Source organism: Xyrauchen texanus, chromosome 30 (genome assembly GCF_025860055.1).
Source record: "Xyrauchen texanus isolate HMW12.3.18 chromosome 30, RBS_HiC_50CHRs, whole genome shotgun sequence".
Taxonomy (NCBI): Eukaryota; Metazoa; Chordata; class Actinopteri; order Cypriniformes; family Catostomidae; genus Xyrauchen; species Xyrauchen texanus.
In genome coordinates, this window is record NC_068305.1 from 19,155,792 (window position 1) to 19,299,970 (window position 144,179).

Sequence of the window (144,179 nt, forward strand, 5' to 3'; positions counted from 1 at the left end):
CTTTACAAACTATACCTTACCTTTACTTATATAGTTAAGTATACTGTAGCAGATGTTTTACCAGTGACCAGTTTTTTTGGAGGGCTCTTAATTTTTTTTCTGTCTGCTGCATTTGATGTGACAGCTCAGGATGGTCACTAATCCATTTCTTGAGGTGCCATCAGCCAATCAGTATTGTTAGCGTGTCAGAACAGAACATCATTTCCCTGCTTTCTTGAGGTACTATAGACTTCCATGATCCAGAAGCACAGACATAACTGACGTGAACTCATATTTAAGTAGGTATCCAAGATAGTAAGCAGCTACAGAACTCTATGTCACATATTTACATTTGTTTGCCATCTATAGCCCTGGGTATAACAGCTTTATCTGATGTGCTATAAATCAAACATTGATCTCACTGCTATATCTGTCTTTCCACATCAGTGGTGAGGCAGATATTAAATCCATTTAACCTGTCAAGCGAATGCTGAGCTTCGGAAGATCTCAGCCCCCTCCTGCTGGGAATGAGGAGTTTTAACACATGATAAAGAAATAACGATGACTCATCTTGGGTTCCAGTCAAAGAATCAGGATAATCTGGTATCCAACGAGAACCTAAAAATGGACAGTGCTATTGTTCATGCAAAAGGCTGCATATTTGAATACCATTTTTTTTTTTTTCTTGTGACTTCTGCACTTGACAGTCTACATTTACATGCCATGATTTGAGAGTTCCCTAATGGTAAATGCTGATCTTGTGGCAAGAAGGGTCATGCGACAACATTAAATTGGTAACTAACATTTATATTCCACAGTTTAAATTTAAAGTGTTTACCATAACACTTTTTGCCTCTTAATCAGGTTTACCACAAGGGCATGCCCAAACCATGGCATAGATGGAGAAAGATGTATACAGAAGGGAATAGAGAGAAGATGATATCCACAGATGAAGTGTTTTTTTATTTTTATGTTTTTAAAAGTTGGACTATCCACTGCTTTGCTCACTAAAATAGCCTGTTTTCTTCAAGGGCAGCTGTGATGTAGCAATAATGTTCTGACATGTATATAGGAAAAAAATAAAACCAACCAAAATAAAAAAAAAAGTTTATTCTTTGTGTCATGAGCATAAAAAAACATTTTTTAATTGATAATAAATATATTATTATAGTTAACAAAATTATTTGCATTTAATATCTATAAACAAAATATTAGCAACAAATGTTGTTAGTGTGTTTTTAAATGCTAAAAATGTTTTTAGCCATTCCTCAGATTTTTCTTGAGCATCTGAAAAATGTCAAATATCCTTTTATAATGTCCACTAGCAACTGCCATAATTCTGTAACTGTTGTCTCTCTGGCACTGAGGAGATTTCATCATGAAGAGCTCTGTGGTTGCAGTTCCAATCCATCATCAGGGATTCCTCTCACTCCTTCTTCCCAAACCCCACATAGACAGCTTGCTCGAGGGAGGTGTGGAGCAAACACTACCTCTAATTTTCGGGGAGCACTGCTTCGGCTGTCTAATTTTACAGACCCCGCCAGTCTCCGGAGCATGAGTCTCACCATCACTTGGTTAGCCCAAGCCATGCCCAATGCAGGAAGCACCTTACTCCCCACCAGCCTGTGTACAGAAAGTTATAAAACACTTATTGGAGAGCTTCAAAAGATATTATAACAAATTGAGTATGGTGTGCTTTATACACTTAGGCTTATGGAAAGAATCATACAGCGAGGACGATCCTTGCCTACACAATACATGGACATTTCTTTAAGAATTCATTATTTTTGTAAATATACACTCATCGAGCACTTAATAAGGAACAATATATTCCTAATAAAGTGCCCAACATGCTGTTGTAGCACATCCGCCTCAAGGTTCGACGTGTTGTGCATTCTGAGCTGCTATTCTGCTCATTACAATTGTACAGAGCGGGTATCTGAGTTACCGTAGCGCTTCTTTCAGCTCAAATCAGTCTGGCCATTCTCTGTTGACCTCTCTCATCAACAAGGTGTTTCGGTCCACAAAACTGCCACTCACTGGATGTTTTTTGGTTTTGGCACCATTCTGAGTAAACTCTAGAGACTGTTGTGTGTGAAAATTCCTGGAGATCAGCAGTTACAGAAATACTCAAACAAGACGTCTGGCACCAAAAATCATGCCACGGTTGAAATCACTGAGATTAAATTTTTTCCCAAATCTGATGGTTGATGTGAACATTAACTGAAGTTCCTGACCTGTATTTGCCACACGATTGGCTGATTAGATAATCGTATGAATAAGTAGGTGTACACCAACTGAGCTGTGATGCTGAGAGCTTTGATTTATAGGTGGTAGCTGCAGTCACAATCCTACTTACCCATAATCACACCTTCCGGGATTTGGTCCATCCACAACATCTGTAACCTGGATCAGACAAATAATATAACTGCCATAAGCTACACAACATTTTCACAGTTTTTTAACACAAATGGGTCTATTCTACAGTATCTCTAGGTGTTTGAAATTAGATATACTGGGAAGTCTGTGTTTGTGCCTGTACCTGGTTGACGCAAAGTACAGGTGCACCATATGTATGACTCAGGCGGTGGAGCGTGCTGGAAAAAGCTAGCAGGTGGCGTGACCTCTTTACAGCCTCATCAGCCTGAAACTCACTACGGAACAAAGCAGCAACTGAGTCCACCACCACCAGTCTAACCAGACCTCTCTTCAGCAGCACAGGCACACGCTGAGACACACATACCTGTAGAGCCTCCTGTACACAAACATTAAGATCCAATTGACCTTTCTCAAGCTTTGCAACCTATAACAGTATAGGCCTAACTCAATAGGGTTCAGCTTTGATATTAAACTCTTTTGTTCTATAATTAAAATGGTTTTTTTAATAAATATACATAAAGATTTCAAGTCAAATGTTTGCTAATCTCACCAAGTCAGCTGCATGCTCGATGTAGATGTTGTCACTAAAATGCTTGCCATGAATTAGAGCTGGAGGAAGATCTGGTCTGAGCCGAGGCTGATGGGAAATGAGTTGCTGTAGCCGCTTGATAGGAAAGGAATCCTCAGTGCAAATATAGACAGCTCCTGTCAACATGCCATACAAAATATGGTTAATTGGCACAAAAATATACCCACAACAGCATTTCATCAGAAATAAGGCATTTAATTAAATGCACATTAACGTCTGCAGGATTTGGAAATTTTTCCCCCCAAAGATTTCCTCTTACCTGAGTTCAGCCCCCCGTTATCCTGTGGATACTGGACAGACAAGCAAAGCTGCAAACAAAACTGAGTTTTTCCAGCAGCACTCTCTCCTGCAAGCTCTGTTATCCCTCGCAGGGGGAGACCACCACGCATCAGGCCGTCCAAAATGGGGCAGGCAAAAGAAAGCCTATGTCCAGGCTCCAAAGCAGGACATTCTCCCCGGATCAGTTGCAAGGCTGTGAATACAATAAAATAAACGGTGAGAATATTTGCACTAGGTGTAAATGGCACCTGCCACACAGTGTGGCTATTTGCACTCCAATAGTCTGGTGATAAAAAAAAAAGTGTCACTGCAGTGGCATGGGGTGTAACAACAGTATGAATGTACTTTTCTAATGCAGACCACCAGGGTTTGAGTCCACCTTTTGTCCCACTTTTCCCCATCCTGTTCCTGTCTCCACTCTTAATATTTCCTTTAATACTACTTATAATAATAATAATAAAAAAAATTATAACATAAAGTTTAATTGCAGTGATTTGGTCGCAGTGAAGGTCGGGGAGTTTTGAGAAAGGTTTGATCTGGATAAAATAACAATGGTTTTACTACAGTAATATTGCAGTAACCATGTTTTTTTTTGTTGGTGTAAGCCATAGATTTAATGCAATTAACCATGGTGTTACTACAGTATTATGGTGTTAATATACATACACTTAGCACTTTATAGGGAAGACCTGTACACCTACATATTAATGTAATTATTGAATCAGCCAATCGTGTTGCAGTAGTGCAGTGCATACAATCATGCAGATATGGGTCAGGAGCTTCAGTTAATGTTCACATCAACCATCAAAATGTGATCTCAGTGATTTCAACTGTGGCATGATTGTTGGTGCAAGACAGACTGGTTTGAGAATTTCTGTAACTGATGATCTCCTCTGATTTTTACATACAACTCTCAAGAATTTACTCAGAATGGTGCCAAAAACAAAAAACATCCAGTGAGCGGTAGTTCTGTGGATGGAAACGCCTTGTAGATGAGAGAGTTTAACAGAGAATGGCCAGAATGGTTGGAGCTGAAAGAAGCGCTACGGTAACTCAGATAACCGCTCTGTACAATTGTAATGAGCAGAATAGCAGCTCAGAAGGCACAACACGTCGAACCTTGAGGCAAATGGGCTACAACAGTAGAAAACCATGTCGTGCACTTTATTGGGACCAAAGTGTGTTCCTAATTAATTGCTCGGTGAGTGTAGTAACCATGTTTAATATTGCAGTTACTATAATTTTTCCTATGGTTACTGTAATAAAACCATGGTTAATTTTTGTAAGGGAAGGTTGGTGTTAGATTTCGGGGTAGGTGTAGGGTGTCTGTGGGACTCAAAATAAAAACAATATACGCAATGCAGTCATGCCCTATACTGTATGTTATTATTTAAATAGGGATGAGATGAAAATAGCATCTATCACTTTTTGCACTTAGTGCAAAGAAGATGCTTTTTGTTGCTATTTACATTGTTTAAATAGCATTTATCGCCATTTGCAATTTAGCCTCTACCTGGTTTGCTTTGGTTCTTGCTAGATCATTTATCTTACACTTATAATCCTAAAACGTTTTTGTATCATTGGGGATAGAAACATTTGAAAGGCTGGGGGAAAAGCAATAAGTGAGTGGGACACGTTTCTGAGAAAATTATTGAAAAAGCAGTCCCCTGGAGGTAATGTGAACGCATCAACCTACAATCTTTATCTAAAAGCAAAATGGCAGCATTTTTGAGAAATCAGCTTACCTCAAAGGCAAAGTTTTTTTTTCATTAGTTAAAAAAGCTGTAACATTGAAAATAAAACATTAGGCTTATTTTGAAGACAAACATGGACATTTATTATTTGGGCCCCAATATGTTGAAAAATAGCAATTAATTGTTTTCTGAGACATGTTCTGTTCTTACCCTTAAAAGTGCATTTCCTCATTAAAAAAAGTTGTACTCCTAATGAAAGCAATAATCATTTTGAAACATATGTATAACATCATGAGCATTCATATGAGATGAAGACTCAAGTCATATCAGTGACCTTTTAAAAGCTGTTTTATATAACAGGGAGAGGGGGCGCCCTCATGGGGGCGGCCATGTTATATTCACACGCTCAGCCGAATACTACTCGCTTAAAGGCCTTGTTATTGTAAACTTTAATTCATGGATTAAATTATTAATCATGGTTGACGGTGAATAGTGAATTTCTTCAATGGCATCTGTAACTGAAAATTATTGCGTTTTCTTTATCATTCATTTAATTGTTCTAACAACACCGCTATGTGTCAGTGTAAGGCCAAGACGCATATAAAAAATGACTAAGGCCACCTTTAAATACAGTATATCTGTAGTTGTTCTAATAAATGAACGAAGCCCACCTGTGACAGGTGAGGATCTGCGGAGATCAGCTGCAATAGCATGATGCAGGCGCTGAACATCAGTCTTTGACAAGTTCGTCAGTCTCTGCAAATCTGGACCCGAGATACAGAGGATGTCCTTCGCTGATCTAAAATTGGCTAAACAATAAAGACACAACAAATGTGTGAGATTAACCAAAATTCCAACTTTAGATAAACTATGAATCCAAGTCAGTTTGAAAGGGCGTTGTGTCAACCTTTTCTCACAGCAGCAATAATCCTTGGATTCAGCTCAAGTTGTTCCCAATCCATCACCTTTCTTGAAACTCCATTTAAATAGCTCGGAATAGTGTAACGTCAATGAAATAAAGTATATTAATGATCTTAACCTACTTCAGCTAGCTGCACTCATTGTGAACAGTTTACTTCCTGGTCAAACTCTGTCAGTGTCAAAATCAAAGTCTTCAAATCGATAAACAATTTTATTCGTGTTCACTTGCTCGTGTTTATATTTTGAGTACAGATAATACGATATTACAAATAATTAACAAGAATGTATTCCAACAGTGTTTAAAAGAAAGATGGCAATATTTATCTGGTAAGCGGGACATTGACAATGGGGGGAAGCCAATGGACCAGTACATGTTGAAATAGGGGGTACTGAGTTTCAGTTTTTTTTCAAGTCGATTCACTTAGAGTATAATAAATACATATTTATATATAATATTTATGTATATATATATATATATATATATATTAATCTACAATGCCAGATATGGCACATATTAGTCACATGCTTTATTAAAAAGGAGTAAAATAGGACTTGTAGCACCCCCTCCCCTATGGCGTTTTTAGAGCAGTCCCTAACGTGTGCATCGCGGTTCAAAACATTATTGGTGTCATGAATCCAATGAAATATTAAACTGCAACAAATTAAGTTAGTCCTTTGAAATATGTTGCTCGTGGAAAAGCATTGTTTGCAATTGTTAATAGTTTAGGGTGCGTGACAATAAATTGGTTTGGAGGATACTACTTTAAAGTGTTTAGTCTTAACTCAAGTCTTACTTCCTTGAGCTGGTGAGTGGTTTGCTATAAAAGGCTAGCGTAAATGCCTTATATTTTATGGAATAAAAAATAAAGCGATAAAATACATGCAGTTTGTTTGAAGAGTGTATACATTTGGTGTATCTTACAGTTCTTATGCAAGCTAGCTTTTCATTGCGTAGCATATGTGCACATATCAACATATTAGCTTAGCAAGATGTATAGTACTAGAAATATACATTTGAAATAAACGTGACGAGGGAATATGATGTAATAATTAAAAGTACGATATATAACGGACGTTGAACATGCCTAACAGATGGCTAAATTGAGCATAGTTCCGTGAATGGATACATTAAGCTCTGCAGTCTAGCGGATTTGTATTTAAAGGGGAGATCAAGCGACCCGAGTTCAGATCCCGGCCTGTGCACTGTTGCCGGTTTATATACTTGTACGTTTTTTAAATAAGTATACTGTTTTATGTAGTGTTTTAACAGAATAATAAACGAACAGTAACGATAGCAAACGCAAGATGAATATTTGTTCTAATGTTTTATTGTCAGTAATGATGCATATATTGTCTTCAACTACATCAACACGGACATTTATGGATAAGGTTGGCATTAAGAATGAGCCAGTTTCGTGAACTGTATCAATAAATATGCTTGAAACGACGTTCTAATTAAACAGTGCATTACCAAAATTGGAACTGTTGCGTGGTGCAGCGGCGAAATCTGGATTCATGAGGTGCAGACGACCCGTGATCGAATCTTACTGTGTACATATATTTACGTATTGGTTCTAATATATATATTAATGCATATGTATATATTGACACAATTATAGATAGATATATATAGATAGATAGATAAATATAGATAGATAGATAGATATTTTACACAGGTTTTTAAGCATTAAATGCTTACTGCACATTTCTGTTTTGTGGTCAGTAATACTGGATATGTTTTCGTCATCAGGTCTAAATTCATCTGCCAGTATGAGTCGTAAGTGTAAAAACTGTGGTGGAGCAGACATCGACACAGACCCAGCTCGGGGGAGTGCTGTCTGCACAGCCTGTGGTTCTGTTCTGGAAGATAATATCATTGTATCTGAGATTCAGTTTGTGGAAAACAGTGGAGGAGTGTCTTCAGCTCTCGGGCAGTTTGTGTCTGCAGATGGTAAGAGTTGTTCATTTGACATTTTGAAACACATGTCACAAACGGGACTGTTAAATTCCCTTAAAACAAAATCATTGCTGAGCTAGATGTCAACGGAATATATTTTTCCAAATTACGCAATATATGAAATAACAAATGAATGGTTATATACATGTATGAGCGCTCTTTTCTGACTCTACACTCAAAGCGCTGAGTGGATGGTGGAATCTCCTCAGCCATCACCAGTGTGCAGCATCCACCTGGTTGATGCAATGCCAGCCATAGTTCGCTCACCAGCTGTTGGTGGAGAGAGTAGAGAGATACAGCCAAATTGAAGGTTGGGGGATTGTAAGGAGGCCATAATTGTTAAGGGCAAACAGGGGTAAATTGGACAGGACAATGGGGTTACACCCCTACAAGTGCTCTGGAGTTTTTAATGACCACAGTGTGTCAGGACCTCAGTTTAAAGTCTCATCTGAAGGACGTGTCTCTTTACAGTATAGTATCCCCATCACTATACTGGGGCAGTATCAGCACAATCAGATTTTTGGAAAACCACTTGTGTCACACTCTTGCACTTTGTAGAGCTCACTTAGGATTAACTTAGTCCATGTAATGCCAAGAAAAGCAAAGTTCACAGTTTTAATTCACCTTTTATTTTACAGTGAAATCTTATTTACAGCATCTGTGTTCATCCTAGAATAGGAAAATATAGAAAATCGTCAGAATGGGTGGTTTCAGTAATTGAAAGCTTGGACAATTTATCCCAATTGTTGACATATATTGCTTTAATTTACTGTTGGATAATACATATAGTTTAAATGTGATATAACAATAAAAAAAAACAGAAATTGAAAAATACCTCTTATAATTCCTTTATGATTGCTGGGACCGTAACGACTTGTGCCACCACCAGGGAAGAACACAGTCCCTCTCATTTTATGAGACAATGGTTTTAAGCTTACAGACTTATTATCAAATAGAAAATGATCATCTTTGCCCACTTTTTGTCGTTGTGTAAGCTTAGGTAATTTTTTTAGACCGTAGTCCTTATCTTCATGCAGGAAGTTCCTTGCTGGATGTTCAAATCCTTCATTTTCAGTACTGGTAAGTCCATGCAATTTAAGTGGTTGAACACTGCTTTTAGTAACAAGTTGGTGCTTATGATTCATGTTGGATGTGGGAAATATATTACTCTCTGATTGTTTTAGGCTCGGGTGACTTGTGCTTGCTGCCAGACCATCAGGAATAATATTTCCATTGTTGGCAATAGCTGGGGTATTTGGGTTGTTATTTGTTTGGTCCACCAGGGTATAAAGCAAGGAAGCTTTAAAGTTTTGACTGTTACTATTTCCATAATTTTCTTGGAGTGGAGGAAGACTGTAGATGAGTTCATTGGGATTGTCCAGGCCTAGGGAATGTTGACAACCACTGTTAGGTGTGCGATGGCCCCTGGGCTCTCTCAGGTAAGGTTGCACACTCCCTTCATTACTATTTGAAATGTAGTTTTTTGTATTACTGATGGCAAACCAGGACTGTAGATGGGATGGTAAGCTTTCATTTGTGATGCTTGGTGCATTTTTTGATCCCTTGTAGAAACCAGAAACCGGATTCTCATCACCAATCATTGTAGAATTATCCTGGATTTTAGATCCATTTTGATCACTCTGTTTCATAGAATTTTTCTTAGAGACATCAACAATGGAAGACTTGTAGTCTTTGAACAAGCCATCATAAAAGTATTGCTGTCTTGGATGAGTCAAAGATGGACCATAGATTAAGTTGTGTTTAATAACGGTTCGGGGGTTTATTTGCATACCAGTTTCCTGGAAGCGTTGTGAAGTATGTCTGTAATGGTATGGAATATTGATACCATGGTAACTTTGTTTTATTGTCTTCCGGCCTCGATTTTTTGAGGGATAAGCAAAGTGTGGAACACCTTTTTGCAGAAGTTGTGTATCCTCCTTATCTGTTACATGACAGCTTTCGCCAGGCATATTGTTTGACCACGGTTTGGCGTCAAAAACAGAGGCTGTGTGAGAGCTGATAAGGTTTTCTTGAAGTCCTTGTAGGTCATGCAGAGGTACAAAAAGAGAACAATAAATGAAAGCAATTCTAAATTATATTGCTGTTGTGTTATGAAAAGTATCAGTCTTAACCTTTTATACCTGTAGTGACTGTGAGTTTGCCAAAGCCAGGTCCTTCAAAAAGTCTGGATGTAAAAACTCTGTTAACGGAGGTGAGTGGATATAAGCATCTCACTGTGAGTCTGCAATAGAAAAAAGAAAAAGGGATAATCAGATTAAAATGTTTTTTTTTTTAAAAGACCAAGTCAAAAGGCCATATCCACACCAATATAATTTCAGTTGAAAACTTTTGTTTCTTAAAGGGAAAAAGGTCACCCAAAAATTAAAATTCTCTCATGATTTAACGCCTCCTGGCAACCCAGATGTGTGACTTTTTTTTGAAGCTTCAAAATCCACATAAAGGGAGCATAAAAGTAATCATATGACTCCAGTGGTTAAAATCCATGTGTTCAGACACAATATGATAGGTGTGGAAGAGAAACAGATAAATATTTAGGCACAAGTAATTTTTTATCATAAATTCTCCTCCCTGCCCAGTAGTGGGCAATATGCACGAAGAATTTGAATCACCAAAAACGGTACATTTATGTTGCCCTTATGTGGATTATGTGATCTTCACCGGAATGTTGTTATACCATGCGTGACACAGATGGGTTAAGCCATTGCGCACCGTTTTCAGGATGTGAGAGCGGTCCGACTTGGGGTGGCAAAGCTCATTTTTAGGCTGGAAGCTGCCACCCCGTGCCACCCTTCAGGTCCCAACCATGTGTAGTTTAGGTTTCTTTTTTTACTGTGGTGCTGTGAAATCCAGCAAACTGACAGTCATGAGTCACCACAATACTAAGGCATTCTACCAGAATGGATGAGCATGGTTACGTTAGCTTAACCGTGCCAAGAAATCCAGGCAGAGAATGGATTGTTATCATACCTTGCACAACAATGCTCAAGCGGAAATGGTACTGAAACCATTCCTCACCCTACATAGAACTATTCGGCCCAATGGTGAAAATGTCTTGCGTCTCAGTTTGAAATGTAAGAAAACACCTTTCCACTGTGAATAAATGTAGACAAATCTATGTGCTTTCAAGTGATAGCATAGTAGTGTAAACTTAGTAAAATACCTGAACTTAGATTCCCTTGTAATGGATGACTCCTGGTCAGTTATGGCATCTGCTTCAGAAATGATCTCATTTTCATACATAATGTAGCCATCACCTACCTACAAAGGGAAGCAAATTGCATTGGCAAAACATTAAAGGGATAGTTCACCTAAAAATTACAATTCTTTCATAATTTACTCACCATCCTGGCATCCCAAATGTGTATAACGTTTTTTCTTCTGCACAAAACAAATAAAGATTTGTAGAAAAAAATGTCAGCTCTGTAGATCCTCATAATGCAAGTGAATGAGTGCCAAAATTTTGAAGCTCCAAAATCCACAAAGGGAGCATAAAAGTAATATGACTCCAGTGGTTAAATGCATGTGTGAAAGACATGATATGATAGGCGTGCGTGAGAAACCGATAAATGCAAGTAATTATGTCATAAATTCTCCTCCTTGACCAGTAGGGGGTGATATGCACAAAGAATGTGAAAAACAGAAGGTGAAAGTGAAGGAAAAAGGACTCAAATATTGATCTGTTTCTCACCCACACCTATCATATATCGCTTCAGAAGATATGGATTTAACCACCAGACTTGTCTGCAGTACTTTTATGTTATGGCACCCATTCACTTCAACCTACTGAGCTGAGATATTCTTCTAAATATCTTCGTTTGTGTTCTGCGGAAGAAAGTCATAAATCTGGGATGGCATGAGGGTGAGTAAATTATGAGAAAATTGCATTCTTAGTCTTTTGGCAAGAAGAATCAAAAAGCTTTAACCCATTAACCTCAATGGATGTTTTTACCATTAATCTAGTCCCACATGTAGTCACACCAAAAGAAAACATGACTCTCGTTTCATCATTTGACTTGGGTCTACAGCTTCTGTCTAGAAGGGTTGTGCTGCTTGGTGGTACTGTTGGCCAAGTTTTTGTTGTGGTTGCCACAACTGTCATCATTCCATTTGATGAACATACTGGAACATTGGAAGTTATTTGATCACTTGCTGTGTTTTAGTGGAGTGGTAATATATTTTATATTAAACCCACTTAACAACTTATGTAGTCTTGCCTGTTAGTTCATCAGTCTGAAAGAGACATCGCTTTGCTGTCCTCTTGTGAGCCTCCAGAGTCTTTGAGTCTCTTAGAAGAACCTCAAAGATGCCGAAAAAGTGTCTTAATGTGATGTCCTGGAAGAAAACAGAAACATTGACCACAGAAAATTTGGACTTGTCCCTTAGTTAAAAAAACAAGAAAGCCAATAACAGTAATTCAGGAGGGAAGCAGAACAGTTTTAGCACTTGCATGAATTATTGTGCAAAATTGTTTTTGATCCTTCAAGTTGTCTAAACTAGGGCTGGGTTAAAATATAGATTTTCCAACTAACTGAAATCTTAATTTGAAAGATACAGAGACTGATTCTTAAAATCACTAGATCTATCTTTTACTTATACTTTCAAGTTTACTTCAATTTTGGTTGTGTTGATTTTTATATCTAGGAACATACAATATCTTTCAAATGAACCTCATAGTTTGGAGCCTGCAGTTAACTTTTAAAATGAATTTGTTCTTAATGTAGACTACTCAGTTACAAGGATCCCTGTATAAATTACAGATTCATCATGTCTCTTAATGGTATCCTTTCGAATATCGTGCAAAAGTCACAGGGTTTACAGTGTCACATGCACATTTGCATCATAGACTTAAACTGTAAGTATAACTGCTAACATGTTTTTTCTTATTTTGTTCGTTTTTTAAAAACTGAGGAATGAGTCAAAATTATGTTCTGTATTTATGGACAGCAAGCCAAAGATGCTGTTGATAGATCTTAAGTTGCATTTAACACAGAATATTCCTCAAGTGTTATTCTAATGTGAAAAACAAAGACATAAATCATCCCTTTCATGACATGAACATCAATATATTATTTATTTGACCCATAAATGTTTCTCTTTACCTCATAAATATAGCCTGATGTAAAGAGTGGGACCTCCAGAGTCACACTGTGACGGTCATTCTGCAGTATATAGCCTTTCAGTCTGGATAAGTCAGATGTAAGAGCTTGATGCCCCACACAAAGCTCCCAAAGTCCAGCTTGCCTTGAATGGTTCATCCTAAATATGATGCTTTGTTCTGTACAGACAGCAGTGACATCTGGAGGGACTGAATTGGGAGAGAAACATTAGATGTTTCTCTTGGTCAGCACATCTCATACCATTTTAAGCTACTAACTAAAGATAGGACTTACAAGCATCATTAAATTGTGCCACAACAAAAACATGGTGGTAAAAGGTGTCATTTTGTCCTATGATGTTCAGGGTATAGTTAATCTCTGTGGAGTACTGGATAACTCCTTCACCCAAGTACTGTTGATTAGAAAATTACATGAGATGCAAATAGTACATTTAACTAACGTTTCTAAGTTGATCTGAAGTTCTGTTCTTCACAAAAACTGAGGCATAATAAGTTAAAGATGAAGCCTCACCACACGGTTAACAGCTGGATCTTCAAATGGGACCTTGATGCTGAATCCATGGGTCCCATTGCTGTGGGGAATTTTGGAAAAGTAATACTGCTGTTGAATAAAATCCATCACTGTCAGATAATTCTCATTCAGTTGGATTGCAATGAGCTGCACATCTGAAGCAAAATTCCCCAGATACACAGTAAACACTTCTTCAACTGGCACAGTTTCTGTTAGAGAATAAAAGCATCTTAAAAGGAAGTTCACCCAACAAAGATAATTCATCATCTGCACCCTTATGCCATCTCAAACTCATCTTCTGCAAAAACGATGCAGGTATTTTTATTTTTTTTGTCCATACAATACAAGTCAAAGGGGTCCAAAACTCTCAAGCTTCGAAAAGAACAAAGGCAGCATAAAAATTCATACAACTCGAGTGGTTTAATCCATGTCTTTTGAAGCAATATAATAGCTGTGGGTGAGAAACAAAGAAAAATTTTATTTTTTATTCACCAAAAAGCTTCACTCGCCTTCATAAAAGAAGCTTGTTCATGCTTTTTGGTGAATAAGTAAATCAAAAAACTAAAAGATTTGATTGCTTTTATGCTGCCTTTAAGACCCTTTCAGAGCTTTAAAGTTTTGGACCCCACTGACTTACATTGCATGGGCAAAAATACTTGAGCCTACATCTTCGTTTATGATCCGCAGATAACAAAAGCACGAGGGTGAGTAAATGATGAGAATCATATTGTTTTTTTTTGTGGGTGAAATATCCCTTTAAGCACACCATCTATAGTAAAAGGAATCCGAGAAACTAGTGGCGTCTTCAAAACCCGTAGGTGGCGATGTCTGGTCTCCAATTCTGTACTATCCGTGAACACATGTGAGAAGATGTGCTCATAGAAAAGGACAACTAGGTAACTTTCTTTGTAGATGTTATTGTCCACCAAGCTCTGCAAAAACAGAAATTAGTAGATCTTTATTCTTTTGCAATCTAAAATTAAAACACTAATTATCAGGTATGAAACATAGACAAGTAATAGCTTGCCTCTACTGATAGGGAAGGGGCAGTTTTTACCAGCACATACCATCCTGTAGCCTCCTGATGCTCCAAATGGCACTGATACATGCACCACGTGCTCATCTTCTTTCAGTATGTAACCCAAGGCCTTCCTGGTGGCCTCATCCAGGCGCTGTGCCTCCACACCCATCTCGATATTCTTGCTTACAAACCCAAAGGGGTCCTGCACCAGCGGGGTCATGACTTTAGGAGTACTCCAGTGCAAAGTCTCTTTATCATATGAGCTAAATGCTGATAAAGAGGTCTCATAAAAACACTGAACTTCGGTTTATACATGTCCATCTAAACTGCACATTTGAGTTTTTCAAAGGTAAAAATAAAATGGCATTAAAGCTACAATATGTAAGATTTCAAATCAACAATCACTAAAATCATCCAAATCTACAAGCATATGAAATAATAAAAAATATATAATTATTAATGTGTTTTACCTATTGTACATGCCACAGATGTGTCAAGAATCACCACCGCCCATTTCTGTCTGAAAAACACTGCTGTATGAATCACCTCTACAGCAATACCATCAATCTGAGGACAAAATTTGGTTGAAGCATTCATGTTAAAAAACCGGAGATGCCATTGATTTACAATCTGCACATTCCACATTAATAGTCCCTTGACACATTTCTGGGTTTGGAATGTGGAATTAAACTACAGCGGGGTAAACTTCTATAGCGGTGAATGAGAGACCACAGCAATTATTTTTCCTTTTCTATTTGCTCCAACCGCAAAGACTTTCCAAAAGAGGAAGAAAAATACCGATAAATTACAGCATTCACAAGTGAGAAAAATGTCACAATTACGGTCTCTCAGCAACTGTATATAAAATCTCAGCCCAGCAGTGGTGAATTTTATTTTTGTATTAATACCAGGGTAATATAATACAAATAATATATTTATAAGATTTATTCTGCTAAATAAGACGGAAACTCATCATCAAAGTCTGTTAAAAGTGTCCATTCTAGTTTTACCTGCCTCTGTAATTGTTGAATGTGGCTGATTGTAGGGAGAGCGAAAGACCACCCTGTTTGGTGTGGAATCCATCATGTATCCCATCTGCCTGGCATCAGAGACAGAAACAGCATCCAAGTTGTCCCTATTCAGGAACATTATCTGCCATTCAGAGATGGCAGATCTATGTGCCTGGAAGTTGAGACATGATATTGACAATAAGAAGTCAATAATTGCCAATAATACTGCCAGGAATTCTTACCAATGCAAGAGCAGCTATCCAGACTTCTTTGGAAGTTCTCTTATCGGATGTGCAAGGTGTATCTTTTGCCACAGCCACCTAATCCATAGGAAACCAGATTATGTTGACCAACTGCCAATCACATACAGGGCACAAATCAAGCTAAAGAATGCCCACAGCCTAGCATCTTACCTCCATATAATTTTCTTCACAGATGACCTCTTTTCCTGACCAGTCTATAGGCAGTGTGCAGATCTCTGAGATAGAGTATTTATTTTCTCTCCCTTCTTGGTCAGTCAAAATAACATTCAACTTAAAAAGGAAGTTGTTGTCATTCTACAACACATTATACATGGAAATAGTATTACAAGAAAGCAAGCCATAACACAGAAACCACATGAAAGAATTACATTTGAGGTCTTTAGTTCTCAGAGCTTAAGTTTAAAATTCATAATCTACCACTAACCATCTTATTATTAAGAAATTTCAAAATAATAAGATAACTTTGTCTCATAAATGATTAAAGGAATAGAACATTTTATCATAATGTATTTTGGTTCAAAACTGCTATGATTTTCTTTCTTATAAGCAGAATAAAATTGTAGATTATTAAATATTGCGTACCATCTTTCAATTCTATGTCAGTAGATAGTGACTCAATTTGAAGCTTAAAAGGGACCTAAACATATCATAAAAGTAGTGAGTAGTGAGAGTGTTTGTGAGAAATTGCTTTGTTTTTAGTGCTAAACTTATCACGTGAACAAGCTTCATTCATGGTGCACAAGAATACACAATAAACTTAAAGATTTTCCTTAAAGAGTAACATACATTTTGGGCTGTTTCTCACCAAAACCTATCGATGCTTTCAAAAGACTTGGAATATGATGCACGAGCCACATGGACTACTTTTAATACATTTAGGTCCTTTAAGTGTTAAAATGTATCATTATCAACTGCCATTGAATTCATTAATTTTCCTTTTGTGTTCTGCATAAAAAAGAATGTCATAAGGGTTTGGAATGACAGGAGTAAATCATAACAGAATTTAAATTCTTGATCAGTGCCATATCATGCTTTTTAACTCTTGCCTGGTTTTCAGTGTGGCAGGAGAAATAGGAAGCCCTTAGAGACGCATGACTGTTCAAGATGCTCAGGGTATAGCCACACATAGATGCATGATCCTCATTAATGATTTGGACACCATTTTCAACTTAAACATACAAAGACATAAACTGACATGAAAAATTTAAAGATAGCATGTGATTGTTTGTGGTACAGAACTACTGCGTAGTAACATACCTACAGCCTCAAATCGTGGGACTCGGCCAACAAAGCCCAGTTCAACAGACACCCAGAAATATCGATCACGACACTCCGTCTCTATTGTACCTAGAGCAATTAAAATGTGTTATATGTAATGGCTTGAGAAAATAATTAATACAACACCACACACCACTGTGTGTGTGTGTGTGTGTGTGTGTGTGTGTGTGTGTGTGTGTGTGTGTGTGTGTGTGTGTGTATATATATATATATATATATATATATATTTTGGAGCATACAAACAGACCTTGTGGATCAGTTGTAACATAACTTCCATGCACCTCACACAATTGAAAGCAGAGGACCATAAGCCTGTTGGACATTAGAGTTTTGAATGGCAACTTCATTATTAATAAGTTTGTGTTGTAGCTTTCTATTCTATTCTGATTTGTTGTTCAGATACACTTACCCAAAACAAGTGCTAACATTCATTGACATTTTTTGGCCAAAAACACTAGCACAAACTAAAAAAAAGTTAGGAGCAATATACTTCTGAGAGGCAAAGCCAAACACTGTTGTGTTTCTTTTGTAACCTCCTTTCAGTTTCCCCAGAGCTTCCCCTACTTTGTTATCAGTCTCAGGTGTGTCAATCAATGTCTTCTGGTTGCTATAGAAACAGGTAGACAGGTTAAAGTGAAGTAATCATTGGTAACCGCTAATTGTCACTGTAGTAACAATACAATGCTAAAAATGGGCATTTCCTCTTACAGCCACTTGTGGGCGCTGGAGTTTACTTTTTTTGAAGGCTTGAAAATGCCAGTGACAAAATAATGTGCTTGTATTTGTTTATTACTTTATAAATTTAAAAAGTTTTCTTTTTGGTTCTCATGGTGAGTCAATGAGCACCTGTGTTTACTGTATTGTATTCCCAAACTATTTCTATATGTGTATTTGTTTGATTGTCTGGAATTTCTATATAATGTGTCTTTTTGTGTGGTTTCCAGGTACTTCTAAAGCTCCAACCTTAGGCAGTGGGTTCCACACAGGATTGGGAAAGGAATCGCGAGCTCAGACGCTCCAGAGTGGTAGGCACAATTTTGTTTAAGTCAGAAGTCATTGCGGGTGTAGTTGTATGGATTAGTTTTATGCTGCCTTTGTTCTTTTTGGAACTTGAAAGTTTTGGACCGCATTGACCTATATTGTAGGGACAATATAGTTCACCCATATATGAAAATTCTGTCATCATTTACCCTACAAGTAAATGTCTCTCACTATGTATATTTGTCTTCCATGAAGCACAAATGGGGAATTTTTGAAGAATATTGTGTCTGCTCTTTTCCATATAATGAAAGTGAATGGGGACAGGTGCCGTCAAGCTCCAAAATGACAAAAAATCACCATAAATGTACAATAAAATTAGTCCATATAACATTTGTGCACTGTATTATTATAAATGTTCTGAAGCATTACAATAGCTTTGTGTGATGAACAGACTGACATTGAATTTATTATTCACTGAAAATCTTGACCTGCACTGCAACTCTCAAATCAAAGATGGTACCATTAGACTGGCTGCATTAGGTTGAACAAATTTCTTTAAAAAGTAAAGTGTTTATTTTATAATATGTGTTTCTTTGACTCATCTACATTAAATTCTGTTCCAGTTTCATCTCAAGCACTAATTAGATTTACATGCATCTCTGCTTTTCTGAAAAAAACTGTTGACCCAACTGCCTGATAAATGTGTTTGTGATCCAAGTTTTGTTGATTGAATTATGTCTGATGCACATACAGATGAAGACGTGGCATTGTGTAAACATGCTTGTGTGTGAATAAGAGGGGCTGAGAGAACAATGTTTTTAGTATTGTGGGTTTAATATCCATACATTGCTCAATTAATGTATAGCTGTTCTTATGTTGCAATAAACCCTTTTCATGCATGTGAACCTGTTTTAAAGGGCTAGTTCACCCCAACATGAAAATGCTGTCATTATTTACTCACTCTCCTGTGTTCCAAACTAGTGTGACTTTCTTTCTTTCATGGAACACAAAAGGAGATGTGGAGAATATTAGCTTCATTGCATTTTTTTCAATACAATGAAAGTGAGTGGTGACTAAAAATCATTTCCTTTGTGTTTCACGAAAGGAAGTCACATGATTTGAACAATGTTCATCATGGGTGAACTATCCCTTTATGAACTAAGAGGAATAAGGGGTCATTCGCACAGAAGTCAAGACAAGTTTTTGCGTATATTTGCTCTGTTGCTGTTGTCTTTGTTCATTGCAATGCATCTTGCTACTTTTTCAGTGTCTCTTGCATGAGCACTTTATTTTTAAGATGCAGTGTCAAGTTAAAAACAGATCAACTTTTAAAAACATATTTTTTCCTATTCCATTGCACGCCGTCTTGCTTTTTTAAATGCAAACATTAGTTGTACATGAACAGCTCCTAAAATGCTCTCAGAATCAAAATCATCAACAGCATAAACACATGTTTCAACTCTTCAAATATTTATCACAGAATGTGGTTTAAACTTCCCATAACATCTAAAACCACTTAAATCATTCGGATGTAACTCTTTATTAAAAGGATATTTCACACAAAAATGAAAATTCTCCTATCATTTACTCACCCTCATGCCATCCCAGTTGTGTATGACTTTCTTTCTTCTGCAGAACACAAATTAAGATTTTTAGAGGAATATTTAAACTCTGTTGGTCCACACAATACAAGTGAATGGGTGCCAACATTTTTATTCTCCAAACAGCACATACATGTGAAACTCGAAAAATTAGAATATCGTGCAAAAGTTCATTAATTTCAGTAATTCAACTTAAAAGGTGAAACTAATATATTATATAGACTCATTACAAGCAAAGTAAGATATTTCAAGCCTTTATTTGATATAATTTTGATGATTATGACTTACAGCTTATGAAAACCCCAAATTCAGAATCTCAGAAAATTAGAATATTACATGAAATCAATAAAAAAAAAAAAAGGATTTTAAATACAGAAATGTCGGCCCTCTGAAAAGTATAATCATGCATATGTACTCAGTACTTGGTTTGGGCCCCTTTTGCATTATTTACTGCCTCAATGCGGCGTGGCATGGATGCTATCAGCCTGTGGCACTGTTGAGGTGTTATGGAAGACCAAGATGCTTCAATAGCGGCCTTCAGCTCTTCTGCATTGTTTGGTCTCATGTCTCTCATCTTTCTCTTGGCAATGCCCCATAGATTCTCTATGGGGTTCAGGTCAGGCGAGTTTGCTGGCCAATCAAGCACAGTAATACCATGGTCATTGAACCAGGTTTTGGTACTTTTGGCAGTGTGGGCAGGTGCCAAGTCCTGCTGGAAAATGAAGTCAGCATCTCCATAAAGCTTGTCTGCTGAAGGAAGCATGAAGTGCTCTAAAATGTCCCGGTAGACGGCTGCGTTGACTCTGGACTTAATAATGCACAGTGGACCAACACCAGCCGATGACATGGCTCCCCAAACCAACACAGACTGTGGAAACTTCACACTGGACTTCAAGCATCTTGGATTGTGTGCCTCTCCATTCTTCCTCCAGACTCTGGGACCTTGGTTTCCAAATGAGATGCAAAATTTGCTCTCATCAGAAAAGAGGACTTTGGACCACTGAGCAACAGACCAGTTCTTTTATTCTTTAGCCCAGGTAAGACACTTCTGAAGTGGTTTGTTGTTCAGGAGTGGCATGACAAGAGGAATACGACATTTGAAGCCCATGTCCAGGACCCGTCTGTGTGTGGTGGCTCTTGATGCAGTAACTCCAGCCTCAGTCCACTCCTTGTGAAGCTCCCCACACATTTGAATGGCCTTTTCCTGACAATCCTCTCCAGGCTACGGTCATCCCTGCTGCTTGTGCACCTTTTTCTTCCACACTTTTCCCTTCCACTTAACTTTCTATTAATGTGCTTTGATACAGCACTTTGAGAACATCCAACTTCTTTTGCAATTGCCTTTTGAGGCTTTCCCTCCTTGTGGAGGGTGTCAATGATGGTTTTCTGCACAACTGTCAGGTCAGCAGTCTTCCCCATGATTGTGAATTCAACTGAACCAGACTGAGAGACCATTTAAAGGCTCAGGAACCCTTTGCAGGTGTTTAGCTGATTAGAGTGTGACACTTTGAGCCTACAATACTGAACCTTTTCACAATATTCTAATTTTCTGAGATTCTGAATTTGGGGTTTTCATAAGCTGTAAGCCATAATCATAAAAATTATATCAAATAAAGGCTTGAAATATCTTACTTTGCTTGTAATGAGTCTATATAATATATTAGTTTCACCTTTTAAGTTGAATTACTGAAATGAATGAACTTTTGCACGATATTCTAATTTTTCGAGTTTCACCTGTACTGTATAGCCATCATAAAAGTAATCCATACGACATCAGTGTTTTAATCCATATCTTCAGAAGTGATAAGATAGGTGTGGGTGAGAAACAGGTCAATATTTAAGTCCTTTTTTGATAGAAATTATTTTCCCTGACCAGTAAAGGACAATATGCATGAACAAATGTGAATCACCAAAAACACAAGAATAATGTTAAAGTTAAATTGGAGATTGACTGAGCAGGGAGGATCATTTATAGTAAAAATTACTTAAATATTTATTTGTTTCTCACCCACACTTTTATCACATTTGAAGACATGGATTTATCCACTGGAGTCTTTTTGGAGCATCAACATTTTGGCACCTATTCATTTGCATTGTATGGACCAAAAGAGCTGAGAAATTCTTCTAAAATATTCATTTGAGTTCAGCAGATGAAAGAAAGTCATACACATCTGGGATGGCATAAGGATGAGTAAATGATGAGAGAATTTTCATTTTGGGGAGAAATGTCCCTTTAATTCTTTTTAATGTGAATGTGAACATGTCTGATACAATTACCTATAAGTAACAAAGCATTTAAACCTTTTTTAGGCATTTTTTTAGACTTTTTTAGACATTTAAAACTCATATCAAACTTTGTAAGTGTCCCTTTGGTCATACACACAAAGTTTTATTCATACAAATAAAGGAAAAGTTGTCCAGTGTCTCTGCAGTGTGGCAGCAGTTATGTAATTGTGCTGTCATGCAGGGAGGTCACTGCAGACCTGGCTGCTAATGCAATGGTGTTTGAAGCGTGAAAAATACTCTGGGATTAGACAGGTCTGGAGAGTGTGAGGGATAGAGAGGGTAGGGCTGGCACACAGTGGTTCCAGAATAGAAGGATTACGCTTTTAAAAGCTTTCAGAGTTATTTTGGGTCTTGGCCCGCCAACACAACACTTGACACTGCAGCTTCTGTGCCCATCAGCACCATAGCTGTGGGGAAGATAATCCAACATTCACTTTATCATCTACAGTATGTATGCAAAAGCCTAAGTTTGATATCTTGACTTCTGTTTGATGAACCATGTATCTGCTGTACTCATTAACACACTTATACACATCTAGAGAGGTCAGATTGATGATGGCATTTATTACATATAAACACTTCTGCTTGTGCAATTACATGCATAATTAATGACTGGAACATGTGAAACTCATCAACTTTATTCCTTACGGTGGGGTCAAAAAGGCTCAGACTACTTGTGAAAATGCATCTATTTAGCATTTTTCAAATTTAATAATAATAATAAAAAATCATTACAAATTATATTTTCAGAAGAACAATTAATAATTTCTTGTTTGTTATGCCCCCTTTTGCTTTTGGTCTCCACACATTTCTGCAAAACCTGATGATTCTGGTCCCAGCATGATTTGAGAATATTCCAAAGAGCATTTTGTGTGTTTCAATGAAAACAAGGAAATCTGATTATTTGTACTAATTATTAAATGATTATTTGTACTGATTATTTGACTTAACATGGTCAATGTCATAAATTTGATTTGATTAGTGACCGTGAATAGTGCAGAATCTTAAATATTTCTGATTTGTTGTATGTCATAATGGATCTCTTTTTTAAATTGTCCAAAATCCTAAAACGTTCTGTTTAAATTTTGAATCTCAGATTTTCGATGTGGACTTTTGAACCCTAATGCACTGTATGTCTCCAGCTTTTTTTTTTGCCAAAACAAAACAGTTTGCATAAATAAATTAGTTAAGTAGCCTAAATCATTCTCATCATTTACAATGCAGGGAGACATTCATTGTCTGGGTTGACCAGTTCTTTTGCTGAATGATGTGTTGAGTAAATACAGAAACCTGTTGGATAGCTTACTAAATGTGAATTTCAATATGCTAAACACATCCAGGCCCTTCCATGGGATCTTTAGGGCAGACTGATTTATTCTGTGTCCAAGGAATTACAACTTGGCCTGCTCGAATACCATCTGTGAAAGAATGCAAGAGAGTAAATATACAAGTGACTGTGAAAGAAGGGAAGAGAGGGAAAATTGCAGATGGCCTTAGACAGGGTGTTAAACAGCTGTCCGTTTTTTCCAGGTTCCATTGAAAGTCTGTCTGGCTGTGCACCGTTCTCATGACATCATTGCTACTGGAAAACCAAACACATGCATGTGAAGTCATGCCTTTGCGTGTGAGTGTGCATGTATGGATCTGTGGATGTTTACACAATCTGATGCGTGTGTATGTCCTGTCTCTAGGGAAACGACAGATACACAACCTCGGCAGCCAGCTGCAGCTAAACCAGCATTGCCTGGACACGGCCTTTAACTTCTTCAAGATGGTGGTGAGCAAGCACTTGACGCGAGGGCGAAAGATGACACACGTCATAGCTGCCTGCCTCTACCTGGTCTGCAGAACGGAGGGAACACCTCGTATCCTTACCCCCAGTGGCCGTCCCTACGCTGCTCAAGTGAAAGTCTTTGTGAACTTTAATCTATGTAAAAATGATAAAGAAGTGTGCACATCCAACCCATATTTGGTACAGATACAGTATGTAGCAGAGTTAGAGGCCATTTATACTGAACACATTTCTGCACTCCTTTTCAATTGTTTTTAATTTAAATATGCGGACATCTTTGACATTTGCATGGTCTGCTGTTTTTTCAGCCTATGGCAAGATGTTTCTTAGACACTGTGTCAAATTTAAAACTTTTAAGCTTTTAAAAATGGATCGAGATACCTGTATAATTTTAAAGTCGTTGCACTGCATTTAGTTTTTTTTTTTTTTACCATAACTAGACATTCAGTCTGAACAGCCCCTTAGAAAAAAAGAGTAAATGTTAATTTGAGAGCTTGCTATTTTATTACCTCTCTATTTTTCACCAGACAAAAACAAAGCAATTTATTTGTTTTATTTTTTAGAGCATTTATATCAGTTACTGGAATTTTTCTTTTACTTTTAATGATAATATGGACAACTAGTAGTTTTTCAATTTGTGTTACCTTAAATTGATAGTTCACACAAACAATTTATTTCACCATTTACTCGCGCTCATGCCATACTAGATGTGCATGTCTTTCTTTCTTCTGCTGAACACAAACAAAGATTTTTAGAAAAATATCTCAGCTCTGTGGGTCCATTCAAGGCACATACAATCACATAATTGAAACATAGTAGTAATCCATAAGACTCCAGTTGTTAAATATATATCTTCTGAAGTAATGTAATAGGTGTGTGTGAGAAACAGGTCAAAATGTAATAATTTGTTTTACTCTAAATTGGCACTTTTTCTACTGAAAGTCACATGTTGTGCCTGTTTAATTTCACTTTCACATCTGAAAGTGAAAGTTAAATTGGAGATTTAGAGTAAAAAAAGGATTTAAAAATGTTTCTGTTTCTCACCCACACCTATTATATAGCTTCTGAAGATTTAAACACTGCAATCACATGGATTTTTGGAGCTACAAAGGTCTGATCACCATTCACTTGCATTTTGTGGACCTAAAGAGCAGAGATATTTTTTTTTTATAAAAATCTTTGTTGTGTTCTGCCGAAGAAAGAAAGTCATACACATCTGGGATGGCATGAGTAAATTATAAGAGAATTTTCATTTTTGGGTGAACTATCCCTTTAACCAGAAGCAGAGAATATGACATACTTTTACTTTTTCATTTTTTACACTCATTTGAATTTAATAGTTTTTTTTTTTTTATTGACTAAGTGTCAATCTCCTGAAGACATTTACATTTTGTATTAATGCATTTGGTAGATGTTTTTAGTTTTTTATCTAAAGTGAATTACAATGCAAGGAATTAATTTGATCAGTCCATGGGAAAACACAGTCAGGATCCGAAGACCAAGTCCGGATGTGAAAACTAAACAATAGTGCTACAATATGCTGTCAGAGAGGAAATTGATTTAGAGGAAGAGTGTTTACTTCACTTTCTTGAGGACTCTAATCACAGAGGATGTTCCCTTGAGTAAATCATTGAAAGTAGCTTTCTAAGTCACTCCTCCCTGTCACTCTATTAAATGTATGAGAAGCATCTTTTTTTTTTTTTTTTACAAAAACTATTGTACTGACACTCATTTAAATTGAGAATTTCTATGCTTTTGACTGTAGTGATAGGAATTTGAGAGTGAAGTAAAATTCTCCAGCAATAGATGATGTGTTGCGATATGAGGGAAAAAAATTATCCCCCTGTACTGTGTTGTACAACTTTAGGACAGGGTTGTTTTTTCCCCAACTTGTCATAATTCTGGTGTCAAATTATATGTGCATGAGACTTTCACTCACCACACCTGTGTTACGACACCACATGCCAGGATAGTATTACACCACCTCTTTCTCTCTCCTTTTACAAAAAACATATAGACATACTCACTCTCACAGGCAAGCACCTTCCTATCTGTCTGCTTTGGTCACACCCAGACCTCTGGTCTGCTTTTGTATAGTGTCAGGCTCGACTGGGTGCCTGGTGTGTTGTCTAGAGTTGCCAAAGGAGAATTGTTACCTGTGCCTGGGTGGGGCTCATTCAATTGCATGCTGTGATCCAGAACTTCATGCTAAAGAGCAGAAAAAAAGGACTCTAGCACTTTACAAATAGCCAAACCCATTTGAAATTTTGCCCTATTTTTAGAATTTGCACTCTAACTAAATGTCCCTGCATTTTAATTTTTTGTTGCATGATGTAGCTGCAATTTTTGTTTTTGCACAGCCTTTAAAAGTATAACTCATCCAAATATGAAAATTCTGTCATTAGTGTCAGTTTCAGTGATCATTCATTTTCATTGCATCTTTTTTTAATACAATGAAAGTGATTGGTGACCAATGCTAACATTCTGCCTAATGTCTCCTTTTGCATCACACAGAAGAAAGTCATATGGGTTTGGTACAACATGAGGCTGAGTAAATGATAGAACAGACTGGACATGGCAGAATATTAATCTTTGAATGAACCAACTATTCCTTTGGGAGAACAAATTTATCAATTTCACTGATGTCAGTCATTGAAATATAAATATTTATTCTTGTCAGGATTTAGGCCGTAATTAAGGCTGTCAAGAGTCCTGATAGCAAGGGATTATCTTGTCTTGTAGTGATGCAAGTGCTAAAGGGTCATTTGTCACCATGGAGACACGTGCCTCAGGTGCTTGTTTGGGTGAGGTGTGTGTGTGTGTGCCACTCAGGTGAGGAGTAACAGATGGTCAGAGTGAATCTCTTGCAGAGATAAGGAGATCCTGCCTGAGGCCTGATGGTGGAAAGAGTTGATCAATAAACATGTAAACTCCCCTGGTGACAGTTATAGAGCCACCTGATACTTAATTAATCACTGTGACTAGGATTGACAAAGTTGAAGTAGGATTGACTCATGCTTAAATTATGCTTAGCTACATTTTTGGACAAAGTTGTTTTGTTGAACCTTTTTATTTGATAATTTCTGTCATGTTTTTATTTATTTATTTCACCTCCTTAACTGATCTGCAGACATGCTCCTTGACCTGAGTGATCTTTTACAGGTTTGCTCTCTTTCACATTTTTTCATCTTTTTTCAAAACACTTACTCTAAATAACATGACTTCCTAAGCTGCTATGGTTGGATGGTGTTTGACCCTGAAATGAAATCTTCTATGACAATATAAACCCTCCGTATGACTGCAATATAGAAATGCTGTAAGTATGAGACTGTTTCGACATGAACAGTTAAATTATTGTACAGTATGTGATATAACAGTGAGCAGACACCAGTTTTATTGGGAAATGACGTAAATAACGGCATTTTCTAGTTTCAGAAAAATATCTCAGCTCTGTGGGTCCATTCAATGCAAGTGAATGGTGATCAGACAATTGTAGCTCTAACAATCACATAAAGGAAACATATAAGTAATCTATATGACTAGTGGTTAAATCAATAAATTTAAAAGCAATATTATAGGTGTGGGTGAGAAATAGATAAAAATGTAGTGAATGATTTTACACATTAAAGGGATAGTTCACCCAAAAATGAAATTTCTCCCATCATTTACTCAGCCTCATGCCATCCTTGATGTGTATGACTTTCTTTCTTCAGTAAAACACAAACAAAGATTTTTAGAAGAAAATCTCAGCTCTGTAGGTCCATACAATTGAGTGAATGTTGATCAGACCTTTGTAGCTCCAAAATTCAAATAAAGGAAACATATAAGTAATCTATATGACTAGTGGTTAAATCAATAAATTTAAAAGCAATATTATAGGTGTGGGTGAGAAACAGATACAAATTTGAGTCCTTTTTATACTAAAATTTTCACTTTCATGTTTACATCTGATAGTCACATGTGGTGCCTGTTTAGTTTCGCTTGAACATCTAAAAGTAGAGTAAAAAAAGGACATAAATATTGATCTGTTTCTCACCCACACCTATTATATCGCTTTTAAAGATATTGATTTAACCACTGGAGTCATATGGATTACATTTATGTTTCCTTTCTGTGATTTTTGGAGCTACAATTGTCTGATCACCATTCACTTGCATTTTGAGGACCTACAGAGCTGAATTATTCTAAAAATCTTTGTTTTCGTTCTGCTGAAGAAAGAAAGTCATACACATCTGGGATGGCATTAGAGTGAGTAAATGATGAGAGACTTAATTTTTGGGTGAACTGTCCCTTTAATGTATTCAAATGTCATGTATAAATATATAATATATAATTGCTAGGTTTATAAATAGTTGATATGTGATTAGCCAGATTTGCAGGTGGTGTAGAATAGCCGATATACCATGCACATAAGATTAATTCTACATTAATGCACCAAGTTGCTTAGTAACGGTCTGTAGATAGGATAATTAACTATATACTGTGAGTTGGCACAACAGTTGTTTAGTGTAATATTTATTTAACACTAGCATCTTTTATAATATTGCTGTTGCTGCTCTTTTATAAAAGCGAAAAGACACTTGAGGCCATGCAATAAAGTGATTTTACCACTGTCAAGGGGATAAAGTCACTGTAGCACATGGCTTTTAATGCCTTAATGCTTAATTAAAAGCAAGATACTGTAGTATTTCATTTGTCTTTTTGTTAAACAATACACAGGATTGCCTTTATGACAAGATACCGTACAGTTTTATTAGTAGTTATATTAGGAGCAGACATTTGAGTGCTACACAGCTGGTGTGATGTTATTTTTACTCGCCCATTTGTCTAGGGAGTATTGCCCACTGAGCTCTATCTAGTATTGAACAGATGTTGAGAGTTTGAGGCGGAACCAGGCTGAAATATGACATGAATCTTTAGCAAGTGCAGACACACACAAATCTGACACACCCCAGTTTTCTATGCTAGGGTCCCAGGCTAACTAGGAACCTGGTGTGAGGTTATAACCCCCTTCTTCAATATTAGGGAGCATCTGAAGTCCTGTTTTAAATCATAAATGTAAACATTGTAATATTAGTGGACTTTTCTTACTAAGAGCTTAAAATGGATTGCACTGATTCTTGAGTACTGGGACAAGACAGGCTCTTTTTTGAAAAAGGAATTACTTTGGATTAATCTGTTAAGCTTGTTTAAATGTATTCACCTTGTTTTGCAACGTCCTGCTTTAATTTTCTCACAAAATTAGCAATTTACCTCTATATAAATAGCTCTAGAAAAAATTAAGAGACCACTGCAAAATTATCAGTTTCTCTGGATTTACTATGTATAGGTATGTGTTTGAGTAAAACTAACATTTTAGTTTTATTCTATATAGTACTGACAACATTTCTCCCAAATTCCAAATAAAAATATTGTCATTTAGAGCATTTATTTGCAGAAAATGACAAATGGTCAAAATAACACAAAAGATGCAATGTTTTCAGACCTCGAATAATGCAAAGAAAACAAGTTCATTTCCATTTTTAAACAACAAAATACTAATGTATTAACTTAGGAAGAGTTCAGAAATCAATATTTGGTGGAATAATCCTGATTTTCAATCACAGCATTTCATGCATCATTCTACCAGTCTTTCACATTGCTGTTGGGTGACTTTATGCCACTCCTGGCACAAAAATTCAAGCTGCTCGGCTTTGTTTGATGGCTTGTGACCATCCATCTTCCTCTTGATCACATTCCAGAGGTTTTCAATGGGTTTCAGGTCTGGAGATTGGGTTGGCCATGACAGGGTCTTGATCCGGTGATCCTCCATCCACACCTTGATTGACCTGGCTGTGTGGCATGGAGATCAGTATACTTTAACAGTAAACATAAGCACAATTACCTAAAATTATAACCTTAAAATTTCACCAGAGCCTATGGATGGATGGATAGTGATCATGTCATAATTTTATAATTGAATGTAATTATATATATATACATTTTTTTTTTTTTTTAAGGAGCACATCAAATACAATTATTTGTATTAAATAATAATCTAAGGCAGGTAAAATGGTGGGACAAGTTTTATAAGTATAAGTTTAAAAAAAATCAGTGATTGTTCAAGTTAAAACCATTACAAGGACTGAAAGATTTGTTCTCACTGTCTTCTACTTTACTGTAGGTTAATGTGTACATTTTGGGAAAGACATTCCTCCTGTTGGCTAGAGAGCTCTGTATCAACGCTCCAGCTGTTGGTAAGTCTCTCTCTAACGACCTCTCTGTGATATCTGTATTGTAATTAAGCTAACCAGAGCACTGGTTTTGTATGAACCTAATTAATATAGCAGCCAGGATTTCTCCAAACAATTAATTTAAACACCACGGTTGGATCAATACTAGTAAATATAATCTTTTCATCCGATTTGACCAATGGATTCTTAATTTCATCAAGAAGGACGAGAGTGGAAAATGTTTACTGTTATTGCATCAGTGTAAGGCAACAGCTAGTAAGTATTTGTATAAGTAATCATCCAGACAGGGCTTTGCACATTTAGTTTTGAGCTATAATTTCTCTACATCATAGTTTGTATATATTGTATAATTCAAACAATTTTTGGCACAGCCTGAAATTGCATTACCCATGTGGAAATTACCTTCTTAACGAGTTGCAGTTCAGCTGGTTATAACTAGGGGGCACTGCATCATATCAAAAAAATCTATGATGGGCCATAAAAGTCATTGCAAACCTCTTTCTGCCTTCAGTGCACACAATGGGGACAAAACAAGTCTGCAAATGTTAAACAGATTCATCATATTATTAGAGAAAGGAGACTTTCTATCCAAAAGACACAACAGACAGCATCTCTGTGTTAATATACTGGGCATAATCCCAGAATGCAGTCTGATTAGCGGTTCTCCATGTGTCATAATTCCATATTCATCTGTTTTTTTTTATTTTTTTTTTTAAATCTGCCGTTTTACCAAGCTGCATCTGCTCCATGTTTACTAAACCCTCAATTAGAATGCAAACGGTAAAGCAGCAGATTCTATGGGCTCAATTCAAACAGACTCCCTATTCAGTTCCTCATGCAGCCTGCTGGGGATAATAGGTTCTTTATGTGGCCTTTCAAGATGAATATTTCATTCACACGTAACAATCACTGTCTCATTTAGACAAGCCCTCTGTGGTTGCAATGTGTGAATGTGGGTTCATTTTTTATTTCTTTTTGAATATAATGCACATCATAACCTGGGAAAGACTCTTATGCTAAGGTCAGTAATAGTTGAATCGTGTCGCCTCAATCTGAATTACATTTAAAAGTGCATATATAAACACTCTGAGGGAATTTAAAGTACCGTATAGATTGGTTTGTAATGAATGTATAGATTGTGTTCAACCTAGGGATGGGCATTTTCCAAGTTATTTTGTAGTAGAGTACTCTTATCCATAAAATACTAATAATCGAATACTTGTAAGTTAACATTTAAGTAAACTAGTATGACACATAAGTGAAATGTATTTTGTCTTAGTTAACAAAAATGGTTTTAAAATGAGCTTCAACATACTCGATGAAATGAACAATATGAATTAATAAAAATAAAAAAGGGGGAGGGGATTAACAAAAACAGTTTTAAAATGAGCTTCAACATACTCGATGAAATGAACAATATTAATTAAAAAAAAAAAGGGGGGGGGGGGGGTGATTTAGAATCACCCAGAGCTTGAATAGAAACCAATATTGATGGTATTAGGGTAATGTATATAAATATAAGTTTAAGTCTACATAAAGCCTATAATATTTTTTATTGTTTCACATGTCCTTAAATCAACAAAACTAGTAACCAAAGTTGGCTTTTTAGAAAAGGCACTCTGCCGGTGCGGATGCAGAGGGAAAGAACCTTTAATTCAGCATTATAATTCAGTCAGATGTGCAAAGGAAAGTCAATTTGCATTATTCATGTAGTGTTTTTAATAGTCAAATAGCTGGTGCAGAACAAGTGCTTGATCCCTAGTTCCCTAGTTCAACCTCCCTTGCTATTGATGATGGATGTCAGTACTTTCACCTTCACAAAATTCTGTGTAGACTTATTGTATGGTTGAGTCTATTTACAGATAGGGGAAAACAACTTTTGGCTTGAGTCACAAAACGTTTATAATCTGCAATTAAGGAAGCTGATCACTGATACAAGACATTTTATTTGTCAGGCAGCATCAAGCGGCAATCAAATTTATCTCAAGTTATGTACAAAACATGACACACTGACTAGTGGCTTCCATCCACTATAAGAGCAGTACAATTATCTGCGTGCACACACACACACACGCACGCACGCACGCACGCACGCACGCACGCACGCACGCACGCACGCGCTTGCTGCAGCATCAACAATTAAAATCAAATATATAGATTTTATTTTTAATAAATAAAGCTGAAGAACATTCCTTCAATCAAAATCTGCCAGTCCATCCAAGTTCTCAACTGCTACATTATGAAGAAGGCAAGAGACTCATGAGACCCTGTATTCAAACCATCTAAATCCACTGAGCAGAATGAACTGCTATTTAAATGTCCTTACAACTTTAGGCATAGAAGACCAGCTCTGGAATCTGACCCCCCTGCACTCCAGTTCCATTGGTACTGTCTGAGGAACACTGGAACTGGAAAGTCACCTTTCCACATTGTACTTCTGTCATACCCTCCTGTCCAAAGTAACTAAGTTCATTCCCATCCACCACGGCACTGACTGTGTAGAAGGCATCCTGCTCCACTTGAACTGGGTGTTCAAACCATACAGAGAATGTGTTGCTGGACCCATCTGAAACAAATTTAGTTCGGTTCTGGGCCAGGGTGACTCCTTGGCGCTTGAGTTCAATCTTGATACTGTACTCTGCCTTTCCGCCACTGGATCCATACAAGCCAAGCCCAGCGATGAAGATCCGCTTGTCCACAGCAAACTGGATGCTATCGCAACGTCCACGGTAGCGCCACTGGTTACTACGGTATGCAGAGGACTGGAAACGATGGCAGCGCTGTGGCGTCAGACCCTTCCTTTTTTGAAGTGGGAACTCCAGCTTAGGCTTATTGGCTGCAGTGTACCAAAGGAAGACATCATGAGTCTCTTCCAGTGTTAAAACGTCTGATTGTGCAGCTCCATTTGCAAACTCCTCCAGGGTCATTGTAGGGATGCGAACCAAGTAGAGGGCCTTGTCTAACACTGCCCTTTTATTACAAGCCGTTTGTCCCAATCCTTGCCTTTTGCATTCTGCAACAGCCCATTCAAGAGCAGCCTGGAAGACCACTGCCTCCCGGGTGTTGAGAGTCTCTCGCTTTAGTATGATCTCCAAGGTCTGAAGATCAATCTCACAGAAACCTTCAGAACAAAGGGCCAGCTCAGCCTGAGCATCAATGACCTCCCAGCACCGCTGGGTCAGCTCAGGCTCCTCGAACAGCCGACTCTGAGATAACAGCACACAGGCATTTTTGGCCTCCAGGCTGGTCTCCAAAAAGGTGACACAGGCCTTGGCCAGTGCAGGCACTATATACTTTTTGGCAGCGTACAGAGTGGCCAGCACCGTGTCTGCTTCAAGTTCAATCTCATCACTGTACATGTACCTGGATGTGATAAAAAAGAACTTCGATCAACAATCTTCTTCCAATAAATGTATTTACTAGCATTAGGTTTTTCAATGATAATAGGAAAATAATCATCAGCATGGTCAGTACGTTTACATGCAGTTATAATCACACTACAGCAGGCTTTTGCGTAGTCAAGCTACAGTCTTCATATGTTTGCCCATGCATACATGAAACAATGCGTAATCAAATATCTGAAAGGACGCCAGCTGAGAAAGTGGCATACGCTATCTTTTGGAGCATGCGCACAACGCAGAGGACATTAAAATGTATAAATGCTGGATGAAGCCGAGCCTTAATCGCTTTATCTTTGTCTGTAGTCTGGCTTGGCAAAAACCAAACTAGTATGATTTCAATATAACTAAAGCCCAAAGTATACTTCGTGATCCTAATCTCGTCATCAGCAGAGTGCGCGAGCACTAAAACGCGTAGCACGATTTTTCTAAATGCACATCTTTGAAAGTGTCCACAAGATGGCAACACTCACATTTGAGCCGTTGTCACAAAGAAGTGCTAGAAGATATCATCTTCACCAAATAATAGGAGACAAAGGTAAAATCAACAACAATGGATGTGCACACCAAGAGCATGTGTGTGTGTGTGTGTGTGTGTGAGTCGGTCAGGAGATACCTGCAATTGTATAACTCTAGTCTGAAGGAATATAAAGGCATCTTTGTTGGTGTAAACTTCTGAAGAGAAATAGTCCAGTGTCACGTCAGAGCATGCATGTGCCAAACGCCTGTGAATGCGAGCAGTCATATGGAGTACACTTTGACTGGCTCACATTCGACTGTATGCAGACGCTGAGCGTTTGCAGCAAAATCGAAGTATACTTTCGGCTTAAAGCATTTACATCACATTTTAAAGAGACAAAACATTGTTTTAGTCCAACTGAAATCAAATTTGAAAGAGATAATTCAGTTATATTGCAACATCATAACATGTACAAAGGGAAGGACTTACTTTAAAAGTATTAAAAAAGCAGCAGGCTCCACGTCAGGAATATGAATCTCTGATTCTCCCTCCGCAAGATCACCGTAAAACATGGCACCAAAAACAGAACTCCCCACTGCCAACACGTACTGAAAGCACAAGTGATACACAAAATAAAATGAACAGACAGTTGATGAAAGACACACTTAAGATGCGTTCTGACCCAAGAGGATGTGCTCACCTTATGTGCTGGAACTTTCTGGGATTCGCCAGGAGGACCCACAACAAAATGAACATCTGCCATGAGTTCGTTATTGAACATCAAAGCATTCCTGAAAGGAACAAAATGCAACAAAATATGATGTTTTTTTGGATTGGTAATAGTGTAGATGATTTGAAAAGCAAACATATTGGCCAGAATGTGCCGTTACCTCTCTCGCAAGGTCGGATGAGTGGATTGCCAGCTTGCAGTCTCAACGTTATTGTTGTTGATGTTCTGCTGAGTGGCAGTTGCAGTTGGTGTGGTCACCGTTTGAGTGACTTCGGCGATGTTTTTTTTGCTTGCTGCGGTTACTGCTGTCTCGTTACTGTTTGGGAGGTTGGTATTTATGCTGGCAGGATAGAGTTCTGCAGCCATCTTCTTCCTCAAGGACAAAGTCACGATTTCATAGCATACTGGCAGCTTGCCGAGCTGTTTCCCAGTCTTTCTAGTCCTTTTTATGGTTTCTGGAAGTAAAAGGAAAAACGTCAAGAACTTCATGATCCTGCCATATAGGCAATCTGGCGTTGTTGGCATCAGCAAGTCTATCCACTAGTCTGTCGTGTAAATAAAAGGCAGGTGCACCGAAATCAGCTCCCTAATTTAATTACAAATTACAAGCCCCGGTCACTCATTTGCTACACAATACACCTTCCCATAGGGTTATTCCGGTTGAAGAACGAAGCAGATGTCTTGACCAACCCAGAGCACATTTACAAAACAACATTAACGTATCCGTCCAGTGGAAATATTTCAGCTCGAAGACTTTTTCCTCTTTCTCATTGCATCCTCAACCGATAAAGAAGGATCCATCTTCAAATACTGTCTTTATACGGCGTAAGTGATACAATATTGCAAAGGCGGACTTCTGGTTAAATAGTTGAAAGCCGGTCAGAGATCCGAGACGACTAAAATTAGTTCAACTTGGTGGTTGTCATCCTACATATCTGTGGCGTACTCTCTCTCTCTCATCATCTACACTGCATTTTTACTCTGTATTGTAAAGCCCGTTTTGTGAGACGGGAGAGGACGCCCAGCCCTCTGTTGACAAATCAAACCTACGAGTGAATAGAACGTCAGCAGCCCAGAGGCGCCTCCCACAGCCGAACAGCCTGCCCCTCTCGCTACTCACACAAGCAGTTATTAACCCTTTGCGCATTGTTGACAATATATGTGCACGAAACCATAAAAATGCGCTCAATAATAATAATAATAATAATAATAATAATAAAACAGATCATCTAAATTAGGGCTACTCACAGCGAACGCGTCTTTGCGCTAAAAAGCAAATAACAGAACGCGGTTGTCTCGAGACGCGTTTCTTTAAAAGTTAAAGTTCTTTTGACTTGAGACGACGTCCAAACGCTGGGCTTTTGCACGAGACGCAAACAACCAAAGGCGTCCGTCTAGCGCAAGTTTACATTGAAAAACAGCGCTAAAGGACGCAGAAACGCGATCGGTGTGAACGGCCCCTAACAGTAGCGACACACGAAAACCTGCGCAACGCATTGAGGGGATTTTTTTGGAATAAAGTAACTTTTTCAATGGCCCTTCAATAACGCGCAATACAAGACGAAACACTGTACCAGTGTAACATTCCAGTCACCGTTCAGCTTCATTTGCGGTTTCAACAGCATCGGATAAGTCAATATGCTGATGCAGCCTTAAATGTCTCAACAAACTGATGCTACTGGGATACATTTTAGCTCAGGAGGGGGAAAACATCTGCAACGAAGTGCTCAGCCTTACTATGCAATGCTGTGATCTAGACTGTTTTCATCAATAACATTTGCGATCACTGATTAGAGCGTGAAGTTTCATTCGGCTCGTTGAAAAGAGATAAAGTAGAAACAGTACAGATGATCTACCCTCCGCCAAAACGGCACTCAGTCGAAGTAATATTAATAAACGTTCGCGATTCAATAAACCAATAGCTGCAGATGAACTTAAACAGCGCATCATTAGTCATTCTTTACCTTATCGAGCCCAATGAACAGCAGCTGGCAGGAAAATACATTCAGGTTTGATGTTTGAAGGCTCGCTGGCAGTCAGGAGCCATGTTAAATCCAGAGTATGCTGAGCGAGAGGGGGTTGGGCTTTACACCGCTTCCCCGGATCTCCTACAGAGGGCTCCGACGCTGGAAACTGGATCCTTTGCCTACGATTAAGCGGCTGATGTTTCTCACAAAAGTTAGACAATTATATTTGTATATTTATAAATATATGCACCTGAGCACTTTTTATTAATTTTTTACAAGTCTCTGTAGAAGAGAATTTCTCATGTACATTTTAGTGTAAATGTATTGAGGAATTGCTTATAAAAGGTATTGCAATATGCAGTACAGACGAAAAATAGGTATTGTACAAACTGATATTAACCTCCTGAGACCCGTGCTTTACTGCTGTGTGCATTTTCCATTTCATTTTTAATTTTTAACTAGTAGCACCTTATAAAAACAAACTTTAAATAATACCAAGCTATAGAAATTCAGTTTTTGTTTTCATCAAATTGCTTATTATGTTTCCAGAAGTGTTGGTTATTTATGTTTTTGAGACGTTACAGATATTACAGCTGATCTATAAAGCTGAATACACTATTTGTATTCAAAGTAATGGCCAGCATCGTCCAATCACTTCCAACCATGTTAAAATAACATTTTGCATTACAAAATTCTGAATCTATGTACTGATTACTATTATCCCATGTCGTCCAAATATCATCTGCAGCCTGAAGCTGAACTTTTAGTCGAATTTTAGGTCTGAATGCACTTAGCTGCAGTGCACCCTTGCTCCCTTGATCCTTATTTAGTGAATGACTTCCAGTCTGCTGTCTGTCTGCACTGGTCTCAGAACAGTTCGAAATGCACATGTTTTTTTATACTGTCACCCAAAACTCCTTATCTATTTTCAATGTGTCCAGAACTCTTTAGAACTGGATAAAATATATATCAATGATTTCATTTTTTTAATTACTATTAAAGTTATCATTAGAGTAAATTTCCTTAAAACAATACGTTGTTTTATAAAGAATAAACATCTATTTCACTTGGGTCTTTTTTGACCCACATATGCATTTAAGGAGGGTACATGAAGTTGCCTGTGTTCAGTGTTTAACACTTTTTACCCTCTGGCATGTTGTGTTTTCCTGCTTAATAGATGAAAATATAGTATGATTATGCATTCCACTCCTGAATTTCTTCATAATAGCATACTGTCACAAGAACAGTGCAACAATTCAAGAAGTATATCTTTCCAAAAAAGAGTGAGTTTGATCTCTCAATTTATTATGAACTTCTATAGTTTCATGTGGATGTTTTCTTTACATTACCTCCTTGTACTGCAATATTAATCATATAATCAGAAGTATGATTATCACTTCTGCCATGTACTAATTGTGAAAGGTCTTGATTAGCAATTTTCTCCTACTGTGTCAAAATCAAGCTTTCCCCCTAACTAGCAAATTATAATTTTAACAATCACAGACATGTAAGACAAGGTCAGACAGAGACTGGTTGTATTTAGAATATTTAGAATCTGATCTGACCTTGAAAAAAACAAAAAACAATGAGTAATATTATTTTAGTACTAAAACAAAGAACAGCATCCAAAATTTGGGACCTATTCCATTCATTTTATGCCCACAACCATTATAGGGATCATGACATGAGGGAACAAATTTTCCTTTATCTTTTGACATACGTATAAGAGGTCATTGAACTATAAAAACATACTGTTTCAGAACTCAAAACTTCCTCCTCACTGCAAAAAGAGCATTTGTTGAAATCAACCTGCCAAAACGACTCATTCTGCATTGTGATGTTACACTGTGGTAGACATTTGCATCTGACCACCTTCACCTACTTTATCTTATAACTTCCGTAGCATGCCCAGTTGTGGTCAGCAGTAAGATGGCAAGGAGAAAGCAGGTCAGTCAAGAGCAGAGAGCCAATCATAACAGGTGGAGTTTACTGTCAAGTCTTAAAGCAGACGCAGCACAACAATTACTGACACAGTGTTTCTGACAGAGGGTCAAAATGAGGGTGAAAAATGATCATTTTTGCAAATATATAATTTGTGCAAAATATCATAAGTGAACTTCAAGGAACATTTGTTCAAGGAATGGGGATATTAAATAAATAAATAAAAAGGGCATTTCATGTCCCCTTTAAGGCACACTATTGTAAGGATGTTAATGTTACAGCTGGCACATGAAGTAGGTTTTTAATAGTTAATTGTAGTAAAAATTAAATTATGAATCAAAGTTTGTTGTGAAGAGAAATAATCATAATTCTTTCTGATAATTAATCAACCCTTACACTTTGCTTGCTCTTTAATGGAGTGTCTGTTGTTTTCTGTAAAGAATATGTACTTGACCTGCACTGCTGTCCGCAACTCTCAACATGAATTATTTTAATTGCCTTTATCTAACAGCTCTCACATCTATTTAATTATTTCTCTCTATATTCATTTATCAATTCTCTTTAATCAAACTCTGACAGCTGCACAGTCTCACAAATCAGATAATTTTACAGGTATTAGTGAAAGAGGACTGAAATCAATTTATATAGTGCTGTATGTATAATTTCAAAGAATGTTACTTGAAAAAAATATTGTATCTAAAATGATTTAAACTATTTCCTGTTTTACAGATGGCACACAGTATTTGCTCTTTCAACCACTCTGCCCTTGTGCATTTAAATTATAATTTAATAAATTGCCTTCATGTTTAAAAAGGCCTGTGACAGTGACATTCTTGGGGGATATTATTGAAACAATACAGCATGTCTCTTAAGTGCAGGTGCAGTCCCCATAGTGTAGCCTTAGATAGCATCGTAGCTGGCCGCTTTTCTGAGATTAGCTCATTTCCTTCTTATTAGGACAGCAGTGATATTTTGGACTTTATTGGGGCAGCAGAATGAGTTTACCAAAGGATTTAGAAGTAGGTGGAAGTGAGGGATATTTGTTCCCACGAATTGTCTCCAAGCGAAGTTTAGAGGTTCCCATAGGAAGACTGTTCTATATTCATCAATGAGTCAAGGAGAACCTCAGAAAATTTATGCTGTTCTTAATCCCATGAAAGGACATCAGCTACTGCTTACTCCCAAACTTTTTGATTTCTGTCTATAGATCCATGTCTGTACATTCCACGTTTTGCACACATGTTGGAGTTTGGTGAAAAGACCCATGAGGTTTCGATGACTGCCCTCAGACTGTTGCAAAGGATGAAACGAGACTGGATGCACACAGGACGACGGCCGTCAGGCTTATGTGGAGCAGGTAGATTTTCTAACATTCAAACGATAAACCCTCAGAGAGTGTCATATTTGGAGGTCTCTTAAATCTCAGTCATTTGTTTGTTTCGGATTAACTTCCCTTCTTCTTCTTCTTCTTCTTCTTCCTTTATTTATATAGCACAGTTTAAAGCAAGACAAGGTTGAACAAAGTTCTTTACAACAGGGGAGCGTCTCTAAAAACGCACCACCACAACAATGAAACAAAAATAAAGCACAATAAAACATTTATAAAAACAAATACATAATTTAAACAGACAGTTTACACAGCATTAAAAGCTAGAGAGAAATAGGGTGCTTTTAACATTGATTTAAAAATGTAAATAATTTGGGCTTGTCTTATATGTGGAAGATCATTCTTTTTTTCAGCCTTTATATTTTAATCTAGTTCTGGGAATGGTCAACAATTTGGGATGAAGTATGATGGTGCAAGGTTCTTCAGAGATTTGTAAACTAATATTAGAATTTTAAAATGAATCCTAAAATGAATAGGCAGCCATTGCAATGAGGCTAATACTGGAGTAATATGTTCATGTTTCTTGACTCCTTTAGTGAGTCTAGCGCAGGGGTGGGCAACTATTTTGGTAAAGGGGCCACATCGGGCTGTAAGTAGTGCATGGGGGGCCACATTGTATTCCTTTTGAGATACAATGTTCTGCACTGATTTGGTTTTTGTATCTTTTAAGCCCAGAAATAGTTGTGTACTCAATTTTCTGAAGTGTATCTGTGAAACTATTCTGCAATTGCCTAAAGTATTGTATTGCTCTACAAAGGTAGATCTCTACTTCCCTGTTAATTTATTATTCAATTTAAGAATCTCTACATCAGGGGTCTGTTTTAATAAATACAAAAATTGAAATTTATAGACCTTTTAATGTTTGTCGCAAAGCGGGTAAGTTTACTTCTTTTTTTCTAAAACTTTACCCGTTTACATGCTAAAAGGGTCATGATGTGGGTCTCCTGGATGGTTTGACTTTCAGTACACAACTGAATAACACCGGCTGCATGACTATGATAAATTATTACAGTGAGAGTCAGATTAACATACAGGAGTGAAGGGACTTCAACATTTCTAAATTGCACAAATAAAAAATACATTTACATATTCGTTTCTGACTTGCTTTTGCTCGCATGTCAATGATGCCGAGATCTACTTTTATATTTAATTTAATCACTGAGAAGGTTTACCTGCAAAGTAGCACCAAACATCACAAGCAGGCTCAAGAATGGACACAGAGTAGCCGTATGACACTTTTCCTTGAGCAGACTATTGCACTTCAGATCGATAAATTTGTTCAAAGTGGAAAGCGAGATAGAAAAAGTGCACTCACGTGCATGGTTGCCAGATTGCACAATATAAGTATAACATTAGGCAGAATATTTCCAATTTGTGCAAGTATAAATCTCAAACTGGGGTTGTTGCATCTCTTATCTGGCAACCCTGAGCATGTTAAACGCTTGTGGAGATGCGATGGTCCCAATGCAAGTTGAAAACTGAAATATCCAATGAAATAAAAAATAATATTTTATGATAAATGAGCATTAAACCATGTGGAGGGCCTGATCCGGCCCGCGGGCTGTATGTTGCCCATGTCTGGTTTAGCGGCTGCGTTTTGAACAATTTACGGACATGCTGAAGCTGTGGAATTAATTCCATAGTGAAAGGAATTGCAGTAGTCGAGTCTAGATAAGATAAATGCATGTATTACTCCCTACCAGCAGATAAAAAAGGTTTAATTTTTGCTAAGAGGCGTAGATGATAAAAACTCCCCCTAACTACTGCGTTTATTTGTCTTATCCATTTTAAGTTTGTTATCGAGTAAAAATAAATGCTGTAAAGTTGCTTCCTTTGTCAGCTTGAAATAAAAATAGTCAGTGTTATTTCAGTCTACAGTTCTCTTTGTCTGTCAGATCATAAACGAAGCCCTCACTTCATGTGCTAAAAGTTTGACATGGGGAACTGCAGCCCTGAGTTTTATAATGAGGATACATATCATGATAACTGCAAGTACCACCACACAGATCTTGGTGCCCTTTGTAAAGCAGAACACACTAGTCCCACTCATGCTCTGTCATCAACAAGGTGCCCTGGCTACATCTCTAGTTCAGCCCTCACTCTGTGTCTCAATTTTCCCTTCTAGCATCCGCTGCTGCAATATGTGAATAATTAATAATTCATCATTAATCATTCACAGTGTTCAAGGGAGGGTGGTTAGTGTAAACACCAGTTTTCTGTATTGAAGTTGATTGAGTAAGAAGGTAAAGTCTACTTGTCTTTACAACTCTCACTCTAAAACAGAGACATAAAGTGCAAAAGATTTATGAAGTCATTTTGTCTCGTTTTAATATTGTCTAAATTACGAGACAATACGTATTGCGATACACTTGTCACGATTCGATATATATCACGATAACCTGATTAGATCTCAATTTAGCTTTTAATTTCAATTAATTCTCCAATATTTCATTTATAATGTCCATTGTGCTTATATACAGTATGAAAGAAATGATCTTTCAGCTAATTCTGTTATTCATTATACAGGAACCTTCTAACTTGTTCAATTAAACGTTTTATTTTATCATTAGTTTTTCATCATTTTGGTGACATTTTAGCTTTTTTTAAATATAAATATGATGTATTGAAATTACATATATTATATAGCATATATACAGTATATTGTTACATGTTTGTAGTTTACATGCCTAATTTGTATTATTTACAAGTATTTACTTAGATATGTAGAACAAGTGCTAAACTCTTCAAGACCTGTGGCAGGGAATTTGACAGAAGTGTTTGTTTTGTTCAAATGGATTCTTTAAAGCATCCATGATATGTGTGATTAGAATTAAATGTTTCTTTTGTTGTTTTTGATTAATAACTGACTGTAGAGAACAAAAAGGATATAAAAAGAGACATTATTAAACAACAAATGGTTTGCTTGGATCTAATCTTTGGACTCACATCACACAGAAAACTCAAAGCTTTTAGTCTCAGTACGCAGTGAAAAGATCTTGGTGCTGAACTACACCACACAAACACTGATGAGTTAAATCTAAGCAAAATGAACCAGTCAGTGGCAAATCTTCATAGACATTTTTTGTAGCATATGAAAAGTATTTACACAAATATGATTGTGTAGAGAGAGATCTTGGCATTTTATGAATTGACCTTGAGATTGTACAAATGAAGAAAGTGTGAGAGAGGTCGAAGCATGTCTGTGAGAGAAACCATGAATCCTGCAGGATCAGTTTCAGTCTTTTTTGTGCCTCATAGAAGCATCTCTGACTGTACTGAAAATGTCATGATATATCACAATACATGGACAGGGTTGGGGATTAATGGAATACATGTAACGGGATTATTTAAAATATTAGTAATTGTATTCCACTACAGTTACAATTTAAATCATTGGTAATTAGAATACAGTTACATTCAAAAAGTATTTTGATTACTGAAGAAATTACTTTGCATTTTATTCATTAGTCATTTGTTTCATTTAATATTTAGGCCTTTCAGATGGAAAACATTTATACATATAAATGATGTGATCCAAAGTACATTTGAACAGAAGTGAAACAGTTTCTTATGATGTGTTACATTCATACGAGCAGACAGAGAAGTAAGTTTGGAGCAGAAGAAATAGAAATAAACATTTTGTAAATTTTCAGCTTTACGGTAAGCTAAAATGCTATTTCTAGACATTTTACATATACGTCACCAGCCACTGGCACTACTACTATTACAAACTACTGTCTTTTTATAGTCAAAACAAGTGAAAAAAATTACCAGTGCTGAAGAAGTAATCCAAAGTATTTAGAATACGTTACTGACCTTGAGAAATCTAATAGAATACATTACAAATTACATTTTACAGCATGTATTCTGTAATCTGTAGTGGAATATATTTAAAAAGTAACCCTCCCAATCTTGTACATGGATCTATTTGATACAATATCATGAGAAAAGTATCGTGATGTTTCGTTATTTGTTTGTATCAACACAGCCCTAGTCTAAATATATTGGAAGCGTGTACTGTATGTAATTTCTGCGCCACCAATAGCAAAAAAAAACTTTGTATTCAAAACAGTTTTCTGAATACGCCCCTGTCTACCATTGGTCAAACAAGGAGATAATCCCGCCCCCATCTCATGCCATTGGCTGAGCAGCGTTGTTGTGGTGTGTCTAAGTGGGTCGCTCTAAACAAACACAGGAATTGTCAAAGCACCAGAGAGAAAGAATGCTTACAGTTTTTGAGAAATTAATCTATTATTGGCTAACTTATAGTTGTCTCTGCATATTAAGCTGGGATAGATGCAAATATTTTAACACAGAAAAAGTGACATTCTTCAGCTTTAAGATTCTAGTAAGCTTTTATGTTGGCAGTGGATACACTGCAAAAAATTCTTACTCAGTACTTTTGTCTTATTCTCCAGTAAAATATATCTAAACATCCTTAAAACAAAGCAAAATTTACTGAGCTTTTTGCTTAAAATAAGATAAAAAAACTATTTGTCAATGGGCTAAGAAAAATAGACTTTATTCAAAGGGAAAATACATTTATGTTTTTACCCAATTGCCAAATAGTTGTTTTAAGCCTAAACCTCACTAAATTTAGTTTAGATTTCTCTCAAACCAAGACTTAATATCTCATGTAATTTTGCTTCTCAATTAAATGTATCTTGTTTTAAGGATGTTTATATATTTATAAATACTGATTAAGAAAACAATATTTAGAAGTGGATGGAAGAGCATTGTGTATTATGTTCAAGTTGTCGAAAACCTCCCTACAGCACTTTTCATATCACTGATTACTTCTAAATGGATTACTAGATTCCACAATATATCTCAGCATCTCAGGAAATTCTTTTCACATGAATCCATCACTATAGAAAATGCACTCTAAACAGTTTTGTATGGCACATACTGTATATAAATAGTAGGCAAGCACAGTAATGAAATGTCATACCAGTTGAGAACAACTGGGTTTGGGGACAAAACATTTATCCTCATTGTCTCTCCCATGTCCTCTCAGCTCTGCTGGTGGCAGCCCGTATGCATGAATTCCGTCGCACAGTGAAGGAGGTGATATCTGTCGTCAAGGTGTGCGAGGCCACGCTAAGAAAGAGGTGAATGTCAAGGCTGATCTGAGCAGATTTTTTGGAATTGTTTGATGTGAACACTTTTCAAATTTCCAGGTTTAGAATGTGGTGATAAACTATAGTGTGGTAAACGTATGGAATGGGAATGAGAGACCATAGCAGATATCATTTTTGAGTTCCCGTTTGCTCAAATAACAAAAGAAAACATCTATGTTTCCATGACTTTATGGATTGCAACAGTCAGAAGAGAGAAATATGCCAAATCTAGTGTCACTCCCTCAGCAGCTGTATTTGAAAAGCCATTGGAGCAGTGTTGACTAGTTGTTTTTGCTGTTGTTTTTTTATTTAACTTATGCAGAGTAATATAAAACAAATAATAATTTTACAAATTTATACTAAATAATTAAAAAAAAAATAATATAAAAAAATTTGCTAGATTCATCCTGCTAAATAAGGGGGAAATGTGTCATCACAGTCTGTAAAAAGAGTCCATTGTTCAAGATCACATCACCCTAAATAGAAGGAATAACCTAATTAATGTTCAGGATTCCCACGGTAATGGAAAATCAGAACATATCAGTGAATAGTCATGGATATTCCTTTAGTAAATAATTTTTTTTCTTGTTATGCCTAGCTCTAAAATACTGCAATCTCTCTAAAATAATTTAAACAATTATTATCCATTAATCACAAACAGCTGAAAAAAGTCATGGGGAATTGATAAAAATGTGTGGGAATCATGAATGTTTGATATACAGTATAATCTTTTAAGAGCCAACAAAATGATTAATAGTATAAACCCATTTGATAGATTGTGTACCCCAATTCCTTTACACAGCCTACATTTTACCAAACTCTTTCTATGTATTGATGGTCAGGCTGACAGAGTTTGAGGAGACCCCCACCAGTAACCTGACCATCGATGAGTTCATGCGAGTGGACCTTGAGAAAGAGTGTGATCCTCCATCTTTTGTTGCCGGACAGAAAAAACTCAAGATGCAGCAGGTACATGCAGTATATGTGTATGTGGATTCAGCCATGTAAGACTCTGGATGAATTGTTTTCTTAAAGGAATAGTTCATCCAAAAATCAAGCATAGCATTAGTTCAGGCAGGTGACGCTCATCTGATCATGGCATCTACCAATACAATTCAGAATCCAATCAAGCAATCCTTTTTAGGTCCTCCCTTCATTCATTCTCTCAGCTGCTTTTCCATTACAGGGATGCAAGCTACATTTAACATCCTCCTCCATCCCCAGATATCTCAACATATGTTCTGTTACTCTGCGCTTTTTATAATTCCACTGACAATCAATTGTAAGTCTATCTTCAATGTGTTTGTGGCTTGTTCTTGATAACCAACTTGTTATATTTGGAATCTTATCAAGTGTCAAGTATTTAATCTCTTATGCAAGGTTCAATTGTACCATGTTGCACTGTCAGAAATTTGAAAATTGTACAATGTTATAATATAATAATATAATGCGGCTGCATGGATGGGTGGGGAGTTTGCCCAGAACAGATCCATACCACAAACAAATATTTCAATTGTCTACAAGTCAATAAAGTATTAATTCAAGTATTCAAGTTAGTATTCTTTTGACAGGAGTGGTCCTGACTGAAATGAAGATTCTGTCGTCATGTACTCATGTTGTTCCCAACCCGTATACTTTAATTTATTCTGTGGAACACAAAGGGAGACGTGAGGGAGGCTGTTATCCTCAGTCACTATTCACTTTCATTACATGGAAAAAAGATAGTGATTGAGGTTGTCACTCTGCCAAACGTCTTCTTTTGTGTCCAACAGAAAAAAAAAGTAATCCAGGTTTCATTTTTGAATGAACTTCCCTTTAATTTAAATTTCATTCTCACTATTTCAGCTGGAGCAGGAGTTGGCCAAGAAACTTGAGGAGTACCAAGGTTAGTCTGCCTTCCTGGAATAAGATATCGATTCACTCTATTGACTCTCAACAAGACATCCGAATGCTCTCTGTTGTAACGTTGTCTCAGCTATATTAAGGGTTTTAAGATTTTTCAGCGATAATGATTCACAAATGCCCTTGTGGTCTGGAGCACCCACCTTGATTTCAGCAGAGGATTTAATGAATGTTCTCCATTAGGGCTGCACCTAACGATTATTTTTTATCTGTTAATCTAACGATTATTTTTTATCTGTTAATCTAACGATTATTTTGCAGAATAGACGATTAATCTAACAACTAATTTGGCAATTTTTCTAAAGATTTTTAATTATTATTACTTGATTAATATAACCATTAATTAACCCAAAATAAATATAAAAAAAACTTGTCTTATTAATATTTTAACAAGTTATCTTCTCTTAAACACAAACAAATGTACAAGAAACAAAGTGTGCACTGCAGGACATTGTTCCTCAACAAAAATAGCCCTGTCTTAACTGGTAATCTCCATTTTACAGTCCAACATTAATTTTATTTTGGAGAGATTTTATGTTAGACTGCTAAACTCGAGGTTGCACAATGTTTTGATATTCCTCCTGAAAGTGACTTGAATTTTACGTTTGTTTAATTTATTTTGTTGTTGGATTGCTAAATGTAGATTACACTTTCCTTTTACTGGAATTGAACAAGTTCTTACTTAAAATCACTCCAAATTAAAATTAAAGGAATCTACATTTAGCAATCCAACACAAAATAAATGAAAAATATTTTCAAGTCACTTTAAGGAGGAATATCAAAACATTGTGCAACCTCAAGTTTAGCAGTCCAACATAAAATAATTTTACAGTAAAATTAGTGCAATTTGATTAACACTTAAATGTTTTTCTAACAGGAATAACTAAAACTTGTGCATTCTTAATAAACTCTCAGTAATACACACACCCAATTTAGCACATACACACAATCTCTCTCCCCCTCCTTCCACCTCTCCTCCTTTATCCCTCCCCCTCATCTTACAGTAAAATTAGTGGAATTCGAGCAACAGTTAACTTTTTCTAACGAGAATAACTAAAACTATTGCAATCTGCATTAAATCTCAGTGGGGCAAGGAATATAATTGAAACGATTTACAGACTGTAACAGTCACACAGTTTACGCCATTTTCACACCCATACATGGCCGTTAAAGTAAACAGAAAATATAAAACGGATAAATAACAAAATTAGATGATGCATGGTGTGAAGTTACATTAGTGGCGGTGCAGAAATTACTTTTAACATGGGGGCGAGGAGGAAACATTTAGAAAATCAATCCTCTACGATCATTTTGGAAAAAGAATCGTCTCATTGGCTAAATTTGAGTTTTTACTCAACAGACTTTTGACGACATGTAAGCACAATGTAACTAAAATATATTAAGCAAACTGAGAGAGGGGTCCTCTTAATATATATTCACACAGTATAGTATATTGTAATTTTTTTATTTAGATTTAGCTTTATATATACATTTTAGCTTTTTTTTAATTGTTTTAAATTTCACATTCTATCAATTTATAAGATGTCATGAAATCGCATTTTTAATAATGATATAAGCTGTTGTCACTGTTTCAAATTTTTTACACATTTGTAACAAAACAATTCGCAAGGTAGGAACCTAATAATGAAAATTATGGGTCACGATTGTGAAATTTGGTTGACAATTAATTGTTAAACAAATCATTGCGATTATGACTATGATTACTGTTTTAGGACTATGATGATTAATTGTCTGTTTTACATGTTTCATGAATATGTTGATTAATTACCATACAAACTCTATTTGTGCTTCATGCACACAACAAAGTAATTTATACAATTTAGCTTGGGTCATATAATAAAATAAGGGTATAGGATTTCCTTTCAGGCTTCAAAACGTATGAATGACAACATTTAAAATAATATTTTAATTATCATAATATTTCTAAATAACTAAAACATATCTCTCTTATTTGTCCAATTTACTTTTGATCCATTGGACTTTTTCAATGTTTTCTTTTCTTTTTGATTCTTTTGTAACCCAGCCAACCTGTATAGCTATTATATTATATTATATTATGCAATAGTAAAATATTTTTGCCTTAAATTCTTGCATTTTATAATTTCCACAGAAATAGAGCAGGGCATCTCCTCTGTCTAACTGCGTGTTATTAACATTGCGTGAATAAACCCACAATGACCACGGACATTTGACATTACATGGCCGTTAAGTGAAACGTTTTGCGTTCACAAAATTAATACGTTTATACCTTGTTTATATTTTCCTGGGAGTTTGGCGCAAGCCTCTGTAGATGGCGTGCACATCAGAGCACTCGAGAACTGGTTCATCTTCACACGATCTCAAGAGAGCTGCTCTTGTGATGTCCGTGGTGCGGTTCACTGAGATGTTTTCAGTTCAACTGAATGAGACACAAGTGCTTTTTCCTGCGTGCTCATGAGACAGCATGCAAGGAAAGGCGAGGCTGAATCCAGCTTCTTAATTAACTGCTTTTTATTTAGTAAAGGGGCCTCGGACACTAAACAACTCTATCACTGGCGAGTGAAATGTTCAAATGTACTTGCCAGTGGCTAATAACAGATGTATTTTGGTCGCATAGCGCGAAATTTACTCGCATTTGCGAGTGATTTACTCGCAATGTAGAGGGCTGAAAATCTATTTTAAGTGACTACTACTAACAAAAACAGGTGTTGTAATACTATGTCATGTTTGGGTGGGGACAAAAATTAAACCAGACTTACGGTGCTGCCGTCTTGACAAGCGATCCGGGATGCGTTTGCTTCAAGTGTTTGTTCATGGCGGTTGTACGGCTGTGATAAGCCATTTCCAATTTGCATATCTTACACAGCACCACATAGTTGGTCTCTGGCTAAAATACTCCCACGCTTTAGATCACCGTGGGCGAGTTTTTTTTTAGCAGCAGCTTGTTCTTTAGGAATCCATGCTTAAACCGGTTGATGCCATTTTAATTATTCCATTGTGACGAATGTTTTTCAAATCGATGTATTTCTGTATTCGATGAATCGTCCCAGCCCTAGTCACTATATATTTAGACTATCACTATATGTCATAACCTGACATGCCATTAGCATCTGTACACACTCAACCAATATAATATTTGGAATCAATGTTGCATGCAGAATTTTTATCAGACAAAAGAACAAACTGTCAATCAGAGACATCACACTTATCTGTATGTGTGTTTATGTGTGTCTGCAGGTGAGATCTACTCATACCGGGATGTGATTGAGACACAGCTGGCAGGGAACAGCAGAACCAAACTGAGAGGGATTTATGCCTCCTACGCAAGAGAAGGTTGATCAAATCAAATGCTCTGCATGTTTATTTAGTTCATCTCTGCTTTCTGCACCTCATCTGAGCACAATTCTCTGATGATATTTGTTGTTCACTTATCAGAGATTATTTAATGTTTTTTTGCAGATAAACGTTGGCTTAATTGCCCAGCGTGCAAACTACACATAATATAAGCAGTGTAATTCAAAGTTTTTAATGAAATTAATTGCATGCTATTACAATTAATTGAATTAATCACAAATATCAATATTTGTCAGATAAAGAGAATTCAAAGATTTAGTTTGTTTTACTTCCATATAACTGAACAAAAGCCTTTCACTGGCCTACTGTCCACAACTAGCAAGGAAGATTTAGGGGTCATTCACACAGGGCATGCTCTTGCATCAGTTCTGCACTGAAGTTGGTAATTTCTTCACAACTAATGTCACCAAATGGAATTGCAAAAATAAACATTTTTAAACAGCTTTCCCGAATACTCCCTCCATCTGTAACTGGTAAAACAAACAGGAAGTCCAGCTTCAGGCACCGATGTTGCTGTGTATGTCTAGTCGGGATGTTCAAACAGAGCAATCTTCTGATAGGACCACAGAGCCATTATATTTACACTTTTCAGGGAAATCAGCCTATGGATGGTTTAGTTGTTGTCTCTGCATTTTAAGCTGGGATAGGAGAAAGTATTTTAACGTTGAAATATTGAAAAATACGCACATCAGCTTTGATTTGTTGGCAGGTGAATGCCTTTGGCCATTGCATCGTGTTTCATCCCATGAATATTGCATTTGTAAGAGTCTGTGTCAAGTAAAGTAGTTCAATAAAAAAAAAAAAAAAACATGTGTCTCAAGATTAGGGATGGGCACGAGTACTTGAGGACTCAGGTGCTCGGACGTGGCAGCAATGATCGATCATGAAAATGATGATTATAGTGATCACGTGTGATTCGACTTTTCACTTAATTTGAAATCCAGTCACAATTACCTGACAACTAAACACAAACGTGTCAAAAGTTGAGATTGATTACGTTGTGACTTTGAGGGATACATGGATAATCAGAGACTTCTCATGGCAAACAAACTGATACGATGCTGCAATGCTATTGTTACAATAATCAAAACAAGAGAGTGTAATTAACCGTGTTTTGAAAACCTGTCTCTGCAAAATGTTTGCTGAACATGCTTTATTATCATTTAATGTAAGAACTTTGACTCGTTAATGGATATTATTTAATAAAAGTGAATGATTTTTACTGACTAAACCTCCCTGACCTAACACACACATGCATCTCGACTAAATGAATGAAGATTTCGTTCAAGTTTCCAAGTTAGATATCCAATATAAATTGTCATTCCGTTGCACTTTCCTCAGTTAAAAGGTGGAAATTCCGACTCTCCGAGTTGAATGGAACGATTCATGAATCACAGCAACAACAATACAGAGCATCGTGGCTTCTCTCACAAGAGCGAACATTTGGACACACACACACACACACACACACGACACACCAGGCGCGTGTGGCAGTGTACAGCAGGCGAGTGTTTCAAAAAGTTAGACAGAGCGCAGTTAAATGGAACACAATGCAGCATCTTCAAAACTGAACTTCAATTTTACACACATATTAAAACACAATGGTTATGGCATCTCCTGTTATTTGAAAATAAACATTTAAGACAGTCACTAAAAAACTGGTGCGCACTTACTAAGATTACTACAGTAACCTGAAGGAAGAACAGACAGATGCGGGTTGTGCACATTCTTTCGGAGTTGGGCAGCAAATCTTCACATAATGACAAAATACGATGCATTATATTTTGATTATTTATCAGTAATCAATAATAATCAATTAATAATAATCAATAATATGTCCTGTATGAGCAGCATTTTACACATTCAGTGGCTGTGCTGCCTGCTCTTGGAAATTGTGGTTTGGCAAGTCAAGTTGCCTTTATTATGCTTGCTGCAAACTCTCAAAACATGATGGTGGGGGCCTGGGTAGCTCAGCGAGTAAAGACGCTGACTACCACACCTGGAGTCATGAGTTCGAATCCAGGGTGTGCTGAGTGACTTCAGCAAGGTCTCCTAAGTAACCAAATTGGCCTGGTTGCTAGGGTGGGTAGAGTCACATGGGGTAACCTCCTCGTTGTCACTACAATGTGGTTCCCGCTCTCGGTGTGGCATGTGGTGAGTTATGTGTGGATGCCACAGAGAATAGCGTGAAGCCTCCACACACGCTATGTCTCCACATTGAGAATTGGGCATGCCAAATTGGTGAGAAAAGGGGAGAAAACAAAACAAAACAAAAAAACACATAGGTGGTATTTCAAGCTTGTATTTCCCTGATGGTAGGAAAATTCCTTATTTCAGAATTTATGTATGGGCCAGGGGGCATGATTTATTGTCTTTAGAATGAATCACACTTAATTGAAAACTCTAATTACGAGACTAGAAAAATCTCAATTGTTCATGCATTTATTCACAAATATCTTCATATTTTTGCTTTAACACAGTTTCAGATGACGACAGTGTGTCTCTGGCCTCTGGGCTGACTGGGGACGATGACCCGGAAGATGAGGAAATGGAGGCAGCAGTCCAACATCTCAACCAAGAGTTCATCAGTCAGGTGTTGCCGGGTTTTGAGCAGGGCAATCAGGGAGTATTAGAGGCTCAGGATGCGTGTAAGGAAACGGAACAGCTCCCCAGCCGGTCCACACATATGCCCCTGACGGTTCTTCTCGGCCCTCTGCCCAGTGCAGCCAGTCTGGGTCTTACAGACTCTATTCGGGAATGCATCACAGAGGAGGCAATGAACGGTGAGTGCGCTACATGATGATGTTCAACATGCCTGAACTAGGCTGTTATTAAAATGTACTGTGCTTCAGCTTTCTCTAATTTACATGATAAAATATTGCCACTCACACATTGAAAGAGCATTTCCTCATTTTCTGGTGATGCCTTCACTCATGATAAAATTCTTGGTTAATTACTTACATTTGCATCCATAATTTGACAGGTGCTTTATTTAATCGACTGTGTGAGATTAAATATAAATTGCTCAGTAGTGGTAGTTGTTTCATACCTAAAACCTTTCAATTACTAGTCCATTGTCATTTTAGCATACACTTGTTTTACCTAAAGTGACAGCTCACAAATTGCAGAGACAGTTACACTGGAGCATTCTGGTGGTAAGTGCCTGAGACCCCATTTATACCTGGTATTTAGAAGCATCCCGGGTGATCCGATCACATGTGGTCAGGTGAGAAATATCTCTGTTTACACCTGGTCGCTCAAGTGCGTCTCCTGTGACTACTTGTGATTGGATTTGGAGGGGAGGGACTCAAAATAAGAAAAGACAATGAAAGCATGAAAAAACAACATGCTATTTCTCCCAGAAGCACAAAGGAACATTTTGAGCAGAAATGTTCTTGCTTCTCCTAAGTGTCCCTGCATGTTGATTTCAGACACACCGAAGAATATTTGTGAAGTTCTTGTGTTTGTATCCACTTTTTTACATTTGTAATTTTTAAAATTCCTTTTAAAGCAGCTCATAACCGACAAAGTTTAAACTTTTGTTTTAGTGCAGCATTTGATTGACAGGTGAGGGGTGGTGCTTCGATGTTGCCAAAACACATTAAGGGCGGATTAGCGTTTACACCTCAAATGTGATGTGGTTACATGCGTTTTTGACCACATTCAAATGTGGTTTTTGTTATCCGATCACAAAAGTTATAGTTGAGATTGACTGAGCAGGGAGGAGAAATTATAATAAAAGAGGACTTAAATATTGATCTGTTTCTCAGCCACACCTATCATATTGCTTCAGAAGATATGGATTTGACAACTAGAGTCGTCTGTAGTGCATTTATGCTGCCCTTATGTGGATTTTGGAGCTTCAAAATTTTGGCACCCATTCACTTGCATTGTGAGGACCTACAGAGCTGAGAAATTCTTCTAAAAATCATAATTTGTGTTCAGTTCAGCAGAAGAAAGTAAGTCATACACATCTGGGATGGCATGAGTGTGAGTTAATAATGAGAACATTTTCATTTTTGGGTGAACTCTCTCTTTAAGTCAAAGTTAAGAGGTCATATTTTTCCTGACCTGTGTGTATTTACCTCTTTGCTTTTCTGAAGACTTAATTCCAACTATCCATAAATTCGCATGATCATTCAAAGGTATTGACTTGTTTTTTAAAAAAAGAGTTGATGACACTGTTACAGTTTTTGATTCTTTGGAAAGAGGTATTCAAACATTTACATATTATCATGTTTTGTCCTATTTTTATATAAAGAATATGTGTTCTTCAGTGCAACAAAAATTCCTTTGTATATCAAGCTGATTTTTTTTTATCTTAAAAGCCATTGGTTTTCTTTGTTATAAGATGGATGATCATATGAATGGTGGAGAATGTTTAATCTTTAGGAAAGCTTTAACCCTTTGCTAGTTAAGTCGGTGCTCCAATGGTGGTTCTGCAAGACATAATCACTTAGTGCTTTGTGAAATCCTTTTAAGACGTTTAATAAGAGCTGATCCTGTCTGTATTGCAGATGAGACACCACAGATGCACCTTCTTATTATAATGTTTTTATGTTGATGTTACATCAGTTTAAAAAGTGCATATGATTTCAGACTGATAGGAAAAGCATGGTGCTTCACTCTTAAAGAATATTAGATGGTGTCCTGGTTTGCTCGCACGGATTGGGGTCTTTTGTCATTTGACTGTCATTCAGCAGTGTAAACATGAGTGGATTCAGTTAAATTTAAACTGGACATAATGAGGTAGTATGTCATTATCATATTACACATGCACAAGACACTAACCCCCAGCATACATGTGGTTAAGCTGTATTGATCCACAAAGTACTGATGACATCTAGTTAGACCCAATATTAAGAACATTATCTGGCCATAACACGTTGATTGATGTGGCTGCAACAGATTACTTTATTTACTATGGGCTTTAAATCGGAGATTATTGATATTCATCAAAGATGCCTTTGGGATCACAGAAAATAAAATGTCACAGGAGAGCAGAACATCTCAAGATCAGTCTGCCACACTGCCCAGATACACTTCTTTGGCCTCAGCACCTGCTCACTTGCTGAACTCCGGCCATTCCCTTTTACCCTTTGACCCTGACCCCTGATGACTCTGCGACCTAGGTGTTCCCTGCAGCTCTAAGCAACTGTGATTAGCAGCAGTGGTTTATCTGGATGCAGCATATGTCTCCCCAGGCCAGTCTATGAGATCAGTGCAGAGCCGCTTTATTTTAAAGCAGTTCAGGGTGTGATCTGCTGTCTATGCAGCTTTCCGTGGACTATTCCTGCAGTGCCAGTTTGCTGATATGTTTACCTCATCGTCATTGTTCTTTTGAAGGCGAAGCTGATGATTCTGCAGGAGTGAAAGCCTCTTAGAGTCTCTTATAAAGACTGCTTTATGGGGTTCCACCTGGCACTGCTAAATCTCACTCCTCATAACAATACACACAGCAGACTATGAAGGTTGGTCACACTGACTGCTTGTGTAAATGTGTTTGTGTGTCTGTTGAAAGATGAGGGATTGGAGAGAATAGAAGAAAAGAGAAATGGGAGAAGGAATGAGTTATGAGACTAAAGCATCATGTTTTGAACATTGTATTTATTTAGGTTTTTCCATTTGTATACATTTTCCTATTGAACTATGAAACCAATATACTTTAAAATGGGTCCTTAAGGGGATAGTTCACCCAAAATACAATTCTGTCATCATTTACTCACCCTAAAATTATTCCAAACCTGCAATTTCATCTCTTGCCTCCTTTATTTATTTATTTTTTAAAAAATAACAGTTACAGGTAAGCATGTAAAGCACATACATGTAAACATATACTTGTGTCAAAGATTTATACCTGTAAAAAAAAATCAAATTAAATGGATAGTTCACCCAAAAATGAAAATTCTCTCATTATTTACTCTCATGGCATTCCAGATGTGTATGACATTTTTTCTTTGTTCAAGTTCTTTGACACAAAATATAAAGTAGATATATGTACAATTATACCATAATATATTGTGAATAATCATGATTAATCACAGAAAACTGTGCAATCAATTGGTTCAAATCGATTCACAGCCCTATTATATAAACACTGTTTCATAATTAAGCCGCAAGACGTAAACATTATGCATCTTAACACAATTTGTTTGTGATAAAATAGCTTACTAAACTAATCTGTTATTTAAAGTTATTTCCAATATTATAACTTCATTGTCATGATGTCATAATCTGGTAAATGCTGTAATGCCGGTAACTCCCTGATTTTGTCATGCTAAAATCAGTAGTATGGAATTATATAGTGTGGTTTGTGTAGTATGGAATGAAATAGTGCCAAGAGCTGCATTTTCAAACTTCTGCATTATTTATGCAGGTCTGCATAAACTCTGTTTACTCTAAATACTCATGAGGCAGACAGACAAAGTGAGAGTGAATGAGAGAGGTAGAAAGGGAGTGACCAGGAATGTAAGCAGTATGCAGTGTGTGTGTGTGCGTGTGTGTGTGTGCGTGTGCGTGTGTGTGTGCGTGTGTGTGCGTGTGTGTGTGTGTGTGAGGTCTGGCAGATGCATCTCGCACTCTGACAGGCTGTCAGTATTGCAGTGTCTCACTCTTTCAGACTGTCTGTCTCTGGAGTTCTCTGGGGACACTTGAGATTCACTCGCTCTCTTAAACTCTTCCACTTTCACTGCAGTGAAGAGAGTGACTAGCCAATTCCATAGCATCTGTTTCAATCAGGTTCGAATTTCCACTTGCACACCAGTTTTAGCCCAGAAAATCTCCAATCGAAAAGCATCTGAGAAGTCCTACTTATTGAATCAATATACTGTATATTTTCCAAAGCACTGAGTGCACTGAAATATGAATTATATCTGATGATGATAAAAGGGGTTGGGAATTCATTATCTAATTTCTTTTCACTATTCAATATATTTCAACCTCAGACAGCGCTGGCTAGCAGATCTTCAGTAATGCATTTCAGATTGACTGTGTGTGTGTGTGTGTGTGTGTGTGTGTGTGTGTGTTAGTGTGAGGGAGAGAATGAATGAAAAGATGAAAATACAGGAATGCTTTTTTTTTCTTCTTGCGATTCTTGGTTCTATGAACCTTGCTTGAACTTTTTCATTTTAAATGCCAAGCATTAGCCAGCATGCCCGTGACTGAAAGGAGAGGCGTACTTAAGGAGAGACCAGCCTGTTCTCACAAAGCTGCCTGTGACACTCCCCTTCCAAGATCTCTTTAAAACCTGGTATTCTGATGCTCTCCTGAGCTTTAGTGTGATGAGCAGCTTTCAGAGCCAAACATTTCAGAACTACAGAACAGAGTTACAACCATGAAAGGACAAGTTATGACAAGGAACAGTGGAAAGCCAAAGCTCTCAAAAAAGTGTCTTCCAAACTAAGTGAGTTCTGAACTGACCACCCCACACCTTTCAGCCATCCAAAGCTCTCAGAGTTGATGCTATAGTCTTCGAAGGGAATAGGCCACTTCTGAATGGAACACACCCCATGATACCCCATTTGCTGATCCCGTTCCCCCTCCCTTCCCTCATCTTCTCCTTTTCTCTTTATAAAAGTGCAGAAAGGCCTAAAGTAAAATGTTTCAAAAATAGTGAATATTGATCTTACTGTTGTGGGGCACCATAGGATTAAATCCAGTCAGTTGACTTCTAAAGCACTCAGTCCAGGTGGGAAAAAGATAAATTCTCCTGTCTGTATACATTTACAGGGCATGTCTAAGTTTCCTGCTGCAGGGACACTGGAGCTCATCTTGGTTGATAACATTGACCTACATCATCACTTTGCTCATCAGCCCATTCTGCATTTCTGCATTGCACTTACAATTTATTCACTGAGCTCCAGCTCTGGTGCTGCTGTCTTGTGGTCCAGCACAGTCTGTGTACTGTCCTTCCCTTTCTGTGCTGGCAAAGGGCTGTGTTGATGTTGCTCTAGCTTGCAAGTGTAAAGTATTGATCTAATGGCCTGCATGCATTCAGATAACTGTGCTTGATTCAGAGTGATTGGCTGTGGCTTTGAGGGAGAGAGAGAGACAGAGACAGAGGGGGATGGGGGACTGTGTGTAGCTGGGGATGACAGTTATGCTCAGAAGACATTCAGTGAATGACGCATGGCATGGGAAATGGAAAGGCTGCAGGTAAATGCAGCATTTAAGCTTTCAAGCAGAAGTAGATGGAAGTGTTTGACATGATCAAAACATGCTGAGGGATAGTGGGGAGTAAGAGACTATTTTGTAGTCGCCCCATATTTCAAGTTAACCACATGTTTAGAATGTTAGAGGGATAGTTCACCCAAAAATGAAAATTCTGTCATAATCTACTCACTCACATATTATTTCTAACCTGTATGACTTACTTTCTTATGCGGAACATGAAAATAATTTTTTTATGAATATCGCACATTCGCAGTTCATCTTTTTCAGTACCAAAATACCAGATTCAGTACCAGAAGAGTATGCTTCACTTTAAAGCTTGAAAAGGACCCAAATGTATAAAAAGTAGTCCATAGAACTCTTGCATCATATTCCAAGTCATCTGAAGTCATTCAGTGTGTTTTGGTGAGAAGTAAACTGAAACAAAAGCAATTTTCATGGAAAATATTGATGTCCATCATGAGCGCTTAGAGAGAAGCTATTTCATAGTGGCTCATTGTTTAGCACTTAAAAAATCTAAAGAATTTGGAATGATATCAGGGTAACTAAATTCTGACAGAATTTTCATTGTATCTCTTTAATGTGTTTGAGCATGTATGAAGTTTGTATGAAGTATTTAAAAACCTAAGTCAAATATACAAGAATTGAAATATAGTAGCTAATCTGGAAGAGCATGGTGCGAGCTACACCAAGATCATGGGTTCAATTTCTTTGGATGTTCTTTTTGTATTCTGTATACATTAAGATTGCACAGTAAGTTGTTTTGAATACAAGCATTTGCCTAATGCATAAATGAAACAAGAAATGCGTAAATAAAACAAGACATTTTATTAAATGCATACATTTAATGAAACAATAATTTAATTAAATGCATTATGAATTTTTTATTTAAATTGAATTGTGTAATTATGAAAATTTTATAAGTGTCAATTCTGTATATGCACACATATATTCTTCACTCATTGGCCTGCTTGCACACAGCACAGTCAGTTGGAGCAGGTGGTGAGGTTGGAAAAAGCCCTTAGAGGGTATTGTGCCATATTGCAAGATTCTTTTTTCCACCTTACCCAGTTTTTTGTTTATAAGAGCATGAAACACCCTCAAACCACAACTCTCTTATATTGTCAAGCATCCTGCAAAGGAAGCTAGTTTCATTCTATCAGTATAATGCTAGTCGCAATTGAAATTTATTTGATTGAATTGAAATTAAGGCAGACAGTTTTGATTCACTTCAGCAAATCAAAGTTAATGTCTTCGTTTGCTGACAGATGGGCTATAACCATATTCAACTTATAATGCATTACACTAAAATATGTTATAAAACATATATCTAAAAACCTTTGTCTTTTCAATTTTGGGTGATATCCAAAAATATTCAAGTGTTGCTTCCAATGTCCATTCATCTTTGTGGCATTTTAATATGGAGCATCAAGCTTATCTTTTTTTTTTTTTTTTGCATAATGATTCACATGATTCATTATGTAATCTAGATTATGTTCAGTGAAGTGCATATGCATATTAGAGGCTCATTCCCCAATGAAATATGTTGGTGCATATTTCATCATTAGCATTAAATCTTCAGCTTGTTTTCTGTTCTTTATCGAATCACAAACCCAACATGTCAAATATTTTTGTAGATACTGTATTCCTCTTAAACCTCAAACAGTAGTGAATAGACTCACCTTTCTTGTGCAGTCATGAACATGAGAAGACATTCTGATATTAATTTGATGTTTTTGACTCAACCTCAGTTGCTTCTAATTACTGGTTTGACAACAGCTGCTTACCACACCCTAAGCCTAGTGAAGTTAGTAACTAGAGGTTGTGCACCATGCCCCTCTGGTAACAACTTTGCCTGTGTGACCTTTGGGTGACTTCTTTCACGTTTTCAAACCCCTTTGAAAATGGAGCTCTTTGTGAGAGGCTACCACCATCTATCCAACACCAATCATACACACACCAGCCTTCTAAGTGATAGAAACCTGATCACGCCATGTTGTTTTTCTTTCTCCCTTCTTTGCAAGCCGGCTGTGCGGTCGCTCTGGGGAAGTGCTGTGCTTTGCTCCACTGGGTTTGATATGTGACAGCCACTGCAAGCTGCCTGCAAACAAGCCCAATTCCCTCCTATACCAGTGTGCCTATGTAGGTCCATGCCTGAGCAAGTATCCTATCTCCGTTTTATGGAGGAGAGACCTGGATTCAATTACAGTCTTGCTGAAGATTTAGAATCGACCTCCCCCTTGAAAAGCTCCCAGGTGTTAGAGGAGAAGGCAATAGAACAGTTGTACTGTAGATGTACTAGAAGGCTGTCAGAACAACCACAAACATCCCACTGGCACTGAGTACATGAGTATGTGCATGTATGTGCGTGTGATGTGGACTGTCCTAGTGTAGACTGAGTTTTTTTTCTAGACCTACTAACTGTGCACGTCTTTGCTGGCTATCGGCACATGCTCCAGCTGTTGACTATGGTAAAAGAGTATCGCAAAGCAGTCGAAGTGCGTATGTGTCAAACGCAACCTTATGGACTTGCTGTTAAAAGGGTATGATTTGAAAGGATAAGCACTTGACCGTGCACAGGACAGAACAGCAATCTAAAAAATGAAGTATACCTTAGCCATAATGCCTGCTTTAATTCTCCTTGCTGCTGGGATCATGCTGCATTTAAGTCCTCCTGAGAATGTCGGAATTCAACGTGTTTTGCATCCGAATGATTTTAGTGAGAAAGAATGTATCCATATTTCTATTTACAATATTTATTTACTTACTGACAGAGACAAGAAGGTTTTTTTTTTTACCAATGAAACTAATTAGTCACATTTCTACTATCGAGCCAGTGCCAGCCAGGGCTATCAATGGGTCAACCGGGGCCAATAGCCTCAGACCTCGAGTCGCAAGGCCGAAATTGCTCTGCATTCCCACCATCGGGCCAATAGCCCTGCAGTGCACGCTTGACAAGCCTTATTCTCTGCTAATGCCATCGCTTTTCTTCATTAACAATACAAAAACACAAAAAAATTTATTGCACAGTCAAAATCCACAAGTAAAATGTAATTATTGCCAAAACCAATGTGTTTCCGCCATAATTATTTAATCAACATGCATCTAAAAGAAAATCCAGAGTTTCCCACTGGTAATTACGACTTTGTTGCTCGTCTTATAAATATTATGATTCCAATATGACTTCAGCGCATTATCAAACAAAAATCTTTTTGATTGCAACAATGGGTGAAATTGAGTTTGCATGAATAGAAGTATTTCCGTTCACATACTTGTATGAAATATGTTTGAATGTTAGGCCCCGAAAGATATATTGAGTTTTCTCTTTAAAATGAAATGCTGCAGTGTCAGCGCAACCGTTTGAAGAGAATGTTACTGAGCAAGTAACTTAAAGTCAATATATTTATAGCAACTTAATTGAATGATAATGCATCCAGGTTTTATGGCACAAACTTTTAAAGCTAACTCTATCACCTCCCATGAGTACTGAGGTTTGTTCCCACCACAGAATGCAAGAATGTTGAGTATATTCAATTGCGTGTTGGCAATGGGTTGGCCTAGCGCTTGTGCCTGTGTTTTACATATTTGCATAAAGTATGTTTCTGGCCTAAGAATGTGACTTGGTTCACTTTCCTCTCTGACCATGATGGAAGTGGCAGAGAATAGTAATAGCCACTTTAGCAGTCAAGCTGTCAGGGTGATGTTCAGTTTTCTTGTCTATCATAGAAGGTCAGTTTCCCTAAGTTTTGTTGACACTTGACTGTCAAACTTCAGTTAGAGTTCCTTTTTAAGAAGGTTCCTCTGAGGTATCTATCTCAAGTGATACTCATTTAAATGATACTGCATGCCATCTTTTAAGTAGTGTGATGTGTCCAAGAACTCACATATGAAGGAATACGAATCTGAGATGGGGGACATATTGCGACCTATTTTATCTCTTCTCAGCTCACATATTTAAATCTGTTCTCCCTGGCCAGCCTCACTGGGAGAACATCAGAGTGGATGAATGTGAGTTGGATGGCCACAGTAAAGACACCATTCACCAAGACCTCTCTGTTCGATTCATGAACATCTGGACCTGATCCACTGAGACTCTGCCAATCCTATCACTAGTTGTCTTTGCCTTCTCCCAGGCCAACTTTTGAAAGCTTTTCATATTTTGAAAAGACATTTTTCAGTATATTAAAATAAGCTTTAAAGTCACACACAGAGGCATGGGAAATTACTCAAAAAGATTTTCTTTAGTTGGATAGGTTATTTAATCTAAATATTTGTTTGAATAGATCACACACAAAAGGACATCAGAACTAAAGTGTTTATTTTTTATTATCTAGTTTTAGTTGATTCTTAATCCTTCATGAGAGAACACTAATGACTTTTGTATTCCAAATGGCTCGCAACCAAGTATAATTTCATTCACATTTACAGGCATAGATTCTGTTTTATATCGTGATTGTTTTCTTTTATCACATCTATTCACAGCTCTCCCTTCTGACTCTGATCTCATTTATATTTATGTATTACTTCATGCACATGCTAATTGTGTTCAGGTGATGTTTATATTCATGCAAATCTATAGCAGGTCGTTATATTAAAATACAACAACATGCCTGTTCTTATTTGCCTATATTTGTGATTTTAATTTAGGGATTAATAAAAGTGACAATGTGGATTTAAAAACAATTTCACATCACAGCTAAGCCTATTACTGACAATTACACAACAAAGAGCTGGTGGTGCATGCATTATTGACAGAACTCCACCAAAATAGTGTACTTCCTAATTACTGTGGATTTCTATAGTTCGTTTTGTACCATCTTTGACAGCTGCGTGCTTCATTCAAGCAGGAGATTATCTTCTGTTTCATTATGAAATGGGAAACTCACCTGATTAACCTGCATGCTTTCGGCCGGGTAGTAATCTCTGTGTCACGCCCTAGGGCATGTGTTATTTTGCAAGACTGCCCAGAAAATCAGATAATTAGATTCTCCATTTTTTTTTAATTATAAATATGACAATCTCAAGAATAAAGCTTTCTCATGTATGTGGTGGTGGTGTAGTGGTCTAAGCACATAACTGGTAATCTGGTAATCAGAAGGATGCTGGTTCGAGCCCCACAGCCACCACCATTGTGTCCTTGAGCAAGGCACTTAACTCCAGGTTGCTCCAGGGGGATTGTCCCTGTAATAATTGCACTGTAAGTCGCTTTGGTTAAAAAGCGTCTGCCAAATGCATAAATGTAAATGTAAATGTATATTAAAATGAGCTCTAGATTGCTTGAGCTCAAAAAGGAGAAAAATGTGCTGTTGACTGCTCAACAGGAAGGCTGGCCCAATGGCCTGGGGACAGTGTGAGATTGTTTCAGGCCAGTTCACTGAACTGTTACTTGCCCTACCAGGCCAATGCTTTGCTGTCACTATATCTTTCATTTGATGATAATTTTCACATGGTTTTATGGTTTGCAAGCTTAAAATATTAATAATAAATAAAAATGATGTGATACATTGAACATTCTTGTTACAAATTCTGCTGATTTAAAGGTCAAAGGTAACATTGTCTAGCTTGCTAACATAGATATACAGTATATAGAGATATTTGTCTAAATTGTGAGAATGACATGATATTAGAAGCATCAAACAAATCAGTACTTCATTTCATTAAACTGTAAAATACTAAATTAAAATGTCTATTTTTAGCTGAAGATAAATCAGACAGTGGAGAACTAGATCTGGATGGGATTGATGAGGATGAGATTCAAAAGGTATGTAGAATATTATTATGAATTTGTCGAATATATGAAATCAATGATGATCTCTCATTGGAACCCATTAGTTGCAGGAATTAGCACCCCTAGACTTAGAGTTACTTATCAGTATGGGTCTATTCTCATCTCTGCAGTACATTCTAAATGAGATGGAGGTGGAGGCTAAGACAGAGCTGTGGATGAAACAGAATGAGGAGTATTTGAGGGAGCAGAAAGGTAAGCGAACGGAGAAGAGTTTAATGCATTTATTAAGAAGAGCTTATACACCTGACATCAGAGGCATGTGACCCATTGAGGGAATGACTCAATACTGCTCAGCCATAGAGATAAAAAATATTCTGTGAAAGGAAGGATTTTGTTTTGAAATCCAGGCTGAGTGAATCCAAATTCATCCCAAGATTGAACCTTGAAGCTTTGGAAGATTAGGATAGATTTTTTTAATATGTAAATGAAAATATATCTATGATAAAGGAAAGATTTACCACCTGAAGTTAATCTGCTGAAAGTTTTAAAAGTTTTTTCTTTTCTTATTTTGCAGTACTTTTGTGAAGCCTTATTCATTCATCTGTCTGGATTTTAATGGATTGGGTTTTTTAAAGCTCTTCATTTTTATTGCTTTTAAGAGTTGTCTACTCTAAAATATTCTCTTTGTTAAAGCCACTAATGTTCATTTGCTCTCTTTTCTTTTTTTAAGAAAAAGAGGAGAGAATAGCTAAAGAGAAGGAGCAAGGAACATATAAGGAGAAGGTGAGCAGTGAGCATGAGTGTGTGTAATATGTGTGTGTATGTCTTAGTTGACCTGGGCTTCTCTCCCGTGCCAGGGTCTTTAGACACTCAGCAGCTGCAGGTCCTTGGAGACTGCATACTTTCCATTTTAAGTCCACTTGCTGCTCTAGTTTCACCCCAGTCTCTCAGTGCCTCCTTGACTGCTCTGACATCTGTACCATGGCTCCCAGTCAGGACTGGATTAGACGGTCCTACTCTGCACCTCTAATTAGGTGCCAGTCTGAAAGCAATTTCAGGTACAGTAGTCCACCTGCTGACTGTGAAGAGACTTGGCAAAAACGGTCAGTCGTGACCTCTCAGATCAGATGGGCTTAATTGCTTTTACAGGTCACAAATGGGATTCTGCCACTTTGTTGTTGATAGCTGTTAACATGATATCATTATGCCATGGCCCAATGGGGCAAATGTACAGTTCAAATGATACCCAAATGACCAAATGCTCACTAAATAAATTAACAACATACTTTTAGCTTTGCTTGCACTTCTAAGGTAGCACAATAGAAATGTGTTTTAAAGGTTTGTAACTCTTTAAAAAGGCACAGGACAATGAATAGAAGCCAGCTAAGCACTTACTCTGGTGTTTTACACTATAAACAACTTCATTAGAATCTAGATCATATGATACCCAAATTACCAAAAAAGACAAAAATGCTTTTTTGCTACACTTTTTAATAAGCTTAGCCATCTAAGCATTGCTTCCTCAAGTTCTAGCCCAGTTGACCCTTTTCAAAGACTGTAATGATGCATTTCTGCCATATGCTTTGGAAATTTAACAAAATGTTTAATGTTTTGTGATATTTAATTTATTTGTATTTAAATTAAATTAAAATGTTAAATAGTTTTCTTTGTTATAAAACATAAATAGAGCTGTACAGCCATGTCATCAATTTGTAGGCGAACCCGGAAGTCTAATTCGCCATGGGTTCCCTCAGGATTTTCCCATGGGGTTTTTCAGCTTATGAGTAAAATAAGATCAGTGGTAAACATTAGTTCACGATATGTGGATGTTTTGTTCTACAAAATACAGCATATTACACACTTTCATACCTCAAACTTGAATTTTGAAGCCGTCATGTCTTTTTTTTTTTTTTTAAGTGTGCAATTTAATACCGCTTCAAAATTCTTGTTATAGTTACAAAAGTGTGTAATATACTGTATGTTGGAGAACAAAATTTCAACGTACTGTCAAGGAATGTTTACCACAGACCTTATTTTACTCATAAATCCAAAACTCCCATTATAAAACCCCATAGGCAAATCCTGAAGGAACCCATGGCGAATTATCTTCTGAGCTTGTGGACTTCATTCTGAATAGCTCTATAACCCTGACATTAATTTGAAAAAAATATTTTTTAATTGGAATCAGAATCAGTCTATCAAATCAGAATTTGTCTAATCTTCTGACTTTTGTGCCTCAGCCTAAGAAGCCATCCAAGAAGCGAGAACCGATCCTGGCCAGCACTGCGGGAGAGGCTATAGAGAAGATGTTGGAACAGAAAAAAATCTCTAGTAAGATCAACTATGATGTTCTGCGAGACCTCAACAGCAAGGGCAGTGGAAGCAACTCTATGCATCAAGCCGAGGAACCACCCGTCAATGGCTCTGGACGCAAGAGATTGACTCGCCGCAAGAAGCAGCCAAACAAAAGCAATCTCGGTCTGGCCAAACCCGCCAGCCTCATGGGCAAAAGGTGAGAGTTAAATGAAGATGATTCCAATGTTTTTGTTTTAGTCAGTTACTACTGTTAATGAACGTTTGACTCAATGAGAATTGTATTCTTTTTGGGGGTGGGTTCTTTAGACTAAGGGTAAGACAAAGGATAGGATCAAAAAGGCAGTTCCTTTGCCCTTGGTGGGCTACATTTTTCTTGTCTGCCTCCAACATTTTGTCTTTCCTTTGCGCCTTTGGCTGACCTTCACAGTCATTTCCACGAGGAGAAAGCTTGTCATCAATTCAGTGCCAGGACTGTCTGTCTGCCATCACCTGGCACCCTACAGTGCATGCTGGGAGCCTGCCTCTTCTCCAATTAATAGTCCTCCAGGGCTCCAAACAACCCTGTGGGAAAAGTAATGAATATACTACAGACGGAGCACAAGATCATGACTTCTATACTTTGGCGTTAAAAGATAATTTCTCATTGTGTGATGTCTTTCCTCCAGTCCATTTCGTTAATGAGAATTACTAATTTCATACTGAATAGTGAGATGATGATGATGAATCAGTCATGTGAATGCTGTCAGAGGCTTCATTTTCTAAAGCTTCGAAAAAGCTATTTACTGACCTCTTTCTTTCCAATCTTATACTCATGAATACGTTTGAAACACTCTGCACAATGTTAGTGTATATTAGTTTAATTACCTTTGGGATTTTTGAAATATACAGTAAAATCTTTAAGATACATAGCTCTGTTCTAAATGTAATTTCCTTTTAAAGGGATAGTTCACCCAAAAATGAAAATTCTCTCATTATTTACTCACCCTCATGAGAGGTGTTTATGACTTTCTTTCTTCATCTGAATAGATTTGAAGAAAAATAGAAAAATATCTTAGCTCAGTAGGCCCTTAAAATGCAAGTGAATGGAGATTTCTCTTTTGAAGCTCCACAAATCACAGACAGTCAGCATAATCGTCATTGATACAATTCCAGCTGTTAAATTAATGTCTTCTAAATGATGCAATCACTTTTTTTTGCAAAAAAGGATAAATATTTAAGTACTTTTTAACTATAAACCATCAATTCCATTAGGGGTCACGAGAGGGTGGAGTCCAAGCCTTCTCTCGTGTGAAAATCATACACACCTGGGATACTCACCTGGGATATCATGAGGGTGAGTAAATAATCATTTTGGGTGAACTGTCCCTAAGTAGGGAATTTAGGATAAAATCTTAAAAATTAGGGGTGTCACTCCTAATTTTAGGACTCGTAAAATGTTCATCTAAGAGTAGTGCATGAAGCATTTTAATACTAAAAGTAGCTCCTAAATCCAGAGTGACTCACAAATGATCCGAATCAAGTCTACTGTCGTCAATTCACGTTAAAATCTACTTATTATGACATAAGCCTTTTAAAAAGGTATCGTCTGAATCATGAGGGTGTTTTTATTATTGCAAAGTTAGTTATAGGTGCAGTTACCTCTCTCACGAACCAAAACAACCCATTTATGACATGGCGGGGCTCACCAGTGTAGTAGATACAGTAGGTGAGACTCACTCTGTCTGTCTGTCTGTCTGTCTGTCTTTCTGTCTGTCATCTATCTTTCTGTCTATCTAGCTATATATATTATATTTGATATATACTGTATATATCTTGCTGTCTGTCTATAAAGAATTTGATGACAAATTGCGCTTCACTGTCTACCAATCACTTTGGCCAATTTAAAAGAGCGTACTCATAAAGTGTTACATCATCCATAGCAATGAGGTCAACTCCACCTTACACTTCCATTAATATTTCCATAGTAAAACATGCTCTTAGCAGTTTTGTGAATAGCTTTTAAGCAAAATCTCTTAGCTAGGAATTCTTTGGAGAACTCCCAGTGGTAAGATAAAAATCTTTGTGAATACGGGCCCTGATCTCAGTGCATGAGGATGACCTGTCTATGCATCTCCTCTCTGAGTACCTTAGAGAAAGGGACAGCCCAACAGAATGCTTCATCTCCTAGCTCAAGTGTACCACCTGATCCTGTCTCTGATCCTCATCTTACAGTAACAGCTACCGCTTTGAAATCAGACTCACAATATGCAATGTAACATCAACCCTGGGGACATGGGAGGCAGAAGTAAACAGATTTCTGCTCTCCTCATATCAAGTCTGGTTTTCTACTTCCACGACAACATGAGTGGAGATTGATATGTTAGCTTAAGGTCAAAGTAAGTTAGAGTTGTTCCTGAGTTGTGTATACACTGAGTAAAGTTCACAGCACCTCTCATTTATTTTTCCAGGCGCAGACTGAAATAGCCAATGAGCCAGGCACCCTTATGCGTTTGATAGGCCTCTGTCGTGGCCTCCCTCCCTTGTTGACCCTGCCCAGTTTCCCACTCTAAATGTCATTGTTTCCACCCTAACATTAGTCAATCCTAGCATGCCACTTTCAGCAGGGTTGCTTTTCGCTCATTATTATTGTGGGCTCTCAATATCCATACAGTTAGAACCCAGCTTTCTAGAGGACAGGAAACCAAGGCAATCGAATGTCTACAGTGTCACTCGGGTTCATCTCAATAGAGCTCCTTGTTGCCAAAAACCCTTCACTACCTCATAGCAACAAGAGTAGCAGTGTGAGTCATTTGGTTTGTTTCTAGTTTGGTCACACTGACCCAGGACCAGAATTGTCACATGTACAGTCTGGCAAAGAGGGTCTCTAAAGACCTTTGTTACATAGTATCTCTCGTGGTCCAGCTCTGAACATCTTGTGTTTGGTTCCCGAACTCTTGGTTCAGTGAAATTTTGTTTAGGTTGGGTCTCTCAGCATGCAGGGCTTTGACAATGTCATTTATCAGTGGGTTGGGATCTGTTTGTCCAGAGGATTTCTGGTGGTGCGAGTAAGGCAGCCACATCCTGCTGATGAGATAAAAAAAAAAGAGATAAAATTGTAGATTCTAGAGTGTCTTTAATGAAGACCAATTAAAAGGCTAGTTAATTAATAGTTTATTGTTGACCTACATGCCACCCCAGTACAATTAAAAATGCTAGAGTTTGGGGGCCTGGGTAGCTCAGCGAGCATTGATGCTGACTACCTCCCCTGGAGTCGAGACTTCAAATCCAGGGCATGCTGAGTGACTCCAGCCAGGTCTTCTAACCAAATTGGCCTGTTTGCTAGGGAGGGTAGAGTCACGTTGGGTTAACCTCCTCGTGGTTGCTATAATGTGGTTCTTGCTCTTGGTAGGGCTCGTGGTGAGTTGTGTGTGGATGCCGTGGAGAATAGCATGAAGCCTCCACACGTGCTACGTCTCCGCGGTAACGTGCTCAACAAGCCACGTGGTAAGATGTGCAAATTGACGGTCTCGGATGTGGAGGCAACTGAGATTTTTCCTCTGCCACCTGGACTGAGGTCAATACGCCACCATGAGGTCTTGGAGCGCAATGGGAATTGGGCATTCCAAATTGGGGAAGAAATGCTAGTGTTCAAAACTTTAGCTTGTAATAGCTATTCTATCAGGAATACTTGCAGACTTGAGTGAAATTGAAGATGACATTTATTTGATGAATATAAAACAGAAAAGTAATATCTCTTTGGCGTACGCCCCGTCTGGCGGTCCGAAGTTGTAGTACTCGGAACCGCCATATCCTGCCGGAGATAGTAGGCAGGGGCAAGGAGCCTACCCCGTGCAGGACGGGACTCAACTGGTGGTGGTGGAGGTTGATGAAACAGGTCACTGAATCAGCAATGTGATAGATTGTGAGCAGACTTATAAAGCAATGGCTTACATGTGATTGGCTGGGAATTACCAAGCTAATGGTGTGATGATGTACAGCTGCTAGTCTTCCCGCTACGCTGCGCTTGCATTGGTTGATAATTCTGGTAACAAAGCATGCTGGCTATTAAGCAGCATGTTGCACATTTTGTCATTTAGTTGTAGATACCAGGGCAACTTATCACATGAAGATGTTGCAAGGAATACATGTTAGTAACTAGGTTTGGGTCAAAATTCCAATTGTTCATATGAGTGTTTTCTCTAGCATTGTTTTTTTTTATATATCTGTATTAAATAGCTAGTTCAAAACCACCTTAAATTAGAATAATGTTTGTGAGTGGTATCCTCCAAACTAAAATTTTTATAACATATTTTTGGAAAAGCTGTTGGGTAAGCTATTAAACACAATTAATCCCACTGGCATACAATGAAGGTCAACAGTCAACTAAATAATGGTGATAGATTTTATCCAAAAGGTTGAACTGAGTTCTCAGGAAAAGGATATTTTGAATGCATTTCAGGTCAGGATACTATAGGTTGTCACATTTTTATTGTGGCAGGTTATCACAAAGTTATACAGTTTATCAATTACAGTATTTACTGTCTTAAACAGTTTTGCGTTTCATTAATAATTTTGTGCTTCATAATTGTTTTCTATTTTAAAATCTCTTATAATAGGCTGTTGAATACAGGTGTAAATTGAAAGAGAGTTATAGATTTTATTTTGATGATGGTGGGGGGGTTACGTGTCCCACCCAATGTTCATATGAAACTTATGGCACTGGTTTAATGGCGGGGGTATGCTGTGACAACTTAGCTCATGTAATACTATTGGGGCACGTTGTCACAAAACGTCAATGTTTTCTTGAGCAACAATGATGGAAATGTTAATAGCTTCTTTGTAGACAAGACTTCAAGTTATGTGGCTATGCAGAAATTGACTTTCAAAAATAAACCTACTCTGAGAAATATTAACTGGAGTAAAAGGTGCGACAGCTAGCCACAGTCTCCCCTATATGTTTTTCATCCTTACAGTACCCTAATTTCAAGTACAGTCTTCTGGTGTGGCCTCGGTTTAAGTGCCTTGCTCAAGGCCACAATGATAAATGGTTATCTAGGAGCCCAGAGTTGACAGGTCTCTCCCTACATGGGACTGTACTTGCCACTTATGTGTACATTACCAGCCCAGAGCCCTAACCAACAAGCCAAACCACCTCCACTCCCCCTTTTCATCTCAGCAGATACAAGGCCAAAGTTATGCAGGTGAAACTGAGAGGCCATCTTGAAAGTCTTGCAAACTCTCCTGCCTTCCTTTTCAATCTGCTTTATAGTCTCAGAGAGATTTTGACTAAGTCACACTTCTCAAGCTGTCTCAGCAGGTGTCTGCTCCCACTCATCTTCCCTGTTCAGCCTGACTGACTTAGTGCCATTGATGGACACTTATCTTTCCTGGTGGCACAGAGCAAGTATGCATGTACAGATGTTATCATGATTGCAGGTGAGAACCTATTATATACTTTCCTCGGCACTGTGTGGACTTGATCTCTTTGTCGTACACAAAACGCCATGGTTTTGCCGATATTTGTTACAAAGCAGCAGTTACTTTGATGAGAAGAAAATTGCTACTTGCTCCATGGAGGACCTGCACCATGTCAAATTTATAGTGTGTGATCAGTTCAGGGCGTTCTCACTCCCACACACTGTTTTGTTTAGTGTTAGGCAATGATCAAGAGATGGCTTCAACAGCACCAAGGTTGGTAACTGGATGATGTGAGTGTTTGAGAGTTCTATTGAGTTTAGGACATTATGACTATAATTAAGTTTCAGTTTTTGTGGATTGCACATATGTGAGTGCATGTACGATGTAGTTTATATTGGAGGGAGTGTTGAGGAGTAACTTACTAAATGTAGCAACTCTATTACAAAACTAGTAGTATACAAACTATATATTTTAGTACGTGAATGTAGCTCAGGTATTCTCACAGTAGTAATAGTGTAGCTTGCCATTAACAAGCTACTTTTTCCAACAAGTAGTGGCGTAGTGTCACAAAATGTTACTTTTGATACATCGTATTGTGCACACTGTGTTCACTCACCTAAATCGTTCTCTCTCTCTCATATATGCAGTGCTGGGAGGTCCAGGTGAATCAGTTCATTCAGACATGTACTCTAAAAGAACAGGTTGATATAAAAATGTTTTTGTCTGATTCACCTATGGGTTCGTTTGGACAGTTCAGGTAAATAAACCGGATAGAACTAGAAATACTCTGTTTCACTTATGTAGCGTTGTGTAAATCAGTTTGTTTGGACATTTCATGTAAATGAACTAGTTCAAATAAGCGATTCACTTGTTCACAGATTCGACCCTGTGCATAAGTCACTGCATTCTTTTTTGCACAAAATATTTATTTACTTGCTGCTCTTTATTACTATGTTTTCAACAAGATATGTATGTATATGTGTGTGAGTTGACTGACTACTGTATACATAACTATACTATACTGTAATATACTGTATGTAATACAATTTAAAAGGGTGTTTTCTATTTTTATTAGTTTTATTTTGCTAAAATTTTGTATGTATTGAGATCTACATTGTTTTTGAGTCACATATGTGGCAAGGTGATCTGATTGCAGAACTACATTATATAATCTGATAGTTGTATATTTAAAAATATATATGTTTTTTTAAATAGCTTCTAGTTTTTAGCAGTAGTTTTTAGTTTTATACTACTTTTTAGTATATTGTTAGTACTTTACTCTAAATGAGTAGTTTGTAGCGGGACGCTACAGTTTCAAAGTAGGATACCCAACACAGATTTGGGTTGAGATGTTGTCAAGGTGTGTGTGATCTTTTACAAAACCAGACCGTAAGTGTAAGAAAATAGTTGTGTTTCTTGGAGTCTGGGCCTGTATGGCGTAGCTGGCACACTTGCCTCACAAGCTGCCATGTATCCATCTAAGGTGAAGTAGGGGTGAAATTGAATGTGTAGAGCAATGAACCCAGAACAGTCACAATAGTAAAATCAGGGACAAATCCCCACATCTCCTCTGTTATAGTGGACTGCTAGAGGGAGAGATAGAACAAGGATAATCATGCCTTTCTTCTCCTCCATGGTTCTGTTTCTATCTGAGTCTTGTCCCCCAGTCAGGCCCCTGGGGTCCTTCCTCAGTGGTCTGCAGGAAGTGTGATAAGATGCCTTGTCACCAGGAGATGTGGAAACCACTGGGCACTTAATGGTTGCTTCCTCCGGGTCAGATTGCATGCCTTCCCTCTGTATCTCCTCCATCATGATAGATCTGAGAGAAGGAGTGGAATGCGTAATGGCTTTGTCCTTCAGGAAAAGGATGCTCTGTAAGTGAGCTTCCATTGGTATTTGTTAGGCAAGCTTTTTTTTTAATGTTGCGTTGCTGCTTTAACCCGCTTTCTCTGTGTGAGAGCCAGTGTAATGTTCCCCACTGTTTTATATGAGTTGAATGGGATGGTTATGGATATTTCTTTAGCTGTGCAACTGCTTTTGTGAAGGAATGATGTTCGCTCCTAAAGGTGTAATAATGGAGTTCGACTATTCTAGGTTATTGGAGACTAGCTGCACAGTAGCTTAGGTCAGCAGTGGTTTGAAACCGGTTACCCTTTATTGCTGTTTTGTTTTGTTTACCTCCCTTTATATGACTGCCTGCTGTACAAGAATGTTGTGCACTCCACATTCTTTTATTGCGCTTTTGAATTGAAAACGTATTTTGTTTTTCATTTGTCAGATTAAACTGAATGCATAAAACTGAAGATTTCATTTGTGTAAGCAATTGAAATGGATTGCATCAGCCAACATTTAAAGGATAATATATCTGTAACAGTTTGGAGTAGAAACATGCCAATTATATCATTAGAAACTGAAACTTTCCTTTTTACTATAGTGCTTAAAATGTTTTTTGGGGTCAAAGTGACTCAAATTGATAGATCAGATCACATATATTTCTGCTAATCACATCTGACAAGCTGTGCATTAATCTATAATCAAAATTGTATGTTAGCATTTAAGGTTTGGACCTGTCCCTCAATCTGGTTCACAAACTACCCACACAAATTAAATGCGGATACCCCCAGCTGGAGAGCGGGAATTACAGCTGTGAAGTGGCACCCAAAACTGTTGGAGAGCCTCCACACATTAAACCTCTCTCCCCCCTTAGATTTATTTACACAAAGCCAGCTGCTTTGTGATATTGGCTCAACAGAAATATTCAAAATTACAAAATATCCCCATTGCCTTATTGACAGACTGGCATATGGGCCTGGCAGAGCAAAAGTGCTCCCTCTGAAAATGGTTGAGCCTGGGCCATTTTTTTTTAACGAGATCACACTGAGAGCCTAATGTGTTGCCTAGCTACAAAGCCCATAAGAACACATCAGTAATTGTGGAAGTGTTTGATTTCTGTCCATCCTTCAACGTGTTATATATAGCCCTCATGTGAATAGATTGTTTGCTTTGGTATTCAAATACTCATACATACTTGGTGGCTAGAATTACACATATGCTAAATGCACAGTTGGAGGGTGAGGAAACAACTGTTTAAATTTAGACTAAAAGTTCCAAAGCTGATCCTGAGTTCTAGAATAAAGCAAAAGCCACAAGAGTAATTTTACAGTGATTCTGCAGCACGGATAAAGTGGTCTTTGGCATGATGTGAAGCAGAGGCTTATTACTTCTATAAAATGGTGGCAAATAAATTGTTAAACAAATGAAATATAAAAATGATATTGTGTATTATGTATATATATTTAATAAATATATAATATTAAAATAGATATTTGTTATTATTACTATATGTTTTCATATATTTCTAAATATTTATATATTGATTTTGTTAATATTTTAATTATTTGTTTTAAAATATATCTAAAAAAAATATATATACACACACACACACACACACACACACACGCGCGCGCGCGCGCACACACACACACACACACAAAAACTAATCTTTTTGTCAAATATATGTGGCACAATTATTGGCACCCTTTTATTAACTCTCTTTGCTAAGATAACAGTCTTCTCCTATATTACCTAATGAGGTTTGAGAACACATGGCAAGTGGTCTAAGACCATTCCTCCATACAGAATCTCTCCACATCCTTAAAATTCAGAGGTCCACGCTGGTGGTCTCTCCTCTTCAGTTCACCCCACAGGTTTTCTATGGGGTTAAGATCAGGGGACTGGGATGGCCATTGCAGAACCTTGATTTTGTGGTCAGTGAACCATTTTTTGTGTTGATTTTGATGTTTGTTTTGGAGCCCATTTTAAGCTTTCTGGCAAAGGCAATCAGGTTTTGATTTTCTTATCTGTTGGTATTTGATAGAGTCCATGATGCCATGTATCCAAACAAGATGTCCAGGACCTCTGGCATATACAACATTAAAGATCCACCACCATATTTAACTGTGGGCATGAGGTACTTTTCCATAGGTCTACCTCTCTGTGTGCGCCAAACTCCTCTCTGGTGTTTACTGACAGATAGCTCTGTTTTGTTTTAGTTGACCATAGAACCCGGTCCCATTTGAAGTTCCAGTAGAGTCTGGAAACTTAAGATGCTTGAGTTTGTTTTTGGATGAGAGCAGAGGCTTTCTTCTTGAAACCCTCTCAAACAACTTGTTGTGAAGTAGATGATGTCTGATTGTAGTTTTGGAGACTTTCTGACCCAAGACACAACTAACTTCCTGCAATTCTCCAGCTGTGATGCTTGGAGAATTTTTGGCCACTCGAACCATCCTCCTCACCATGCGTGGAGACAATATAGACACACGTCCTCTTTCAGGCTGATTCGGAACATCTCCAGGTGATTGGCTCTTCTTAATTATTGCCATGATAGTGGAAAGTGGATAGTGGAAAGTATTTTCAATACTTGAGCTATTGTCTTATAGCCACTTCCCATTTTATTAATTTTTCACCAGTGCCTAAAACTTTTGCACAGTACTGTACATCAGATATATGTTACTCATAACAATTTATAAGGGTGCCAATAATTGTGACAAACGTGTTTTGGAGAGAAATATTTGTTCCCCTTCTGTCGCTCTCTCCACGTTGTATCGGAGAAGCGACACTAGGGGTCTCTCTCAAGCGGCAATATTCACCTCTTAAAAAGGGCCAATGAGAGTTGGCAGTCAGTATTTGCATACCCCGCCCCACATACGGGTATTTAAGCGGGGCAAATACGGAAGTTTAGTCAGAAAATTTCTTCGGAGCCGATGGTCTGTTTGCAGTCTGCTGCGAGAATACACACCCTGAACGTTCCTGTATCTCTGACGATCTGCCTGCTGTTGGATTTGACGGCGCACAACAGCGGCTTTCTCCTACTTTGCACGGCGTGCATTGTTGCCCCTGAGCGCTTCGACAGCGCAGACACACACACACACACACACACACACACACTGTGTATTAAGAGTAATTTTCTTTAAAAGAGCAAATTCCTCTAAAAGAGCAAACACAGTGGCGTTGAACGTCCTTCTTAGGACGCATCTTTTTCAAGATGCCCTTCCACCCCTGTGTCGTTCCTGGATGCGGTAGAAGCCTCTCCGCTTCAGACGGCCACAGGCGCTGTCTCGTGTGTTTGGGCCGCGATCACACCGAGGCGCCGTTTGTGGATGGTTCATGTTCTCACTGCGAGAACATGACCATGACCACGTTGCGGTCGCGGCTTGCTTTCAACAGAAAGCAAGCCACCCCAGCTGCACCCCGCATTGAGGACGATGCAGTTGGCGCTGGGGGCGATTTGGGGGCGGCAGCGGGTGCAGTTTCGCCGGGTAGCCCCCCACGAACCTCCCGTTCCCCGACACGCTCTCTGGTCCCCGTCCATGTTCGCGGCGATAGCAGCTCGCCTCACGGCCTGGCTGTCTATCCTCCCGAGTCCGAAGCAGATGAGCTCGCCGCTGCATCGGAGAGTGCGGTGTCTGATGCCGAGGACTCCCCTGGACTGCCGCCTTTGGGCCAGCAGGCCCAGGCTGAGGCCGACGCTCAGATGTCTGACATGCTTTCCCGGGCCGCCGTGAGCGTGGGGTTGGATTGGAACCCTCCATCCTCCCCACAGCCTTCGCGGTTGGATGATTGTTCCTGGGGACAGCGCGCCGTTCACGGCCTCGCATCCCCCCGGTCCCGTTTTTCCCGGAGGTGCATGATGAGCTGACGTCTACGTGGGGAGCCCCGCTCTCCGCTCGCTCCACCCTCGACGGCGGAGAGCGCCACGGATACGGCGCGATTCCCCAGGTCGATAGGACAGTTGCGTACCATCTATGCCCCGGTAGCCCTACCTCCTGGCGTGGTCGCCCCGTACTCCCATCCAAGCCCTGTAGGACAACATCCTCGCTCAACGTGAAGGCCTACAGTGCGGCTGGACGCGCTGCCTCCGCCTTGCATGCGATGGCCCTCCTGCAAGTCCACCAGGCCAAAGCTCTCAGAAACATGCACGGGGGTGGACCTGATCCTGATGTGCTGCAGGAACTGCGCTCAGCGACCGACCTCGCCCTGAGAGCGACGAAGGCCACAGCGCAGGCACTCGGACAGACGATGGCCACCCTAGTGGTCCAGGAACGCCATCTTTGGCTCAATCTGGTCGAGATGCGTGAGGCTGATAAAAACCGCTTCCTGGACGCACCTGTCTCCCAGATTGGCCTTTTCGGCGACACCGTCGAGGACTTCGCCCAACAGTTCTCCGCGGTGAAGAAGCAGACGGAGGCCATCTCTCACATCATGCCCCGCCGCAGACCTGCCACTACGGGCCCTGCCCCGTCTGCCCGCCGAGGGCGTCCCCCTGCGAAGAAACCAGCTCCTGCGCCGCCTCAACCCGGGCCCAGCTCTCAGCCCCAGCGTTGAGCACCCCGCAGGCGGCGCATGCCCCCTGTCTCACGAACCCCCTCTAGGACCCGGAAGGCTCCCAAGCGTTCCTGAGACAGCCGACCCAGAGCCGAAGACGTTAGCTCCAGAGGTGGTAAGACCGCTCCGTCCCACGGTGGAGGGCCGGGAGGAGAATCGAATCCTTTGTTTTTTCATTTGCCACACCCCCTGACGGGGGCTGTGGTACCCACATTCTCAATAAAAGAGCTATTTCCTTTGCCTCTGGGTCACCTGGCCCGCAAATGCCGTTCTCACGGCAATCTACTTTCAGATTACGACTGTCCTGGTACACCGGACGCGGCGATCCTGCCTTCCGCCTGCCCACGACTGTCCCCCGGCCGGCCGGTTCGGACAAGTCCAGAGGACGCCAGCATCAGACCTCCTCCTCAGTCACGAACCCGCCCCCTGCCGGGTGCGCGGAGCAAGGTAAGTGCTTTTGAGTCTATTCTCAGCACCGCAGCCTCAGGCCGCAACGAAGCCGCCCGACGCTGCATTACCTGTTCCGCCCCGCTGCGAGGCCCCACCGGGTACGTCCAAAATACTCGTCCCTTTGGTGCCCCTAGCGCAGAGCTGGGAAGCGTGGCTTTCGCTTCCCAACGCATCACGCTGGCTGCACCGGACCATTCGACTCAGTTACGCAATTCAGTTTGCCCGGCTCCCGCCCCCCTTCAGGGGCGTCTGCTTTTCCGCAGTACACGCCGAGCATGCCAGTTCCCTGCGCACGGAAATCGCGACCCTCTCAGCCAAGGACGCGGTGGAGCCCGTCCCTCCAACCGAAATGAGGAAGGGTTTCTACAGCCCTTACTTCATTGTACCCAAGAAAGGCGGCGGCCTACGACCAATCCTGGACCTGCGAGTTTTCAATCGGGCCTTGTTAAAACTCCTGTTCAAAATGCTCACGCAGAGAAATATTCTGGCTGGCGTTCAGCATCTAGATTGGTTTGCAGTGGTAGACCTGAAGGACGCGTACTTCCACGTCTCAATTCTGCCATGACACCGACCCTTCTTTCGGTTCGCGTTCGGTGGCCAGGGGTTTCAGTACAAAGTCCTCCCCTTCGGCCTGTCTCTGTCCCCTCGCGTCTTCACGAAGGTCGCAGAGGCGGCCCTGCTACAAGTAGCCGGCATCCGCATTCTCAACTACCTCGACAACTGGCTCATCCTAGCACACTCTCGAGAGTTACTATGCACACACAGAGACCAGGTGCTCTGGCACCTCAGCCGCTTGGGGCTTCAGGTCAACTGGGAAAAGAGCAAGCTCAATCCGGTTCAGAGCATCTATTTTCTCGGGTTGGAGTTAGACTCAGTCTCAATGACAGCACGTCTCACGAGCGAGCATGCTCAGTCGGTGCTGGACTGCCTCGCTTCCTTCAAGCCAGGCACAGAGGTCCCTCTAAAACTTTTCCAGAGGCTCCTGGGGCATATGGCGTCCTCCACGGCGGTCGCGCCGCTGGGGTTGATGCATATGAGACCACTCCAGCACTGGCTCCAGACTCGAGTCCCGAGACAAGCATGGCACCACGGCACGCATCGGGTAAGGATCACCCCCGCCTGCCTCAAAACACTCCGACCCTGGGCAGACCTCTGCTTTTTACAGGCAGGGGTGCCCCTGCAGCAGGTGTCCCGACGTGTTCTGGTCACAACCGACACCTCCCGGTCCGGGTGGGGTGCCTTGTGCAGCGGGCACGCAGCAGCGGGCCGTTGGAAAGGGGCCCCGCTGCGTTGGCACATCAACTGTCTGGAGTTGCTGACCGGCCTTCTTGCTCTCAGGAAGTTCCTCCCATTAGTTCGGGACAGACATGTCCTCGTGAGATCGGACAGCACCACAGTGGTGGCGTACATAAACCGCCAAGGCGGCATACGCTCCCGCCACATGTCACAACTCGCCCGCCGTCTCGTCCTATGGAGCCAGCAGCGACTCAAGTCGCTGTGTGCCACTCACATCCCCGGCAAGCTCAACGTCGTAGCGTACGCGCTATCACGACAACGCCTGCCCGGCGGGGAGTCGAGGCTTCACCCCCAGTCGGTCCAGCTGATTTGGGAACGGTTTGGCAAGGCCCAGGTAGACCTGTTCGCCGCCCAGGAAACCTCCCACTGCCCGCTCTGGTACGCCTTTACAGAGGCTCCCCTCGGGACAGACGTGCTGGCACACAGCTGGCCCTCGGGGCTGCGCAAGTACGCATTTCCCCCACTGAGCCTTCTTGCACCGGTGCTGTGCAAGGTCAGGGAGGACGAGGAGCAAGTCACATTGGTGGCCCCCTACTGGCCCACTCGGACTTGGTTCTCGGAACTCAGGCTCCTCGCGACAGCTCCTCCCTGGCGAATTCCTCTGAGAAAGGACCTCCTCTCTCAGGGACGGGGCATGCTCTGGCACCCGCGCCCAGACCTCTGGAACCTCCACGTCTGGTCCCTGGACGGGACGCGGAAGAGCTAGCCGGCTTACCGGCGACCGTTGTGAAAACAATCAACCAAGCCAGAGCCCCCTCTACCAGGCACCTTTACGCCCTAAAGTGGCGCTTGTTCGCAGATGGTGTTCTTCCCGAGCCGAAGACCCGCAGAGATGCGCGATTAGGTCAGTGCTTCTGTTCCTACAGGAGAGGCTGGACAGGAGGCTGTCCCCGTCCACCCTCAAGGTGTATGTTGCCGCTATTGCCGCCCACCACGATCCTGTAGATGGCAAGTCTTTGGGCAAGCACGACCTGATCCTTAGGTTCCTGAGAGGCGCCCGGAGGTTGAATCCCTCCCGGCCAGGCCTAGTTCCCTCCTGGGATCTCTCGGTAGTCTTGGCAGGACTCCAGAGACCTCCCTTCGAGCCGCTTGAATCAATTGGACTCAGGGCCCTCTCTCTTAAGACGGCCCTGCTGATCGCGCTCGCCTCTATCAAGAGGGTCGGGGACCTGCAAGCGTTCTCTGTCAGCGACACTTGCCTGGAGTTCGGTCCAGCAGATACGTCTGTGATCCTAAGACCGCGACCGGGCTATGTGCCCAAGGTTCCTACCACACCCTTCCGAGATCAGGTAGTGAACCTGCAAGCGGTGCCCCGGGAGGATGCAGACCCAGCCCTTGCGTTGCTATGTCCAGTGCGTGCCCTGCGCATTTACCTGGACCGCACACAGAGCACCAGACGCTCTGAGCAGCTCTTTGTCTGCTTTGGGGGACGGCAGAAAGGGAATGCCGTCTCCAAACAGAGGCTCGCCCACTGGGTTTTCGACGCCATCACACTGGCTTATCACACCCTACCCTTGCGGGTCCGAGCTCACTCAACAAGGGGTGTTGCTTCCTCGTGGGCACTGGCCAAGGGCACCTCCCTAGCAGACATCTGTAGTGCCGCGGGTTGGGCAACACCCAACACCTTCGCAAGGTTTTACAACCTCCGCGTTGAGTCGGTTGCGTCTCGTGTTTTGTCAGGTCAGAGCCCGTAGAACTCGGTAACACGTAGACCGACCGGCCGGGTGGATCGCTTGCGCCCAGCGCCCTTTTCCTGACGTCAAGGTAAAGTAGTGCACCTTCTTCCCAGGGCGCCCCACTCCGAGTTGGGACCCTGGTCGATTCCTCCCCAGCCCTCCGTGTCTGCGGTTCAGCGAAGGAACTCGCCAACCCAAGCCACTGCGGGTACCCTGATGGCTACCCTGTACTGGTATAGGTGCTCCACAGGTAAGGCCTCCTGCTCGGACTCCTCCTGTCTGTAATTCCACGGTTCTGTCCCCTTACGAGCAGACCCCCGTGTCTCCCTTAGGCAGTTACAGCTGCCCCGGTCGCCGTGCTGTAGCAACTCCCCCCTTTCGAGGCTGGATCTACCACCGCACCATACTTTCCACACGAGTCCTAAGACGGCCGTGTGACGTGTCTACCACTTTTCCTCCCCAAGAAAAAGGGCAGGTATGGTCTCCGCAGGGTCTGGGTAAGACCCCCTTCCCTATATGCGTGTAAGGGCCCCGGCCGTGATTGCTCTATGCGAGAAACATAGAGAGAAAAGAAGGCCCAGCCAGGCTGGTCCGTTCCCATGTTGGCAAACATCGACTTGTTCCCCTCCCAGGGTAACTAGAAGGGTTCCGATGTTCTTATGGGGCATTGGGGAAGGGTACGTGCAGCCAGGTAAAGCAGACGATGCACGGCACTAGATGAAATCCCTGCCCGCCTCTGTATCAGCGGTTCACTTACACGGTTCAGAGCATGGCAAGATTGGAATGGGTCCCCTAGTGTCGCTTCTCCGACACAACGTGGATAGAGCGACAGAAGGGGAACGTTTGGTTACGTATGTAACCTCTGTTCCCCGAGGGAGGGAACGACACGCTGTGTCTTTCCTCCGCCATGTCGCTGAACCGAGCCACTGTTGTGGCCGGACCATCCCGGCTCCTCAGAAAAATCCTGACTAAACTTCCGTATTTGCCCCGCTTAAATACCCGTATGCGGGGGCGGGGTATGCAAATACTGACTGCCAACTCTCATTGGCCCTTTTCAATAGGTCAGAGGTGAATATCGGCGCTCGAGAGAGACCCCTAGTGTCGCTTCTCCGACACAACGTGTCGTTCCCTCCCTCGGGGAACGGAGGTTACATACGTAACCAAACGTTTAATTATGAGATTTTTCCCAACTTTCAATTACCTAACTTAATATTTTGAATGAAATATCAAAAGGATAAACAATAAAGACATATATTTTTCACAGCCTTCTTTGCTCATGTTTATCAAGGGTGCCAATATTGTTGCCAATATTGTTTGTCCACCACCATTGCATCTTTTTCCTATACAATTTATTTTGTGTTCTTACAAAAAGAAAAGTCATGCAGGTTCAGAACAACATGATGATGAGTATATTATGACAGAATTTTCATACTTTTTATAAAGCTTCAGCCTTCGTTATCTGTCATAGTTATGAAAGATTTGCTTGCATCAGTAATTCAGTCTGCCTTTAAAAAATTCCTGGGAGATCCTAGGAAATTATTGATGACAGGGCAGCATTGGGATTGATTGTTAAGTGGACAAATTTGTCTTGCATGAATTCGCTCCATTAGCCAGCTCATTTACAGTCTGGCCCCGGGTGGGAGCAGGCAGCCAGCAGGTATGCAGCCTGGCATTTGGGCTTGGCATCCTCACCAGCTTCACCCACTCAACCCTGAGGGTACCCCGTCTGACCTGTGGATAGCCCCATTTTCACTTCCTCATGGGAGGTCACAAGAGGGACACACAGAATATAGCATGTGTCTATTCAATAATGCAAGTCATCCATCTGGTAATGACAATTTATTATCAGTAAAGATGTCACAGTTCTTTTTTTGCAGAGGCACTGATTTTGACTTCACACTTATGCCTAGAGCCAGGCACTTTTTTTAAAATCCTCTGAGGGGTCAGAAGTACACAGATGCTACCTGGTGTTTTTTTATATTAGAATATATATAACAGTAACACTTTACAATAAGGTTGTGTTTTTTAACATCAGTTACTCAAGTATTTAACATCAACTAACAATGAACAACACTTTTACTACACAATTTTGGATAATGTTAATTTTAACACAAACTAATATATTTTTTAAATTAAAAGTTAACATTAACCACAATTAATAAATAAATGTTGTTAAAAATGTTACTTTTACTTTGGAAGTACATGATACCTAATGCATTAACTAATGTTAACCTTATTGTAAAGAGTTACCATCTTTCCACTACTGAATATAATTAAATGGAACCTTGGATTCTTTCTTATTACACCACTCTCTGGAATACTTGATTCTGATTGATCAATCGTGGCATTCTGTGGTCAAATATTTTTTATAAATGAACACTAAACTATATATTTCACCATTGTCAATGGCAACTAATCTCTTACATTGTTCTTATTTCACATATCACTCTGGACTCTTTCTTAAGTCATAAAAAGTTTTCAGCTCAAATCAATATATTTTATGTCCTTTTATTTAATTGTTAATGAGCCACTAACAGGGAAGATAATGTGCAGTCAGCTGGTCCTTTTGTGAAATAAATTCCTTCAGGAAGGTTTGTGATAATGACTGACCGTACATTATCCTTACACATAGAACAATGTAAAACCCTTTAGTTTACATCACCAAGTTGTTGTTCCTGTTAGATTAAAGTTATATTTTAACTTAACAAAGCACAGGAATTTAGTGTAAATGAAGCTCTTTAAATTTTAGGTTTAATGTGATGCCTGTCTTTGTCAGAACAGTTCCCCTTAATGCTTACTACCAGGAAGGTGCATCAGTTAACGCCAAGGCATCATACTTGATTGTAATTCACACTCATAAACTGTTAACATCAGTATCCAAACACTGCTGTATTCACACACCTAAACACATACTTCATACTGGTCCTTTACCCTTCACTTTTGGAGTAGTCACACACACAATACTAAAGCTATGTTAATACAGGTCCCGTCTTGACATTTATCTCTCACCTCCAAACATATATTGGACCCTCACTCTCCCCAGTTTCCCAGATCACATGCCAGAGTCCGTTCAGCTCAGTGGCACTCTCGGTCGGGTGTGTAATATGTGAGTGTAGAGCCCAGGGTAGTAATGGGTGACAGTGTTGTGATGTGGTCAGCCCCTTCCAGGCAGGAAGGGCAGTGTATTGGTAACACAAATGGGGAAGACCAGAGTTCAACAGTCACATTTAGAGCTTGTCCTGGAGTTATGCTTTTCCAAACTGTCCAGTTCTTTCTCTGTATCTCTCTCTCTTTCTCCAAGTATCCTACAGCTCCCCGATGCTCACTGATCAGACATCATAGGGCCTTGAAATTAAACACATGAAAGAGCTCTTTAAGAATAATTGGATTTGCTTACAGTGGCTTGCCCATCTGACATTGGGCAAGCCAGAGGGCCCTGACATTTTTACGGTTAATTCCGCCCAGTTAAAGGGTCTCAGTGCCGCCGCCTATGTGCCGAACTGGCTGATTGTAATCTGTTTAGAGAACAGCAGACGCTGTGTCATAAATTGCATCAGTGATTTATAGAGAGCCTGTGGGAGTGTCAGGATTCACTGTGTATAGAAGCCAGTGTAAAAAGCTAGAATGTCTGACCATTTGTATCAGATTGTAAGATAAAGTCTCCGGTCCAAATCCTATGAGCTGCCTCACTGTCTAGTGTCTGCACTGGCAGCTACTTTCTAAGGCAGCATCCTTATAACTGAAGTGGAACTTCATAAGTGACTGATTAGAAATGTTCTGCATGGGTAGAAACTTAGAGATACTTGACTAATGATCACAGATGATTCCAGAGAATGATTCCACATTGTGATAAACTAATGATGCAATACACTAATCAGTGCAGAAAATACATAGCACACACAAATATTGGGGAGAAATTGTTGATTTTTTATAAAATGGACTAATTGTTTTATTTAAACCTTTCAGTTTGGTATAAAATCTATTTATTTTTAACATTTCCCTTGACACCGTCTTCCATCATAGATGAAAATTGTCACTAAACCTGTCATAATGCATTCTGATAGTTACTTACCAATGAAGGATCAGACTGATCTCACAGTGAGGTAGGTTGACTTTTCTTTAGATAAAATCGGTCTGTGCTTACCGAAATTTGAAACACTGCCCACAGTGGCCAAAGCAGCAAGTGTAGAACTGGGCATATGGGCACATGTGAGCTCCGTTTTCTTGGTAAAATGTACACGGAGGGGCGCCAGAAGCAAATTGTGAAGCAAGTTGTTTTCAGCTGTACAGGCTGTAATACAGTGAAGATGGATGCATATCTTATAAACTGAACCCTCCAACCCAAACCTAAACCTAACCATCAGTGGACTGAAAATGTAATGTTAGAGGGGGAAAATGCAACATCTTGGTAACTTCTTGATTACTCCCATGCTTCTGACACAATGCACATCCTGTCGTAACACAAAGGAAAGCAAACACACTTGGCCGATGCAAAGTTGTTTGAAAGGAGATTTGTCAGTGAGTGGGCGTAATGTGTCCTATCTTAGGGTACTGGATCTCTCGGAAACAACATGCCGACTTCCCAGGTGATTATGTTGGAAGGGTACATGCGATACTGCCTTAGAGTTTAGTCAAATTTATGTCTTTTGAAGCGAAACGCTAGGTGTGTGTAAGAGGAATACTTTTTTTACTAAAAATGTTTGCGTCCGGCCAGCTGTGGTATGCACGTTCATGAGGGTGGAGTTCAAACTGTCTCTCATGTGATGTAAGCGTGTTGGCCTGTCGATATCATCAGATCCCTCGGCTGTTATGATATCAGCAGGGGAACATTTTTTACTGCACACCCTCAATATTTTGAGTGACTCAATGTGTGTATTGAGTAAGCGAGCAGCCATTGCTTCAGTTGATCAGTATCATTGATAGGGAATCTGTGAAAAGTTAGTCTTTCCTCTTACGATGATACCTGCTGACATTTTCTAACATTCTTACGTTTTTCAGTAGGTTGAGGCGTCCAGGATAAGCACACACAAGCATAATTTTGGAAAAGAACCTGACACAAATACAAATCTTCGCCAAACCAAATGCAAAACCAATTCAGCATCTGTATAACATTCCTCCTCTGTTGTAAACAATACAGCACTTCCGTATTTCACGTGTCCGTACTCACATGAACTTGCCAGCATGCGAGGCTGTGTGACCTCGATTCTCGTGAAGGTGCATACCACAGCTGGCTGGAAGCAAACATTTTGTAGTAAAAAAGTTTTAAATGTTCATCTATGTTTTACACATACCTAGCATTTCACTTCAGAAGACATGAATTAATCCATTGGAGTTGTATGGGTTACTTTTATGATGACTATATGTGCCTTTTGGAGCTTAAAAGTTTGGCACATATTCACTTTCATTTTATGGACCTAAAGAGCTGAAATATTCTTCCAGAAATCTTCGTTGGTGTTCTGCTGAAGAAATAAAGTCTTACACATCTGGGATGGCATGAGGTAAATCATGAGAGAACTTTTTGGGTTCACTATTCCTTTAAATAGCACGGAGATAAAATTACTACTCCCTGACAGATACAAGTGAAATAGGTGTCCTGAGAAACTGCACGCTGTGGTCTCTGTGGTTCATACAAAACCAAAACTCCCTCGAAAAAAGTAACAGGGAAGCCATACAGAAACATTGACACACGACGACTGGAGCGAAACAATCCAGTACAGGACAGCATACACAAGGAGATAATAAAGGGAGAGAAATAAAACAGGTTAACAAGGGACAGATCAAACCATTGTACAAATAATGAGGAGACAATGAGGCGGGGTGACACGCAAGACTGAGAGACATTTGCCAATACAGAAACTAAACAAAACCACGTGCTCTCACAGACACAAACACCCGAATAAGACGAGCGCATAATGCCAGAGACAAAGACAACACCCACTCATGCTAATCAACAGACAAGACGGGGACATTTGTGCAAGGGTTTGGTCACAGAATAACAGGCACCAAGACCGAAGCGGCCGAACCTCAGCAAATGTCAACGGATCATGACCCGGACACACAGCACAAAGCGAGCACAATGCGAATCACGCCCGAAGGTCACAAGAGACAAACACAAAACAACTGACATTAGTGCATGCTGCAAGGATGACATAAGAGCAATGCACTCATGCCAATATTCAACAAGACAAGAGAAGGCAGGACAAAGCCAAAAGGGCGAGCCATGTATTCTCACATAGACTAAACAAAACACTAAACAGGGGTGTCAGACAACAAAAACACAACCAACGTAAGTGGCTGAACTCTGACAGGCTAGCATTGGGTTTGCTGACTTGCCATTGGAGGGCAGTATTTTAGTCAATGGGGTCTGTATAATGCTATGGCCAATCCTGCGTTCCATTAAGTTCAAAAAGTCTGAATTTCCAACTAACTACTTAGAAAGTGCAATAGAATGACACTTGAAGTCAGACTTCAAACTTCGAAACTTGTGCGGAAATCTAGAACTTATTTTGCTGAGATGCTGGTGTGTAACGTCATGCAAACCCAAGGAGATTTACACCGTTATAATAAATAAAGTGCACCAGTGAGTCAAAGATCCTACATTACATAATAATACAACTTGTTTAGCCAATGTTTGCAGAGACTGGTGTGAATAATACGGTAAATTGTACTCTCTTTTGATAACTGTACACCTCTAAATCAAATGCTAGCACTGCATAGAATCATTTATTCTCCAAAATTGTATTGTTAGCTTATGACAGCATTGCATTTTTGTTATCTTATATGTCATCTTCTGAGTACCGGACAATGGAATGCCTAAATGGTCAGAGATCAAGTAGGAATATCCTAGATCTGACCTTGGATTAAACGCAGTGAGGTCAGACAAAATTTAGTGAAATAGCTAAGTTTGAGTTCAACACCTTAAAAGCATGTTAAATGACAGTATTTTAAGTTTGATTTTATAATAGATGATCTTACTATATGTCATGGTTTTGGGGTCCCCAATAAAACCCAGTGCTCTCCATGGGGTCCCCTTGGTTCCTCTTGGCTGCCCTTGAAGAATGAAGCTTGAACTTACTGCTCATGTCCTCTGCCTCGCTAATTTTTAGCAACATCCACATTCAGCTCAGCTCTTGTGTTTTTATTATTTTAAGATCATCTACATTTCTCAATCCCTGCAAGCAGAGGCCTCCAGTACATAGTGTGTGCTTTAGATTCAGCTGAAAGCAATTTCACTTCCATGGCTGAAGATTTGTAAGTGTAATAGTCTCACATGGGTTGTAGATCTGTGCCTCTTCCCAAGACTATTCTCTCTGCAAGGCCGCTCAGGGGTGATTGTGTTTTCCAGTAATGTGTTGGATAATCCTAATGCTAGAGTTATGTTGAGGGTGTGTGCCAGAGCCAGGACACTGGTGCATAGAGCTGATCTGGCCAGAACAGACTCCGTTCAGTTCATCTCCTCTGCCTGCCAGAACACTGCAGATGGATGATGTGGGCTGCCACTCCTAATGAGTTACCACAAAGGAAGCCCCTTTCTCAGCATGTACAGTACAGTTACAGTAACTCTCTCTCTCTCTCTCTCTCTCTCTCTCTCTCTCTCTATTCCTCCTCCTCCTCTCTTCCTTAGCAGATTAATTAGCAGCAAGGAAGTACTCTCTCTGAGTCCTGGGGGAGATCTCACCAGGGAGGCGTTGTCACTGCCTAGCTTTCCTGCACTTTAGTTTGTGTTTTTATGCTAGTATGTGTATTTGTGTGCTACCTCCTGTGGGTTGGGGTGTATATTTATACAGTATTGCGGCTGAATGTGAAGCTGCATTTGCATATGCAGTATTCACCAATAAATTTACAAGTATACCATAAATTAAAGGGATACTTCACCTAAACATCTAACTTTTGGTATCATTTACTTACCCTTATGTTGTTTCCAAACCCATATGACGTTCTATCTTTTTTTCCCGTGGAACACAAAAGGGGATGTTAGGCTGTATGTTAGTATCAGTCACCATTCACTTTCATTGTCTGGAAAAAAGATGCAATGAAAGTGAATGATTCCACACAAACTAGAAGAAAAAAGTCGGACAGGTTTTCTAAGATTTCCTAAGAGTGTAAATGCAGCATAACACTATGAAGGGAGCTCTTTTTCATTTCCATTTCCCATTTGTGCAATTTGCTTAACAATTCAGATCATTCAAGCCTATTTCACTAAAGCTTACTGTCCCAAAATTCCCTAAATATTTGGCTTGCATCATTGCGGTATTCATTGTAAGGTCACCAGAAGTCTTTTGGGGGGAAGCTCTAAACATCTAGCCATCATAACTGTGACATAAATAGCAGTCTGTCTTCAGGGGACACACTGGAGGCAGACCAAGGTCATTCTCATTTCAGAACATTCCTTTCTTTTTCCCCTCCCCCCTGTACAACTAATTAATGTTTTATATTAGTCTCTTTAAAATTTGCCTAAAATAGTGCTGGTGTTTGATGTTTAAATTCAGTCACCGGGAAATGTAAGCTAAGCATTTCATCAAAACACAGGGCTTCTTTAGCCTCAGTAGTGAAGGTCTCAGTCTCAGAATTCAGTGCTTTAGATATGCCTCAGTAACCTACAGTGGGGTGAGAGTGAAGGAGAGGACAGGATTTATGCTTCATATTTTAATATTTTTAGAAGGAAAATGATGAGCTCTTGAAAGCTTTCCAGCTTTTGTCAGTGAAAGAGCTGGTGTGAAGAAGGATGAAATTTGAAAATAATTTGATCTGTATTTGTGTTGTTTTTTTGTTGACTGCTTTTATGAGGCTTTTTTACGTAATCTCTGTGTTTTGGAAAATATTTCTGCAATTCACTATAAGTCTTGTACTCACAGATAATTATTTTACCTTTTTTACCTTTGCTACGTTTCTTTTTTTAGGCTCCGCCCCTTAATATCATCCACACCAAAGAAGAAGAGAACACCAGCCTTACTGGTAGGTTAAATGAAGACTCTTCTGAAGTACTGTTAAAGTTAATATTATATGTTTATGTTCTATGTAAAGGAGATGTGCAATTTCCCCCCTTCTTCAATTGGTCGGACAAACTGATAGTCCCCCCAAACTCACACCATTGGTTGAGGCAATGTTGCTTCATTAGGCTGGTTGGGATGCTTAAACAAACCGAGCAGTGTTTTAAAAATGCCACAAACCTACAAATTAGTAACAGTTGTCTCTACATATTAAAATAGTATAAGAAAAAGTATTTTAGCATAAAAACAAATCACACTCGTTAAGTGTTCACAAACTTTTTTATCCTTTAACTGTGAAGAAATTATTATTGATTTGAAAAGGTAAATCTATTTATGTCTCCATGTTCCTCTTTAAAAACAGAGCATTGGCTGAAAATGTATGTTCAAGCTTATCTTTATACTCTTAATGCAATTATAAAGATTAAATCAACAGTATTCTTGTGTTTACCTCATTTCATATCCAAGTTTCTAATGAGATTAACGAATGGCATCTCAGTGTAGAACTGTTTGCGGTCTATTTTCTTGTTAACCTAATGAGCAATATTTAATGAATATCAACTTAGTAGAGGTCAAATTAAATTGACCTTGCTCAACCATGCTAGCCCTTCTGGACTTCAGCGGTAAATCCATCACAATAATCAAATAATTCAATGGTAAATGTCACGGAAGTAAGTGTTGACCAGCACATTCCACAATACAGGGTAAATTCGGCATATGTATTTAATCTAAAGTCAATATCTATGATAAGGTTTAAGCCACAAAAGTTTATGGATTGGCGCTGTGCTCTCTGGGTCTAAGTGCCCCTTAACCATATTGTCAGACTTACTGTAAATAAGCAGCAGTGTGGCTTGCATTTAACCATATTAATGTGCATTCACAAGAGAGTTAGGGAAAGAGACAAAATAGCTGTTGTTAGGAAAAAGCAAGAGCATAATAATATCTGGAATCAACTGTGATCTCACTGTGAAGTAACCCCCCACTGTCCCATCCAGGTTGCTGCAGAGCGGCTTTTGTCATTGACTGCAGAGACATTCTGATATTAGTCTGTTACATAATGTATTATGCATTTCTGAGAGAGATGCAGAGGATAGTCATTCTTAACATAGATCATTAGCAGTTATATCTTATTTCCCTCAAAACAAAATAGCAGTGCTTCATACAGTGATTTCGACATGCGTAAGGCATGTGGTAAAGACATGTAGTATTCTATAGAAAAACACTGGATGAAAACTAAACTGAAACAATAAAATTGCTCTAAAATATTAACAAAACAAAAAATTATTTTTTTAATTTATTTTTTTACAGAGAATGATTTATTAATAAATTTTCAAATCAGTGTTGGATGGTCTAATTTAACCTCATGCAACCTGGCGTCCTTCTGCGTGGCTGTGTTTTTTGTCTTCGGTATACATAATTTAATTCCATTTAAACCAAAGGGTTAAACTTTTAATGGATAGAGTCATGTTACAAAACAACAACATGGCACCGATCACAGCAGAGTTTGTCTTTGGGAGAAACACCAACAAAACTACATCTGATAAACATGTTTGAGTCATAAGTTTAGGGTCTCTAATTTCATCCGATATGCCATTTTTATTTATTTATTTTTTTCATTTTGAGCGATTTATTGTTAAACTGCACAATGTAAAACACAATGAATATTGACGTGGACTGCAAGGCTATTTTTCCCTTAGAAATTCTATATTCACTTTGCATAATCACATTGAGAATCAATCAAAGTTTGCTTTCAGATTTTTCTGGGGGGTTTTAGGATGAAAATAAGATTTTGAGACCAATGCAGACAGACAGCACAATGGAGGTTAAGTCATTCACTAAATAGGGAGCAAGGGAGCATCCTATAGCTTTCCTATGCAGCTAAGTGCATTCACTCCAAAAATCTTACCAAAAATTCAGTTTCAGGCTGCAGATGTTTGGACCACTCAGTATGGTTAGCAGACATGGGGCAATGGTAATCAGCACTTAGATTCAGAATTTACTATTTATAATTTTTATTTGAACATGGTTGGCAGTGATTGGACAATGCTGGCCATTAATTGTATCTGAAGTAATACTAAAAGTATGCACATTTCTGATTGGTAAAATACTTCAGCACTGGCTATCACTAGTTTATTTGATTGCGCAAAGGGAGAATATTGAGACTTTGTTGACAAAGTAGAAAAAACTTTGTAACATAAAATTAAAGTCAAATAATTGTTATTTATATAGTTTTTTTTTTACATTTGTGCTTTTTATACATTGTTTCAAAGCAATTTTAATGTCTGTAAAAAACATGTAATGTCTGTAAAATCTGAAAAACATGAATAATCGACTCTCCAGAAAACAAACATTGACATAGCTTGGCATTATTTAAAATTTCACAACTTACTCCTGCTGTCCCGATACGAGGACATCATTTGTTTTAGGAAACTATTTGATCTAATATCTTCTTTATTTTCTTTCATGTTTTCTATGTTCTAATAGTTACAAATCAAAAAAGAAATGGAAAGTGCTCACAGCAGTCATGCTCAGGTCTCAGGAGGTTAATAAATCTTCGATGCCTGGCTTTACACTATCAATGTATTCTGTCAAAAAACAATCCAAAACCGTCTTGACCATCTGATTGAGTGTAAACCAAACAACCTCAATTAGTTTGTTGCATTTTCTGTATCATCTGTCTCGTCATAGGCAGGTATTTGTGGTGCTGTATTATAAGGAATAAAAACTTCTCTAGAAATAGAATTTTTTTCAAAGATATAAATTAATATTACAAAACAAAATAAAAACTAGTAAAAATGTCAAAGCTTTAATAGCCCCGTTTCAAGTGCATCTCATGTTCTTAATGAGATCACTGGCCCAGCCCAGATTCTCCAGCCATCAGGCCTCTGTATGTCCACAGGTGAGCTGCAGGTTATTGTACAGGCCTCTGCCAATCTTGGCAGTCCCTCTAGGACCCTGCTGTTGCTGTTACCCTTTAACTGGCACTGCCTGATGTACAGTCTCATGGTACAGCAACAAATCTGTGCTATAATTACCACTGAGACTGTCATGCTCTTCCTTGGTTTTTCACAACATGATCATTGATTTAGGCCTCTTCTTCCCCTGAAGCAGTACTTCCTTAGTCAGATGGGAGATGTTGGCCTGATTTGGTCTTTTTCTTTTTTGCTCACTGTCATTGCATTTCCTTCAACTATGCTTTTTCTGCTTTATTGGAAAGTGACAGGAAATATTTGGGCTGAGATAGAGAGAACGGGATTGTGACCTGATCTTCTCTCAAGCTAGATTCAAACCTGCATCATCCACATGACCACCAAGGCTAAACATGTCAAATGCACATATGCTAACCACTGCAACATGGCTCATATGAAGAAGCAGTTTTGAACATTGTCACTTTGGAGGAATGTTTAGTTTATAAACAGTGACGTGTCCCAGTGCTGGTGTATAAATGGTGCGTTCACAACATGTCAGAATTACAATAATTACTAGATTCCAACTTGTAAACAACGTTTACATCTTTGTAGAATTTGAAATCACACTTTCTGGAATCTTTGACTTTGCTGTCTTGGCGTCATGTAAAAAGAAACAAAATGGCAGCTGGCTCTACAGGTAAAGGTCATGACATAGTTCTGTTTGATTTGACGTATTATTTTAGCCACTGTTACCTTATCCTGGTGTGCATTCTTAGTTCTTTAATATTTGTCAAGGACATATAGAGGTAAATTAATGAATTATTGTAGCAGTGCTGGGTAGATTACTTCTGTAATGTAATTTGGTACTTATTACAGTACAAATTACAACCAAAATTGTGTAATTCTTTTATTACACTTTTTATGTTATTAAACTAAATACATTCGTATTACATTTTAATTACTCATTGCATGTCATGCTAAATCTAATCATTAACTTATGTATTACATACTTATTAACCCTCCTTTCATTAAACATTAGTAAACATAAAATCAAACAACAACTTGCTATTGGTCATTCACTGAGTAAAACAAAAATGTTTCCTTGAATCTCTGTTCTGCCATATCATACTTACAGTAATTGCGACACGACACGAATGCAGCCCTAATATCAGCAATGTTGGAATGCCCAATCAGATTAAAAGACCAGAACGAATTATTGTGTGATAACAAACTGCCCTTTTTTAATATGATTAATTTCAGGTCACTCCAAGCATCACCATGATGTTGCCTCCTGCAGCCCCAGAGCCCCCTCCTGCCCCCACCCCTCCCCCAGTGATGGAGAGTGGGCCTGTGGCATATGAGGAACCCGCTGATGAAGAGGAGGAAAATGAGGAGGAGATGGAAGAGCCTTGTGTTAGCGCCATGCAGCTGATGGGTGTAGATGGTCAGTATGTCACAGCAGCGCTGTAGCTGTGACAAGGATAATGAAGTCACGGTTTAAGGGTTCAGTGATCAAGAGTTTCCAAGAATAGTTCCAATCACTAGATCTTGGTTTTGGAATATTGTGTAATATTAAGTGGTCCGTAACTCTCCAGCACTTTGTGGCAGACTGCATTTGGAGTATTTTTCATCATGATAAACTACATCTATCCCTTCTACTATGCATTTCATATATCTACAAATACTTTCTAATCTCTTAAGTGTCCTAGTAGCAGTCTAACTTCTTATCTAATCTTCAATGTTATCTCTTATTTACCATTTATCCAGAAATCCCTGCATACATTAAAATATTTTTCTTTACAGACTATGGCTGTGAAGCTGAAGAAGAGGAGGTATTCTAGTCTGAAGCAATTCTCCCGTTCATCAAAATCATCTTTGAGTAGATTTCATGTGCATTTCATCTGCTTAAACTCTGACCCCTTTACCTGTAAAGCGAGAAGACAAGATACATTTGACATAGCTATTATACAGTATGTTGCACATTTATTAAAGGTCACCCCCGTACCATGCATGATATGACTCATTGAACTCCGAGTCAGTTCTGTATGAGAGAAGGTGGCCCGGCAGCTTTAGAATGACAAACAGCAGTAGGTAAGACCATTTTAGCACTTTGCCAAAAGATAAATATTCTGCTATCATTATAATGCCCTGCAAATCCAAAATGCAGTAATTACACGAATACTTTGAAAAGTCTACCCAAATGTGGATTTTACAGAATAATCTCACTGTATTTTCTCAGAATCTAAGCATAGTTGACCTAAACCCATCTGTCACAGGACAGATCGTAGTCTAAGACACGGATTCGGACATAACTCAATATTGACAAAATGTGTTGCTACTTCGTTTTGCCTTTTAAGGGCAATATTCAAGAGACAGTAACCATTGAGTAAGTTCCTGGCGGTGCCTCAGATAATATGTTGTTTCCCAGTGAAGTACAAAATTTAAATATACAGTAGGAACACCAGCTGGATGACAGCTGTAAATTGATTAAATAATGTCATTTCAAGCTACAGGAGGCATACAGTAGCACTGTATCTCACGAACAAAGAGTAGTGTACCAAAACAGTGGATCATAATGGTTTCTTTGAACCAGAGGTAGCCATTTCTACTAGTAACACTCGCAGCTCAATTTGTTTAACTGATACCAATTGATTTTCTGATTTTGTAATGTTTTACTATTTATGTTGTGGTTATTTTATGATGCATTTATCTGCTGAAACCAGAGGATCTCAATGTCTGTATATATGAACATACAGCAGTATTTTGTCAAGTACACTGTTATATTTCCTATTTGCATTAAATGGTAAATGTTCACCCGCGACCCTGTACACAGGATAAGCGGTTGACGATGGATGGATGGATGGATGGATGGATGGATGGTAAATGTTCATATTTGTTGTTTTCTAGTGATACATATTGATGTGTAATATAATGTATTGTACTGCAATGTTATGGCTAAAAAAATTAAAAAAAGTAGAATTATTGTTATTTAATAATTAACTAGGAAGGGAAACTAGTGATTAGAACATTTGCATGAATGTAAATAAATTTGTGTTTTCTTAAAAAGGTTGACCTCCTTGAAACTCCTCTAAAGTGTGTTTGTGTGCAGGTATGTGTGAAAGGCATAGTTAGGCATAATAATAGTTATGAGCACAACAATTTAGTGCACTCTGAATGCGTTTGACCTTATAAGATGGTCAACCTGAACAATTTCCATTTGCCTTTTTATGTTTTGTTTAATATTGTCAAGGCTTACATTAATAATTCAGTTTCCCCGTAGGCTGTTACAATATATTAAATTAATTTTCACGGCCGCTTTCTCTCCTGAATTTCCTCCTTTTCTTGTCTCTTTTCATCTTTTACAAGACAAGCAACTACTGTACAGTCTCTTACAACATACAGTAAAATACCCCAGACTCTCAGATGTGTGTTTGTGCAACCCTACCCATGTTGCAAGTGTGTTTGTGTGATACCATCTCTAATGTCTCATATCAGATTTGTTCAGGAGTCATGTTCAGGTTGGTTCCAGACTGTGATTTATCACTCTTTCCTGAATTTCATTATCAGAATTGATCTTTATGTCTTTGTGCCACTGTGAATTGAGCAAAAACCACACAAACTCAAACATATGAATCCCTTTTTCATTTGTGAGTAACGAAAACGGCAAATTGTATAGATTTTTACAAGACAGAGGGGCAGATGAATGTAATGGGCTTTGCCTGTGGCTCATCTACCCTTACATAGCTCATCACAAGATATCTCATAAGGACAGAAGTGAGTTTCAGTTGAGCCATTTGCCCCCTACATAACCAAATAACCATTAGTCTCCTTGTGTGAAAGGCTGTATTCATGCTCAGTAGTGTGTAGCAACCTGGAGCTTAAAGCCCTTAATGTGGGTGATTCCAGTATAGTGCATGTGTTTGCTTTTGAGAGCACTGAGTAGTTATTGCCCATTTAACCCGCTCTAGTGATCAGACTGAAAGGTAATAGGACAGTATAATTGTCTGGTTCTGCAGTGCTGCAGCCTGTCACTCACATTAGATTTGATTTGTCCACAGACGCAGACTTGGTGTGCCCTTACACTTCAACTATATCAGATTCAGTTCTTCAAAGCATCGAGTTCAAATTGCTTCTCACTCGGTCTGGCTGCAGACCTGCTCTGGTTTCAGCTGGGCTGGTATATTAATCACACAGCCCTCTCTGAGCAGGGCCAACACTGTGATTTTAACGTCCATAAACTAACTGAAAGGGATTACGGGACTGTGGTTTCTTAATTACTGTCCTTAATATATATTTTAGTTATACTACTTCTCCTGTGACATACTATTGCTTTTAGGGTTTGAATGAACCAAACCCTAACGTTAAGTATTAAACATAAGCACATAACTCATTATGCATAGTTTGTGCTACAGATATGAATGATACCTCAAGTTGTGCGGGTTAAGGAGAGCTGTGCTTTAGATATTTAGTTTGAAGAATTTTCTTGGCTATTGGACTTACAATCGTTACCTGGCAAGTGAGCTCTCGACTTGTGCCAGTAGGCAACTACCTAACAACCACCAAGAACAAGTGTTAATGTATTCTGCATTACAGAACCAGATTACATAAATCAAGGACTGAAATTAGATCGCATTACATTTTTGAATGTGCATAAACTGATTAGAAATTACTGATTAGAGAATAACATCATTATATATTCATACTTTACCAGCAGTCTAGACTATCAAAGAATCAAGATTGGTTACTTTATCCTGGGACTGACAATATAGCAATTTGTAATTTGATTTCAAGTCTATTAATGTTTAATAAAAGTATGTAAAGGTTTGTACATTTGTACTTGCCACACTTAAAATTAGATCTTAATCAAAACATATAATAAATAATCAGATTACCTAAAAAGAGTCATTTGTTACTGATTACAATTTTATTTGTGTAATTTATAATGCAGATTGCATTTCATAGGTAATCTAATCAACACTGACCAGAACACACAAGCAACGGCATAGCAACGTTCTGACAACCACCTAGAACATCCTAGCATTGTGGCAGTGTAAAAATACTTTTTTGACTTGTCCCTGAAATGAAATGTGCTGTGTCATTTGTTTTAACAAAGATATGTTTCACATTCTTGTTCAAACTGAGTGATGAGTCTACATTATCATCTCTGTTTATTTTGAGGCTGTTGTAATCCGCAACATTGCCACAGATGCCGCCCATAGACCAATGGTGTAACTTGGATGCAAAGAAACGGTCGGGCCCCCTCCAAGGGGACCTTGGATGTTTTTCATTACCCCTCGGGCCCGTGGTTATTTTTATGGTTTCTTTTGATCGACTATTGTGGGCCCCCTCTCACCCCGGGCCCTAGGGTGGTTACCCACCTTACCCTCCCTCTACTTATGCCCCTGCCATATACAATAAATATTAAATATAGTTCTTTAAATAGTTCAATTACTTTTTGGATGGTAGACACAGCTAAACAGATGTGCTTTCAGTCTGGATTTGAATGTGGCAACTGTTGGAGCACATCTAAAAGGAAAACAAATTAAAAAGGTGCCTTTTTCATGAATTGGTGTTAATGTCTTCTGACACTCATCATTAGAAATAATGAATATTATTGTGATGAATACTAATTGAAGGAATATTCTGGGTTCAATACAAGTTAAGCTCAATCGACAGCATTTGTGGCATAATGTTGATACCACATACACACAAATAGTTTGACTCATTCCTCTTCTTTAAAAAACATAAATCGAGGTTACAGTGAGGTACTTACAATGAAAGTGAATGGGGCCCATTTTTGAAGTGTTTAAAGGCAGAAATGTGACTTTTCTAATTTTATAAAAGCACTTATATTAATTCTTCTTTTAAAACTTGTGTATTATTTAAGCTGTTTTTTTTTTTTTTGGAACAATACAGGGTTACACTGTCATAGATAGAAAAGGTCGTAAGCAATATTATCTCACTGAAATCATGTTAAAACAAATTGTATTTTAACGTTTATGAATAGGCCCCATTCACTTCCCATGTACTGTAAGTGCCTCACTGTACCTCATATTTTTGCCAGTTTGTAAAGAAAAGGAGGAAGAAGTCAAAATTAATTTTTGTGGTAATCAACATTATGCCACAAATGATGTAAATTGAGCTTAACTTGAATTTAACTCTCCTACCTTGCTCTGGCTGTTTTGTGTTGTCCTTCGCCTTAAGCTACTACGTCACAGCATGTGGATTGTGCATAATCACGTTTGTGTGATCCACAAGCCAGCTGGGCCTCTGGAGGTTGAGGATAGAGGGCTTTGTGATTTATTCAGTGTGACTGTTCTCCTGCATGTTGTGTGCTGGCAGATATCTCATCTGTCCTCTCTGATTGCACTCAATACACTGGGCTCAGGTGAACTCACACAAACGCCATGGCCAAAGGTAACATGACCTTCTTCATCCCTAGTTGATGTTCCTCCAAATTCCTTTGAAAGGAGATTGCATTTGCTGATCATATTCGTCATATAGGACGAGTGCGACCCTCTTTCACAGGAATTCTGAGGATAGAGGGAGCACGTAACCTCTTAAACAATATACACCTATTGTCATTTTGGTTGCAGGTGTTAGAAAAGGGGATTGACTTTAGTTATTCATTCAAACAGGACAGTATTCAGAAAGTATTCAAACCGCTCCTGTAAACTGTTGTATGAACAGGAACATTTAAGTGTCACATCTGTTATAAATATGGTCATCAATCCCAAACACTGACTGTGTGAACGTAGCCATAGAGACTGGCCAAATCAGTTTTTCTCTAATGAGTTTTTCTTCAGTGAAAGTTGTCCTCATGTCCCCTTCTAATTCCTCCTCAACTGTTCCATCCTCCTCTTCATCTCTCTCTGTATTTTCTGCAGACTGCATCAGTGATATACAATACCTGACCTATCTCTCTATTTCTGCAGTGCACCAATTATATAACCGTTCAGAGGTCCCACGCAGGCATAACAGAGGCAGTCATGTCTCCAAATGATCACTCTATAGTAACTGTATTCTGTATGCAAAGAACATCCTCTGCACATTCATCACATGCAGAGGGGTCCTTGTGCTGTTGTCTAAAAGATTTAGCATGCTTGCTGTGACAGAGCAACTCACCACGTTGTAGCTGTCCTGGGAAACAGTTTAGCTAAAGAACACACCCATACCTTCACACTCCAACTCAATATCCCCTGTGCATCTTAATTACGCACCAAAGCAAAATGAATACAAAAGTGTGCAACATGCACATTAAGAGGTAAAACAGACCATAGCCATGAAGAATAAAACTCACCAGGTTCCCATTCAAGTGATCTATTTAAATACAAAGAGCCAGAGCCCAGCCCCCTCAGAGCCATCTGCTACACAGACACTTGTGCATTTTCCTGGCTCATAACTCATGCCCAGACTATTCTATTCCATTATTTTAATTGAACCTTTATTTAACCAGGGTGGCTAATTACTTTCACATTTACAATGCAAGAGGTGAGGGGCAGTTCAATAACAGAGGTCAACATGTGCTCAGCTGAGATGTCTTTGCACAGTGATATATGGTTGTCTCATTTGAAGCATGTTAATTAGTAGTCAAAAACATTGTCTGCAAATAATTTGCTGTAGGGCAAATCAATCAACATTAAATGAGGAACAGCATTGTGTACCTTGAATCTGTACAGCAATCTGTAAATGATTTTAAATGAATGTATAAAGGCAGTTTTATATAAGCAGGTGTGTGCCTTTCCAAATCATGTCCAATCAATGGAATTTGCCACAGGTGGACTCCAATCAAAGTGTAGAAACATCTCAAAGATGATCCAGAGAAATGGGATGCACCTGAACTAAATTTCAAGTGTCATAGTGTCTGAATACTTATGTCAGTTTGATATTTCAGTTTTTTCTTTTTAATGAATTTGCAAAGTTATCAAAAATCTGACTGACCGATTTTGACCTGTAGGGATACACAGATACTCATTTGGTGAAAAGAGCATGATGATCATCCTATTCATGTCCAAATTCATCTGGTTAATGATTGCGAATAAAAACATTAACTTGCACCGAAAGTAGTTTTATGTCAAAACAGATAGTGCCCTTTCACTGCTCATGATAATTAAAAGAATGAATGGCAATAAAAGGCTAAAGTTAAATGAATGACACTTAAATTACAAAATTAGATAAAGAATGTCCGCTGTCTTTTCCGTACAATGAAAGCATATTAAGTCCAGGAGCTGTTATGCTCCAAAACGAAAAGGACAAAAGCTCCACAACCGCATTGAAAAATGTGGACTGCAACTGTTCCCTCAAGGATCTGTTTTTACATTATCTAACCCATAAAAATTACTGTCAGGTAAATTTAGTCAAATGAAATTGCTTTCATTAAATAATTAAAATAAAACCAGTAAAGATACCAGTTAGATGTTATCACACGAAGCACATCGTTTTATAGTGCTTAAAAGTGGTTCACATGATTCGTACAATATCAGACTTCTACAAGTCTTCTAACGCCACACATTTCCATAAATATTTATTCATTTAGCAGATGCTTTTATCCATACCCAGATAGCACACGTACATCTCTGAGATGTCTGTTTTAGATCTTTTAATCTGGAAAGCTTCACCTTCTAAACTGCTCTGCATCACTCTGCTAAACATATAAAAAAGATATCATAAATGTCTCAAAGACATCTGCTGAGTGTATTATTGACATTTGAGACCTACATATTGAGTGCAACAAGAGTGTAGGTGTTACAATGAGGGAGGTCACAAGTGCAGGATCTAAACGCAGCTTTGTTTAATAATAATAAAAACAAAATACAAAGCAGGATAACGCTGAAACAAGGCAAGACTGGAAACCAAGAATCGAAACAAAAGGTAAACAATCAGGACTAGAACCGGAGCATGAAATGGATAGAAACATTAACAACCAACAAAGGTGAACAGAAAACAGGGCATTAGATACACAATGGGTAATGATTTATTGAAAGACAGGCAACAATGGGGAACAGCTAGTAGCGATCAGAGCAGGGAATCTTGGGAAATGTAGTCCATGGCAAATAGTTGACAGAGGCAAAACACAGGGCAGACAACATTGAATCGTAACAGTAGGGTTAAGTGCTCATGAAAAAATTATGTCTTTACCCGTATTTTGAAGACAGAGGGAGTTTGCTTCATGGATGGAGCTGGGTAGGTTGTTCCACCAGATGTATACAAAGTTTCATTTAATCTCAGGCCGTGTGCGCTTCTTCCCTCTCTCACACGTGGCAAGTGCATGAAAATGTCCTCTCGCAAGACGAGCAAATGGAAATCACTATGGTTATCACTTCGGTGGTGGTGCATGAAACGGATATCCTAAACATTGGCTTCCAATTCGCTATGGATATTTTTACATTAAAGTCTTCTTTAAATCTGTGTGTGCTTGCAAGTTATTTTCCTGCCAAGTAGGCTTTTTTAAGTGCTCATGTATAGTATAATCATCTCATGTGAGTCAGATCCAGTCTTTCACCAGACAATGATGACATGTTAATTTTGATCATAAGAAATGAATGCTTTATGTAAACTAAAAAAATTACTTTTTTAGGCTAGGTATGCCAACGTTCTTTACCGAACAGCTGTCATATTAGATCATAATGCACGTCGTGATATATGCACAACTTTTCAGCACGTTTTTTTCTCTCATAGATTTTGCTTCCCTGATAATTATTTTCAACAATGACTTTTTTAATATTATATTTAACTTTTACTTGGTGAAGTCTGTTTAGAACAGGTTTGCTCTATCGGTCCTGCACTGTCTATTCATGCAATTATTTTCAAAAATATGCCTGAATTCGCTAACTTGATTCAGTGAATATGTGTCATGTTCTATATTGGATGTACAAAGATCATAATGTAAGTCAAGCCTGTTGCAGATACAGTAAATGACAATTTTCAGCTGAAGACGCATGCACACACAATGTTTTATGATTGTTTTCTGAGGGTTTCTTCATTTTTAGACGAGTCGACTCGTCGAAAATGTATGGTTAAAAATCAGTGAAATTAGTCTTTAAGCACATCCCTATAAATTACCACAACATAGAATTTCCAACAATGGTCAAGTCAATGGGTAACATTTTCATTACATTTGAGGTATTCATGTATGTATTTATCTGTGAGTTGAACAAAATGCACTCAACAAGCAAACTGCACTAATATGCATAAAAGTGTTCCACCAATCTTGGATATTTTAAGGTGGTTTGGTTGTAAAATATTCATGTTGTTAAAATGATAGAAGTGCATCTTTTGAGGTGAATATGTGGTAGAGAGATTACATGACTTGTAATGGAAATGTTCTGCATTTTAGTCATGATGCACCTTACATTACATAACACACTAACATACTCAAAAATATATACTTTCCCACCATCTCTAAACCAACTTGCAGAAAATAGCTTCAATGTTGTTGTTGTTGTCCTCTTAAAAATGAACTTGGTGTTCTGCATCCTACTCAGAGCCAATAATCCCTGTCAGGATTTTGACGTCTCTCCTTGGATGAGAGGACTGTAATAATAAAGGGCAAAGGAGACTCTAATCAGACTGTGTGTGTCATATTCCCTGTATATGAGAGTTTGTAATATGCAAGTGCATGTTGAAAATGTGTTCCAGATTGAGTGTGTCTGTGGGAGTTTAGAAACAGGGATGGAATATTGTGGGAGGAGAACCAGGGGAAAGAGACATGTCTTCCAGATTGGCTGTGGCTCCTCCATTCTCTTTCCCAAAGACCTGTCTTTCTCTTCTACTGTCATCCCTTTCTTAGCACAGCTACAGCAGGGCCAGCCTCAGGGTGAGGGTTAGTTGTGGTGTCAGTAGAGAGGTTTTGCAGAGGTTCATGAATCTGGCAGCTTGTAATGTCTCTGGCTTTTGCAGAAACACATATGTGTGACGCTACTCTGTGGGTCCCAGTTACTAACCATCACACGTGTGTTTCATTGTATGAAAGAGTTAATCCGCAAAAAGACTGCTCAAAATACATTAAATCCAATCAAATCTCTTTATTTTAACTTTAACATTTAACAAGTGTAATGATCAGTATAAAAACTGATCCACAAACTGCAGTCATGTACACACAGGAGAATATAATATACAAAATACAAACAATATACAAATACACAATATAAACAGAATATACAATGCATACTGTATATTCAGTCTATGGTTTAAACATCTATAGTATGTTTATACATATATACATTTGCATATTGTGCACTGTACAAAGTGGATATTTGCAGTTGATACCTTAAGGTGTTATTTCTACTTGATCTGACCCTTGAAAATTACTTCAGTTTGTGTAACAATATATTAAGGTTGATTTTGTCATTTTAAATAATATTTTTGACTTGAATAAAACCACATAATTCAATAAATAATTTTAAGTTACCTGACCAAACATATTTTACTGCAATGTTTCAATATTTTTACTTGGTCTAACCCTTAAGATTAGTATTTTCACAATGTGCATAATGAAATGCTATAAATAGACATGCAGTGTCCAGTCATCAATAAAAGTCTCTGACCCTCCATGTTTTGTTGGTTGTTGGGGGATGAGAATCTTGATTATGTTTCAGTCTCTCTGGTAAAATTCTGGACCGGTTAGTCATCCTTCAGCCTTTTGTGCCACATGCTGGAGCTGCTGTAATTTAATTCATTAATAGATTTAGCGGACCAGAGCATAAATGCCATTTAAAATTGACTTCACGGTGCCTCTTTGGTCGCCACATCATGGTAAGCAGGACCGATCGGGGTAAACTGTAATTATACTACCTCCTGAACACCCTCATAAACACCCTGTGTCACAAAAGTCTGTTTTGTTCACGTCTGATCAGTCTAGCTCCATGGCCACGTGGGGCCTCTCAGACTCTACCTCAGCATCTCCTGAGATGAGGGGTTAGTGACCTAGGGTGACCTTTGACCATTAGACCTGTCTTGACATGAAATTGACAATTGAGGTCAGATGGAGTGTTTTTATGAAGTGCAGGTGGAGGTGCGGGGACTGCAGGGATCAGATAGGCTGGAGAGGTCAGGACACAACAGATGGACACACACCACAGGAGTTCCGATCCACACAATGAGGCTGTGTGGCATAATAACTTGGATAGTCCTCCAAAGCCACTCAAAGAAACCTGAACAGGTTTTATGCACAGCAAAATATAAAATTTATTTGCAATTTAAAAAAAATAAAAAATAAAATATATATATATATCTTGTGTGTGTGTGTGTGTGTCAAGTGAACTGACTGGAATCATGAAGTCAACATTACATTACCTAAGTGAGTAAGTAAAGATGACTTATTAAGCATCTTTTAAAAGAGTGTTTACAAAGTGCCTTAAAGAAGACATTAGTATGTACTGTACAAATGAATTCCAATACATGCATAAGGAAGGAGATACAAGAAGAGTTAGAATGAAATGAAACAAAGTAAAAGTAAATAAAAATGCTAAATAAATACAAATAAAAAGAATAAAATGCATGGTGTTGTGCATAATGTTATCACTGATTAAACAGAACTGAGAAAACTACCCACTAATTGAAGCTGAGAGCACAAGCAGTTTAGCCAAAATGTTTAATAATCAAACAGACAAGGGGTGGGAAATGTGTAGAATGTCCAAATGATGTGTGATCAAACTCTGCAGAAAACCTGCTGACTTCTGTGGGTGCAGATTCATGCTGTTGGTTGCTGCTGAGTTCTGTTTAAATGCTCTCTGATGTTGCTTTGGAAACATATTGTACAGATTTATAAAAGTAATATGAAAATACACTGATTGAGTTTAACTTTTCAAATGAGAAATGATTGTTCCCTATCAAAAGTTACACTTTGATGCTGCGCTGATTTAGCACTTTGGGAACGTCTTTAGGAGTGACCAGCTGTGAATATGTGTGCAAAAACGTCAATTAAATTGACTAGAATATATAGCCAGGGGCTATAAATAGATACAGGTCTTTTATCTTCAGAACATTCTGTGTGTGTTGTGCTTCTCAACCCTGTCAAAACTTTCTATTTTCCTCTGTTAGGAGTTAAAATTTGTTAGGCAGTGCGCAGAAACCTTTCTCTTTCAAAAAAATAAATAAATATATAAAATGACTGATAAACAAAGCAAGCGGTGTGTGTTTCTGTGTTTACGCTCTATGGCTGAAACGGACACACACCAGTTTTGTTTTGTGTGTTTGGGGGAATAGCATGCTGCTCTTGCATTGGAGCGGGGCGGGTGCGAGCAGTGCGATCTGCTTTGATGACGAGCTTTCTCGTTCATGGAGGAAACCTTATACTTCCCGTCGTTATGCCAATAAATGGAGTGTCGTTGAATGATGGTGCAGTGCACATAATGCAGATCCAGTTAACTGCCAGATTGCTTCAGTTCTGGACTATCTGCAGGAAAAATGATCAGCAGGCACATGCCCTGCAACTCTCAGGGTTTTTGTGGCCACTCTGTTGGCTTGTCACGCCTTGATTGACGGGATGCCATTGGGGAAACATCCTCTGCTCACTCGCTTCATTCGTGGAACCATACGATTAAGACCTCCTGCTAGGACCATGATCGCTTCATGGGACTTAGCAATAGTTCTTGAGGGTCTGGTTGAGACCCCATTTGAACTTCTAGAGTTAGCGTCTGATAAACTTCTGACTCTCAAGATGGTTTTTCTCATGGCGATTACTTCTCTAAAAAGAACTGGGGATTTGCAGGCTCTGTCTGTCTTGCCATCCTGCTTTGATTTTGCCCCAGGAATGGCTAAAGCAATATTGCACCCTCATCCTGACAACCTGCCAAAGGTTCTTTACTCGGCCGGATCAGGAAAGACTTCACGGACTGTGTCCAGTCCGTGCCCTTCAGGCTTACATCCACCACAATGGCCAGTGGCGTAAGTCAGGGCAACTTTTCATTTGTCATGGGGGCTGTAACAAGGGGGTGGCCGCCACCAAGCAGACAATGTCACATTGGGTGAGGGATGCTATTGCCCTGGCCTACGAGGAGCGCGGACAAGCTTCACCAGTAGGGATCAGGGCTCACTCTACCAGAGGGTTCGTCTCCTCTAAAGCCTTGGCCAGAGGTGTCCCTCTGCTGCATGTTTGTAATGTGGCAGGCTGGTCCTCTCCGCACATATTCATAAGATTTTATAGTTGGATGTTCATGCCACTCCAGGCTCTTATGTCCTTGAGTCAACATTACAAGCTCATATCTGAGACATCTCGCGCTCTTGTGAGCACAACTACACAACCGTAAGGAGTCCATACATCCGCAGTGCAGAGGCGTGAGTATTCTCGTTCCCAAAGCGCTAAATCAGCGCAGCATCAAAGTGTAGCTTTTGATAGGGAAAGTCTCGAATTACTTAACTGTAACCCCTGTTCCCTGAAAAAGTGGAACGAGATGCTGCGCTTCATTGCTGCACTGAGGATGCCCCAGGACTTCTCTTCAGACAAAATACCTGACGATGCACCTGTAGCACATCTATTTATAGCCCCTGTACCAGTGCATCCTGATGATGTCACCGGTGGAGACTATAAATTTTTTTACATTTCATTGAATTGTTGCACACAAATTCACAACTGGTCACTCCTAAAGATGTTCCCAAAGCGCTAAATCAGTGCAGCATCTCGTTCCGCTTTTTCAGGGAGCAGGGGTTACAGTTAAGTAACCCGAGACGTTACAGAGGGTTGCTCACATCACTAATCAGCAACACAGACATCTTCTCACATACTGTACATCCACAGTGTGAATTATAGGGAAGTCAGCAGGAGTGAACAGGTTCTCAAAGTATGGATTATGTACATTTATAAAATTAGCTATTTACTTTGACACCTTTTCTGGTATAGACATACAATGGGGTCCAAAGGCCTTTCAAGGTATAATGAAGAAGAACAATCTACGATTCTGCACTATTACTTGGTCAATAATCAAATGTAAGCAAATTTGTGACATTGACCATGATAATTTCTTTGAAAAAGATTAGATTTCCTAGCTTTCACTGAAGCACACAAGATGCTTTTTGGAACATTCTCAAATCCTGCTGGGACAACATGGATTATCAGGTTTTACACAAACTTGTGGAGTCCATGCCAGTTTGAGTGCTGTCATTAAAGAAAAAGATGGGACATAGTAAATAATAAGACATTTCGAAATTCATGTAAATTTCTCATTTCACTTAAACATGCTTATAACGCTTATTAATATACTGTAATTATAAAAAGGTTATTTCAAGTTCTAGTTCAAGTTATAATTTTATAAAATGCTTAAAATGTGTCATTTGACATTTTGAATTAAATTTGAAAAATTCAAAATAGAAGCATTTTACGGATTGGCGGTCTCAGAAGCGAAGGCAACTGAGATTGTCCTCCGCTATCCGGATTGAGGCGAGTAACTGCGTGTAACGATGTGGACGAAGACAGAGGCAGACGAGGAGGTGGGATCCAAGTGCGGTTCTTTATTTAAATCAAAGTGCAAGTAAACAGACAGGAACAAAAGAAACTACCACGATGGGTAAACAAAAACTTAAAAACGAACACATTCAAGGGCACACGAAACGGGAAAACACGACTGAAATGAACACGGGAAGACAGGCTACGGGGAAAACATCAAAACAGTTGAAAACATCCAGAACATTAACATGCAATGAAAACAACGACCGACAGAGAATGAACAGGCAACCAGGGTTTAAATACAAAAAGGAACAAACAAGGGAATGAGGGACACCTGAGGGCACAATCAGGGAAGGAGAACAATCAGGGGAACACCAATCATAAAAAGAAACTACAAAGGACTACAAAAACCAAACAGGAAACAGGAACTAAACTAAACTTCAACATAAAAGCACAAAAACAAAAGACAACAGTGAATCGTGACAGAATCCCCCCTCAAAGGATCGGATTCCAGACGATCCTAAAAAAAGACAAACAAACCCACAACACAAGAAACAAAAACAAGAAACAAAATAGTCCAGGGGGGGCAGGCAGACCAAAGAGGGCACCAGGGGTAAACAGACAGTCCAAGGGAGCACAAGGGGCAGACAGACAGTCCAAGGGAGCACAAGGGGCAGACAGACAGTCCAGGGGGGCACAGAGGGCAAGAAGGCAGTCCAAGGGGGCAAGAAGGCAGTCCAAGGGGGCACAGAGGGCAAGAAGGCAGTCCAAGGGGCAGGGACAGGTTCAGGAGGCCTGGGAGGCGGCCACAGGATGGGGACAGGTTCAGGAGGCCTGTGAGGCGGCCACTGGACGGGGACAGGTTCAGGAGGCCTGTGAGGCGGCCACAGGACGGGGACAGGTTCAGGAGGTCTGGGAGGCGGCCACAGGATGGTGACAGGTTCAGGAGGCCTGGGAGGTGGCCCTAGGACAGGGACAGGTTCAGGAGGCCTGGGAGGCGGCCACAGAATGGGGACAGGTTCAGGAGGCCTGGGAGGTGGCTACAGGACAGGGATGGGGAACTCCAAGGGCAGAGCCAAGGTAGGCGGAGCCATGGAGGGTGGAGCCGTGGAAGATCCAGGTGGCAGAGCCATGGGTGGCTCAGGAGGTGGAACCGTAGAAGGCTCTGGATTCAGAGTCGTGGGAGGCTCAGGAGGCGGAGCTGAGGGAGGCTCTGGAGACAGAGCTGAGGGAGGTTCTGGAGGCTCCGGAGGCGGAGCTGTGGGAGGCTCAGGAGGCTCAGGAGGTGGAGCTGTGGGAGGCTCAGGAGGCGGGGCCGAGGAAGGCTTAGGAGGCGGAGCCAAGGGTGGCGGAACCATGGAAAGCTCTGGAGACTCAGGGAGAGGAGCCATGGGAGGCTGCGCTGTAGGAGGCTCTAGAGGCGGAGACCTGGAAGGCTCTGGAGGCGGAGCCGAGGGAGGTGGCGCCGTAGGAGGCTCTAGAGGCAGAGACCTGGAAGGCTCTGGAGGCGGAGCCGAGGGAGGTGGCGCCGTAGGAGGCTTTAGAGGCAGAGCCGAGCGAGATGGCACCGTAGGAGGCGCTAGAGGCTCAGGGTGCTCGGGAGGCGGAGCCCTAGGAGGCTCGGGGGGCGAAGCCGTAGGAGACCCGGGAGGTGGAGCCGTAGGAGGCTCTGGAGGTGTAGCTATAGGAGGCTTGGGAGGCGGAGCCGTAGGAGGCTCGGGGGGCGGAGCCGTAGGAGGCTCGGGGAGAAGGGCCGTGGAAGGCTCGAGAGGCTCTGGAGGCGGAGCCGAGGGAGGTGGCACCGTAGGAGGCTCTAGAGGCGGAGACCTGGAAGGCTCTGGAGGCGGAGCCGAGGGAGGTGGCGCCGTAGGAGGCTCTAGAGGCGGAGCCGAGGGAGATGGCGCCGTAGGAGGCTCTAGAGGCTCAGGGTGCTCAGGAGGCGGAGCCCTAGGAGGCTCGGGGGGTGAAGCCGTAGGAGGCCCGGGAGGTGGAGCTGTAGGAGGCCCGGGAGGTGTAGCCGTAGGAGGCTCGGGAGACGGAGCCGTAGGAGGCTCGGGGAGAAGGGCCGTGGAAGGCTCGAGAGGCTCTGGAGGCGGAGCCCTGGGAGGCTCGAGAGGCTTGAGAGGCGGAGCCCTGGGAGGCTCGAGAGACTTGGGAGGTGGAGCCCTGGGAGGCTTGAGAGACTTGGGAGGCGGAGCCCTGGGAGGCTCGAGAGACTTGGGAGGCGGAGCCCTGGGAGGCTCGAGAGGCTTGGGAGGCGGAGCCCTGGGAGGCTCGGGAGGAGGAGCCCTGGAAGACTCAAGAGACTTGAGAGGCGGAGCCCTGGGAGGCTCGGGAGGAAGAGCCCTGGGAGGCTCGAGAGACTTGAGAGGCGGAGCCCTGGGAGGCTCGGGAGGAGGAGCCCTGGAAGACTCGAGAGACTTGGGAGGCGGAGCCCTGGGAGGCTCGGGAGGAGGAGCCCTGGAAGACTCGAGGGACTTGAGAGGCGGAACCCTGGGAGGCTCGGGAGGAGCTGGCTCTGGGACGGTCATGGCTACTGGCGCTGGCTCTTGGACGGTCGAGGCTACTGGTGCTGGCTCAGGGACGGTCGAGGCTACTGGCGCTGGCTCAGGGACGGTCGAGGCTACAGGCGCTGGCTCAGGGACGGTCGAGGCTACAGGTGCTGGCTCAGGGACGGTCGAGGCTACAGGCGCTGGCTCAGGGACGGTCGAGGCTGACGAGGGCTCAGGCTCATTGACCGTGGCTGACGTGGGCGCAGGCTCCCTCACCGTGACAGGCGGGGGTGCAGGCTCGCTCACCGTGACAGGCGGGGGCGCAGGCTCGCTCACCGTGACAGGCGGGGGCGCAGGCTCGCAGACCGAGGCAGGCGTGGGCCGGGAGACGGAAGCCCGTCTTCTCTTCCTCCTCCAGGCAGAAGAAGTGGACCGTGCAGGCTCATTGACGGCGACAGGCACGGGGGTTGGCTCGCTGACAGGTGGGGCAGGCGTGATGGGAAGAGCCATGGGCGAGTGGAAGGTCACCACTGCGGGAGGTGAGGTTGGGTCCTCCTCTGCCACGCCCACAGTGAGTGGCATGCCGCTGACCAGCAAAGTCTCTGGCAACCGCTCCTTGAGCGAATCAGTCAGATTCGCCCGGAAGAACACCACCAGGGAGGAGTCTGGGAAGTCGGTAGCCCACGCTAGGTTCAAGAAGTCTCTTATGTGGTCCTCCACCGGGCGGCTTCCTTGCCTCAGGTTCAGGAGGCGGCAGCTTGCCTGAAGAACCGCTGGATCCAAAACCAAACAGGAAACAGGAACTAAACTAAACTTCAACATAAAAGCACAAAAACAAAAGACAACAGTGAATCGTGACACTGCGTTACCACGAGGACCTACTAAGTAGTGGGAATTTGGCATTACAAATTGGGAGAAAAGGGGTTAAAAAAACAAAACATATAGAAGGATTTTCACTAGTGGGTTCAGACTTTTGGACCAAAGTTCTACATTTATGTATTACTTACTTATCAAAGCCATAGCAACATCATTCCAAATGTGAGCAATGTTTCTTCTATAGGTTTTCACCTGACAAACTAACAAGTCTAACAATTATAGGGTAGATTTGTGTATTTTGTAAATATATATATATATATATCTTTACATATGCAATTAGATTAGATTACAAAAGCGAGTAGAGAATTTAAACAGCGATCTGACTGTTGCTGGTGGAGGCCTACTTACAACCACATCACACATCATCACAGCGAGTGTTTATGACATAGAAGAGGCGTTGAAATCATAACTATATAATCCAGAGCTCACTTTGTATATGTTAGTTGACAGGCTATTCATGTATAATACACGGTCACAGTCCTCACCACAATTGGCACCCTGCATATTCATGTTTTTACATAACCATCTGACTCATTCATATGTTTTATTATTACACAGTCAGCATAATGCTGTATCTGCTTGGTAATGTATTACACATTATCAATGTATGTACACTGATCCAGAAAACTACTGATATGATTGATATATTACTTCAGAAAATATTCTGTAGGTTATGTTTAAAAAATGCCATTAAATAATTAAGGGCACATAAAACATTATTGCCTACCAGACACCATATTGCAGATTAAAAAACAAAACAAAAACACACACACACACACACACACACAAAACAACATAATTACTTCATTGTTTGATTTTGGGATGAGAGCAAGGTTTGTCGCAGCCGAGCAGCTCATTAATTATTGAGACACCAACCAATTATCTAGCAGGAAAATGAATAGATCACCTTTGAGAACTCTCATTTACAATGAGTGAACAGATTTGTAGTGTGGCACAAATGGCAGATGTTATTTTTCAGAACTACCGATTTATATGCCACCGTGTTTCCTTCTTTCTTTTTAATTTTTTAATAAGCAGCCACTGAGCTTTCAAGAACAGAGGGAGTTTCCCTTAATTTGATACACACTACACTAAAACCAGATGGAAAAAAAGTGCTTCAGAATCTAAATCATTGGTAAGGAAGCATGGTATTAATTTTTCAGGTATTAATGACAAATTCAAGCACAAGAACTCACAGAAATTGTATGTTGCAGTGTGTTCTGGAGTGGTGAAGAAATGTAGAAGTAATTTTTAACTTGACCATGTCCACCTTATGGTGGGGCATTGTCTTCACTGTTTCTGTGATGTACCAGCTGTCAGCCTTGTTCTCTGCCACCATCTGCTGCGATCTTTTTTCACAGCATTTTTAGAGAATGAAAGGAAAGATTGAGAGGCAGCTTACTGTAAGGCTGTGAGAGAGGCATCAGTGCAATGCGAATAACTGTGCTAGTGCACTTTGGCTCAGGGCATAATTGGTGTCGAATATGAATTTCCAGGGTCATGAGGAGTCTTTTTGGTATTCAGCAGAAATCACTTTCCTGCCAAATTATATGGCTCATTATTGGCAGAGCCGACTCTTTGGAAACACACGGAATCGGACTAATTGACATTGCTAATTGCGCTGAATGGCATCCATTCCCTACAAAGGTCAAGGTTGTTTCAGATTTCACTGGCTATCTGTAAATGTGTCTGTATTGGTGAGTGTTTAATTGAGGATGGAGATGGGGTGCAGAGCAGCAGATGGCCTCTCTCTGTACTGCAGTCTGTAGGCCTTTTGACACAGATCCACATTACACAGTGGAAACTGATTGCTCTAAAATAATGGCTGTGGACAGAGAGAAAAATGTTTTTTTAGTTTAGGTATAGGGGTTGATTTTATAGCTTCATGAGAAGCCGTACAAATTTGTATGAGTTGGCTAAATCGTATGAAATCATACATGTTCGTTCATATGAATTTGTTTGAATTCTAGATATGCAAATAGCCGGATCTGTAATACGGAAATAAGCAGATGTTCCGTGTGTCAGACGTTTTGTACATGCTTTAGAATGTTATGCCCTATCCAAAACCCCATATCTAAACCTATCCATAGAGTCTGAAATGATAATTTAAAGAGTTATTTTGTAATGTTTTGTAAGACGGAAGAAAGTAATTGTTACATTTTAGTAGAAAAGGGAAAGTCACCTGATTGGCTGTTGTTAAAGTTGTATAAATTCATACAATCCAATGTTTTAATCTGATTTAGCCAATTTAAACTAACTCGTACAAATTTCTATGAATATCTGTAGAAATTGTTTTGAACGTTTTAATGAATCATTGCATAGTCTCTACTTTGGGATTTGTGTGCAGTGTGGTGAACTGTACTCGCTTACTGTCGCTTGTTTCAAAAGCTGGGAAACATAGAGATGTAAGCAAAGTTGAGAATCTATTTACTATCAAAGGTTCTCTTTTTTTCGGTTTCAGGACCTCAATGTTGCAGGAGTAGACACAGAGGAGAATGTTTTACTCAAAGGTTGATCTTTCAGAGCTCAGGAGACTTAATAATGTTCTCAGTTTTAATTTCAATACTCACTTTACATCAGATGTTACTTAAAATAAAAATAGAAGAAAATGAGATTGTTGAAATGCAGTAAGAGTATTGAACTATAACATTATTGCATGGATGGCATTGCTCAGATAATTTGGTCTTCTTGAAAGAAACAGAAGAGATTTCATGTTGAATCCCTACCTTTTTTCCCTCCCCTTTTCGCCCCAATTTGGCATGCCCAATTCCCAATGCGCTCTAAATCCTCATGGTGGCGTAGTGACTTGCCCCAATCCAGGTGGCGGAGGACAAATCTCAGTTGTCTCCATGTCTGAGAAAGTCAATCCGCACATCTTATCACGTGGCTTATGGAGTGCATTACCACGTAGACCTAGCACGTGTGGAGGTTTCACACTATTCTCTGCAGCATCCACATTATAGCAACCATGATGAGGTTAACCAAACGTGACTCTACCCGTCCTAGCAACCAGGCCAATTGGTTGCTTAGGAAGCCTGACTGGAGTCACTCAGCATTCCCGAAATCCCTGCTTTTGATTCCTTTTGATTGGTATCTTGGCAAATCAAAGCACAAAAATCACATGTGAGATTACTAGGGCCTTTTTCTCAGGCGAAACATCTGAGAAGCAGGAGACTTCAGCAAAAAACTCAGTTTGCTGTTGTTCATGTAATCTCATTGCTGTGTAGGAGAACAATTGATAAGAGATTTCATTTGTGACATTTCTTGCTCATGGTTAAAAAAAATTCTTAGATGTTGTCAAGAGAGCCATTTGAATTTGATTACCAGTTCAAGCCTCTCCAGTGCAGCCAGCAAGTCATGACATTCTGAAGATCCGATTAGATGGACAATGGGGTAACAGCATGCCATTATTGCATAGAAGTGTGTTTGTGCTTGTGTTGAGAACATGTATGTTGTGTGTTTCAGATTTTTGGCTCGTATCCATCTGTATTTTCCAAGTAATTTGCAGATCATAATCCAGATCCTTCATCATTATTCCTTACGATAATGAAGACATCTGTCTGATTTGTACGAAGCAGTGTGGCGACAAACACGTTCACGTTTCGCATACTGCCTTCTGCTGTCGCTCTATTGCCAGGCAGCATTTGGGCATTGTGCCCTACAGACATGAAACCTCTCTAATGCCAACAGTGCCCTCCAATGCCACCCTCTAATACTGCCTCCTGGCTGCCTTATCAGCTCAGCCTGCAGGGAAGGTGAATCTAACTGAGCTAGACCACCACAAAGAACTGCTGAAAGGTAATTTCACACTGACCAAGGCTTCCTCAAACAGTGGATTTCCTCACTTGTAACAGTGCATGATTGTTTGTTTGTTTTCTTTTTAAGGAGGACTAGGGGACACATTTAACATCCCATTTAACTTCCTGTGACCACACAGTTTCTTGACTTGGTAATAAGGCACAATTTGGCAAAAACAATAAACAAAATAAAGAAAAATCAACTTCACATTTGATGGTCTTGATTCCTTTTAACTGACGACTGCTAAAGTCCCTTTAGAAGAATAATTCGGGTTCAATGCAAGTTAAGCTCAATCAACAGCATTTGTGACATAATGTTGATTACCATAAAAATTATTTTGACTCGTCCCTCCTTTTATTTAAAACAAGGCAAAATCGAGGTTGCAGTAAGTCACTTACAATGGAAGTGAATGGGGCCAAGTTTTGGAGCGTTTAAAGCATTCACACTTTCTTTGCAGCTAAGTGCATTCACTCCTAAAATTCAACCAAAAGGTCAGTTTCAAGCTGCAGATGATGTTTGGCAGACATGGTACAATGATAATTAGTACATAGATTCTGAATTTTATAATGCTAAATTTTATTTTAACATGGTTGGCAGTGATTTTATGATGCTGGTCATTAGTTTTAATATTAATTCAGCTTTATAGAAGATACGCTGTAATGTTTATAACGTCTCGAACCACGAATAACCAACACTCCTGGACACAAACTATTCTAGATCTAGAGTAAGCAAACAAGTGATGAATCACTCAAAAGTGCAATTGGCTCTTTTAACTCAAAGGCAGGAATTCCATTCCTGATATTGAGTGCTGAATTTTCTCCCATTCATTTTTCAGTGAGAGGTCTCTTTATCCTTATATTGTCTCTGCTTCTGCCTTGTCAAAACATAAAGCCTCAGTACAACCCTGAGTGGCATTTGAGTTATATCCCAAGTAGACTGGACAAAGAATACTCTGGAGCCTCTGTGATAGGGATAATCACACATCTTGCAGCAACATCTTGAATGATTTGAACATTCCACTACATGCTTGAGTCTCTCAAACAAGAGCTTGGAGACTACTGTATGCCATCCCCTCTCATTACTGCTATGTTTCACAATTGCTCTGTCTCACTCAATTTACACTGTATGAAAATAAAAGGTGTGTTGCAATTTTGAGTGTATGATTGAAGCAACGCTGTGGAGAGCAAATCTCAGTAAAGCTGCTAAGGTTATGTTAAAGCGGTGCAGGCAAGCTGTTAAGTACCGGGAGACTTGCCCATGTTGGGGATACCAGACATCTCCAGAATCCGTTAAGCCTGCACTCGTCTCTTTCCCTATATTTTAGTTCTCAGTCAAAATCTGCCAGGGCTGCCACAGCACCACATGTGACATTGAGCATGATATGCTCACTGAGATGTCCGCTGTTTCCCCCTCCGGCTCTGAGGATGGAGTGAGAAGAGCATGCCAGGATGCTGCAAATAGGACAGATGACAAAGTGTGAGATGAATCCTGCTCACTGCTGAGAAAGACAGGTTGATTTGTGTGTGTAGACATTTTAATGAAGTGAATCAAAGTGGTGTCTCATTTCACATGTATAGCTATAAATGATAAAAAGCACCAAATCGAGGTGCTATATGTAAGATTGACAACAAGCTTTTGAAATGGGTACTGCAGTACAAATTCTAAATATTGGAGAGTTGTCTACCCCAACCCATGTTTCCTAATTCTCTAACGACATATTATGGCCAATTTATGATTTAGTACAGTAAAAATATTACATATAGCACCTTTAAATATATGTTTTTCTATTTGTTTGGTTTTTACTGACTTTTGCTCTGCAATTCTTTGAAACAATGTGTATATTTGCCAATGTTTGATTAATATTTTATACAGTATGTTATTTGAATCGCACTTGATTTATTTGTCATGCATTTGCAGGGAAATATATTGTAAATATGTGAATCCTTGGATTTAGCTAGATGTCTCCATAAAGTGGTTTACTCTACACAAATATTGAAGACCATTACACATTTGTTTGTCTAGCATGGTTTTGGGTAATTCTAATGATCAGCTGAGCTAATAAAGCTATCCATAACTTATAAATATGGCAGCAAAAAAGTTGAGAAAAAAACGGCAGCAGCAGAAACAGCAATTAAAATATAATTTTTCAATATTTATACATACATAAATTCATATAGTATCACCAACCAGTCAGTGAACTTGGAGCAATCAAGTTGTCTGTCCAGTAATTCCTGTCAGTAAATCATACCTAGAGATATCATATTCGTAAATGAACCACTCTTTTGTTTCTTATGAATCTGCTCAGTTTAAATCAATTAAGACGGCTTTACGCCTGTACTGAATAATTTGTAGCAAAAGAGTAACTGGGCATTTTTATCACACAGAGAACAAAAAGATTGCTGGATGAAGTGGAATATTTACCTTCAAGCAATTTAAACTAACCCACGTAATCGTTTGACAGCGATGAAGAAAGTTTATAAAGTAACAGCTGCATGTGTGACATTGTGCTGCTGGTGGTAAACAAGCACATTTCCACCCAAAAGAGTATCAAAACAGAACGAAGTACTGACAATACCATGTCTTAACATTACATGTCCCCTGTGGTATTTTTTGAAGTACTGCACCATCCAGTGCCATAAAAATATAGTATACGGATATGGTAATAATTCAGTACATGGTATCATTAGGCCTACACAATCTGATGCCAGCTCTGCACTCTGGTAATGCATCACCACTGTACTGTAGGTTACTTTTTTAAAAGGAGATGTAATAAAATGTCTTTTTTTTTGCAGATTGTTTTGTTGTGAAACAAGTATTAGATGAAATTGCAGCCAATTAGGTGTAGAGTAGTTGGTAGTTTAGCTAGCAACATTTTTAAAAATGAGCATTGATTTTGAGTGCAGGTGACAGAACGATCACTTGCCCAATTGTGTTGTCACTACAGCTTAGATTTGTTGACTGTACATGTGTGTTTTTTTTTTTCACTTTTTACTTATTAGAAAAATTACAGCAATTTGAAAACCAAAGTGTGTTATAGTTTTATATATAAATATATATTATATTTATATAATATATAATATATATAAGTATTCATTCTGGTATATATAAAAATACTTACTGTACTTATTTGTAATTTTTTTTAATTTTGGAAAATGTTTGCAAGGCAAGAAAAATATCTGAACTATTGGCCTGACCACCAGAACTAATCCTTACTGTTGAGCCCTGAATAGTCAACATGACATCACAAGCCTGTCTGCACCATCCAATAAAAAAAAAAAAAGGTCTAGAATCGTCTCCGTTAGTAGATGCAAAGCATTACAAGTACAGGCAGGGTGAACTCTTAGTTGATGTTCTCTTGTAGATTTTTGTAGAATACTGCTAAACACTTTTACAACAGCTGCCTCATATACTGTACATACACAATGAGTATTCATAGCACCCTACTGTGATAAACTCTTGCTCTCTATATCCTAATGAGACCCCAAGCAAAAACAGCTTATGCAGCTGCCAATTTTGATTAAAGGAATTTCACCCAAAAATGAAAATTCTTAACCGCATGCTGTTATTTTTTTCAGTGGAACATAAAAGGAGAAATGTTCCAATCATTTTCAAGCAGGTATTTTTAATATCTAAGATATATTCTAAGGCAGATCTTAGAAGCTACTGCACAGATCCAGAAGTCTTGGATACTAAACTTGTGTGTTATATTCCATAAATGTGTTGTTGTTTGACAAGAGCTGTGTAACAATGCCTCAAAAATGTATTTTGTTTTCAACAGAATAAATAACAGCATAAAGAACAACATTAGGGTGAGTACATAATTTAAATTTTTAGGTGAACTATACTTCGGGGTCATATGCAATGCAATGCTTTTTAACCCTAAACAGTTGAGTGACGGGATCAAACAGGATGTCTGAAACAAACACATCCCTCAAGGACAGGAAACACAGTGTTTGTACTGTGGTTGTAAGATGTGTTTACTGTGTACAGTGGCTTTACGGATGCATCAAGGCAGTCACTCTCCATAAGCCAAAGCCATCATTACAATTTTTATGTTGTACATGCCTCTTACATCAGAGATCTTTTCAGGAAAGAGCTCACCATTTTATGCTGCTCACAATCCGACCATAATCACAGAAATCACTTTCTGTTCTCCAGGATGTGCTGGCCATTACAGCCCACCACTGATGGATCTTCTGGGCCATCTAGAATATAGTGGAAAAACTGCATCTCAAGCAATTGAGAAACCAACAGGGTTACCATCTGCCAGAGATCATCTCCACTTTTTGACCATGAATTTCCATTATCCATATTCAATACAGGATAAGGATTTTTACAAATCATTTTCATAGAGATTGCACTCGTGAAAAGCAATTTCTGTCATGATACGCCAAAGCGTGAAGTGAGGGAAGGACCCAAATGCAAGAGGCAAGTGTGATGGGCCTTATTTAAAAAATACAAATATAAACAAAACCTCTCACAAGGGAGGAAACTGAAAATACAAAAACAAAACCAAAAAGAATGAAAACAAAACCTCTCACAGGGGTGAAACGTAAACCGTCTGATGACAGGACTGAACAGGAACCGACAGAATATGACTGACACAAAAACAATCTGGCAGACTGAAAAGACTGAAAACAAGAGGAAAAGACTTTAAAAATGGAAAAAGGAAATAGAAGACAGGTACCACCGTTCCATTAACGAGCAGCGCAAACCAGCATTGCCATGGCAACACTGATTGTGCTGCTGAGGCACCTTTGGGAGACATGAAGGAGAAAGAGAACTCAAGCACATGAACAAACATAACCAATGGTCAGAGGAGACTGTCATGATCCCTCCACAACAAGAATAAACTAAAAGACTTAAGTAGCAGGATCATGAAAATTTCTAACCAAAATATTTTAGAACTAATCATAGCTGGAAAGATGTACTATAGACATTTTTAATGACATTTCCATGATGTTTCAAGTTTGTATTAATATCCATGACCTTTTCAGGCCTGGAAATCACAATTTAAAAATTCCCTGACACTCCCAAGTTTTCAAACCTTGGAAACCATGTGTCTCTCACCATCCTTGCAATGATGAAATTAACACATTTAAAGCGGAGTGTTGAGAGGTTTATCTGAAATGCCTAAATGTAAATTGATCACATTTTAAGATGCACTGCACCATGACAGAACTGGCTTTTTTTTTCAACCTACTTCTGTTGTTTTTAAAGATTTAACTTGTCATTGTACAACTGTTTAAGCCAGACCAATATCCCTTGCCATATCAACACCATACTACTTCTATGTATTTAGTACTTCAAGTACTTACAGTATACTGCCATAAAGCTTAAGCAAGAGTCTTCTTCACTTAGACAGTTACAAACCTGACATGCATTTGTTCTTCAACATTAAATAAATTGGAGGTTATTAAGAGTGTGGCTGTATATGTGATGGCCTTGTATGTTAGAAGGTGCTGGGTGAAGAAGTGCATTCAGGTGGTTCAGAGCAGGTTGACTGATGGCTACAGTAATAGAGGAACAAAATACCCAGAGGCAAGATGGGCTTTACAGTGGTAAGGGCACCAGAGCTGAAAATCATACTGCCCGGGGGCTGTAACCTGGTTTGACTGAACGAGAAGATTGGCAGGTGTCAGATTGTGTCTAACCTACTACCCAGTTATAATGTGGAAAAAGTTCAATATCATTCAGTCTTAAATCCATAAATCCAGCTTCAACGTGAACAGACCCATATACTGTAGACTCCATGTGAACAAATACTACTATCACTAGAAATACTTGTATGAATACTCTGCGCTTGTTGTGAAGCTCACAACTAAATTTAAATAGCCAATAGCTTTTGTTACGTCACAGTGAACCATTAGTGGGAGGGATATTTTCAAAAATTTTAAATTTATCAATGTTTAAGAGTAAACTAATAGCTAGCCTATAAATGACCAAAAAAAGCTAACACACTAAAAGACACAAAACTCTAATATTCATTTCATGAGGTCTTTAAGTACAACAGTACAAAAAATATTAATAGAAAAAAGTCCTGTGCCAGTGCCCTTTTGCAAGAATAATTTTGGAGTGCTCAGCGAGCTATTGAATGCCTCTTCAAATGGCAGTTAACACCATTGCCCCTCTAGGGCCATGCAGAGGGATGAAAACATATCTGTAACGCCTCTAAAAGTGGCAGTTGACAAATAATACTCGAGAGCCATTTGTTGGTTGTTGTTCAAAAAACACATCATAATAAAAGGTTATATTAGAAATCTTAGGCCGCATGATGTCATAAACAGCCCAATTTTATTTACGTAAGCATTTGTGGATTGAACTTTATGATTGCAAAATAAAGGTTAATGCAGGCTGTTATTAATTTTATGAATGACGCTGTAATGATGTGTGTAAACAGGAGAAGGCAGACGGGGGTGTGGATCCAAGTGCGGCTTTTATTGACACAAAACAAAAGAAACCAAACACGGGAACAAATCAAAAATCCACGATGGGAAAAGGCAAACCAAATACTGGAGGATACAGAGGGTGGAGAACAACAGGGTAACCTTGGATGGAACAGACAGGGAACAGGGTAACCACGAGAGAGCGGACAGACTGACAGGGATCACAAGCAGCGAGAGTGAAACCAGACAAGAGCATGACATGGAACGTCAACGAACGACAACGGGAAGGGGAGAAAGCGGGGTTTAAATAAACAGACAAGGTAATGACAAAATAACAGACAGGTGCGGACAATAACACAGTGATCAGGGCTGGGAGTGTGATCCGGGAATTGTGGGAAGTGCAGTTTCACACACGGACAGTGAGACTCAGGGCGGACAACAGGGAAAACGTGACATGGAACGGGATCGGTAACGGGTGAAACGGAAAACACGGAGCAGACAACAAGGAAACGTGACATAAACGTGACTAGTGAGACAGAGAACACAGGGCAGACAACAGGGGATCGTAACATAGCCCCCTCTCAAAAGGACCGGATTCCAGACGGTCCTAAAAGACTAGAAATTAACAGAAAAAGGACCCGAAGAGAGAGGGGGTAGACTCAGGGGCAAACAAATAGACCAAGGGGGACACCAGGGGCACAGAAACAGACCACAGGGGTACAAAGGGCAGACAGGGAGACCAGGGAGGCACCAGGGGCACAGAGACAGACCACGGGGGTACAAGGGACAGACAGGCAGACCAGGGAGGCCGAGAGAGCAGGCAAGCAGTCTCTGGGGGTGTGTGAAGAGAACCGGGTCAGGCGGCCTGGGGGCGTCCACCGGGTAGGGACCGGTTTAGGAGGCCAGGGAGGTATCGACCGGGCAGGGACAGGTTTAGGTGGTCTGGGAGGCGGCCACAAAATGGGGATAGGTTTGGGTGGCCCGGGGCTGGCCACAAGGCAAGGGCCGGTCCAGGGGGCCACGGGATCGTAACAGACGCATTCCATGTATGTTATCAACTTTGGTGTTAAAAGAAAAAAAGGAAAAAATTCAGCATAAGAAGAAAGCAAAACAAAAAAGAAATGCTGCTTTTTGGGTAAGACGTTATGTAAGAGTGACCCTGTCAATAATAAATGTGCTACTTCACATGGCATGTGAATTATTTATCAATTCATGAGGGAGAGAGGCGTAGAGATGGCCTGTTTGTGACAAAGCAGTCAGGCAGGAGACACACATCTCTGCCACAGAGGAGGTTGAAAGATCGTGTATATTCAATAACAAAAAGTCAAGTGCTCTTCTCTCAGAGAAGATTACACTGCTCTCAGGATTATCATGCTCATTCTCATTACAGAGGTCCAAAAGGTTTATTTAAAGGTGGTCCAAGTATAATTTTTGGTTTATACTTCCCTGACTCTTATTTGTTTGCCCAAAACAATAGGACAGAGATCTTGAAACTTATACTGACACCTATTGTTGTGACTGTAGCGTCATGCAAGATCTAAACCTTTTGGTTATCAGTGCCATTGTAGAAATAACATTTCTATGCCAGCCATAATGCAGAATTAAATAGCATTTTCTAGGCATCTATAATCTTTATTTTATATCTTTATCTCAAGTATTTATCTCATTTTCAAACTATTAATTTTTTAGGTGTTAAACACAAGTTTTGTGTTTAAGTGAAAAAGATTACTTAAGGCTTTAAGACTGGTGAAATGATTGCTTTACAATATGCTTGACAATCCACATGTTTTATTACAGGAGAAATTTGTCAGTGTTTTTAAAGCTATTTTTGATGCTCTTGAATCATAGTCAGATCTTGCAGAAACATAAAATATCTTAAATTACTCCCTCAGCAATCAGATTATGAGATATTGGATTTCCTTAAAAGCCTGTAGTTAAGGATTCGCTGATGCTATTCCTTTATTTCATTGTTTGGCCAGTAACTACATTCCCTTGCCAACTTATTGGTTCACTTTCATCATTAAATGGATTAGGCTGAGGAAATGAGTGATTTTCCAGAGAAAAGCTATAATTTAGAGTGGACTCAAATAGTGGATTCTGCTAAAGTTAAGAAATTTAATTTAGCCTTTTATTTTTATTTAAAAGCACAGTGAGGTCACAGTAATCAAGCTATTTTTTGGACATTTTCATTGTGTAGCACATCATCCTCTATTGAAGAGAAGTCCGAGAGGGACTGGACAGCTGTCTGATATAAAATATGAATATGTGGGTGTCTCAACATGTCAATGCTGATATTTCATCACGCTTGATGTCAACTTACTGTGATTAGAGCAGCAGCTGGAGTGATGTGTCATACATAGATAATAAGGATAGATGATGTAAGTATCTGCAGTGATGAGGCCACTGTTACTACCTAAGACATTAGGTCAAAAAGAGGTTTAAATATGTGGTTAATGATTAATTTATTTATTAATTCATGGATTTATATTGGTGGGAAACATTACAATGGATGCAAAATCCTATTGAGCCCTTGTTCAAATGCTGGCCTTCATGGTGTAACTGCATCTTTTAACACAACAGACACATTACTGCTGCTGTCCACTCAGTCCAATAAAAATCTGTAATTACATGTTAATGGATTGGTTCTAAGGCAGTGAGTGACTTACTTTTGATTAGTGTGAAGTAAGGTGGGACAGCAGTCAGGTTAACTGGTCAGTGGTCATTTATCAGAGCTTCTATGGAAAACATACATCTTACTCCCCTTGTATGGCTTACTCTAGCTTGTATGGCACCCTGGGTACAAATGTCACCTTTCCAAAAATTTTTGTGCGGCCGCCCCGCAGTGCACTTATTACAGGGACAATCCCCCCGGAGCAACCTGGAGTTAAGTGCCTTGCTCAAGGGCCCAACAGTGGCATCTTGGTGGTGCTGGGAATTGAACCCCCAACCTTCTGGTCAGAAACCCTGAGCCACCACTGCCCCGTTACAGTGGATATAAAAAGTTTACACACCCTCTGGAGTGGGACATGGTCGTGTGTCTGTCACTGGGGAGAGAGGAAGCGGTAAGGGCCATCACCTGGTGATTGTTAACATTAAACACCTGTGTCTCGTTTCAGTGACGATGGAGACGGGCTTTAAAAGGCCGCCGGAGCGATGGACAGAGAGAGTTGGTGCCACAAATGCACACCCTGTGCCGTGCTGAAAAGCTGTGTTATTGTGGACTGTTTAAACTAAAGCTGTGTGTGTAAAGCATTATTTTGAAAAGCCAATACTTTGTTGTGAAGCTGAAAAGGAACAGTATTAAAAGTTGACTCAAATGGACAATGAAACCGGCTCCCGTGTCCTTCCTACTTGAACCCCTCTACACTGGTGCTGAAACCCAGGACTGCGAAGAAGACTGGCCGCCATGGCCACCTCACCGCTGGGCAAAGTTATCCATGACCTGGCTAGCATCCGGGAGACCCATCATCAAGCCCTCCTCACCCAGGAGCGGCATTTCCAGGAGCTCCTCCAAGTCCAGGCCGAGGATCAGCAGGCCTTGCTGAGCTGGTTAGCTTCAGGGGGATCCTCCACTGTGACCCTGGAAGAATTGATGAAGCCACAGCTGCTGCTCTAGAAGATGGGGCCCCAGGAAGATCTGCAGGCATTTGTAGGTTTCTTTCAGCAGCCGGCCACTGCCTCTGGCTGGCTGCAAACCCAATGGGCCCTCCACCTGCTGCCACTGCTTTCTGGGGAGGCACAGCTCGGGGCACAGCAACTACCAGCTGAGGACCGCCTGGACTACATGAAGCTGAAGACTGTGCTGCAACGGGTTGGCTGCATACTGGAACAACACCGCCAGTGGTCCAATCCCTCACCCTGAGCGAAGCCGGCCACCCGTTTGGTTTGCCCAGCAGCTCCGTGATTGGTGTTAGCCAAGGAAGACTGCGCCGTGGGAGACCTCATCGAACTGATGGTGCTGGAGTAGCTGACCATACATCTGCCCCGAAGGATCATAGAATGGGTCCAGTGCCATCGCCCCACGTTGGTGGATGATGCTGTCCAGCTGGCCGATGCCAACATGGCGGCCAACCAAGAAGCAGGCGAACAGTCCAGATCTCTCTCTCTCCCTCGCTCTCTCTTGCTTCTCCTCTTCCTCTTGTCCCTATTCTTCTCTCTCTTGCACTATATGCTCTCCCCTATTCCTCTCCATTGTCGTTACCAGGTTGATGTCTCTGCCACCACTATTGCAGCCGGGAAGCCTGGGCCGGTCTGTCGGAGTTGTGGGGAACCGAGACACGTCCAAAACTGGTGTCCAGTAATGGAGGTGGAGACGTGGATCCGGGTCGCCGACACACCACAGACTGCCCCCGATCGAGCAGGGATGTATTGTATACTGGTAAAAATTAAGGCCCATACATACCAAGCCCTGGTGGATTCGGGCTGTAATGAAACCTCGTCACAATACTACGAGGTGGCGAAGTTGTATAAATTCATATGACTTCATTCATAAGAAATACATCATTTCAATTTTATACATCAACCAATCATACATACTTCACAAACCTGTGATCGGAACCCAGAATTCTTCTGTGTTATACATCACGCATTTGAAAATTTTCCCTTTCAACATTAATATCATGGTTATTTAAACGCTCTATGTTGGGTAAGGTGTTAGACTCAATGGTTAGGTTTAGGGATGCCACTGAAAACCAAAGTGACACATTTCAGAGAAAACTAAATAAAAAAAAAAACTTAGAATAACCTAACTGCTTAAGTGTGCACATCCCTGAACTAATACTTAGTTGAAGCACCCTTTGATTTTATTTCAGCACTCAGTCTGTACCGAGAGTGAGCTAGAAACAGCCAGTCATCGAGGTAGTTGAGGATGCGAACGCACACTTCCCTTAACGGGTTAAGGGCTGCCTCTGCAAATTTCGTGAAGGCAAGAGGTGACAGGGACAGACCGAAGGGGACTTCACTTTTAAGAGAGCAACATTTAACAAAGCGTGAAATTCATGATCGTGCAGATTCCCATTGAGATGACTGTATTTCACCCATGGGATTTTAAACGTGACTGCTCCTTTAAAGAATGGAGGAAGGCTTTGTTGATTTAAAACTCGATAAAGTATTAACCTTAAAAACCTCAGCTGTGTGGGAGTACATTTAACACATCTAGTGCTATATGTGTAATTAACCTTTTAATGTAATTTTGCAAATATGTCACCACAGTCACATGATTTTTGTAAGATCATCTAAAAATACAGCTTAAGCATGTTTTAGAACATGTTCTAAAACACAGTAACCCGATAAATTTTACAGTGGGCTTAAGATTAGTTATGTTGTGGTTTACTAAAACAACAATTGTTGTAACAGTTTAAATAGTCTGAAAGATTAACTCTACAACCCCCTAATGATGTAATAATTCTGCCAACATTATGTTATTAAAAAACATCTGGTCTGTTGCTTCATTTAATCAACTCTGTTATCTTGGACTTGTGCAGAAAGGGTTTTGTGCAACCTTTTGCTTTTCATTCCATCCCCAGACCCTTGAGAGACATCTATTGGCCTTTCCTCTGTGGTGTGATGAATCAAAAAGCCTCATTAACAGGTCTGTAAGAAGAATGCCTTTCGTCCATCTGTCACTCAAAAAGGTCTTCTTCTGGCCTCTCTGCTCTTGTTGTGCTGAAGGCCCCCTTTGGGAGGGCCATGCACAGTTCAACTGAAGAGTGAACAGACTGTCAAATTACAGGACATTTCTGTTTCACTGAAATCACATATCTAGGAAAGAAACAAGCACTGAAAGCAAATCAACAAATAGAGGAAACAGTTTTACAAAATTAAAAGTTAACTTCTACAGATGCTCGATTGACGTTCACCACCTAGTGAACAGGGTTTGTATTTGAGAGGGTTTGCAATTTTATTTCCTTTGCTTGTTTGAGAAACAATTATTACTTTTAAGTTTCCCACATTCTTTTCTCCCACACACATTCTCTACCAGTTGCAGTGTTGGGAAGTAACTGAGAAAAGGTAGCAATGCTAATAACTTCAATGGAAGTGGAGCGTAGTTCTAGCGGGAAGACCAGCAGTTGTACATCATCACATCATTAGATGGGTAACTCCTAGCCAATCATACGTAAGCCAATGCTTTAGAAGTCCGCTCACAATCTATCACATTGCTGTTTCGGTGTGCTAACACTGCAACTAGACGTGCTTCAACTTCTCCAGGCCACATGATAACCAGCACACCTCTGGAAGGCCGCCTTCCCTTTCCAACGATGTCGTCACTTCATCTCAACTTCTGCCAACATCAAACCCATGAGGAGTAAACAACCAGCAAACCCGGATCTTCACCCATATCTCATTCACTCAGGAGATCTCTCTCAATCGCATTGCACGACCCGGCACGGAAAGCGCGTGCACCCCGCGAATCCTGCTAAATCATCGGCTCAGGCAGCAGCCGGCTTCCGTCATTTTCATATCCATCAAATGCATTCAGATCTAGTTATGGGTCTAGACCTTCCGTTGCCATGCTACCTGTTCATCACAAAGTTGCAACGCTGCCCGTTCATCATAGCGCATTCGCATCAATATCAAAAGCCAGTATTTAATGTCAACAGTGCACTCACTCTCATAGTATGACAGGCAATCGCGTAATCTCATGAGGGCAACTCGGTCAAGGTTCATTCACTTGTCATTCACAGTCTGCATGCCCGAGCGTTCCCCATCGGGGATTTAAGATAATTATTCAGGCATATCATCATGTACAGTCAACGCTTATCATACGGGCTCTCATTAATTCATTCAGTAAGATTCCCCCATTTTGCGGCCGCCTTCACCCAAATCACGTAACGGTGCGTTCCAATCCAATTCATCATCCCTATGCCCTACTGACATCACAGTTTCACCTGTTGATGTGCGCCCCCCCTTCCCGAGCACAAACCATGCAAATTACCTACCCAACTTAAATGGCTTTATCTACTGGCTCCCCTGGAGTGTGGACACAGTTGTAGTATCTTTTGAAAGAAGACACTTTGGGCTTCATGTCTCAAGTTTCAGAATTAATATATGTTGTTATTTTAAAGCAAAAAACTACAATCTCAAAAACAATTAAAAAAAATTAAAATAAAAAGTTTTGGACATTGAGATGGGCTCATTCTGTTTAGAAGACTTCATATATAAGATAATCTACAGTTTTACAACAGGAAAGCTGCTCAGATTGCATAGTCTGTCAAAGAACGATGATGAAGTGTAATTCTTCCAGGCGAGATCTCATGTAAACATGGAGAACATATCAAGATTTATAATTACGTACAAAAGTGCTACTGGATGTTATAGAATGAACCGTCACAGACAATTGACCCAAGCAGGCGGAACTGGATTCATCTGGCGATCGCTATTTCATAGTAAGGTATGAGGTTTTTGATATTGCATGTTGTCATCCGCACTTCCGGCACAAATAAACAAATTGCTGTTTCTGGAGGACTGCTATCATGCAACAGAGATCGGATATCAACGTTGAACACTTAGACCTTCGAAAAGACCGTATAATCCGTTAACATTAATCGCATATCCATGCATGCATATATCAGAATTCAAATATATTAAACATAAGCAGAGTGACGTCACTCCAGAGTGCAAACTAATACATATCAACGGGTTAATATAGCCTTCACCAAGCCTTGTGAAAAATTGACTTCGTTCGGTACAACATTCAGTGAGGTTACCAGAGCGCCTCCAACGGCACATTTAAGCGATCCATAAAACGCAGCATTTTCTTACTCCAGACGTACTTCCATGTTCTCATCGCTAGCACCACTATTGCGGCGCGCCTCTGACACCTAGTGGTAGGCTCCGCATCGCTTCCCCTATTCATCAGATTATCTACCACCAGCTTAAGGCAGTTCGCTATGATCAGGTCATACAGCGAGTAATTCCCATCTCATGGCATACTTCCATTTTATTATCATTCAGGCATCATCAAAGAGCAGAATTTCGTCTGCATGTCTTCACAAATCATTCACTCATCTAATCAGAACCAATATGATCGACAGCGTAAAGGCCGGAATTCAGCCATACATGTTTAGGCGTGCGTGTATCTGGTCTCTGGAATATGTCAGAGACAATGGTAACTTGGCACATCAGCCGTCGAATCAGCTATCAAGCACATTCGGAAGGAGATTTGCAAATATTCACAAAATATAAAGTGCGATACTGCATCTTCAGGTCGTAAAGGTGGGACATGAACAGCCGGAATTGATTCATGCTCGAGAATCACATTCTTGAAGATCCCGATTCATATCAACACACATTCACAAAGCAGTCTCGTGCAAGATGATTTGCACAAACATGCACACATTGTTATATGTTTTGAGGCACACCTCCTTCAAAAACGAAACTGTCCACTGCATCTTCAGGGCTCTATGCCGGGAGTACATGAAGACTCTCATGTTCCTTTTACAGCCAACATCTAAACTCTCATGAAGCTGAGACATCATTCTTCTCACCGTATTTGCTCCAGCTCGAGGAATAAGAGGGAGGAGAGAGAGAGAGAGCGAGAGAGAGCGAGAGAGAGAAAAAAAACCCAACAACAACCCACAACGAGCCACGTCTCTAGAATTCTAGACATCACACACATTCTCTAACCATGCAAGCTTGCCCCCTAAAGAAACATGACAGGATCAGGTCTATTTTCACGTCGTTCCCTGGTCAGTTTGGGTCTCCTAACGCAATCTTCAGCCCCATCAGGCCACCTCAATTTTGCCATGCTTATCATTCCTCAAGGCCACTCCGCCGTTTTTCCGCCTCCTCACACTAGCTCATTCCATAGACAGCCTCTCCTACCCACCAATCAATGATGGCTGGCTAGCGAGAATCTCCGGATGACACACCCCTATTTCTCGGACATGGCTCCCTCCATAGGATTCAGGGGTTGCCGTCTAAGACCATGGTTAACAGGGGAATGGCCAGAATTATACTTTCTTCAATATAGCTTCCTACACTCCAGACACTCTCTTCGTAAGTAATCCCATTGCTAGATATTTCATAATTGAATATATTTAACAAATGTTCTCGATGCGGCTCAGCGGAGGGAAGAAAGAAATGACACCAAGACCCAAGCTTCAAATCCTTCCTCGCCATTCGTACAGCACATCATCATACGGTCCAGCAAACAACCTTCCCCTCTACCCTCCAATGAAATGGTTCTTTACCCTATATGGGGTAAAATATATGTTTGAGTTCAGAAATAGGAAATATATTCCCAGAACCACTGCAACCTCATTCCGCGATGACACAGCAAGCTACATTTACAAAAGAAGTTTAAAATAGGCCTTTCTTATTCCACACCCATCATCAAGGCCAGCGTCATATTGGTTCCCTCCAGAAACTCAAACGCATCGTAGTCATGCGAAAATTCCGCAGTCGTTACTAGAATCAATAAAGTCTGGCCCTCCTCAAACCATCATGTCCCCTATGAGTCGTCTGACATGACAGAGCATTTCCTGTAACTTCATCATCCCAGCCAGACACATTCCCGGGTTTTTCAACGTAGTGTCTGACCCCCTCCTTCGCTTCGCAGGAGTTCCACAGACCAGCTCGACGGGCACCCTTCGAGGTATACTGTAATCTACAATGAAGATGCTCGGCCGCTGCTCTTGCCAATCGTACCTGAAATGGTTAACTTGACCCAAATCATCAAACAAGCTCAACTCCCCATCAGCCATAAGTTCTCATGCATATCTGGTGGTGGTTGGTGGCTCTTCCCCAGCTCATCCTTACCTACACAATGATTCAATTCAAGCAAGCTCACCATTCGCAAGGACAGCAAATAACTATGCCCCCCCCTCCCCCTCGCCGAGCTTCCATAATCTCAAGCACAGTTCCTTCGCATAGGGATTGCTCAAACCAGCAGCCCTCGCCGGAAGCTCGCACCATAACGAGATGGCTTTCAACAAGGTATGGCACGACAACATTGCCATTATCGTATGGCGTTATGTATGCTGTTCACTCTGGCAAAGATAACCATCAAACAACTTTCCCTCGTCGGAGGGTTTTCATATAAAATGTTTTCTTTCAACAAAGGGATTGCACGCAACGTCGCCATAACCGTATGGCTTTACACATGTTGCTCACCTTTCGGCAAAGATACCTCAAACAACTTTTCCCTCGTCAGAGGGTTTTCATATCAATGTTGTTTTCTTTCAATGAAGGGACCGCACGCAACGTCGCCATTATCGTATGGCTCTACAGATGTTGTCCCCTTCGGCAAAGATACCTCAAACAACTTTTCCCTCGCCGGGGGGGTTTTTATACCAAATGTCTTTCAACGAAGGGATTGCACGCAACGTCGCCATTATCGTATGGCTCTACACACGTTGTCCCCTTCGGCAAAGATACCTCAAACTACTTTCCCTCGCCGGAGGGTTTTCATAACAAAAGTTTTCTTTCAACAAAGGGATTGCACACAACGTCGCCATAATCGTATGGCTCTACACATGTTGTCCCCCTCGGCAAAGATGCCTCAAACAACTTTCCCTCGCCGGAGGGTTTTCATATCAAATGTCGTTTATCTTTCAACAAAGACACTGCACAGCAATGCCAGCCTAAAGCAAAGATTCTGCTCAACCAGGGGCTCTCGATAGAGTGCCCAAAATCACACTCGAGGACAAAGAGGAAATGCACAGGTATGAAATCAAAACAAAAAACTGCTTTCCCATCGCAAAGGCTTCACACAACCACGCCAGAGGTATTGCAAATTTCACGTCAAATTCTGACACTCGCATCTCTTAATTCCTCCTCCAGAATGAACGCCCAACACAAGACCTGGTTCGTACCAAACTGGATCATCTCTTTTGGGGATAGTATACTACTTTCTCTCTTTTTGGGGGTAGGCTCCTCGCCCCTGCCTCCTATCTCCGGCACGACATGACGGTTCCGGGTACAACTCCCTCGGACTGCCGGACGGGGCCTATGCCAAAGAGAGCGACATCAATTTGAGTGCCTCGGCTTGGTGCACTTGCAGGAGAGAAATGGCGTACAGGCCAGAGGTGGCCTGTCCAACGGCACTGTAGGCCCTGGTTGCCAGTGAGACATAAACCTACAGGCCTTGGACGGGAGTCTCGGATGGCTCCGCCAGGTGGTGGCGTTCTGTGTTCTCCTAGTACACCCTGGCAGAAAAAGGTGCCTGCCACGATCGCGTGAGCTCAGCATGCATTTCCGGGAAGAAAGGTATGGGTGTGGGGCACAGCCATGAGCGGCGCTGGGGCCCCTGGACCAATCATCAAGCCATAAGGGTTCAAGGGGGAGTGGAGGATTCCACTCCAGTCCGACGCTCACAGTTACCCGGGCAAGCATAGCTGTCAGCTGCGCATGCCGTTAGACTGAACCAACCTGCTCTCCGATGCTGTAATTGAAAGCTCGGCTGCATCACGAGCCGCAAATCGCCCTGAGACGAGCCGGCGGTCCCATCGCAGAATTCTGGGGCAAATGAGCTTGCTGGGAAATGGGAGGTTTGCGGGGGTTTTCTGGCAGAGCAGCTCCCAATGAAATCCCCAAATCGCTCCAAGTGCTAACCGACGTGGCCTCGAACCCATAGGTAGAAGTACCGTGGTGGGGAGCCGCTGGGGGGCTTGCCCTAGGGAAAGCCATGACCGCAAAGTTGCCATAATCATCCACTCGCAGTGAGAATGTGACCCGTCCACAAACGCTGTCCCCATGTTGGCAACATCATTTGCAACATCTGGTTGGCCCAGATTAGGTATTTTACTTCTAAATTGTATGTGTCTGCTCCCTTTGAGGAGGGAATGTGAGAGACAAAGCAGCAGATCCAAAAGGGCAACTATGGAAAATATACCAGGGGACTGCATAAGGCACTTGAAGACCCGTAAAAGCAGGTGACTACAAAATACATTGATAGGTCTCGAAATAAAAAAAAATTATCCATTGTTTTCCATACTCACTGGATGTTATCACTGTCAGATTCAGCAGTGGCACAGGAATAATCATTTCATAATATCTCAGAAAGCAAACCAAAACTCATAACAGGTAAGTATTCACTGGCTAGTATCATCAACATCTCCTTGAATTAGAACAGAACTCAGGACAGGTAAGTATCACTGGTAAGCAACAAATTTCTTCCAAAAAAGGGATAACGAAAATCTCAAATGAGGAATGGAGGCTAGGTATAAACACAGTCTCTTTGCCCACAACTGAAATGGAGAATTGAACATAACAACACAGGCAGGAATAAATGTAGTGGTTCCAAAATATAACTTTGAAGTAACTGAGTGAATATTCAAGGCCAGACAAAGACTGATTGTCTCTGCAGTGTTTTTAAAGCACGCCAAACGCTCCACTAACGAGCATCTGGTGTGGCTCTTTAATGCTCTGGGAAGCGTGAGCTGGCAAATGAGATGAGTAAGCCTAAATGTTTCCAATTTATGCAAGGAATACAAAAGCTCCAACATGGAGTGGATAGATATAGTAGAAAGATATATATAGAGAGAAAATTACCCCTCAAAAAAGTTACTAAGAAGCTTTTTCTTCCTGACAGCGAGTGGAGATTTATTTTTCTAAATTTTTCAGCTAAAGTTAGCTTCACCAGAGCGGCACCAAGCAAGCAGTCATGTCAACGATGTCATGCACTTAGCTTAGATGAGGAGCGGGGCATTTACATTGTAAAGAGATATGACAACTAGCCTATAAACACACTTAATATAAATCCTCAGAGATCCCTCAGATCAACTGATCAGAAGCTCTTGATTGTCCCTAGGACTAAACTGAAGATGAGGGGCGACCAAGCTTTTGCGGTAGCCACTCCCTAAACTGTGGAACAGTTTATCTATTATTATATTAGATAAAAAATACATGACTACAAAATACAAGCCATGATTTTTACATGACCCGTTTGTGTTATACGACATTTTGGTCAACATCTGTTGTTTTAATTTGTGCTTTATAAATAAATTTGACTTGAATATATATATATATATATATATATATATATATATATATATATATATATATATACAGCCATGGCCAAAAGTATTAGCAGTGACATAAATTTTGTTTTTTAAAGTTTGCTGCTTCTGTATTTGTAGATTATTTTTTCACATGTTTCTATGTTATACTGGAAAACAATGATAAGCATTTCATGAGTTTTAAAGGCTTTTATTGGTAAAAACATTCAATATATGCAAAGAGTCAATATTTATAGTGTTGACCCTTGTTCTTCATAACCTCTGCAATTTGCTCTTTTATGCTTCTTTGCCAAATCCTGACTGATGGCGATCCATTCTTGCATTCTCAGAGTTGATCACAACTTGTGGGTTTCTGCTTGTCCACTCGCCTTTTAAGGATTGACCACAAGTTCTCTATGGGATTAAGATCCGGGGAGTTGCCTGGCCACGGATCCAAAATTTCAATGTAATGATTATCATTCTTGCCTTGTGACATGGTGCTCCATCATGCTGGAAAATGCACGGATCATCACCAAATTGCTCCTGGATTGTTAGGAGAAGTTGCTCTTGCAGGATGTTTTGATATCATTCTTTATTCATGTCAGTGTTTTAGGGCAGAATTGTGAGAGAGCTCACTCCCTTAGATGAAAGGAAACTCCACACATGAATGGTCTCAGGATGCTTCGCTGTTGGCACGACACAGGACTCATGGTAGCGTTCACCTTTTCTTCTCCGGACTATCGATTTTCCAGATGTCCCAAACAGTCGGAATGGGGCTTTACACCAGTCTTCTGCTGTCCAATCCTTGTACTTCCTGCAGAATTTCAGTCTGTCCTTGATGTTTTTCTTGGAGAGAAGTGGCTTCTATCTTGCCCTTCTTGACACCAGGCCATTGTTCAAAAGTCTTTGCTTCACTGTGCATGCAGATGCACTCACACCAACCTGCTGCCATTATATTGCGCAAGCTCTGCACTGGTGTTGTCATGTTGTCATGAGTAGCTGACTTCTCAGGAAGAGATGGTCCTGGAATTTGCTGGACACTCTGGGACATTCTGAAGCCTTCTTCACAGCAGTTGAACCTCTCTCCTGGAAGATCTTGATGATCTGGTAAATTATTCTTTAAAGTGCAATATTCTTTGCAGCAATTTCCTTGCATGTGAGGCATGTGAGGATACAAAGTCCAGTAAACATAAAAAAGCTAAATCAATATTCGGTGTGACTACCTTTGCCTTTAAAACAGCACAAATTATCCTAGGTACACCTGGACACAGTTTTTCTTGGTTGTTGGCAGATAGGATGTTCCAAACTTCTTGGAGAATTCTCCACAGTTCTTCTGTCTATATTCTTCTGTCTCAATTGCTTCTGTCTCTTTATGTAATCTCAGACTGGCAGGATGTTCAGTGGGGGGCTTTGTGGGGGCCTTGGCATCTGTTGCAGGGCTCTCCCTGTTCTTCTGTTCTAATCTTTTCTATTTGCAAAAGTAATGTTTGAGAGTCAAACATTTGTATTTCCTATTGACACACTAAAGCTGGAGATAAAAATAACCATCTTTAGACCAATGTTTTTGTGAAACATTTTATGTACCTTTTATGACATAAAATGAGACTTTTGCACAGTATTGTATATATATATATATATACAAAGAATAACAAGATAAATGGGGAACACCTGGGATACAATTAAGGAAGGAACTGAAGACAGAGACAATGTAGGGAAACAAAGAAAATTTCAAAATAAGAGTCTTAACAGGAGTTCAATACGTGACAGAACCCCCCTTAAATTGTGGTTCCTGAAGCCCTATAAGAAAATTACAGTGGTCCATGGTGGAGTTTGTGGAGGTCCCATGCGTAGACCAGGGCAGTGCTGGTGAAGAAGGGAACAGAAATGCAGCTCCAGAAATGGGGTGATGTCTGGAGGTCTGAGAGGTGACTCCAGGAAGGGAGTGGGATCCTGAGGCCTGGGCTGTGGAACAGGGCCGGACAAGGTAGAGTACATAATTGTACATAATATGTACATAATTGATATCAAAAAGAGAAAGAAATATAACCTTTTTAATGAAATATAATCAAATGTGAAGTGTCATGCATGAACTAATGGGAATAGCCAATGATCGTTTGTGTGTGTGTGTGTGTGTGTGTGTGTGTGTGTGTGTGTGTGTGTGTGTGTGTGTGTGTGTGTGTGTGTGTGTGTGTGTGTGTGTGTGTGTGTGTGTGTTTGTTTGTTTGTTTTTACTATAATTTTTACAATAGTTTACCGTAAAATAACTTGTGTTGTCTTGTTAAACATAATTTAAATTCTTACCTTTAACTATAAGGTAATTCATTAATTTTACTTACATTTTATTTACAATAATTTACCATAAAATTGTGTATTGTCTTAAATAAAATCTATATAAAAAAAACAGTAATTCTGCTAGTTTAGTTAACTGAAATTAATTTCAGTCAGACATTTCAGAAATGTCAGAAAACGATCTACACAATGAAACTCACAAGTCATCTCACTTCAGAATACTTCAGCAGTTTGCTCACAGAGTTTGTGCTAACCTTGGAGATTGTATGCTTCTCCATATGTTTGTTGTAATAGAAACACAAGCTGAGTTGTGTTCGTGGCTACTGAAACCTTTTTGGTGTTTGCAGTATTGTACACTAGCCTCTGTGGATCGTGCCTCATTGGCCCATTTGTCAGAGCTGTCACCATTAGACCAACTCAGCAAACAGGAGAAAAATGCAGTCGTTCCACACTCACAAACATTAGCCAGCCTGACTCCTCTCATAGAGGTTACCAGAAGGTTAATAACCAGAAAAAAATATTGAACATGCTGTTGACATTCTAATTAGTTTCGTTTACCCCATGCAAGTCATACAATTAATATAGTAAGAGACAAGCAATAAGGTCACCTTTATATGGAAACTCTTAACAATTACTTGTTAAAATGTTCAAATGCCTGTGTTTGTTGTTATGGCAATAAATTATTGAATGTTGAAGGATTGAAAGAGGCTATAATAAATCTAGATGTGACACAATCTACATACTAATCTCTCAACATCATCCAGTGATCTATTTAAACAGCTTCTTTTGCACTTAAACTACAAGGCATGACAGAAAGTCCATTGATTCTGGTAATATATGGTATGAAGGGATTTTCAGGAAGTTTTTCCTAAGCTAACCATCTGGTAAATAAATTGAATCTCAAACACTGAAAAAGAGATATAAATCTTCAATAATATATATATATACACATTTACCAGACATGGAATTAGATCTCTGGATGACCCAGAGAACAGTGGTTATTTCTCTAATCAAGACAGGCCAGTGGTCATTTCTCTGAATAAGCCTGACCTTCAATTTGGCTCTACAAGCCTGGTATGGTTTGTATTGGATACCAAAAGCACTCTTCTGAAAAGGGGAGGTCCACAAATTGTTCCTATACTATTGATACCACATGTAGTCTGTGAGAAATTAATCCTTAGTAATCCGAGTATCATTCGTTCATTTAATATTCAATTAGAAATTAAAAATCGGAAAAACAAAAAAACAGTATTAACAGGACTTGTTTTTCGTAATTTCGAATTAATGCTCATGTTGAAATAGGAAATTGGAAAAAAGCTGGTCTAATGTTGGTCTACCTATCATTATGTCTATGGAAAGTCCTCAAAATGATTTTTATACTGTACAAACTATAGATTCTATCCTCTAAACCTAACAAAACCCCTAAACTTAACCCTCACAAAAAACTTTCTGTATTTTTACATTTTCAATAAAACATCATGTTTTTTAAGCTATTTAAGCTATTTAAATTATGGGGACCCTCTGGCTAACCGCATGAATATAATGGCAATATTACTTATTTATGTGCAGTGCAAGTCATGGTTTAAAATTATTAAACTAAGTAAGGGTTAAGGGCCAGTGTTTAAACAAAGATTTTGTAAGATTAATGACTAATGTCTTTAAAGTTCATCCTGGATTAACTGCAGAAGTTCAAATAGAAGCCTTGTCCTTTGTTAGTTGGCTGATGAAGGCATTTGTTGGTAATTTATTGATAGTCCATGTCAGGGGTGCCCAATACGTCGATCACGATCTACCAGTCGATCGCAAAGGCAATGCTGGTAGATAGCACAAAATTGAAATGTACTTTAGTTAAATTTTAATAAAAATAAATATAATGTCTTTCCTTCTTTTACAGGTGAAACTCGAAAAATTTGAATATCGTGCAAAAGTTCATTAATTTCAGTAATTCAACTTAAAAGGTGACACTAATATATTATATAGACTCATTACAAGCAAAGTAAGATATTTCAAGCCTTTATTTGATATAATTTTGATGATTATGGCTTACAGCTTATGAAAACCCCAAATTCAGAATCTCAGAAAATTTGAATATTGTGAAAAGGTTCAGTATTGTAGGCTCAAAGTGTCACACTCTAATCAGCTAAACACCTGCAAAGGGTTCCTGAGCCTTTAAATGGTCTTTCAGTCTGGTTCAGTTGAATTCACAATCATGGGGAAGACTGCTGACCTGACAGTTGTGCAGAAAACCATCATTGACACCCTCCACAAGGAGGGAAAGCCTCAAAAGGTAATTGCAAAAGAAGTTGGATGTTCTCAAAGTGCTGTATCAAAGCACATTAATAGAAAGTTAAGTGGAAGGGAAAAGTGTGGAAGAAAAAGGTGCACAAGCAGCAGGGATGACCGTAGCCTGGAGAGGATTGTCAGGAAAAGGCCATTCAAATGTGTGGGGAGCTTCACAAGGAGTGGACTGAGGCTGGAGTTACTGCATCAAGAGCCACCACACACAGACGGGTCCTGGACATGGGCTTTAAATGTCAAACGTCTTACCTGGGCTAAAGAAAAAAAGAACTGGTCTGTTGCTCAGTGGTCCAAAGTCCTCTTTTCTGATGAGAGCAAATTTTGCATCTCATTTGGAAACCAAGGTCCCAGAGTCTGGAGGAAGAATGGAGAGGCACACAATCCAAGATGCTTGAAGTCCGGTGTGAAGTTTCCACAGTCTGTGTTGGTTTGGGGAGCCATGTCATCAGCTGGTGTTGGTCCACTGTGCTTTATTAAGTCCAGAGTCAACGCAGCCGTCTACCGGGACATTTTAGAGCACTTCATGCTTCCTTCAGCAGACAAGCTTTATGGAGATGCTGACTTCATTTTCCAGCAGGACTTGGCACTTGCCCACACTGCCAAAAGTACCAAAACCTGGTTCAATGACCATGGTATTACTGTGCTTGATTGGCCAGCAAACTCGCCTGACCTGAACCCCATAGAGAATCTATCAGGCATTGCCAAGAGAAAGATGAGAGACATGAGACCAAACAATGCAGAAGAGCTGAAGGCCGCTATTGAAGCATCTTGGTCTTCCATAACACCTCAGCAGTGCCACAGGCTGATAGCATCCATGCCACGCCGCATTGAGGCAGTAATTAATACAAAAGGGGCCCAAACCAAGTACTGAGTACATATGCATGATTATACTTTTCAGAGGGCCGACATTTCTGTATTTAAAATCCTTTTTTATTGATTTCATGTAATATTCTAATTTTCTGAGATTCTGAATTTGGGGTTTTCATAAGCTGTAAGCCATAATCATCAAAATTATATCAAATAAAGGCTTGAAATATCTTACTTTGCTTGTAATGAGTCTATATAATATATTAGTTTCACCTTTTAAGTTGAATTACTGAAATTAATGAACTTTTGCACGATATTCTAATTTTTCGAGTTTCACCTGTAGTTTCTGTCTGACTTGCACTTGACAAGTAAATATTGACCAGGTGAGGTTTTGTTTATTCAGTTGCCATGACAACTAGGTTTGCGCATACGTGCCTTCCAAGGATTTCTGAGAACAGAGCGCGAAATTGCGATGCTACTGCCCGGATTAGGCAAAACTGTCTGATTCCATTCAGTGCAAGTCATCAGAATAAGGTAAATGCCGTGGCTATTGTAATCTATTGTGCTGTAGGTGTTTTGGGTTTAGTTTTAAAACTGAATGATATCAACATTGAACATTATTAGATATTTTTTTATTAATTAGAAGATGAATTCCATGTAGGTATACATGCAGTAGTCCCAACAAGCATTTTCTTATGTTAAATGAAACTGTGTTTTTTTTAGTTGGTAGATCTTATTGAGTTGGTCATTTAAAAGTAGATCATCACACAAAAAGGTGTGGGCACCCCTGGTCTATGTATTCCATTTTAAGAGTGTAGCCCATCATTAGACCAAGGTGATGCAGGCCGAGATCAGTGAGGTGCTTTGCAGTTCAAACGGCAAATCCGGTAAATCCAAGGTTCAGACAATGGCATATGAAGTATCCCATATCTTATGGTTGGAGTTGGCATCAGTTCATCCTCTGTGGTCCATCGTAATAGACTGAAGTGATGTCTGGCTGGCATCGGCGCATTTTGTTGTCATCACATAGAGACACAGAGCAGTGGAGTCCAATACCAAGCAGTAATGGAGCTGTATCCGGCCGGTTCTAGTGACCTAGGGAAAGGTTGAGGTTGAGACATGGAAACAAATAGAATAATATTAGCGTAGATGCCATTTAATGTTTTGCAGAGTTAAGGATCATGATCAGTGTTTCAGGATCCGGCAGACCTAACTAAAGCAGACTAATTGTGTGGTGAAGAATAAATTAGGTGTATACCTGGCTAAATAGATCAGTATTTAGTCTATACTAAATCTCAGCATACCAAACAGTGTTAGGAAGACAATTCCATAGTTTAGGAGCCAATTAGGAATAGGACAGATTTTTGTGATCGTAATGAACGTGTGATAAAAGGTCACTTAAGTACTGTGGCGCTAGACCATTCAAAGCTGTGTATGTAGTTAACAGCATTTTAAAATTAATATGACATTTTACAGGTAGCTAATGTGACAATGATAAAATGGGGCTAATATGATCATATTTCTTGGTTCTAGTCAGCGCTCTTGCTGCTGCATTTTTGAACCAATTGAAGTTTATTTATTGAACTTGCTGGACATCCTCCTAGTAATGCATTGCAATAATCTAGTCTTGAGGTCATGAACGCATGAATTCGTTTTTTGGCACCAGTAACAGAGAGTATGTGTCGTAACTTAGCAATATTTCTTAGATGGAAGAATGTTGTTCTACAAACACTGGAAATTTGATTTTCAAATGACATATTGACTTCAAATATAACACCTAAGTTCTTCACTGTTGAAGACAATGTAACAGTACGTCCATCGAGAGTCAAATTATATTTATGTGGCTTATTTTTAGCAGTTTCTGATCCAATAATTAGTACCTCTGTTTTGTCGGAATTTAATAGAAGGAAATTTCTAGCCATCCAATCTTTGATTTCATTGATACACTCTGCTAATTTGGAAAATTGTGAAATTTTGTCAGGTTTTGAAGAAATATTAAGTTGGGTATCATCTTTATAACAGTGGAAACTTATTCCATGATTACTGATAATATCTCCCAGGGGAAGCATATACATGGAGAAAAGCAGAGGCCCTAAAACTGATCCCTGTGGCACTCCATACTTAACTTTTGTTTGGTTTGATAATTCCTCACTTACACAGACAAAGTGGTAGTGGTCTGCTAAATAGGACCTAAACCATGCTAATGCAATTCCACAAATGCTAACATAATTCTCTAGCCTATTCAAGAGAATATCATGATCTATCGTGTTGAATGCTGCACTAAGATCTAAGAGAAATGCAGCCTCGATCAGATGATAAGAGCAATTAGTAGTTATTAACAATTAGCATTTGTAACACTGATAAGTGAAGTCTCTGTACTGTGGTGTGGCCTAAATCCTGACTGAAATTGTTCATATATAATATTTCTCTACAGAAATGAACATATTTAGCCAGTTCTACAGGACCAAACTGTGGCTTCTTAATAAGCGGTTTGATAACTGCATTTTAAAGTTTCTGGGGACATGTCCTAAGTTAATAATATTAAGAAGAGGTTACAGGGAATACTTATTTTTAGAGCTTAGTAAGTGTTGGCTCTAGCATACATGTAGTGGCTTTTTAAGTTTTGTTAGCTCTTCATGACCTATGCCAGCGAAGGATTGAAGTCGCACGTGAAGAAAATTATGAGACATTGTTTTCTGAGATTCTATGACAGATGATTGCATAATTTCAATTTTATTTCTGATTATTTCAATTTTACTCTTGTGCTGTGACATAATATCTGGTTCTGTTGAGGCTTTATTCCTAACCAATTGTGCCACAGTACTGAATATACACCTAGCCCTGCTTTGATGACTGACAGTGGCCCATTGAAACGTTGAGCCCCAAACGTTGAGCACCTTAATATGGGCCTACCTATGATGTCTTAAAATGTTGCCTCATAAGGAAGCTCATTATGTTTTGGAACAGACCCTCAATGAGCATTCTTATGCTTACTTACGTTCTTGTGGACTTGTTCGAGATCATCTTCCACGTTTGGAAAAAAGGAAGCATATATGTGGTTGATCAATCAACATATCACAGCACATCTCAAAGCTCCTTCTGAGTTTGTTCTTTCAAGGTAGCTAGGCAAGACTGATCTTCCATTTTTCTGTTCCTAATTTACCATAGCAAAATCAAACAGCCTACATTTAGGAAAATTAACCAAAATACTTGTTGGACGAATTGTTTATTTACATAATTATTTATAATAAATTGAACAGCTTATTAAACATTGGTGTCTTTTGTCATATTACTGTTGTTTTATAAAAGCAATAACCTGCTTGAGTCTGTATGTTACAATGTAAGCAGATTACCTAATGTCCTGCCCAGTATAATGACTGTAGCTCACGGCCTCTCATGGCTTTTTGCTTTGATGTAATGTACAAGTATAT

The 144,179-nt window shown here is 39.7% G+C and overlaps 3 protein-coding genes across 7 annotated transcripts; 1 reads left to right on the forward strand and 2 right to left on the reverse strand.

Annotated features, from left to right (window-relative positions):
- Positions 1-1,012: 1,012 nt before the first annotated feature.
- Positions 1,013-6,127, reverse strand: xrcc3 (X-ray repair complementing defective repair in Chinese hamster cells 3). The gene is made up of 7 exons (XM_052097950.1): positions 5,828-6,127; positions 5,592-5,729; positions 3,207-3,419; positions 2,909-3,063; positions 2,522-2,734; positions 2,339-2,385; positions 1,013-1,602 (listed from the first exon to the last, which is right to left on the reverse strand). The coding sequence occupies exons 1-7, from the start codon at positions 5,880-5,882 to the stop codon at positions 1,356-1,358; spliced, it is 1,068 nt and encodes a 355-aa protein (XP_051953910.1). The 5' UTR covers positions 5,883-6,127; the 3' UTR covers positions 1,013-1,355.
- A 325-nt stretch (positions 6,128-6,452) lies between these two features.
- On the forward strand, positions 6,453-96,766 carry LOC127623556 (transcription factor IIIB 90 kDa subunit-like). Its single transcript, XM_052097943.1, has 19 exons — positions 6,453-6,647; positions 7,592-7,792; positions 17,963-18,043; positions 23,578-23,751; positions 26,809-26,840; positions 29,842-29,914; positions 39,615-39,764; positions 44,812-44,905; positions 45,757-45,883; positions 46,760-46,799; positions 50,054-50,149; positions 52,651-52,953; positions 64,036-64,100; positions 64,238-64,319; positions 64,798-64,850; positions 66,308-66,579; positions 90,487-90,541; positions 94,743-94,926; positions 95,286-96,766. The coding sequence occupies exons 2-19, from the start codon at positions 7,612-7,614 to the stop codon at positions 95,321-95,323; spliced, it is 2,100 nt and encodes a 699-aa protein (XP_051953903.1). The 5' UTR covers positions 6,453-6,647; positions 7,592-7,611; the 3' UTR covers positions 95,324-96,766.
- Positions 29,012-36,578, reverse strand: LOC127623557 (BTB/POZ domain-containing protein 6-B-like). 5 transcript variants are annotated; one of them, XM_052097945.1, is made up of 5 exons: positions 36,464-36,578; positions 34,660-34,954; positions 34,470-34,560; positions 34,259-34,377; positions 31,416-33,274 (listed from the first exon to the last, which is right to left on the reverse strand). In XM_052097945.1, exons 2-5 carry the CDS (start codon positions 34,863-34,865, stop codon positions 32,242-32,244), a joined length of 1,449 nt encoding a protein of 482 aa, XP_051953905.1. In that variant the 5' UTR covers positions 34,866-34,954; positions 36,464-36,578; the 3' UTR covers positions 31,416-32,241. The 5 variants fall into 5 exon arrangements, with proteins under 5 accessions (XP_051953907.1, XP_051953908.1, XP_051953904.1 ...); XM_052097947.1 differs by lacking the exons at positions 31,416-33,274; positions 36,464-36,578 and adding an exon at positions 29,012-29,534 and having other exon boundaries at positions 34,660-35,455; XM_052097948.1 differs by lacking the exons at positions 31,416-33,274; positions 36,464-36,578 and adding an exon at positions 29,014-29,510 and having other exon boundaries at positions 34,660-35,455.
- Positions 96,767-144,179: the final 47,413 nt, after the last annotated feature.

Coding starts and splice junctions, on each gene's coding strand:
- xrcc3 (XM_052097950.1), bottom strand. CDS start 5,882: ATGGATTGGGAACAACTTGAGCTGAATCCAAGGATTATTGCTGCTGTG. Junction 2,735..2,908: donor TCGAGCATGCAGCTGACTTG/GTGAGATTAGCA, acceptor GTTTGTGTACAG/GAGGCTCTACAGGTATGTGT. Junction 1,603..2,338: donor CCCGGAAGGTGTGATTATGG/GTAAGTAGGATT, acceptor TTCTGTACACAG/GCTGGTGGGGAGTAAGGTGC.
- LOC127623556 (XM_052097943.1), top strand. CDS start 7,612: ATGAGTCGTAAGTGTAAAAACTGTGGTGGAGCAGACATCGACACAGAC. Junction 52,954..64,035: donor CACAGAGGAGGCAATGAACG/GTGAGTGCGCTA, acceptor GTCTATTTTTAG/CTGAAGATAAATCAGACAGT. Junction 66,580..90,486: donor GCCAGCCTCATGGGCAAAAG/GTGAGAGTTAAA, acceptor TTCTTTTTTTAG/GCTCCGCCCCTTAATATCAT.
- LOC127623557 (XM_052097944.1), bottom strand. CDS start 35,024: ATGCCAACAACGCCAGATTGCCTATATGGCAGGATCATGAAGTTCTTG. Junction 34,378..34,469: donor AGAAAGTTCCAGCACATAAG/GTGAGCACATCC, acceptor TTGTGCTTTCAG/TACGTGTTGGCAGTGGGGAG. Junction 33,275..34,258: donor GCTTTTTTAATACTTTTAAA/GTAAGTCCTTCC, acceptor TATCACATCCAG/GTACATGTACAGTGATGAGA.